Below are 118394 nucleotides of genomic sequence, written 5' to 3' on the forward strand. Positions count from 1 at the left end.
AAAATTATTCTGTTTCATTTTGATTAGACAGGTTTAGTGTTTGGAATGTGGATTCTTTTAATTTAGTTTAATAGATCAGGTTTTCTTCTTCCTTAATTGTATGCATTTTTAAGAATATTAAGGAAAAAAGAATATGAATCATCAAGAAGAAATCATTGAATCACTCTATCAGCTTCTCACTTCTTTAACTGAAGTTACAATTGAACTTTAAATTCACTCTAATATCCATTCTAATTTTAAATGCACTTTATACATAAACAGTGGAGATAATGATCTTTACCAACTATTCCAAATTAAACTAGGGCATTGCCATTTGCTCAGATACATGTAAACATTTCAATAGTTTGCAAAGTGGTTAGAAAAACTTTTAAATGCAATTATTTGCTGCTCTTGGTTGACACCGAGTTATTACCTTTGAAATTATTAAAATAGTATATTCTTAATCTTATGCACCTACTAGACATCAAAAGCCTTTACCGCTTTCTTTTTATTAATGGTATGCTATGTAAAAAAAAACCTGTTGGGTGTAAGAATCTATCTGTCCAGACTATGGTGGGGGGGTTTTTTTGCATTGAAATATGGATCCATTATTTATTACAACCTGGGAATCTTATAAAAATGAATCTACAGCAAGAACAAGGTGCAAAGATGGAATATTTGAATACTTTCTGTTCAACAAATAAAAACAGAAGGCAATGACTATAATTATTAGAATAAGAACCCAAGAAGAAAAAAAAGATTACAGGGAAATGCAATAATAATAATAAAAAAATAAACTGATTTGTGCACCAGTTTTGCTAACCCATAGTAATAAATATGTCTCACTAGACTACATGAGAACAAATTAATTCCCTTTAATGTCCACTATTTAGCAGCTCTTGAATGTTCAGGGATGCAAAAGGCACACCTTTATCCTTCTATTATGTACAAAAGTGTTTGCTTAACACCCAAAATTATCTGCATAGTAATTACTGTTTTTCTCCTACTATTTACGGAAGGAAGGAAGGAAGGAAGGAAGGAAGGAAGGAAGGAAGGAAGGAAGGAAGGACTTAGTGCAATAAAAAATTAAAAATGGTAGATTGTGAGTTAGTTTCAGCATACTTCTACATTTTGTTGAACTGGTCAGCACTACATTTTAGGTCTCCAGCCATTAATAAATTGCAATATTTTTTTAACTTGTAGTTTGCTGAGTTTAAAGTCCTCAGAAAGGATCTCTTCATTGAGCTGGACAAGCAAGTTGCCATCAATTTTTTCAGTAACAAAAAGTGTTATGACATCTTCAGATAAGCCTATAAATCGCAGAGACTTAGATACTTCTTCAATGGAAAGCCCAGACAGATCTATGGGTGGCTGCCATGGTGATCCATCACCACAAGATCTTGGTGCTAACTGAAGATGAAGGGGTGATGAGAAAGAATAAGAAACTGAGAAGAGGTCTTGCACGCTTTTTTTACCCAGATACTGGTCTTCAGAAAGGTCTGGAGAACTCCTGAGAGGATCTTCCTCAGCACCATCTATTCTGAGAGACCCGGGACACAAGTCGAGCCCTGGCTTCTCCTCTACCATCTTTGGTGCACGAGGGGGTAAGGCAGGGCAAGAAAGTGACTGCAATGTACCACTTACTGCCAAACTTTTTTCATCGGTATATTCAAGGGAGTAACTTGCTGACTTTGGGCAACTGGGCATGGTGCATTCTACTTCAGTCGTAGCTGGCGGCACATCCCCTGCAGAGACTTCATTTCTGTCAAAATTGAATGTAAAAGGTGCTGGACAGCTTCTCTTTGGTGTGTTGGGAGTCTTCTGCCTTGGATAGCTATAACTTCTGCTTGGATCCAACAGAAACTCACTCCTAGTAAGGTCTTCAGCAGCTCCAGAAAAATGATTTGGCCATGAAAGTCTAGAGAACAAAGCATCAGCAGACGGGCTTCCCAAAGGCAATTTGTTGTTAACTTCTTGCAGGTCCCTTTCCCCCATAACACATGGATAACAAGTTACAGGAATAACCTCGGAAAAGTTTTCAGCATCTCCTTCTGTGGCGCTGCTTTGAGATAATTAAAAAAGAAGAGACAGAATTAGTATATAACTTTTGTAGTTAGTAATAGTCACTTTACAATTCTGTTATTTTATATATAAAATAGCACTGGATTAATGTAAAACAGTATCTATACAGTGCTTCCATTATATTTATATTTATATATTTATATTTTATTACATTTATATACCGCCCTTTCCCGAAGGACTCAGGGCGGTTTACAGGGTGATTAAAAAACCAAGATACAAAAGTTAAAAACAAATTTAAAAAAAAATTATATTTGTCCCTGCATAAATAAAACCCCAGTTAAAATTAAGATTAATCCTCAGCCTGGGCCAGAGAGCTCGAAGAGCCAGGTCTTCAGGTCCCGGTGGAATGAACGGAGGTCGGGGGCAGTCCTCAGCTCCACTGGCAGCTGGAGACATTTTATGCAGACATTTTTTCAGAGAGGACTAATTTAACAACTTTTCCCAGCGAAGTCAACTTTCCTTGGAAGTATTTTCCTTTTATTAGTATTAAGGTTGCATATGGTGGACAAATATTTGTCAAATATGCAATCCATTTTATAAAAAAGTTTAATCATCATCCATACTCAAGTCCACTAGACTGCATAGTTTTCTGCAATCTAATAATTACACCCTCAGAGGTTACAATGACATCTATTTCTGTGTAAGTGAAAGTCTATACTTGAATAGATAAATTCCATTTATATCCCGCCCTTCTCCGAAGACTCAGGGCGGCTTACAAGCTTAGCAGTAGCCTTCATTCTATGTATATGCCTGCTTATTAGGGCTTTCGGGCCCCCCCAAGCGGCATTATAAAAAGTCAGCTTATTGCCCCCAACAATCTGGGTCCTCATTTTACCAACCTCGGAAGGATGGAAGGCTGAGTCAACCTTGAGCCTGGTGGGACTCGAACCTGCACTAATTGCAGGCAGCTGATGTTACTTAAGGAGGCATTAGCCCACTGCTCCACCAAGGCTCTCTATTACAGTTCCACAAGCCAATAAGGTTAAGGTCCATGGCACTACATATTATGATTATGGTTCTTTGCATAGTTAGCCATATGTTCAGATAAGATTTGGCATTTTTGTCTGCCTATCAATTCCTTCCCAAGGCCCTATTATTATTATTATTATTATTATTATTATTATTATTATTATTATTATTATTATTATTATTATTATTATTATATTTGTCACCTGTCTTGCCACGGGGCTACTTTAGGTGGCTCAAAACAATAAAAAACCCCCAAAGAAATGAAGTCAAAATCCTTTTTCCAACAAGCTGCTTACAAGTAATCCTTGACATACAACTGTAATGGACTCTCATCATTATGGTCACATGTCATAATGATCCTAAAACAGGTCAGATAAATGATCCACTTGCCAAACTATGCAACTCAATCTTGCTTGTACTGAGAAGAGGTAGCTCTCCAAGATCTTAATCAGGAGTCTTTTCTCAATGCTGCTGCCTGTGATTCTTATCAGTGTCAATACCAAGAATGGAGTTCACAAAATATATGGTTTCCATCACTGTGCTCTTGCATTTTTCTTCATATATTTATAACCATAAGATACCCACTAATATGTGAATTAATCAGTACAAATCTCAAATTTGTCCTTTGTTTCATGAGGTCTTTCTTTAATGAATCAAAACAAGTTGAACAGGCTTCACCCCATGAATCTGTGTTCTCTTACACAAGCACCGATGTCTGGTTCCTCATTGCTTAGGTTTCATCATTACAAAAAATTCTTCTTTGGTGTTTTGATTGTTGATCTTGCTGCCTTATTACAAATAATCCAAAGATCTAGAAATAGATTCCAATCTATCCTCTGGCTGCTACAGGTAAAAATTGGCAATAGTACTCCATCATTATTTTTATCTTTAGGATAAAATGAGAAATATAACCTACTAATAATATAAAGAGCCAGAATATATAATTGCTACAATTGTTTTATCTATTTAGATTTAGCATATGCATTTTGCATGACTCTGTTAACAAATTTGGGAGGATATGAACAAAGAACTGGATTCAATGATCTAATGGCTCCTTCCAACTCTCTGATTCTTTATTTCTCAGTTATTGCAATCATCCATTTTCTATTAATTATTTGTTACCCCAATTATCTTCTATTTCTGAATGTGCAGGGGGAGAATTCTGTTTGCTTCTCTTCCCAGCAGCAATCCTGTGAACTAGCTTAGGCTGAGAGATAATGAGCTCCACTGTCAGGTGGGATTTACACTTTGCTTTCTCAGCCCAGCACTTGAACCATACATCATTGGACTGACTTTGAAAAGAAAGTACTTAATACTTACATATTATGCAGTCCTGATGAATAGTATGAAAGTGTTGGACTAGGAGAACGAGTTTGCTGCCGCACAGGTTTGCTGATCCGTGGAGGAATAGAAGGGCTAGTAGATGTTGGCTTTGAGTTGCGTGGTGGGACAGGAGGAGCATTCAGGAGTCTACATTCCTCTCTGACCTGAAATCATGCACAATTGTGAGGTAGCACATCATGCAGGTAATTGAGTGTCTTGAAAACTAATAATATTATTAGGGATGAAACAAGAATAAAGTAATAATTATTGTCACTGTGTGTTGGGGGGAGAGAGCACGGGGGGAGGCTCAGCTAATCTCAATGTACACATGTTGTACTTTGACAATAAAGGTTTGTCTGTCTGTCTGTCTGTCTGTCTGTCTGTCTGTCTGTCTATCTATCTATCTATCTATCTATCTATCTATCTATCTATCTATCTATCTATCTATCTATCTATCTATCTAAGGACCCTTAGAGAAAGAGTTTCTAAAGCAAAAGTGGAATGTGAGAACTTGCTGCTCATATTCTTAGACAACCCATTATTTTATTTATAAAATTTATTTCCAGCCCATCTCATATCCATGACTGTGGGCCGTTTACAGTATAAAAAACACCAAGAAACATAATCATCCATTTTAAAAACATAGCAGATAAAAACATCAATAGATAAAATCGTGGACACGAGATGGCACAGAAGGGAGCAGGACACATGGGGTAGTGGGGTGGTGGTAGAGATCAACCCCCTCCAATATGTAGCTCCAGTAGGTAGGGGGTAAGGGTCATACCAGATCAGTAACCTTTGCAGAAATTGAGAAACTAGTTGAATAACGCGGCTAAACATAGAGGAGACTGATCTGAATCCCCAGGGTTATGGAACAAGACAGACAAGAAAGCCCTTCAAGGCCAACCCTCCCATCAGACAGATAGGAAGTGGCACTACGGTATCAGCAGCAGCCTTCAACTGGTGATTCTGACCTTCAAGGGCCAGTTCTTCTTTTGGAGGACACAACTGAGTGTTCCTGTGCTGCCCTTCTTTAATTAGCACATGCCCTTTGAATTTATGATGCCAGACGTTAACAAATTAATTGCCCTGCCAGATTTCGATTTGCACCCTCACTAAATCCAAGTTACCCAAATGATGATCTTTCCACTGAAAATGTAAAACGTTCTGTCCTTCTATTCTTTTTTTTTTTTTAGCAAATCCAGAATTATCTTTTAAAAATGAGGATTTTACAAGTTACTTATGTACCACCAGCAGAGGGCAGATGGTAGCCGGTGAAAGATGACTGGTTAAAAAAGCTGGTACAAATGCTATTCTCACCAGCATGTTGCTCCAATGAACGAACTATTTACAACTCTTGAAGGAGAGATTTCAACAAAATACAGAACTGCTCTCTCCTCTTTAAAAATAAATTGTGGAATTTTACCTTCGAAGACATTTCACGGTTTTCTCTCATAAGAAAAGGAAGTAATTCAGAAAGTATTTAAAAGCATACATTAATTGATTTAGGTCCTTCAGATGAAAAATTGAAATATCTAGATATATTTCAGATGGATTTCAGGTTTCATTCTAGAACAGAAACTTCCTGGATGATGAATGAACCAGTTTTGCTCAGATGAAATCCACTGTAGACAACTGCTACCTGCTGTACATAGGGCTATTTTTAAAACAGTTCTGAAACTGTAATTGACCCCCCCCCCCCGAATAATGATTAGATTAGTAATTAAAACTAGGTAGTTTGACATATTTCACTGAGGTTTTGACACCTGCAGTGCTTCCAATCCTGTTACTAGGAGCCAATTTAAAATGCCAGTTTTAAAGTTTTAGTCCTAAATATACTAAAACCTACTAATATAAAAATGCCTTCAACCCAATGGATCTACCTAAAACTTACATTCTTTTTCAGAAATCATATTCTGAGGGCCACCAGGCAATTATATGCGGGTGCAATTTGTGCTGAGAAGTATTTCCACATCGCCACACAAATCACCACAAAGCAGGCTCGAATAGCAGCTCTTACCTATGTTTGGTTGAATTCATTTGTCTTCTGCCAGTGACGCTCCTTAAGCGTCTCTTGATCCGCTTCATCTCTCCCAGTTCCTCCATAAACCATGGGGAATGACGAGATTGACGGGTTGAGAGAGGCCGACTGGGCGCAATCCTATCCAGATTACTTCACCCCCTTATGAAAAACGAGTGTTCCATATATATGGTAGGAACTTCACCCATCTTGGGGATTAAGCAGAACGCTAGAAACTTACCGCTTCTGATTTAGGAGGCACAGGTGGTGGAGGTAGGGAAACATCTGAGGATTTTGCTGTTGCTACTAAAGATCCAGGTGCTGGCAAAGAAGCTGTATCACCCTTGGACCGGAAAGAACTCCTGTAGTTGTCACATTTGTTCTTTTCGCTCTGTGAGCGAGTAAGAGGCTGATCATTCACTTTCCCACCCCCTTTGTCCAACCATAGTTCTTCATATGGAAGTTCCAGTTTAGGAGGTAAACAGACTGTTTCTTCACTAATTTCAGGGAAAGGGTAGTTACAGCTCCCATCCCTAGAATCTTGCAAAGCATCATGAGAAGATAAAGCCCACTCATTGCACAAGTCTCTGCAATCATGAAGGTTCACCTCACTATTTCCATGGAGGTTGTTTCCATAAACACAGACTGAGAGACGGTGGAAAGACTGGGTCAACTCATCCCGTGCATAACTGAGAGAGTTTGGCACATGGTTGTGGCTGGTGGGTCGACTTTTTTGTGGGCTTTTGCAGTCTTCATTCCAGTCAGCTTTTACATCTCTCACAGCACGAGAATATTCATCAATATCAAACTGCTCTTGGCAGAGGCCAAACCAGTGCTTCACAAAGCCTTCATGCCATGCTTCTCCTTTCACAAGACTTTCTGGAAGGGTAAACTTTGGAAGAGCTAAATGCAAAGGAAAGTGCATTGGAATAATTTTATTACTATGTAGTGCGCAGCAAACCACAACTGTCTTGGTTTGAATATTAACAAACTTGTAACGGTGCCCTTCACGGACAAAATGCAAGTCATAAGGATTCCGTGGGGGAGGGCTTGGCACGTTCACATTCACTGGGAGCCGTGTCTTCTCCACAATGTTTCTAATGGTATGCTCCCCTTCTTGCATTTGCAGCTCTAAGGGACTACGTGTGCTGAATCTTCCTTTACACTGGAAAGGCAGGCTAATACTCTCGTTGGTCCGATGGTTCATGCAAATCAAGCAAGGCATTTTGCCTTTGCCCAATTTGCTAATGGAATTGAGTTTTCCAATTTTTTTGAAGATCGTATTGAGCCGTGACTTTTCCTTTGAAGATTTTGCATATAGGATTTCTGCTTGTCCCATTAATGTGAGCTCATCTCCTGTGCAAAGGGTAATATTATAAAGCTCTGTGTCTTCATTGCATTCACCTGAAGCCACCTAGAAAACACAGCATACAAAATTAAAATAGCATATCAAGCTCCAAACTTAGAGGATGAATCCAACTAATCTGAACAGTAGAATTTGTACAACCTCTTCTGCCTGGTATTCTATATGTTAGACTATAACACTATACATTCAGGGCATAAATAGTATTAAAGTGAGAAAGACTGTTCTAGAATGTCCACATGACTGATCACCCTACTTTCTTTTGTTAAAGAAGCTGTATATCAAAGAATAACACAATATTAAGAATTTATCAGACAAAAATAAGTAATCTATGCCACAAAGCTTAAGAACAGCAAATGTTTAAACTGTATAGAAACCTACAACCTTATGCAATTAGGCTTGCTCATGAGCACTGAGGTGTAATTATAGATACTTTGCTATTCTACTATAGTTTAATGCTATATTTAACTACCTGTAATTTGTTGCAGTATAGTTATTCCTTCCCCCCTTTCACTCTTTCTTCTGTATTTAAAAATAAAAGAAAGCATGAATATGGTTATCTAGAAATTTGAACTTTCAGTTACCAATAGCTCCAGCCAGCAAGGCTAGTGAATTTAGATTGCAGAAACTGTGGACTATAGCATCAGGGACCGGTTCCATGGAGAGAGGTTTTTCCACGGACCAGAGGTGCATGGTTTTGTGTGCTGTCTGCATTTTGCAGATGGGGCTTTGCTTGTTTGTGCAGACCGGTTGCTGGCATGTTGCGATCTGGTACTGGTCCATGGACCAGAGGTTGGGGACCCCTAGACTATAGCATCTGACAAGCAACATATATCTAACTCTTGACAGAAAGAAATATAGAACCATTATTGTACCTGGTAGATTCCTATTTCAGGAAGTACAGTCCAGTGACTGAAAATCTCTCTCTCTCTCTCTTGAAATTAAATACTAATATATTCTACAAATCACCTCAATGACCATAGAGTTCTATAGAGACTATTTTTGTTTCTCAGCTTAGAAAACAGAGCACTACTAGAGTGATAAAAATATTGGCCAGTTTACTGTGTAGCTGATCATCCAGATATAATTGCTTCTTATTTCATGAAAATAGCCAGCTGGCAAATTCTGAAGTAAGAATATTACGTGATCAAAAGTAAATAATGCCTAGTACTCAAATTAGATTGCCTAATCTATATCATCACAGTTCATATTTGCAGCGAAGAATAAAAATTAACATTTTTCTTTCTGATCTGCAGTGTTAATTTAAAAAGTTAGCAAATGCTAAAACTTAATCTGTGAAGTAAGGACATGCCATAATTCTGCACATAAATGTATTGGCTTTTAAAATCAAATATTTTACCACATATACATTTTGGTAACTGAGTTATGTTAGCATTCCAATCTAAGATTCAGGCTAAGAAAGAACCACCCCTTCCAGTCACACTGGAAATTGCACAAAGCGAATGCAAAAGTGGAACAAATCTAACAGGCATGCCTGGGCATCTTCAATATTCACATATACACCATATATAATGGTAACTCCTTCGACAGAATCTGGGAAAGTCTACAGCCTTTTCATTATGACTTTAGGACACCAAAAGCATCATCATATATCCCTTGTCTTTTGAAAAATAATTTCTGGATGTTAACATTCACTGACCTATAATTTATTTATTTATTTGTTTGTTTTGTGTATGGCATGAAAGACATGGATTGCAGCAGTAAAGATGTATAGAAAGAACATAATAGCATGATACACAAGATGGAGAGGTATGGTTAATTTTGTAAGGTATAAGAAATTCAAGAAGTTATATATTAAATTACAAATTACATTTTAAAATGCATTGGTTCATAAAGATAAAATTAGTATTCTATTTATTAATATCTAGGTCACTTATCCAATTAAGCCTCGTAGTTTTAAGTGCAAGAGGTCTACTTGTCCTCCTGTATAAGCTCTCAGAGGTCAGTTAATCAATATGATCCAGTGTCTGCTGGGGAGCCCCACAATCACATTCAGAGGAAGACACTCTGCCCCATTTAAATGGAGAGTCTTGACAGATACCATCTAAGCTGTGAACCCTATTTAGGGTTTTCCAGCACTAGCGGGTAGAATAAAAACTGACCTATATAATGACCTAATAGAAAAAATAAGCAAACATATAAGGAAATCCTATTCATAAACTTATTCAGAAGAAAAACCCACTGGGATTTTACTCCAGATAAATGCTTTAGCATTGCTACCTTAATTTATTATTTACTTTTTTGTATAAAAATATGAAAACAAAAAGTAATCAGTAATATGTTTAGCAAAAGATCCATTGTAATGTGAACATTGGAAAGGAAATAATGCTTCAAACTGAACTTTGTTATGTACAGCTTATCAAGCTAATAGCACAGTTGCAGAATTTCCTGAGAGGAAGTTATTCCAGTGGTGTGTTATCTCAATACAGTTAATCCAGGAAACAATAAAAATCTAATTGAACATGATCGTTGTTCAAAATTCAGACCTAAAGGCAAAAAAATATAATTCATCATGAATATTAACAACTATCTTATCAAATAAGATCTTCCTCCACTGCCCCCATTAAAGATCTTTACTCTTGTGACGTGACTTCTTCAACAACAATTTGCATATCATATGGGGAATTCTAAGTACGTTATCATAGCTATGAAGAACAAGTATGTGTATTTTATTTTATAAAACATTTGCTTAATGCTTCCCTAAAAACATTACACTATATATTTTTTTAAACAACAGTGAAATTACCTACTTTTAATTTTGATGAAAAAAGTGATAAGAACTTTTCTGAAAAGGAGGCAGAACACTTTAATAATAAAAAGCAAACATGGGAAACAGCAATTCTTGGTGTGTATGATCCACACAAAACTCTTGCCCCCCAAATATTTTATATTTTTCTTGCCATATTGGACAGCTTCTAGTCCCTTGTTTTCTAAAAATGTTTAGTAAAAGAGTTTAATAATGAACTAGGATTGTGTACCCTTGCTATTTTGCAAGTTTGTGGCAATAAAATAATGGTTTGGTTAATTGAAGGTATTTGCCTCTAGGGACTTGAAAGTTTAAGTTAACTATTATATGAGCTCATCTTTACTTTACTTTAACTGGAACAGAGACTTGTTGAAGAATTATCTTCTAAATTAGAATACTGAAGTGATCTTCTTAGGCAGTAAAACGAAGCGTAATGGATTTTCTCATTAACTGAAATGATACTGTAATATTATTCAAGTCCATAATTCCTACTGTCTAGCTTCTGATTTGGACGCTTATAGAAAAGCAAGTATGAAAAGACTGTGGCTCTCCAGGTACTGCTGGACTATACCTAGGAATGTAAAACAATTTGCCTGTGAGTGGATTTGAGAGTTAACTCCAAGAAGATCCATGACAAGACAAACATGAGTCATACATGAATTCAAGCTAACATTAATCTTTCAAGAAAACAAATACTGTGCAGAGGAGTAGGGGAATTGTATTTTTAAAAAATGTACAAGGTAATTTTGAGATATCTTTCATCATCTGTACTTAAAGCAGTGCCAAATTATTTGTGGAGAAGCCTCTCCCATATTCCAGATTCTATCTCCACCTTCCTCTGTCACTTAGAACAATTCAGTAAGTCTGCTTTAAGTGTGGTATTTTCTTTCTCTGAAGCTTCCTCTGCTTCATCTTTTTTCAAATGTCTCAAACTTCCCACCAGGTAAGAAAGATCTCGGTATATTTCAATATGGCATCCAAGTATCATCCATAAAATTTGTTACACTTGAAGAGAAACCTTGACTCTCTCATCCTTTGACTTTTTCATGTAGCTAATGTCCTGACAGTCTCTGTAGGTAATTCTAAATACTATCTTCCTGCAAAGGACTTGCTATCTTGCCAGATTTAATGTTGCTTTCATTTATATCCTTTGCTCTTTTGATAGTCATATCTAAGCAAGCATTTTTAGAATCAGTACATCCGATCAAAATGGAGTAATGTGCTAGCTAAGGAAAGTTAACTTTCTGTTTCTTCAGCTTCCAATCACCATCACCAATCACCATCAGTGATTCCCAGGATGATTTAGTGTGTTTAGTTGGGCACACTTTTAGTGTTACATCTTACCATTTGCCTTTCTTCAGCTATTTCAGTGAATTGGAAAATAGCCATTTCTTCTTTTACTTTTGGGTGTGTGTGTGTGTGTGTGTGTGTGTGTGTGTGATGGCCTCACGAGGTCGATGGATCGTTAAGGTGCTTCCAAGTGAAAGGCAGAACGCAGAGATGCAATCATATGAAGCTTTATTCAATGATAGATTAGAGAGAAAGAATTACTTGGCATGGAGGCATCCATGCCTGCGTGAGAGAACAGAGAGCAAGCAAGCATAGCATAGCTAGAACTAGACTAGAACAAAGAGCAGCCCCTTGAGCAGAGGTATTTATGGGGGGGTCTCAGCCCCTCCCTAACCATAAAACTCTCTCGCCAATGGGGCTGCAGGGGCCGGGGACCCCTGACCCACCAGTGGAAGCAAAGAAGCCTCTTTGCTCCCATCTGATGACCTTTTTGGGTAAGTGCCATGGCTGGCACAAAACATCTAACAATTTGTGTGTGTGTATGTGTGTGTATGATACCATGTTTTCTGGCCAGAGTTTTTTGGGCATTTATTTTATTTATCAAATTAATCATTTTATCTATTTGGTAAAGATTCTTAAATAATTTTGGGATAAATGATTAAATATCCGTGTCAATTAATCTGCTAGCGTTAATAAATCTGTTAGTGTTCCAGAAGGTAGATTGGGATCTAGTGTAAGAATATTGGGCAATTTTTAGTAAAATGGTGAAGGATTTCAGACTGCCAACTGCTTAATAATAGAAATGATAAAATAGCTCCTTTGCCATCTCAGACTATGCAGCAGAACAAAAGGAAGTCTAGGGAACCAGGAATGGATTTTTATATGCATGAAACTCAGTGAAATACTGTATTCAAAACTAACTGTTAGGTTCCTAGGTTTTTCATTCTAAGTGTAACCTGATCCTTGTTTGTGGAACTTGAGTCTAGTAAGACGATAAAAGACTTCACAAGCTTGAAGCAATCCCACTACTGCAGAAATATACCCATCCTGGTCTACATAACTTCCTGGAAAGCATGTCCAGATATGAAAAACCCATTATCCCTTAATTAGAAACCCTATTGTTTTTAAGCAGTAGAAACTGGAGTGTTCAAACAAAGCCTTCTTTTACTGACCAAGTTGGAGACTGCATTTAGTATTGTATGTGTACATTTGCTATCCTCATCTACTGAACCAAGACAGGTTTTCTGCAATTCACAGGAGACTCAAAACAAGGAAAGGCAGACAAGCATATGACTATGCTGATTTGAAGCTAAATTGATAGGGTTAAATATTTGCAGAAAGAATAAAAAATAGTTCATGCAGTGCTGAAGTTCAGTATAATTCAGTGAAATCAGCTTATAATAGATAAGAAGATTAACAATAAGCATTTTTCATGTAAACTATTTACTTCATGCTAACTTAAGTTGTTTTAATTGTGATTTAACAGTTATTTTTACTGTCACTGTAGTATTATAAACCACTTTGGCTAAAAATCAGAATGAGATGCATAATCACTGCTTACCAAATTCAGTATACTACTTAAATTTTAATTTTATTTTAGACTCATTGTTCTTTTTAACACAGTAATGTTTAATCAACATAAACATTTATGTTTTATATTTTGGTCTCTAATCTTGATACACTTTTTAAATATCTTCAAATCAACAGGCTCAAAATTCTCCACCTGATTCAACCAATGCGACTGTAATTTAAATCCATTTTACTAGAACACGATAGTGTTCTAGAACTCAGTGCTCAGCTGCTTATGGCTTTGATTTTTTTTATTTTAAAAAAACTGGTTTAGAAATAATGTGAGACAATTTCTGGAGAATCTGTCTTACATGAATTATGAATTTTGACACTTAAGCAAACCTTCGAATTTAGAGACAAAATTTCTCCATGTAGCAAAATGATGATGTGAAACAAAAAGATCATCTTGTGATTTCCACGAAATACTTTGCTGGTTAGGTAGTTAGATGCTTATTGTATTTTATTCCATATAGTTTGTTAGCTTATTTGCCATAAATGACATGCTTAGACACTGAACCTATTAGAACAATTAAGGCAACACCCATATACTTACTTGAGGTTTTTTTTTCTGATTACTTTGTTTTAATCTCTGCATTCCCTGCCATCCACTTCCTAAATTTTTGTGCCATTATTGTTACATTATTAATATTCAGTTTGAAAATATTCATAGAATTAAGTGATTTACCGATTTTATATTCTGTATTAGCCATTCATACTTAGTCGGTTAGTCATTTTTTTATCATTATATATAGTTTTTGGTATAACAAATAGGTAGAACAGTATACCAATTGCAGAGATTTATATAGCATTAAATTCATAGCTGATTTTGTAATTCCAGTTATGTTTATAATCTTAAAGGTATTATTAAGTTTTAAAATCTGTTCTAGTAACTTAAATTTTAGTTTTTAGTTTAGTTTTACTTATGGTATGTACATTAGACTAGCGGCCCCCAACCGTTTGGGCATCAGGGACCGGTTTGTGGAGAGAGGTTTTTCTGCAGACCGGAGGGGGCATAGTTTTGCATGCTGCCTGCATCCTGTGGATGGGCTTTGCTAGTTTGCATGGACCGGTTTCTGGCATGCTGTGGCCCGGTGCCGGTGCACAGACTGGGGGTTGGGGACTAGACTGGATTAGACTATTGGCATAAGGGGATGGGTTTAGTCCTGAATGTAAATTTTGTTGGTCGGTGACCTTAATAATGATAATGCTTCAATAAACACAATATCTGGTATATCTCATAGTTGCTACAGTTAAAAAAAACCAGACAACTGAAGCAAGATATGAAAACTGTTTTTTTTATTTTTATTCAAAATCATATGTAGAAAACTGAAGAATAGAATCTCTGAAGAACAGGGATTAATCAATTCTATACTACAATCAATATCATTATTTTCCCCATTATTTAGAATCTGTTGCTTTTGAAGCCCATCTTCAGTGGCCGTTGACACATTGAGTAGAACTTTTATAAAATAAGAAAGTTGCTAAGGCTTTTATGAAGTGGGCAGTTATATTAGTTGTTAAAATAAATTAATAAAATAATGTTTTATGTCCCTAAAATCTCCCTTACACTTGGGAATTATATTTCTCTTTCTCAGTGGAAATCACTGAAGTCTGTTAAATGTACCAAGTTCATACTATCCTACAAGACTTGTAGTAGAAAGGGGCACATTCTGTAGAAACTGTACCCGTGAATTTGTGAGTAGTTGTCTTATTTCATATTATTTAATTTTTGCACTTAAACCTAAAGGAGCTCTTTTTGTTTCTATATATACCATTTTTTATTCCCTATAGATTTAAAATCAATGCATTATTATTTTGCTGTTCTAGAAATATTGATTATTCTGTCATCTGAGTAGAAAAATAGATATTATATCTATTGTCTATCTGATCTAAGACATAGTGTAGAGCGAGTGAAACAGCTGCTCCTTTACCAAATAAAATCTAAGGGGTCAGAGGTGAAGAAGGGGATGTACAACAGAAGAAGCTGTGTTTAAAATTTGGAACCAATAATCTAGTTGAGCACTGGAAAAGAACATTGTTGGTTGGAGATGATTCCCTCCTTGAAAAGGTCTTCGTATCTTGCAAAATTAATAACCCTCAAATTGAGACTGAGCAAAACAGATTAAGACAAAACAACAAACCCAAATTACTTTTTGCATAATATATTGCTCAACTGCAATGTTAAAAAAATGGCTTAACCATAAACCATTTAACTTGGGATAAACATTTGTTTAGGGGCTACCTTAACGTTGAATGTTATTTCCTCCATGACGTAAACTCGTTCAGGAAATGCTTTAGCCACCTCCTCCACACTGTTAAAATACTGCACTGGCTCCTTAATATCACGGTCTTGTTCCAGCAGCTTAAACTGCCCTGAAAACAGATGATAAATAGACGAGCAGTAAGATATTTATATTGGATTGCAGTTTCTGTGGCAACTGCTAACGCACTCCCTTTCCATTTAAATTGGTCAGTTTCCTCCAATTATTAACAGTTAAGTAATGGAAGAAAAGATTGCACACATTTTTACAAACCTGAAAAGGAAAGAGCTACCAAGCTTGGCTAAACCGGAATTAGAAGAATGTGTGGGGGCTGATGTGAGATTTAATAGAATTTACAGGCAGGCTTTCTGGAAGTGAACTGAAAGTATTAACACATTCTCAGGATGGAACTTCACACAGGCTTCTGTATACTTAGAACTTTTTTCATCACGTTATATACTGTGTTTTTAAAAACAAGAATTCATTTTGTAGAAAAAGTTTCACGTGAAAAAGGAAGCAATTATATATGTTTAATAACTAAACAACATATGTTGACCAGCTAATAAAGGAAGTTTCCAAAAACCCTTTTACAGACATACACAAAAGTTCCTATGCTTTTCTCTTTTGGTAGAATTCCTTATGTTGATTCTGGCTTGACTAGAGAAAGGAACATTCCAGAAGAAAATGGGGATGTTCCACCCCCCCCCCCATATATATATAATTTCTGCATTATAAAAACATTCCAATTTTAATAAAAGGCTCACAACATAGATTCAGTGGCAAATCTCATCTCCCTTGATAATTAGTATGTGCCATGTGTCTATGAGTCTTGGTAACATGGTTTTTAGGGAAAGTAAACATTTATTAGATAAGGATAAATAAGTGATAGACAAGGATTTATTTATTACATGTATTTATTTCAGTGGAATGCACTGAATTGCATATCTATTAGTTATTTAAAGCATATCTGCATGTGCTAATAGTGCACAATTGTTTATTTGGGCGACGGTCTCATCACATCAGAAAAAAAGCTCAGATGTGCTTATGCAGTTAGTATACAATACTAGTATTTCTTAAAGGCATCTTGTCTGAAATGCATGTTTAAAATGTTACATACATACATATATATCCATACACAGATACTATTCCATTTTTGGATAAGCAACAGTATAAAGGCACAAAAAAGAAGTATGAAATAGTAAGTGAAAATAATGAATGTGATCAGAAACATGCCCAACACTAATCTTCAGCAAGATAATCCATTATCTCTTTCCAAACCTTTTTGTCTTTGCAACTATGTTTGATTCCATACCCATCGGCCTTTGGTTCTTTAAACTTCTTACCTGTCTCTTTTTCAGGATCAAATCTGTACATTAAGGTTTTAAAGTCCCTAAAACTGTTGACTCTGTTAAGCTTTAAACATTTAATTTCATTTTATACAAATATGTTTGACAGAATATATCGACAGAGGTCGATATACGCCTGTTTTCATATGCTTTCAAATGTACTGAAAGTTCTAATTTCTTTCAGTTCTAAGTAGCCTTTCCATACCATGCTGTTCTTGCTACTTGGTCAATTATATTTATATAATGAGAAAAGTGGAAGAATGAACACCACCCTTTAAATTGCCATTCATATTCAACACTTTCAGTATCTGTCGATTATAGATCACAGATAAATCACCTTTCATATCTTTTCAACTTTAAAATCCGTTGTTTGGCCATGCTAGTTGGGGTGCATGAGCACTATAGTTCAAATTTCCTACAGTGATTTTTTTTTTTAAAAGCAATGTTGTTAATATTTTGGGAAACATATGGAAAACAGCAAAATGGATTGACTTATTTAACCTTGGATTGTAACAGACTATATTGAGTTGTGTTGGGAGTCTCCCGATACTCCCACGTTACACCTCTGCTCCGTGAGCTGCATTGGTTGCCAGTTGCCTTCCGGGTGAGATTCAAGGTACTAGTAATGGTGTTCAAAGCCCTACATGGCAGGGGTCCGGAGTACCTTAGGGAACACCTGCTGCCGGCATCAACTTCCCTCCGCCCTGTGCGTTCCCACAGAGAGGGCCTCCTCAGGGTGCCACCGGTCAGAGAATGTCGACTGGTAGCCCCCAGGGGGGGATCCTTCTCTGTGGGCGCCCCGGAACTATGGAATCAGCTACCGGTTGAGCTCCGGACGGCGCCCGATCTTCGCTCCTTTCGCCGCGACCTAAAAACATACTTTTTTGAACAAGCTGGCCTGGCCTGATGAGGGGATTGGGGGGGTTGTTATTGTTATTTTATTGGGGTTTTAAGATGTATTTTAGTATATGGGCATGTATTTAATCATTTTCTTAACTTTTGTAATCCTGTATTTTTATTCTTGCCCTGTTCACCGCCCTGAGTCCTTCGGGAGAAGGGCGGTATAGAAATATTATTAAATTAAATTAAATTAAATTAAAATATTCATTGTATGCTTACTGCTCTGGTGATTCTGCATCATTATATACCGGTAGCTATACAAAGCTTAGTATCTCAGTCAATAACAACATCCTGCTTTACTGCATTATGGAGGCCTGAAAATCTTTGGCTCATGGCAGAAGTATTACATCTGGCATTGAAAAACAGAGATCAAACAAGTTGTGTTCACCCTTTCTTAAGAGTAATATTTGGATTTTTTTTAAAGAAGCTGGAAATGGTTACAGCTGTTCTGTATACTAATATCAAGCTATATAAAGATATGATATTAGAGGGGAATTGGCAGAACACTCCCACTCTCAGCATTTCTTATTCTTTGGTTGAAAAGGCTTGCTGAGTGGTCTCCTTCTTTAATTGAATGACTTGGTTCATTCATCATAAAGCTGCTTATTGAGCATTATTCCTTGTTTCTCCAGTCTTGATTCTGGTCCATGTTAAACAGACTGTGGTAGATGTGTAGGATGGTACATAGTAAAAAAATTCCATCTGACAGGACAATTATGTAAACATTTCTGCTTCTGCTTGGAACTTTGAACAGAACAAACAAGCCTTGAAAGAAACAGTGCTTTCAGAAAGCAATATTTTTGAACACGTACAAAGATCAATTCCATGTAAAAGACTTTTCTTGTTTCATGGGGAGGAAGCTTTTAAGTTTATAGAAATGGAGAAGTTTAAAGCCAAGAAAGAGTTTATTTATATAGACTTTAGCAATATAATGTATATTCATCCCAAATGACAATGTGGGCTAACTACGCAGAATCTAGCATTTCAAAATGAAAAAAACCCTTTCCTATTATTGAAGACAACGTATTTTCAACGTATGGTTTGTGGCTTATTGTACATTTCACTTGCATTTGTACAAATTTCACATTAAAACAATTTTGACACATCTGCCATCAGAATGATTATTATTATTGTTGTTGTTATATTATTATTGTATTCATTATTTATTAAATTTATTGAATTTATTTGCCTCCCTTCTTGTTTTGAGGAGACACTGGGAGGCTTACAGCATAAAAACATTAAAATATCAGAGATAAATATTCCTAACACAATAAAATGAAAGTAAAATCACAGTACTAAGATGGGAAAGGATGGGGTCAGATGGGGGGGAGGGAGGTGGGATTGGCTCTTAATTAGCAATAGCACTTAGACTTATATACCCCTTCACAGTGCTTTACAGCCCTGTGTAAGTGGTTTACAGAGTCGGCATATTGCCCCCAACAATTACTGACCTCAGAAAGATGGAAGGCTGAGTCAATCTTGAGCTGGTGAGAATCGAACTGCTGGCAGTCGGCAGAATTAGCCTACAATACTGCATTCTAATCACTGCGCCACCATAGGTTTAATTAATCAAACACCTCTAGTGTGATACTCCCCCATTGGGACCCCAAGCCATCTGGCAGAGACAGGTCTTAAGGCTCTTGCAGAAGGTCAGAAGGATGGGAACCAATCTTGCCTCAGGGAGTAAGATGTTCCGAAGGGCAGGGGCCATGGCAGGGAAGGGTCTTCGCCTGGACCCCCAGCCAAAATTCTTTGATCAACAGAATCTGCAGTATGCTCTTCCTGCCCGCACAGGTGTGGCAGGCCAGTCCAATTGGGTTGAGACGGTTCCTCAAATAACCTGGACTCATGCCATGCCGGACTTTAAAGGTAAACCAACCGAATTGCATTTGGAAGCAAATTGGAAACCAGTGCAGCTCACAGGCCAGTGGTATAATATGGATGACTCTAGGGGCCCTAAGTACTGCCCACACCGCCACATTCTGCACCAACTGTAGCCTCCAAATGCTTTTCAAGAGTAGCTCCATGTAAAGCTCATTGCAGTAGTTCAAAAATACGATGACTAGGGCTTGATTGATTGAGCACAGGGACTCCTGATCCTGGAAAGGTTGTAACTAGCCCATAAAATGAAGATCTGCAAAGGGTCTCCTAGCTGCACCTGCCACCTGCTCTTTGAGCAGGAGCTGTCAGTCCAGAAGAACCCCCAAGTTGTGGACCAAATCTGTCTGGGGTAATGCCACCCCATCCAGAATCAAGAATGTCAAAGCCCTGGGTCTTGAAGTTCCATGACCGAAATCCACTTGGTTTTGCCAGGGTTTCAGCTTCATTCAAGCCCCCACAACTTCCAGGAATCATGAGAAAGGCAGCCATAGCATTTCTTGGATCCCTGCAGTGGAGATATGTATAAAGTTGAGTATCATCAGAATACTGATGATATCTCAACCCATGGTAGTGAATGATCTCACACAGAGACTTCAAGTAGATGTTAAAAAGAAGTGGAGAGAGTACCAAGCCCTGGGGCACACCACAAAGAAGTGGGTATGAGTTGGATCTCTCACTCCTGATTGGGACCAGCCTCGGAGAAAGGAATCAAATTAGTGCAAAATTGCACCACCCATCCTGAAACCCTGAGACTGTCCCAAAAGGATACCATGGTCAATGGTACTTGTTAGGCATATGGTGTTAGCCTACAATGTTGGGTTGAAAATATATTAACCATAATGCTATGGCTTTAAGAAGTTAATTGGCCAATGGGTGTGTAAGTGTTCTCATGGCCATAAGAGGAAGCTAGGAACGTAGCTTCTTTCTCTCTCTGAATTCACTGATCTCTACTGTTACTGTTTTTTGCTCTGCTGTTGGTTTACTACTGTTGTAAACTTGAACTGTGTATTGACCTCTGGACCGGTAAGAAGACTTTGTAGTTTGGATTACTCCTTGGACTGTTGCTATTGTGTATGACTTGGACTGTTTATTTTTGACTGTGCATTTTTGTTCTTACACCACCTCAAAAGTAAACTACTTTTTGCTTTTAGAACTCAGTGTATTTCTGTGTGTGATTTTTACTGCTCTCAGTGCCCTTCCTTGTCTGTGCAACTCTTTGGTAGCACAAGGAGACCTCTGCACAACAAATTCCTTAACACTGGTTATGGGCCCAGGCCTGTACTGAGTGTTAGTACACACAGTATTCCTAGCTGAGTTTGTGTTAGCTTTTTGGTGTAAAATGGCACAGGAGTCAGGCATCTCCTGGATAACCCGGTTGGATGGGACAAACTATGTTTCCTGGTCCACGAAATGCTGCTTGCTTTTGCGCAAGGAAGGACTATGGGCTGTTGTAAATAACCCACCAGATACTACTGCTTGGGATCCAGATGACGAAGAGGATGCAAAGAAGTTAGACAACTTTAAACGAAGCAATGAGAAAGCTCTTTGCATTATTGGACTAACACTGAATGACCAGCAGCTTGTCCATATTCGTGGTGAGGAGTCTGCTGCTAGGTGTTGGGATATTTTGCGAAGGCTTTATGTTCGAGACAGTGTGGGTGCACATATACACCTTACACGTAAGCTGTTTAGGGCTCGTCTGCAGAAGAATGGAGATATGCTGACCCATTTAAATTACATGAAGGCAACTTTTCAAGAGCTTCATGAAAAGGAGCTGATTTTTTCAGAGTTGCATCAGGTCTACATTATTCTGTCATCTTTGGATGAGAGTTATGATGAGTATGTTTCTTCTTTGGAAGTCCTGACCAGAGAGGAACTGACATTGACTAACATTACTGGGAGACTGCTGGAAGAGTCCAGAAGAAGGCGTGACAGAGACCAGCTGAGAGAGACACAGCCACGAGAGAAGCAGCAATTCACCACTGCTTACAACGTCAAGAAATGTTATTCTTGTGGGGCTAGAGGGCATATAGCCAAATTCTGTAGAAAGGGTAAAAAACAGAATGTGAATAGCAGTGGGAAGGCTAAGAAGGGCATTGGTTTGGCTATTTCTGGTGAATCAACATCCAGAAATAATGAATTGTGGGTTGTTGATAGTGGGGCTTCACAATGCATTACTAAAGTGAAAAAGAGGTTTGTTAATATGAAAAACAGCAACCAATATGTTTCACTGGCCAACGGTTGGAAGATGAAGGCCTCTGGTGAAGGTAATTCCTATTGTCCATGCATTGATGAACAGTTACCTATGTTATATATACCTAAACTAAGATTCAACCTGTTATCTGTAAGGGAATTGGTTAAAGTTGGGTTTGTGGTAACATTCAGAGGGGAGCAATGCACTATTGAGAGGAATGGAACCTGTGTAACTGCTAATTTGAAAAATGGTTTATTCGTTCTCACAAGTAACCAGGTTAGTACAGTTAAAGCTAACTCAATATGTGAGAACAAGAAGCCACATGATGAATGTATACATTTATTGCATAGGCGGTTAGGGCATGTAAACTTTAACTCACTACGTAAAACAGTGGAATTAGTAGAGGGAGTTAAACTGAAGCCATGTAGTAAGTATTTGAATTGCAATGCCTGTAAGCAGGAAAAGAGTAAGGCAACTCCTGCAAACAGGATAAACAGCTTCAAAACAACTGTTCCTTTGGAAGTTGTGTTTACTGATTTAATTGGACCCATGAAACCAAGTTTAGGAGGGTCATGTTATGTTTTAAGTATATTGGACCACTACTCTAGATATGGTTTTTGTTATCTGCTTAAGTCAAAGGCAGACACTTTCCAACAATTTGCAAACTGGCTGAAGTTCGTGGAGAGAAAAACAAAGAGAAAGGTTCAGTGTATAATTACTGATAATGGTACTGAATTTACAAATAAGCGTTTTGTTGATATGTTACAATCAGCTGGTATTGAGCATAAACGTTCAGCCCCATATAGGCCTCAACATAATGCTTTTGTTGAGAGACGTGGGCAAACGTTACAAGCCATGATTAGAACTATGTTAAGAGATTCTGGCTTAACAGATAGACTGTGGGGGGAGGCAGCAAAATGTGCAAACCATGTTCTGAATTTAGTTGTTAATACTTCTACTGGTAAAATACCATATACAATATGGCATGGTAGAAGACCAAACCTTGATTACCTGCACACGTTTGGCACCCCAGCTTGGGTCCACATTCCTGCACAACTCAGGAGTAAAGGCCAACATAGGGCTAGGCAATTATACTTCGTAGGTTACGAAGCTAACCACAGATCCTATCGTTTCTGGGAACGAGGCACAACTAATGTATATAACAGTGCGAGTGCAAAATTCCTTAAGCACGTTGGTTGGGATAGGTTAGAGCAAGAAGCTGTTAATACTGATCCTCTAGTGTTTGAGGACTCCTCTGATAACGTAACTAGTAATGATAATACATCTCCTGTAAATATAAAAGATGAAGAGGAGATAGGGGAGATAATAGATGAATCAGAGGAAGGAAAGGAGTCAGAAACTCAAAACTGTAATTTCTTGGCGTTCAACGCGTATCAGACGTCCACCTGATCGCTATGAAGCAAGTATAGTATGTCAAGTTAGTGTAGAGCCTTCTAACTATGATGAGATCAGGATGTATCCTGAAAAAGAACAGGCATCATGGAAAGCTGCAATGAACAGGGAGTTGAAGTCTTTGCAGAATCTTAAGGTTTATCAGAAAGCAAAACTGCCACCTGGTGAGCAAGCTATAGGTTGTAAATGGATATATAAAATAAAGAAGGGAGTAGATGGAACTATAACCCATAAGGCACGTTTGGTTGCACAAGGTTTTGCCCAAACTACTGAGGATTATGACGAAGTGTTTGCACCCAGTCTAAGGGCAACTACTTTAAGAGCAGCTTTAGTATGGGCAGCTAAAAACCAATATATGGTTAACCATGTAGATGTTGAAACTGCATATCTACATGCTCCATTGCAACATACTATTTATTTAAGACTACCACCAGGATTGACCAGTGATAGAGACCATGATTGTTGGGAGTTAAAGAAAAGCCTCTATGGATTGAAACAATCAGGCTATGAGTGGAACAAATGTATAGTAAATGAGTTGAGTGCATTAGGTTTTGTAGCCAGTAATGCTGATCCTTGTTTGTTTAGAAGAGAACACAATGGAGCATTATCTTTTCTCTTATTATTCACAGATGATATTGCAATAATAACAAAAACTGAGTTAGAAGCACAAACTATCATTTCAAGATTGCAAAATAAATTCACAATTAGAAATCTTGGAGAAATTAGCCACTATTTGGGGTTAGATATTGTGAAAACAAATAGGGGTTTTAAGGTGTCACAAGCCAGTAAAATATCTCAGTTATTAAAGAGATACAATATGGAAATGTGTAAACCAGCTAAAACTCCGATGGCTATGGATTTTAAGGACACTAATGTTGAGAGTCCTGTATTTGATAAGACTATGTACCAATCTTTGATAGGAAGTCTTATGTATCTGAGTAATTGGACTAGACCTGATATTTCTTACTGTGTAAACCAATTGGCTAGGTACAACAATGAACCAACTGTTAGACACTGGCAATCAGCTAAACGAGTATTAAGGTATTTGAAACAGACTATTCACTACTCGTTATATCTAGAGCCAAATCGTGAGTTAATCCTTACTGCATATGCAGATGCGAGTTTTGCCTCTGATACAAACACTCGTAAATCTACCTCAGGGTTGGCTATAATGTTGGGTGATTCTTTGATTGGATGGAAGTCCATTAGGCAAAAACACATAAGCTTGTCTACAATGGAGGCTGAATTTTCATGTCTATCAGTGTTATGTACAGAACTGCTAGTGTACAAACAACTATTGTTAGATATGGGTTTAAATGTAAATGATCCATTTATTGTGTATGAGGACAATCAAGCTGCGATAAAGATGGCTAATAATGCTGCAGTAAGAACAAGATCTAAACATACTGATCTTCGTTATTTAAATGTCAGACAATGTGTCAAAGATAAATTAATACAGTTAGAGTATTGTCCATCTGATGTAAATATTGCAGACCATTTTACGAAGGTACAAAGTGCTGTGAAACACAATGCTAATTGTGAAAGAATGTGCATAAGATTGTAAGAGTTATATATTATTCTACCCAAAGGGGAGAATGTTAGGCATATGGTGTTAGCCTACAATGTTGGGTTGAAAATATATTAACCATAATGCTATGGCTTTAAGAAGTTAATTGGCCAATGGGTGTGTAAGTGTTCTCATGGCCATAAGAGGAAGCTAGGAACGTAGCTTCTTTCTCTCTTTGAATTCACTGATCTCTACTGTTACTGTTTTTTGCTCTGCTGTTGGTTTACTACTGTTGTAAACTTGAACTGTGTATTGACCTCTGGACCGGTAAGAAGACTTTGTAGTTTGGATTACTCCTTGGACTGTTGCTATTGTGTATGACTTGGACTGTTTATTTTTGACTGTGCATTTTTGTTCTTACACCACCTCAAAAGTAAACTACTTTTTGCTTTTAGAACTCAGTGTATTTCTGTGTGTGATTTTTACTGCTCTCAGTGCCCTTCCTTGTCTGTGCAACTCTTTGGTAGCACAAGGAGACCTCTGCACAACAAATTCCTTAACAGTACTGAAGATCACTGAGTGGTCAAGGAGAGCAAATCTGGTTGCACAGGGATCATTAAGTGTGACCAATGCCATTTCTCACCCATAACCAGGCCTGAATCTGACTCAAAAAGGTCCAGGTAATCCGTTTCATCCATCCCTCTGAAGCTGTCAAGCAGCCTTCCCTAAAAAGGGAAGATGAGAAACTGGATAAAAGTTGTCCAGGCAGGTGAAATCCAATGACAGTTTTTTAAAGCAAGGTGCTAACTAGGGCCTTCTTAAAGGGCCTCACTAATGTCCCATCCTGCAATAGGGAGTTTATCTCTTCTTACATCCACCTGATAGTTATCATCCTGGAGGCTTTCATCAACCAGGTAGGACAAGGATCTAATTGGCTGATGGCTCCACTGCGAGCATTGAGGACCCTGTCCACTTCCTCATGTCCAACAGGATTGAACTGTTTCCAGATAACCAGGCAAGACCTTTTCCTGGGCATCTCACATGGACCTGTTCCATATATGGGTTCAAACTGAGAACGAATGCAAGAGACTTTATTTATTTTTATTTTATTTTATTGAATTTGTATACCGTCCTATTCCCGTAGGACTCAGGGCGGTTTACAGGGCAGTTAAAACCATGAAATACAAAAAATTAAAATCAATTAAAACAATTAAATTAAATTCAAGCCCCAAGAGTAAATCTAAAACCCAGTTAAATTAACAACCCCACAGTCTGGATCAAACAGATCAAAGAGCCAAGTTTTCAGGTCCCGGCGAAATGAGCGAAGGTCGGGGGCAGTCCTAAGTTCCGTGGGTAGTTGGTTCCATAGGGCAGGCGCACCAACAGAGAACGCCCTTCCCCTGGGAATAACCCGCTGGCATTCATTAACTGGCAGTACCCTGAGAAGGCCCTCCCTGTGGGGGCGCACAGGACGATGGGAAGATGATGCCGGCAGCAGGTGTTCCCTTAGATAGCCCAGACCCAAGCCATTTAGGGCTTTATAGGTCATTACCAGCACCTTGAATCTCACCTGGAGGGCAACCGGGAGCCAATGTAGCTCACGGAGAAGAGGTGTTACACGGGAGTATCGGGAAGCTCCCATCAAAACTTGTGCGGCTGAATTCTGCACCAGTTGAAGCCTTCGGGTGGTCCTTAAGGGCAGCCCCATGTAGAGGGCATTGCAGTAGTCTAACGGGGAGGTCACAAGCGCATGAGTGACTGTACGTAGAGCATCTCGGTCCAGATAGGGACGCAACTGGCGCACCAGGCGAATCTGGGCAAAAGCCCCCCTGGTCATGGCTCCTATATGATCTTCAAAACTGAGCCGTGAATCCAGAAGGATGCCCAAGTTGCGAGCCCTATCAACGGGGGGGTAATACCTCATCCCCTATTGTTAATGATGGAGAAGGCTGGTCAGGCCGAGATGCCGGTATGAACAGCCACTCAGTCTTGTCAGGATTGAGACGAAGCCTGTTTCTCCCCATCCAAACCCGGACCGCCTCCAGGCAACGGGACATCACGGCATCACTTTGTCTGTCAGATATTGAACAAATTTCTCTGCATGGTCCTGAAGATGATCATCTGAACCCCCCTTTCCTAAGAGGGACTGAGTGACCTGGAACAGGACTGCCAGATGACACTCTGTGAACACAATAAGGGCAGAGAAATATTGCTGTTTGGCTGGTCTTACAACCCAAGATAGCTTTAATGATAGCCCCAAGTTGTGTCCAGTTGGTGTTATCCTTTGGTTTCGTCCAGTGGTGCTCTAGGCATCTCCTAAGCCCTTTTCAGAACATACAGTTCCTCCATGAAACACAGAAGAGTCTGGAGTGATGAGTCAAGAGAGGCTGCAAAGCCATGTTCCGGTTGTTTGGTTCCAGGATGTTACCAAGCCTTCAGCAGGACTGTGCGTCAAAGCCCCTGGGATGTCTCCCAGCTCCCTTTGATCCAACAGTCGCTGGGGATGGACTGCTCAAATGAGACTGGCAGCCCTGCAGAGTGGGATTGCATAAGAAAATCTCAAGAATACCAGTGCATACCAGATCTGTCCATGTCAGGAAGGATAATGTTAGATCCCCAACATGTCACATTGCCATTGCTCTGATAAAGAGATTATGTCTAATGCATGACAATTGTTCTGAGTCAGGCCAGAGGATAGGCCCATACCCGCTATGGTGACCATGAACTCCTGAGCTACTACCAAGGTAAAGTACAAAGATGGCAGGTTAAAGTCCCTCAGGATCATAAATCTGGGGAAGTCGGGCTTTATACTAAAGCCAATCCTATAAAATCAGCAATGCATACTTTATTTATTCATTTATTGGATTTTTAATCCTGCCTTTATTACTTTATAGGCAACTCAAGGCAGTGAACATACCTAATTCTCCTTTCTTTTCCTGTGTTCTCCATAACCACACCTCTGTTACGTGGGTTACACTAAGAGAGTCAGTGACTGGTCCAAAGTCACCCAGATGGCTTTCATGCCTAAGGATGGATGAACTCAGTCTTCTAGTTTCTAGGCCAGCACCTTAACCACTACACTAAAAGTTTTGAGCAGAGATGTCTTCAGAAGAATGGGGCAAATTTAATGCAGGATTAAATGGAAGTGTTGGTGTGCATTTAATCAGTGGGCACAGGCTCCTGCTGGACGGGGCCGCTGCTGCTGCCGCCGCTGTGAGGCAAGGCAGGTATCGAGGATTGGGAGGCCTGGCTGTGGGGGCCTTGAGGTAAGCGAGTGTTGGGCGCATAGGGCAGGTCCTTCCCCCCACCCCCGCTTGATTTTTACACATGCACCTTGCCCCACCTCATTTAACCAGATGGCGGGACGGAGTGGGTGGGGTCTTAATTAGGGCTTATTTGGGGGTAGGGTGTATATTAGGTGCACATGTAAAATCAAGCTAGGGCTTAATTTCAGGATAGGTCTAATTTTCAGGGAAACAGGGTAATGACGCCTTTAAATTTAACCCTTCCCACTGGCTCAGCATGGTCATCTCCTACAAGATCATCCTTTGTGTTTCACAGCAGTATCATTCGGGTACTACCAATTGGTCACAGAATCCTTCAGAGTTTTGAATACTGTAATGAGAATTCTTATATATTACTGTTTTTCACATTATCGGAAGAATAATATTATGATTGAAACAATATAAATGGAAATTGGTTTAATGGTCATATGGGATTGCCAACTTCCATTCCTACTGAATGGGATGTCACAGGACATTCATTAACATTCTAGTTACCAAAGGAATAAAGACTCAAAAGAAGTCTTAAATTGCTGAGGGACAAGAAAATGGTCCACCTGACTATTGCAATGAGGGGGAAGCCAAGGCCAGAAAGAGATTCAAGAATATAAGAACTCTACTGGTGAAGAACTCTAGGGAACAGAAAGAATGCAAAAAAAGGAGGGGGCAAGCAAGAGTTCACTATAATGCTTGAACAATCCAACCAGTTCTTTTTAGCTGATGGCATTTAGGCTTCCTATAAAAGGGGTGGAGAATTTTGGAGACAAAGTTATATTTTCTTGAAGGACAGGTCTGGCCTGATTTCAAGCTGACTGAGAAAGAGTGAAAGAGTTTATAATGTATCATATTAACTTTGAAATTTACAAAGTAACATCCTGCTATAAACCCAAGGACAAAGAAAGAGGGGGGCACAGAGAGAGATACAAAAACATTATTCTGTTAGTTTTATTTTGCTTAAACTGAATCCTTTTCAGTGTATACCTATATTGTAGTTGTTGATAAATATCATGATCAACTGTTTGTGATGCTGACACATTTATATCTATTTATAAAATATCCACCTTTTTCAAATGATGAGTAAAATAGCTAAATTATAGGCGGCCTTAACCATATATTCCTTCAGTCTAAATTCACACATAATCTCTTCATGTACATATTGTAAAGAAGGAAGATCCAAAATATATATACAAAATATACATAAAGAAGGAAGATCCAAACAATTGGAAGCAAGAATGAAAAGGAATTGAAATCAAAATTAGATAACAAATGAATAATAAAATAATTCTTGCAGAAGGTCCTCTACTGAATTTATTCAGGAATTGGTAAGAATATACGTAAACAAATGTTTGATTAAATCACTTGGTCCTAAAGCATGAAAGATGTTTACAAGCCCAAGCAAGAACTTTGAACAGACTAGGAACTGGTTTAACTGGCATAACAGCATCCTAACATGGTCATGACACCATTCTTATCCAGTAATTTAGCCACTGCAATAGGGAAATAATTGTAATTTCCAATCAGTCCTCCAGCATTCTTGTAATTTTTTAGGTTTCAGCTGATGGAAGAGTGTCTCTATGTGTGCACGATATACAATGAAGTAGCAGTCTAGTTGCCAAATAGTCTTCTAGCAAAATAATACTGAGAGACAAACCACATCTGCTTGTTATGAAAGACATCATTTGGGAAAAAACTTGTTTAAATACCTTTTCTGTCTTTAAAGTCAGTCAACCCAAATGCACTTGTTCTCAATTCTACAGCCACATTTTCTCTCTGTGTATTTAATGGTGAAAATCCATTAATGCTTAAAATAGTGAGGATTACTTCACTTGATTCATTGCTTTTGGCTTCTAGCTATATGTAAAATTAGTATCCACAAATCTATAAAGCAGACAAAATTTCAATTTATCTAATGCTCTGATATTGAGATTCTGATTACATATTTTTTTTCTAAGATATCCTCTACGTCCTGAGTTCATTACCCCTGTGTTAGCAATGGAAGGCTATTGCTTCATTGCAGAATCTCGTATTACCTCAGCAACATTACAATGGAAGTGGGCTTTCACTCAACTGATAGGTTTGATTCAAAGGTCCTTTATGGAAACAGGGCTGACGGTTATGAAATCCAAAAAAAGGTATGAGTAGTGAACCATCCTGTGAGCTTCATTCATCAATGAAGGCTGATTAATAAAACTTATTGTGTATTTATTACAGGGCAAGCAACATTTCAGGGTGGAGAATGTACAGCCTCAAAACATGAGTTCAGTGATGTTGTAATTTTATCTGAAAGGTATGGATAGACATTGTTACTTTTTTGTATTGTAGAAGGCCTTAAATCTTTCCAAGAGTCAAAAGAGACACATTCCCTTTTATTTTACCTTCCACAATACACCTTTATGCTGATATTTGTAATCAGTTATCAATGAGTAGGCAAGAGGGATACTATTTTTTTCAATATTTCTCTACAACATCTTGGTTTTAGGTGCTTTAATAAAAGAAGTATATCTTACAATTAATAAAGACAAACATCATTTTTTTCATTTTTCTGTCCCACTTATATACAAATATATTTTTCTCATGCAATAACTTTAGAAAGCATGTAATTTTCCATTTTTCTTAAAGTCTCTGAAATTGTCCAATGCATGTACCTTATATATGACTTTTTTCAAGAAGTAGATGAAATCATATCACTGTTCAAAAAATAAATCCTTTCTCTTCTGTTTCTCTAATCATTTCAATTTATAAATTTTCTTTTCCATAAAGGGCAACATTTAAACTTTCATACCAAAGCTTCAGTGAAATTCCTTCCATATTTCTACTTTTGGATTGCCTTACCAGTGTAAATATCAAAAAAAATTACTGCTTGATTTCCTTAATTTTTATACTGTATGTTAAATATATGCACGAGGCACAACTGTAAAATTAAATGTGCCTTTTTCTTTATATCCTCTGCAACTAAATAACTATCTGTCACATGAAAAAGTGTAATAGATTAGAAGACTGTTCTCCGAAGCACTTTAAGGCATCTTTCCTGATTTTTTGCTAATGAAGAAAACCAAATTTACCTTCCCTAAAATGAAAACCATGTTACTTTCTCGTTGAGTCCTTAGGTCTACTTTTCTTGCATCCTATTTTAAATGTTTTCTTTCTTGTCTTTTAATAGCAGTCTTTATAAATTACTGTAATAGCTTGGGGATAAGTATTTACTTTCTGCTCAAAAGGTATTAAACATCAAAGAGCTTTACTGGTAATGAAAGTATTTATAGAACAAATAGATAACTTTAAAAAAAAATTATGCAGATCACAACTGCTATCAAATTAGGAAGCTTTCAACGTTTTTAACACCAGCCTAATTTTACCATCAATAAATAAGAGCACCTTCAGCTGTTTCTAAATATACATACTATAGATCCGAAGAACATTTACTTAGAAATACTCTGTTTTATCTGACTTGCTCCCTAACACACCAATTTTCTAATTTACTTTATGCAAAGTAAGGCAGAAAGTATATTATGCATACATTTCAAATGTAATAGAATAATGATGGCATATTCGATCAGTCACTACCAGACTGAGTAGAAATTACTTGACGGAAGGTTCTAGAGTGACCTACTACATTCAGGTGGGCAGCAAAGAACTGTTCAAGCATAATAGAAATCATATGCTGTGTAGTTATCAAAAGAAGCAGAATTTCATTTCTCAAATATTTGACACCTGAATGCTTTAAGCTTCAGGTTTTAAACATGCCTATGTTTACTATTGTTTTTCTCTATTGTTCAATCTGTATACCTACCTTACTCTGTACACCGCCCCGAGTCCCTCGGGAGAAGGGCGGTATATAAAAACAAACAAATAAATAAATAAATAAATGTACACTCTCAATTCCTGAGGTTTTTCTTCTCGAATATGCAATTGAGCAAGACTGAGCACCCATCCTATGTTAAGAACTTGGTGTAAACTGACTGCAGAGATTATATTTCAACCATTTTTCGCCATTTATGTTTCATAATACTTCTAATAAGGAATTCTAGGAGGGATTTGTTTGTATAAATAGAGAGAGAAAATTATGCGGCAAGAAGGTCACTATATACATATTATATTGGGGGAAGGTTCTTTCTCATTATTTCGTAGTTCTGTTTGGTTTTTTTAAATTGTCATTTCTGAATTATCTTTAGTACTTTGTTGTTTCCTTCACTGTTTATTTTTTGTATCTTTGTACACTTTTTAAAAAAATTGGGAGGAAAAACATGCCAAAGAAATTCATAATATCTAATATAACAAGAGTTCTGAAATGCACATATAAGCCAAGCTATGTAATAATTCCCATGATGCAATAGTGGTGAATATCTGTAGCTCGGATGTAGGATGAGGGTGAAGGTTCATTCTTCGAGCTTGTGGGCTGGTTTCTGAACGTTTTGTTACCAGGCTAGGTAACACAGCCAACCAGCGACAGCACCAACCCTCAACCAATCCATGCATGTTCCCCCCCCAGCAGTTCACCTCCCAATGATCCTGATATAACCTCCCCATTACAAGACCCAAACTCGGACACACGCACACCTGAAGCACTGACACTGACATCCCCTAAACTCTGCTGAAGATGTTATGTAGGCTGGTAACGAAACATTCAGAAACCAAACCACAAGCTTGGAGAACAAACTCCCAGGATACCTAACTTCACAGAAAAGATTTTCAGAAGATTTTCAGACAATGATATACATAAGGAACATCGTATTAGAGCTGGAATTCAGTTTTAAGCATGTTTACTCAGAGATATAAACTGCATGATTCAGCTGACCTTTAGCTATTCTTAGGCTTGCAGCTTTAGCCATCTCTCATGGATTTTTACAGGAAAGATGCATCAGCAGTATTCCATTAAGAAATATTAAACCAATGCTTCTTCTTTTTTAAAAAAAAAATCTATGAGATCAAGCTCAAAAAGTATCCCTCCCTCCCTCCCTCTCTCTCTTCCTTCCTTTCTTCCTGTAGTTATAAAAGGAGGAGCTGAGAAGATTTCATTTCTATTATACAGTGTCTGTAACTGCAGAGGAAAGAGGGAATGGCCTTAAAGGGGAGGAAGAAGAGGCAACAGTCAGACCTACAAGATTCTGTTGCCACAGCTTTGTAGTAAAAGTAGCACTGATCTACATGACATTGGTTTTCCAGTCTGGTCTACCTTTACCTTTTCATTTTGCGCTCTGTACTAAGCAAACACATCTATTACAAAGGCAAATCATCCTCACTTCCCACTAGTGTCTGTATATATAAACAAGAATATGTACAGGGAGGTGGGGGAGGTCAAAAAAGTCAAGATGTTAACCACAACTGTGATTTGAGTTTCACCGTTTTTTATATGTGTTGGATTATACCTCTGTGTACAAACCTGTCTTTTGCCAGAAGATGGTATGTAACTGGAAAAAGCACTAAAGTGATGTGCTTGGATTCCTTTCCCCAGCAAAATATAGAAGTGGACAACTAATATCTTCTCCCTACATCAGGAAAATGAAATGGTTGTTCCCTGTTCGTTTAGCAATTATGAGACTGATGGCCACCTCTATTTAGTTTTCTTCTATGCTCTTATCTTTATAAATAGCTTAGATCTTGTACAGTGACCATTCCAGCCTATTTTAACTTGGTCAAAAATAGTGTAATTATGACTCATTTACTTTGATAGTTAACAATGCAAAAGATCTGCAACCTCATAATAAAAGGCAAGGGGCAGAATGAAAAAAATGGGACTAAAATTAAATATAAAGAGCAAACTAAGGAGAACAGGTACGTCAACCAGTCTTAGAGTTGACAATGTAAACACTGAAATAGTGGATAGCTTCTGTCTTTTTTGAATCAACCATCAGTAAAGAAAAAGCAGTCAAGAAAAACACAAATATAGTAAAGAAATGCAATAATCAGAATAGTAAGTAATGGTATTTCCTGTGAGATTCTAGGGAAGCAGAAATTAGACTTTGGAGAAGCAGGATAGAAAGACTGTTGGCATTTTTGAAATCTGCTGTTGGAGAACGCTATGGAAAGCCAAGAAAACAAACAATACATCATCAAATAAATCAAGTCAGAGTTCTCACTCAAGGTACAAATGACCAGATTCCAATTATTATACTTCAGATAAATTATGTGAAGATTTAGCTCTCTTGAGAACACTTTAGTAGTGCTAGGAAAGGCAAAAGGAAAGAGAGGAAGATGACCAACATCAAGGTGGACGGACTACACTATTTTAAAACCAAAAGGGTCAGGTTACGAACAGATTGTCATGGGCAAAATCTATATGATTTCTTAGAGTTGACACTGATTTGATGGCTGGATTAAGGGTCAAGGTAGACGACATTATTTCTGAGAGTGGCTGTCCAAATCTTTAATTTCAGACTTTGGAAGAGATTATGATTTAAGATGTAATTATTCTAAATTCATTTCTCACCAAGCTCTCCCTTCATTGAAAGACTTGGCAACAGCAGTTGGAGAGCTATCTGGGAAAGGAGCAATGGGGAAGCAAATCAGACATTACTGTAAGAGCGTGCGGGCCACATAAGACAATTTTTTAATTGATGCTATGCCAGGGTGAATGTCTTAAGATGTTCTAAATTATATTTTATTACGACTTGAACATTACTCTCTGCTTTCATTCTAAGAAAGCACAACTCCATATGTTCCCTTTCTTATTTCCTCTTCCCACTATTACAAAGCCACCAAGCTGAAAGAGCATGTGCATTTGATTCCCTCCTTCCTAATGGGCTGTGCCTTTTTCCATCAATGAACATTATTGTCTCTCTAAACCATGTTAGGAAGTAAATTCAAAACATATCAAAGCAAAGTGAAAACGAGGAATGTTGGAACCCAAGAGGTTTGCAAGCTGAAAATGTAGCAGAACATAAAAACACTTTAGGTAACTGAGCAATATTACATTTATTTCTAAACCTGACACAAATCTAAAAGGCAAGATTATGAAATACACTCCACTGGGAAATGTACTTGACCCCAGGGCCAAGTACATACCTCAGTCTGATGTATTTTCATAGCCCTTGGAGCAATGGTGAAGGTGAGAACTTTTGACATATTATCTATTAAAACAGACAATAGTATTACATTTTAATATTAATTTATTTTTAATGTTTTCAAATTGTGTTCCAATTTTTAAAATGTTGTTAGCTTTGAGTACTTGATATATAAATTAATAAACCCTTATCATTCATTACCAAGTGGAAGAAACACCTGTAACAGGAGCTCATTATACATATGTAAAGACTAGTATGATTTAGGATCAGTCAAAATTCTAAGTCTTATACAACTCTCATAGGAATATAGCAAACTTCTCAAGAAGATACAGCATGGATCTTATTATCTTATCCTGCCTTTTTTCTATTTATTTTCATGTTTAAATTTAAAAAGGGAAGCAAGACTATGATTTTCTTCCCTCTTGTATATAGGCAGTCCTTGATTTACTACCGTTTGCATTTACAATAGCCTTGGTATGGCTTCTTGGTGACCCATAAAGCATCTCTGGTCATTGTAAATAGATGCATTGTCCTCCCACAGTCACGTGACCACATTTTGGGTGTTTGGCAACCTGTTCACATTTACGATTGGTTACCAAGTACTCTGTAATCATGTGGCTACCATTTGCAATCTTCTCTGCCAGCTTCCCAAGAAAGTTGGCAGGGAAGGTTGCAAGAGAAGGGGATGGTGGAGCTTAGTTAGGAGAAACCATAATTAAGAAGCATCTAAACATTTATTGTTCTAATAAATATAAAATACACTAACAGGTTTCTGAATTTTCTTAATTTACCAATTGTTTCATGAAGTTTAATAGGAGCAAAATAGGAATGTTTTGTTTAAGGTTTATTAAAGGTTTAAGGTTTATTAAATTTATATGCCGTCCTTCTCCCTGAGGATTCAGGGCGGCTCACAACAATAAAAAGTTAAAAGATATAAATACAAAAATTAAAAGAGGATTAAACAATATAAGAAATAAGAACAATTTAAACCCATAAAAAACCAAATTTAAAAACCATGATCAGTCCAGGCCCGCTTGTTGGAATAACCAGGTCTTTAGGTCACGGCGGAAGGACCGAAGGTCAGGGGCCATCCGCAGCTCCAGGGGCAGTTCGTTCCAGAGGGTTGGTGCGCCCACAGAGAAGGCTCTCCCCCTGGGGGTCAGCAGCCGGCATTGCCTGGCCGACGGAACCCTGAGGAGGCTGACTCTGTGGGAGCGAACCGGGCGATGGGAGGTTGACATTGGCAGCAGGTGGTCTTACAAGTACCCCGGGCCTAAGCCATGTAGGGCTTTAAAGGTGATTATCAGCACCTTGAATCACACCCGGAGGGCAACCGGAAGCCAATGCAGCTCGCACAGGAGTGGTGTAACATGGGAGTATCGAGATACTCCCATAAGCACCTGCGCGGCCGCATTTTGCACCAGTTGAAGCCTCCGGGTGCACTTCAAGGGCAGCCCCATGTAGAGAGCATTGCAGTAATCCAGGCGAGAGGTGACAAGGGCATGGTGACCGTGCATAGGGCATCTCGGTCCAAAAAGGGGCGCAACTGGCGTACCAGGCAAACCTGTGCAAAAGCCCCCCTGGTCACGGCAGTTAGATGATCTTCCAAATTAAGCCGTGAATCCAGGAGGACACCCAAGTTGTGGGCCCTTTCTGAGGGGGGCAATAGCTCCCCCCATAAGAAGAGATGGAACCTGTTGGACAGTATGAGATGCCGAGGGGTTGGAGGGGTTCAGCCTGAGCCTGTTCCTTCCCATCCAGACCAGCACCACCTCCAGGCACCGGGACATCACGTCAAGGGCATCACTGGGTTGGCTCGGGGTGGAGATAAACAACTGGGTATCATCAGCATATTGGTGATACCTCACCCCAAAGCCATGGATGATCTCACCCAGCGGCTTCATATAGATGTTGAACAGGAGGGGGGAGAGAACACACATTAAATGAATAGTGCTAGTTCTAAATTTTAATTTTGTTAATTTCTTGTAAATGAGGAATTAATTCAAGGTTTGCCTTGAAGGAATTTTTTTTAAAAAAATCAGTGGAACAGATTTATATATTATATGAAGAATACTTCAATATTATCCTGTTTCTCTTCTTAAAAATTAGCACAGTAACTTGTTGATATTAAATATCAATTTATATTCATTAAGATAACCTTTCTCCAGATTCTGACTCAACTACATTTTTATAAACCCTAAATGACAAGGCTAACAGTTAAGATTATGTCCACATCTATCAGATTACTGTTCCTCAAATAAGACTTGATAAAGATAAAAGCCTTGGAAATTTGATTAAAGGACAACAAAGAATTCCCTACTGTCCTTACAAATTCTCAGAAGTGTTCTTCATTATAAAAAGGCAGATTTGTTTGAAACTCACCATGACAGGCACAAAGTATATCATTAGGGTCACAGGAGAACAGAAATAAATAGTTACTTTTTAAATAAAAGTGTGATGGAAAGGGAAAAACATATTATTATATCTAAGGGTAACATAGCAACATATGCTAGAACTACACCAAACTATGAAACTGCAATTAAAAAATGGAAGAATAAAAACATTTAAAAACTGACATAAAAAGTGACGCCTCAGTTGAGTTGCAGACCAGTGACTCCTAATAATCAAATTCATTACAGAAGTAGAGATTGACCCAATTCAAAACACACTAAAGCTTGCTTTCTTATATATAACCCAATACTGGTATCTTAAAAAAAAGGCACACATTATACCAGGAAAAATTTTTTAACCCAATCCTGCTGGTAAAAATGTGCTTCCTTCATTTTCCCCACCTTGTCTCCTTTTTGTCCAGATAATCTGCTCAGGATCTTCCAGAACTGAAGTAGTGTGTGATATGTGCAGGCAACAGGAAATTTGGCAAAAAGTACCTTCTGGCTTTCTGCCAATGGGAATATTTTAAACAGTCTTCTGTTTGGGGTGGAGGGATTGTATATTCTGTTGGGATTGCTGAATTGTTAACTCCTAGCATCTGAAGCCAACATAAGGGATGGTGATTGTGAGACATCCTTAGAAGGTAGTTAATCAACTACCTGGAAGACCACTAGATCTCTGCTCTACTTAGAGAATGGTCCTGAGGGAGCAAACCACTGATTCAATCCATGAATAGTTTATTCATTCTTTCTGATAATGGAGATGAAAATATCATACAATGAAATAAAAATCAAGAGACAAATAACAGTTCTCCACCTCATCACCACTTACGACAACAAAGATGGAAACGTCAGTAAAAAAAAAAGTTGCCCCTTCCATTGGAACTAAAAAGCAAAAATAAAAAAGTACAAGAGAAAAGAAATAAGAAAAACCAAAATGAATAGATGCTGTTTTCTTAGATCGGCTATACTGTAGCATTTTCTGAAAGTAATTTCCTAATGTGTCTCTTTGGATTTAAATTTATTTCATGAGAAAGTTTAGTCAACAACACAATAATATATGGTAGGGAAGAGTCTCTGTGAATGTAAATGAAAAGGGTTTCCCCACCCCCAGATAAAAATAAATTAACTCAAGAATTAAACTGACCAAGACTGCCAAGAAAAAATGAACTCAGATACCTCAAATAATAAAAATAATGAACGGCAGGAGGCCAATAACAGAACTAGAAATCAACCTTGTTGAAGAAGTGGGAGTGGGTGGTAGGATAAAGGAAGGCATTTCCTCTGAACTTTGCCTTCTAATCCCAGAAATATAATGCCACTGTTGTATATTATGAGAGCAGAGAAATGCATTTTACACACTTAGTTTTGCTGCTGTTGATCAACAATCTCCACCTACTCTCAGGACTCATGATAAGCACTGGCCCAAGTTCATCCTTAGATAGCTCTCAAAAAGGAAGGAGATCACAGAATTGGAAACGGCATTTAAGTCATAAAGTTCAACTCAGACTTGGTGCAGAAATCTCTATTAACTCTTTTTCCTAACCCATAGCTATGCATTCTTTGCTTCAAAACATCCAGTGAAGGAGAAAACATCCTATCTCTGTGTAACTGTATTATCAGTTGCTCTTATAATGTTCTTTTTTCTAACTTCCAGTGGGAAATCTATTTCTTGTAAATGGCATGTGGCTTTAGGTGTCTGATGAGGGATATCAGTGCCCACCCACAATTCATTTGCAAATAATTCTTGACTTATGACCTGTTGCTTAGCAACCAAGGTTATGACAGACGTCCCAGAAAGGACTTACAACCCAGTTCTGAAATTGCCTCCCTGTGCTTTGGACTCTTGGCAACTGACCTGCGTTTACATCATTTGCAGTGCCTCATAGTCCTGTGACCGCAATTTATAACTGTTTTGCCAGAAACAAACATTTATTTCCAGTTTCTGGCAAAACCCATCCCATAGTAACCACTGTGTTTACTTAATGAATGCTGCATTCACTTTATGACCACTGCAAAAAAAGTTGTAAAAGCATGTCCGGTCATATGGTGACCTGCTGTACAATTGTAACTGGGACTGCCAGTCTCAATTATGGTCATAACTAGAGGACTGCCTGCAATCTCACAGTTAACTGTGGCCAACTTTTTTCATTTTTAGTTCCCAGTCAGTTTCACTGCTATTGTCTGAACCTATTACAGTTTCACTAAATCCTCGTTAGGATGAGGCAACTCAGTTCTTCAGGTGGGGCCTCACCAATAAAATGGAATAATTTCTTTCCATAATTTGAAAATTCTATAGCTGTTGATTCAGCCAATTTTGTTTTTGCAGTGAAATCATGGTAGTGCTGAATCTTGTGTCACCTCTTAATCAGTTGTTTTGTATTAAATGTAGCCTTATTAAACTTGATTCCACTTTCCAATAAAAATGCCCATTGTGGACAATGAATTTGCTTCACAACTGCATTGTTTGCTTAATGACCATGACCACTTTATTTAACAACATCTACAAAAAGTTCATAAAATCAGGTGCAGACATGTGGTGATCCACTTAATGACTGACATAACTTATGGCTGTAATTCTGGCCTCAATTACAGTCATAATTGAGGATTACATATAATCTTTATTTGGCAAATTGATCTGAACAATTCCATACTGAATCGTACTGATTGCCCATTATTTTCAATGTGTTTACAGCTCAGATGGCCTTAATTACAGAAATTTAAGCTGGAAATATAGAAGTATGATCCACTGATTTCTATGACGGTTGCTTTTGAGTAGACACTCATTATATTTTTCTGTAGCTGTTGATGTTCTGTAGTCTGTGTTCCTAGCTTTCTGATGGCATTATTTTTCCCCTTTATAATCGGAATAAAAATATACTGCATCTGTTTTTTTTATCATCCAATTGAAAGGGTAGCCCTCTACTGAGTGGAATCATATTACTAAGTCCAGTGCCATATGTTTTTCTCATGAAACTGGCAAATTAATATTAGTCTGTTCTTTTATATTAGAAATTCAATAAATCTAGAAAAGATTCTTGAAAAACTGGAATAATAACTTCAGTATCAACAAGGTGACTTATTTTATTTTTAAGATTTTAATGCACAAAACCAACTATGGCAACTGCTAGAGTTGCAAGGTACATTTTTATGGGCAACAGGCCCCACTAGGCTCACTATAAGCAGCTTTTGGTAGAACTTTAAATTCTAATTTACTAAGGTGAAAACTTTCAGGATTTGTTTCATATCTCATCTATTATCTATTAGTCAAACAAGATCATAGTTTTTCCTCAGGCTTTTCCATTGTACAGAGTGTAATGTAATTTTTTTTATTATAATGGCAAGAAGATAAGGTTTACTTAGACACACACCTTAAATTAATTCAGGTTATTCTGAGAACACCCAGCACATTATGTGAACACTTTTTTAAGAATAATTTATTTTTCATTACTTGCTTTTCACAATGAAATGGAGTACTCTTCCATATACCAATTAGTTTTCTGTGACTGTATACTATGAATAATGTACACAATAAGCATTTGTTCAGAAATTGCTCAAGCAGCAAGCTTCAGTTCAGCAACAGACATTGCCTGGTACCACAATTCAGTCACAGTCTGAGAAATCTATGATGTCAGTTGCTTTAATAAATAAGGCTGACGTGACTGGCATTGGTTTCCAGACATGAACTGCTTTTTTTTCCATAGGGAGGATGCTGATTGAGGTATTCCAACCACACTTACCAGCATTTTCTAAATCTAGCCACACATGTTTTTGAACATCTGAGCAGACATTAAATAGGAGGACTTAATCCAACACCATGGACTGATAGGTTTTTTTCAGCACCTTCCTCTTAAAACAGCAAGTCTCCAATATAATACATACTGTACTTAATAGTCATTAAAAAAATCCTTCTTAACCAAATGAATATAATTGGCAACCAGGGACTGCATATACTTTTCCCTATCAAAATTATTTTGGAGTTCCTATGGAGACTATCATTATCACAGTAATTTCCAAATTCAGAAGCCACCCCAAAGAAGGGAAAGGGAAACGCAATGATGGTTTACTTGGGTTCATCACTGTTGAAATCAGATCTGGATAAAATGTTGTTTTTAAATTCATCTACTCAGGATATGGAGTAGGATCAATCTCCACACTCATATTCTCCCTGTCTCCCTCCCTCTCACACAAACACAGACAGATTAATTCAAACAGATAAGTAGCAAATGAGTGTTTACCATGAAAACAAAAATAAAGGAAAAGCAGAGTCCGTAAATGAAAAAAGAATACTTGGGGATTAAATAGAATGAAACAGAAAAAGAGCACCAATAGTGGTAATAAGACAAAGAAAGGAACCTGAAAAAGGTGTATTAGCAAAGAGATATAACTGGGGCATAGTCTGGAACAGAGCATTCAGCTATAGACTGTTCCTTGTTAATAGTCTGAAGTGCCAGGCCCTTGAGACACAGATAAATGGGAACAACTAGTGCACCTTTGTTCACTTCCTGCATGAAGGAGATGTATCTATTCCTTTTCCTCTCAAAGACCAACCACAAAAAAATGTTAAATATGTACAAGCAGCCAACTGGGGGCTTTCAAGATATGTTTGACCAGAACTCCAATTATTTCCAAAAGCAGCAAATTAGTGCAGGCTGATAAATCTCCCAAATAGCTCTTTGAAAAGCACCATGAGAGAAGAGGGAAAAAAGAAAGATTGTGACTATACTTTAGTTCTATAATGTTGTATCAATGGATAAGAATGGCAATAAGGAAAATGTAATGACAAGGATAACCCGATCTACAGAGGAAATAACAGAGGGTTACTTTTAGTAGAGTAAATGGCAGAGGAAGCAAAACGTTTAGAAGTTGACTTCTCCCCCATCCAAAGGCCATGGCAATCCTAGCCAGCTGGAAGGCAGCTGTGGGGTCTCACTCTTCCTCTTTCTCCCTCCCACTCGCAGATTCTCCCTTCTTGCCTTTTCAGGCTTGGCTGTTAAAGTGATCTTTGTAGAAGATTACTTTGGCTCACACACTCAATTCCTTGCCAAGTTTTTGCCCTGACCCAAGTATTATTTATTTGACACAGAAAATATCTTTCTCACTTGGAAGCAGCAGAACAGCAATGGATTAGCCCTGAAATATAATTCATGTATGGAAGTCGCATGGTGTTGGGGGGGGGGGGAAAGCGCAAACTTCTGTCTCGGTAGCCAGCGTTTCAATGGAAATTTGATCCTTACAACATTCCACTCAAGTTACATTTCTAAGAAGCTGCAATTATCTCCTCCAGTCCTCCCCAACCTGCTGTCCAGATGTGTTAGATCTATTACTGTTCTTCTTGCCTGGCTAAAAAATTTTAAGAGTTGTATTTGGGATAGGGAAGGAGACATTAAGTTCCCTTGATGTATCTGGGATGGGGAAGGTGAAACTAACCTGCCTAAAAGGCCCTCATACATCAGGGGTCCCCAACTTCCGATCCGTGGACTGGCATTGGGCCGTGGCATACCAGCAACCAGGCCACGCAAACAAGCAAAGCCCCATCCATGGGATGCAGGCAGCACACAAAACCATGCCCCCTTCAGTCCGCGAAAAAATCTTTCTCCATAGAACCAGTCCCTGGTGCCCAAAAGGCTGGGGGGCCTCTGTCATATATGATATACTCAGTTATCTGTGTTTGTTGAATAGCTGAATTTAAAATTAAGATGTAACCTTATCTCTCCTCTCTCTCTCTACCACATTTCTACACCACTCATCTCACCTAGGTGGCTCTGGACAGTTTAGAATCAAAATAAAAAGTGGTATGTAAATGCAAAACAGTTAAAAGAGAGTTAAAAACAAAGTTAAAAAGTTGGTGGGACTACCTTCATGTCACAAGCCACCCCGCAGGATCACATATTACCTTTTGGCCCCTATAACAGTTGGCAGAGCCAGCTGGAAGGCCAGAAGAGTGGGGGCATACCTCACTTCTGGGGGCAAGATGTTCCAAAGGACAAGAATGACGGTAATGTATATTATAGATGTATATTATTAGATGTATATTAAAAAGAGCACCAAATCCTGTGGCACCTCACAGAGCAGGGACTGTGGGCAGAACCTCTTGCTCCCTATCTACACTGATTGAGACTAGTCTTGGAGGAAGATGGTGAAGCAGCACAAAACTGTGGCTCCCATGCCCAACTCCCAAAGCTGACCCAAATGGATACCATGGTCGATGATATCAAAAGCCACCGAAAGGTCAAGAAGAGCCAGTATGCACACACTACACTGCCAGAGATACTATGCTCCTGCCAGAAGTCATCAGGAAGTTACTGTGAAAACACCATATGGAAGTTATCCTGAACCAATCAGCATTACCACTCATTCTTCAATCTATGTCTGACATACATTCAAATTTAGCTAGCAAATTAGAAGTTGCAAAAGAAGAAATTTAGAAATATTCATACAAGTAACATGATGGGACGTGCACTGACTGCATGTGGGGTACATACTTCCAATACATCCGGAGGCATTATGCTTTCAACATTCACTATATATTACTATGCAAGAAAGCAAGCAAGATATATTCTTTATGCGGTTCCCAAACTGTGTCATAATGCTTCAGGGCGCCACAGTGAAATCACAGAGGCACTGTGGGATATTTTAAATTTTTGCAACTGCATTTGCGAAGATGGGTTTTGCAACATCCATTTGTGATGTAATTCTTTGTTAATCCAGGTTTTTGCTAGTTGCTGTGATGAACAGCAAGTACTAAGCAAAAATCAATGTGGAACAGGAAACAAGGTTCAAAGATTTGAGAAGCTGTGCATTTACATAACAGGCATACATATCCTGCTAGTAAAAAATGTAGTTATTTCAGAATGAAGTAAAAATATTTTCTTTTATCTGGATTGTTTTTTCAGCTGACTGCTTTGTTAGAACATAAATAGCTATTAAGTTGGCAATAGTGGCAAATATCTGTAGCTCAGATATAGGATGAGGGTGAAAGTTTATTCTCTGAGCTTGTGGGTTGATTTCTGAATGTTTCGGTACCAGGCTAGATAATATCTGCAGTAGAGTTTAGGGGATGCCAGTGTTCTTCTGTTTATAAGGGCTTCAGGTGTGGCTGTGTCAAGTATGGGTCTTATGATGGGTCAGGTATGAGTCATAGGTGGGTCTTGTGATGGATCTTGTGATAGGGAGGTTACATCAGTCAGGGTCATTGGGAGGTGAACTGCTGGTGGGAGAGGGGGCTTGCGTGTGTTGGTTGAGGGTCGGTGCTGTCTCTGGTTGGCTCTGTGGTTGATTTTGATCCTGAGGGGTTCATAGGCTTGTTGTAGGTCAGGGGTGTCAAACTCAATTTCATTGAGGGCCACATCAGCATTGCGGTTGCCCTTAGGGGGCCGGGTGGGCGTGGCCTACTGGGTGGGCATGGCTAGAGTGCGTATGGCCTACTGGGTGGGTGTGGCCAACTCTACATCGTTGGCATCAAGGGTGCCTATGGGGGCCTGGGCAGGAGTGGGACAGATCTGAGGGTCTCTGGCAGAAGGAGGGTCTCTGGGCCAGGGCCAAGGCAGTGGGGGCTGTTCCCTGTTTCCAGGATGGCTTCGCGGGCCGCATGAAACCACTTCGCAGGCCGGATCCGGCCCCCGGGCCTTGTGTTTGACATGTGTCTGTTGATAGAATGGCTTGTGAAGAGATTAAGCATTTCGGATCGTGGCATTTGAAGCCTTTATAAACAGAAGAACATTAACATCCCCTAACTCTGCTGAAGATGTTACCTAGCCTGGTAACAAAATGTTCAGTTATTAAGTTGTTTGGACCCAATTGTTTAATAAGCACAACTGTTAGCGGGTTGTTGTTGTTGTTTGCCTAAGAATTCCATGAAAAAATTCCTGAGACACTATGGGTGCCATGAACTGAAAAAGTTTGGAAATCTCTGCCCTAGAATAATGGATACCATATTCATGGACAGTCATTTCCCACCATTCACTTTAGAAACTGTAAGAAATAAGGAAGATTTGATACAAGTTGCTGCTGGGGCCATTGGGGCAATCATAATGTTATCTATGCTTAAGCTCAATGAAAGATAACGCTCTGAAATGCAGGAGGCATATTTCTCACAGAATTTCAGTGGCATTATTTATTGTAAACAAACAAATAAGAAATGAAGAGAAATGTCTTGTGACAGACCTTACCTTTATCTGGCAGCAAGCCTAGCTTCAGCTTTTATGTGTCTGGAATTTAATGCAAAATTTGACTCCAGATGTTTTACAAACATACACGTATAATTTAGAAATTCTATAACAAAGAACCAGACAGAGTCAACAAGTGAAGAAGAGTATAAACAAAATGTATATTCCTTTGTTGGCCTTAAAAAAGCGGCCTAATTCAAGTGACCATTTGTCTTAAATGTTAAGGTTTCTGAAACACACACACACACACACACACACACACACACACACACAGAGAGAGAGAGAGAGAGAGAGAGAGAGAGAGAGAGAGAGAGAGAGAGAGAGAGAAATGCATGTAATATTTTACCTCGGAGCAACCTCGACACTACATAGCTTCAATCAGTATAACTTTTCTACTCTTCAGTAAGGAGAACAAGCATGTAGGTTGAACTAGTTACATTCTTAAATTTCTGACATAAATAGGCAATCTAATGAAAAGATCTTAAAACTGGCTTGTTTCTAAGTAAAAGGTAACTATCATCTGTAATGGTTGAAGCTGGTGTAGTGATAACCAGTGTTGCTCAAGCCAGACAGAACCACAGTATGAAGAAGGAGAATATTCATCAGTCTCAATATTGAGAAAGAAAAAGTCAAAATCCTTTTCAGAATAGGGAAGGAGAAAAATGTTTAAAGAATTAAAGCCTTCATCACAATTCAAATCCTATAAGACTATGCTTCCAATGAACAGAGCTGAAGCTTGCAAAAAGTTTATGTCTTTTAATAAAAGTGGTTAGTTGGAAGAAGTACTGCTAGATTCATCCTGATTTTTTGCCATCGTAAACTCACACAGATCTTCTACAAAACATGAACACACTTACATAAAGGGCTTGATTACTGTATTTTATAGCAGGCAGATTTTTGCCACATATTTTGCCCCTAATAAAGCAAATTATCTAGATATACTGGAAATTTCTCTTCTTATCTGCTCTTGAACCTCAGCCTCAGTTTAACAGCTGCGCCTGGCCTGAAGTCTGACAAAATCAGTCATCCTCACACAAGTCCGCCTTGGAACATTAAGCAGATAAATAGTTGTTTGTTCAGAATGCATACTGATAGTAAACATCCCCTGAACTATTTCACAACAAAGTAATTCCCACATTAGAATTTCAGTCCTTAACAAATGTGGACAATACAATACAAAAAACAAACGAGGCTTCACACACAATATTTTAGATTTCATTTTAAAGTGTGATTCTCATTACAGATGTGGAATGGCTAAAGATGCTTTGGATTCACTGTGGGCACCCTTGTACGTGTTAGCAGCTCCTGTGAGAAATCTTGCCCTTTTCAGAGATTGCAAAGTAGCTAATGGACTCAGAAAAATATATATTTGAATTAGAGAGGTATTAAGGAGGTGGCAATATTTGACTGCATCCTATCAACACATCCATAACACCACCTGAACTTAAAATATTTCCCAAACCCTGTAACTGCAGTGCCAACCCAGGAAAAGGTGTGGCTCCTTTTAAGGAATTCTCAACAGGCACAGTGAGGGTGCCCATGCCAGTTCTGAAACACCTTGCCTGCTTGGATCTGGCTACTACGCAGCACCAAGTATATAACATTTGGTTTCTCCAAAGAAATGTCCAAATGATAGCATCCTAAAGTAGCTAAGGATACCTAAAATAAAATATAAATCTGCCAGCACCAAAATATATTGAAAAAATTAATTGTCTCTTATAGGCAGGCAGGAAATGCAAAGTACACAGTCTTGCTAAAGATGCTGTTTCTACTAATTGATTTTTTTAATAAGAAAAAATAAAAATCACCTCCTTGGTTGATCACTTAGGCCAGGGGTAGGCAACCTCAGCTCTTTTATGACTCATGGACTCTTTTATGACTTCCAGAATTCCTGAGTCAGCTATGCTGGTTGCCTACCCCTGACTTAGGCTACGTTGACTGGTACAGTCAACACAGACTACTATCTTATCTACTTTTGTGGCTTTGAAATGAGAGATGAGAGTACAGGTGGGCTAGAACATTTGAAATGTTTAAGTTTGTTCTGCACAGAATAAACAATTTTGTCAAATTAAGCAGATTTGACTTGAAAAAAAATCACATTGTTCTGGAAAAAGAACTAATAATATGTAATAGGATTTTTTTTATGAACGGCGTCTTTGCATGTTTAAGGTACTGATCTAAAAAAACTCTTTTACATTTAAACTTGAATTTAAATTGAGATATACATTGTTTTAAACAAATGTAAGGTAATTTATTATATAATTATCAAATTATAAAGGCTTTTGTAAGAACTCTTTAAATAGACATTTATTTAAGGACGCTGAGCTTGTCGATCAGATGGTCGGCAGTTTGGCGGGTCAAATCCCGAGTGCCACATAACAGAGTGAGCGCCTGTTACTCGTCCCAGCTTCTGCCAACCTAGCAGTTCGAAAGCACGTAAAAATGCAAGTAGAAAAATAGGGACCACTACAGTGGAATGGTAACAGCATTCCGTGCGCCTTTGGCGTCTAGTCATGCCGGCCACATGACCACAGAGACGTCCTCGGACAAGCGCTGGCTCTTCGGCTTTGAAACGGAGATGAGCACTGGCCCCTAGAGTCGGAAACGACTAGCACACATGTGCGGGGGAACCTTTACCTAAGATACTGATGTACTGCCAAATCCACAAGGACTCCGTGGATTTACAACATCCCATATAAAAACAAATATATAAAATAAATCAATTATGAAAACATTTATCAACAGTGATATCTGCAATCCAACAAGCAGGTATTAAAATGCTATGGAAAAGTTCTGTCTTAAATGCCTCCCTGAAGACAATCAGAGTTCATGTCATCTGATTTTCCAGATGGAAGTTATGGCGACTGGATGAATCAAAGATGGCACAATACTATTTCCTGGCCATTTCCCTGCAATCCCACATGCTGAGAAAACCTCAGTAGACCAATTCAAGAAGAGTGAATCAGGTAAACAGGTTCTACCTGAAGAAGGTGGTCCTGAAGGTCCCTGGGTATCAAGCCATTAAGGGTTATGTAGGTTAAAAGCAGCTTTTCAACTTCTGGTCAGAAGCTTACTGAAAACCAATGCAGCCCACAGAACTAATCATAATATGAAAACAACAGGTAGGCACTGCATTTTATATCAATGGTATCTTAAGGTAGTCTTCATAGACAGCCCATAGTAAGTGAATTGAAGTAGTCGATCCTTCAGTAATAAGGGTAAGAGGTACTCCCACCAGGACCTCCAGATCCAGGAAGGGCTCACGGAATCTGGGAGAATTTTAGCACTTCTATTGGTACAGTATTGCATGCACATCTCCTGGTAGCCAATAAGACAATTTCCCTGCACCTTAACCCCAAAAGGAGAGTGAGATTCTTAAACAAGTCCACTGGAAATCAATGTCCTTACACAATAATGGATTCTAAATCCTCCAGTGTCAATAGAAAATGATATTCCAAAACCAACCCTGCACTGAGGTCTAAGAACTCAGGTTGGCATTCTGCCATACAGCAAGATGTCACACAATCCCAATTACACCCTACAACTCAATTTCATATACAGCTTTCATGGCCTGTCACCTGTAGAGAAGGGCTTATGGTCACTATAAGATAAATTGTGGTTCATTGCCTTCTCACTTTTCCTATCGTGGAACTGCTTTTGTGTTGGGATCTAAAAGCTGGAAGAGCAAATCACTGATAGACCACATCCATCCAACAGATTTCAGTAATAATACCAGGTGCCATCTATGATCAAGGCATGAATGAATGCAGTTTAATTGTGAATATAATTATAAATTGTGTCATTTATCAGTAACAGGCCAGGATTCCCAGCTCCCAGTAATCTAGCCACTCAAACTCAGGACTTAGGCAGTTGAGTGGAAAAGGAAATCAACCTCATTTTTTTTACTTGGACCAGCCAGCCCACTATTTTGCACCATAACTTCCTTGATCACTATATCCTGATTTCACCCACTTTTCAACTCTTCTTCCCCAGCCCCTCCAAATGTCCTTCCCAACATCAAACAGGACCACTGCAAGAGCCTCTGCCGCCTTCTTCTCAACCACCCCCACTTTCTCAATCATTCCATGGATGGGCTGGAAATCAAGCAAAACTACTCCAACTAGCCCACCTATTCCTATCTCTCATCCACCTCAAGTTTATATCCCACGAAAGAAATCTTTAATTACACTGCTAATCTTTCCAACAATTTTACAGCGATCCTCTCACAACAGGGCTCTGCTATCCCTAAAGACCTCAGTCCGGGATCAGCTTCCTTGTTTTTTCACTCTAGAAAGAATTCTCTGAGTCATTCTTTGCCTTTCACCCAGGCCAGCAAATCCTGAAGTGGCCCAATTCAGGCACATCTTCCCAGGGGACTCGATGTTAACTTATGGCATAAGCCTCATCCAGCTGATCAAATTTGAGGCAGGAGTGTCACAGACTCTCATCATTTGCTGGTAGTCCAGACTTAGCGGTTTGATCTTTTCCACCACATGCAATATTTTCTTTTATGCAGCTCTTCAGAGGACAGAGCTCTTGGGGGGAGGGGTGTCTATCCCCTTTTTACCAAACACTGTCTCAGCTCTCTAGTTTGCTGCTGTACCAACCAATCTTCAAATTTTGCCTTCTAATATCATTTCTCCAGATAATAAATCCAATCTGATGTCTTTCTTTTCCTCCAGCCACTTCCTTCTGCCATGAAACTTAGCCTACTTGTCAGAATCCATTTATATCACATTTCATAAATGTATAGGTAGAACACTGTGCTTATTCTGGGGATTCTGTCATCTCTCCGAGGGGGGGGGAGAGGATGGTTACTTAAGGCGATCTTCAAACAACAGGGAAACGTTTGAACTGGGGGAGGGAGGGGGAGAGACAGATCTGGATCGCATCTTCATTTACAACTGAAAAGGAAGAAGCAATAACAATAAAAACAAGGAGAGTTCCCTTTCCCACGGAAGGGCCTGACACATAAGTAAATGATGGGAGCCTGACCAAATGGATGAGGGGAGGGGCTGAAATGGGAATGCTTTATATAGGATTGAAATGTAACTTTGTTAGATTCCGTCTTGTATTGCCACAATCGATTCCATCCTAGTAAACATTTTCCTTTTGGACTAAACTTGCATCCAAGAGTTCTTATTTCCTAAGATGTGGATTGAGGTGGGTCCTGACACTACTCTTACCCTTCCTGCCTGCACAATTTCTCCACTGTATTATTCTACTCTCTCACAACAGTCTCCAGGGAGGAAGAGAAAAAAAATCCTTGTCTATTGAACTATACAAATGCAGAACATGAACACGGGGAAATTGATTTATAGGCTATTCAATGTTAAATCAAACTGTAATTGATTTTACTACCATACAACAGCAATGATTTTTATTACTGTCTGTGCTGTGCACAGAAATTTTAAGACATGATCTTTTTTTGGAGTTACTGATATTTTTGCCCTTTCATAAACTAGTGGGAATACAATATTTTTTACTGAAAGATAGTAAAAAAGGGGGGGTTGCCATTTGAACAAATACAGACATATGTATGGCTGACAAAGTTTATAGTAGTAAATAAAGTCTTGATTGCTCCAGAAATGAAAGAAAATTACATCTGTGGGATGACAATGCAGTCAGTCTGCCTTGAAAAGGAACCTGTTGAACACTGAATTCCTGTAGTTTGCTAGAAAGAAAAGATCAGGATGAACTTTAAATAATGTGATGGATACAGCAATGATATGCAATGTACTATCATTGAATAATTTTTTGCAATCTCAGATACACTTTATTTGTGGTTGTTCAAAATTATAAAAAAAAATCCTTCCATTTTGAAATGAGAAAAACTTAAAATTGTAACATAACCCCTAAAACATGCTTAGTTTTTTTAAAAGAAAAAAATAAAATCCAGGGTTATCCCATAAACTCAATAAATTTTATAGATTGCCGCCACCAGTCTGCATCATCAACATAGTCACCCCACAAAGATTAAGTGCAACCAAAGTACACCAGAAGAGGCTACCCAATACTTGTTTACAACAGAATCAATCAATAACTATTTGTCCTCTGCTGACACCTTTTCCACATCTCACATGGAGAATAGAAGAAGGGCATCATGTCCTTAAACATTTTAAACACAATACAGCTGAATTTTGACCATTTTTTGCAATGTCTTCTGATCAATGGACATTTTTTTTTCAAAAAATTTGCTTCCTGAAAATGTTTTTATGATATACCCCTTCGAACTGAATCACTGAATCACTTATAATTTCAAAATAATTATATTACATGGGAATCTTGATAAATATGAAATAAAATTCTAATGACTATAATGTATTTAATTACATAATGTTTCTGACATGCAGCATGAGTTCAACAGGGATGATTTTCATTTGTACTCAGTTTCTGATGCATTTCATTGCATGGTCCAACAAGAGCCTGTTAACTTTGATGGATTCCAGTTTCCATGATACCATTTTTCCACTGTGGCAATGTCCTGGTTAAAACTTTCAGCATGTTCATCACTGACTGCCCCTAGAGTTTTGGGAAAGGAAGCCAGGTGTGAATGAAGAAAATGAATATTCAGTGACAAATTGCACTTCATAGTCTTGTGTGTTGTAAGACGTTTGTCAACCAGGTGAATGTGGTTTGGTGCTCTGTATCTGCCTAGAAAATTCTTAAAGACATTCCTGAATGCTTTTCAGGCATTTTTTTCTGGCCCCACTAACAGATCTTCAAACCATTTGTCATTGATGATGTATCTGATCTATGGACCAAAAAAAATGCCTTCCTTAATCATGGCATCAGTTATTCTTGGAAGCATCTGTCTCAAATAACAAGAGCCTTTCTTGTTCATCACCTTTACAAAAATTTTCATCAGTCCAGGTTTTATGTGAAGTGGAGGCAAAAATATCTTTCTTGGGTCAACAAGTGGTTCATGTGCCACGTTTTTTGGTCCTGGAACCAAATTCTTTTGGAGTGGCCCAAAATTAACCAGTGGAATTAACCGCCTCCAGAAGCAGTGAATGCTCCAACACTGGAAGTTTTTAAGAAGAGACTGGACAGCCATTTGTCTGAAATGGTATAGGGTTTCCTACCTAAGCAGGAGGTTGGACTAGATGACCTCCAAGGTCCCTTCCAACATCATCATCATCATTATTATTAAAATCTGTAAGATATACCCAAAAGTGTTCAGGAAGCAAAATCTTTGTTGTACACTGTAATAGCTTTGCATAAGACAAATACCAGTACTATTTTTCTGCAGCAGTCAATGAAACTTTATTAGATAAATCACATCTCTTAACGGAAGCATATCAAATATTTCTGCTGTAGAGATAAACTATAGTATTTCTATGTATCTTTATTTTGCTGAAATTGTTGTCATGGTTTGTCTCAGGGGTAGTTTTTTTGTAGCTGATAAACTGGGCAGCTAACTATTCAGGTTTCTGAAGTCCACAGCTGAAGCTCCACTTACCGGCATAATGCACTGGAATTTCTATCTTCGGCCCTATGACGTAATGGCCCTCCTCTAGACTATGAGCTGTAATAGTTGTCCACTGTCGGCATGAATGAATCAATAGGTAATCACTCTCTCGAAGACCTTCTATAGGTTCTCCTACAAAAAGAGATTGAAGTTTAAGTCATGATTGATTAATCATTAAAGTAAACTAATCTTCAACTATAATCCTTTAGATTGTATGCTGTAGAAACTAAAATCTGAGCCCAAAGTTCTGATCTAATCTAATCTAGATTAGATTAGATTAGATTAATCTAATCTAATCTAATCTCTACAATAGATTTATTACAAGGTCATTTCCTGTTAACTCTGCCCTACAGTGTACAATATTAGGCAAACCTGAATACTCTTTAGAGCTGTTTCAAAGGTTATGGAATTTACAGGAAATGCTTTATATACAAATTCATTGCTATGCATTATTACAACTATGTTGATACTTTGCAAGCCAGATATTTCTCACCGTCATTTCAGTTAGAAGCTGGACAGTATTTTTTCATCTGAGGATTGTTTTGAAACCAAAGGATGAGGGCTGCCATCCAAGTGGCTTGGGCAATATTTGCAGAACTACAAATCCTTTTAGAAATGTTTTTTTTTGGGGGGCGGGTGGGATAGTTAAGGACTGAACTTGTGGAGGTTTAAAGCACTAGCGTGCTGCTTAAACTACCAAAAATGTGAAAAATTGTCCAATGTGGGGGAGAGTTCTGGATTTTTAGGAGACATTAGGATGCCATAGCCATTTTACCTCTTGAAATCACTTCAAATCTCTGGAGTAGTGGCTAAGTTGGGAAAATCTAAATTCAAGTTCTTCTGAGACCATGTACATGGAATGTTGGGCTCCTTGAGACACCCCCCCTTTGTCTTTTACAACTCTCTAGGGCCTAGGCTCCCTTCATCTACAGTTGTTGAAAATCAGAAACACGATTTTCTCCCTATTGAGGAAATTCTACAAATTTATTTAATTTAATTTATTTAATTAAATTTTTATACCGCCCTATTCCCGAAGGACTCAGGGCGGTTTACAGGGCAGCATAAAATACAATATAAAAATAGTGTAAAATTAAAATAGATTAAATTAATTAAGCCCAACAATTAAAACAATATCAAAAGCTAAAACCCCTTTAGTCCAGGCCTGATAGATCAAAAAAACAGGTTTTCAGGTCCCGGCGAAATGAACGCAGATCGGGGGCGGTCCGAAGTGGAGTCTCTAAACTAGATTTAAAATTGTTTTAAAAAACAAAGCAAATTTTCACAAAATATTGCTGAAAAGGAACAGTAACAGGACCCATACCCCTTTTCTTTCCTCAAAATATTAAATATGCCCCAGGCTATAAAGAGATGCTATGTGTATATGATTGGGTGGATAGGTACCTCTTACCTCAATCCAACCACCTCACTAAGTCTTTTGAAAATAAAATTAGGAAAAACCGAGACTGATGAGCTTTCAGGGGAATGATGGGATATTAATTAATGTCACAATAGCAGCTAGATTACCATGCTTTTTGTATGTCTTCAGTTTCCACTGAAATCCTTCAGCTTTTCCTTCTACTTCCCACACTACCCCCAGCAAAGAAAAGGATGCAAAGCAGGACCAAAGACGCCCAGAGACAAGGAAAATTCTAACAGTCCTTCTGTCGCTATACAATATATGGTACAAGGTAACTAATTTTATGCAAGTAGAAACTACAAAGAACCGTGCAAGCCTTCTCTTTTAAAGTACTGCAATTCAAAGAGACCTTCCATTGTTACATCATGTTTTTCCTAAATATTAAAATATAAATACTAGATATCAATATTATATATCATATACAAAAAGAGGCTTTAAACTGTGAAGCAGCTAGCAGAATCTAGTTTCATTTGGAAAACAGCATTACTTTGTTTCCAATTTGGTCTATATAAATCAATTAGTTAATTTAATATGACTTAAGTTAGATTTTACTGTGTTTAGCTTATGAAACTAATAATACGGAGTCATCCCCATATCATCAGAAGCAAACATACCTATCACAGTTCCCAACCTCCCAAACATATTCATCTATTTTAGACAGAATAATTATATATTAACATTATCCATTTTCATTCATGAAAATTCATCGCTACTCTTCTTAAAGATTCTTCAAAACTAAAATGGTTTCAATTATTTTTACAGTTAATTTTACAGAAAATTATACTTTCCTACTCTTTCCCAACTTAAAAATTATCCATCACAAATTCCTGTTTTGTGATTCAAGCAGATATTTTTGGTTGTGCAACACCAACAAACACCATGTTACTGTTATACTCCAATATAATTTAGCTGCTTCCCTATCTGTTTTGTAATCCCTCTTATATGGGAACCAGGTCACTGAAGACTATATTCATGGCAAACTTATCTGACCTGTACCACCTTCCTATTCACTGTTGTTGGATGGCAAAATTATAATGTGTGATTTCAAGATGATTACCTGCCTACATATAATATTTTAACTTCTCCTGGTAAAGAGAAGTTCACAAATTAATGTCAGGCCATACTTTGTTATACAGTATTTCTATCATTCTCTTACTGGCCAATTCTTTTTAGAAGGAAAAATCGTATCACTCTGAACCAGAAGATCCAAGCTAATGCTTCATCAAGGAGGTTCTACTCAACTAGAATATGCTCTACTGAGATAAAAGGAATTCTATCTGGTACAGGGAGAGGATCTGAATTATCCTAGTAGAGAACACTGACATCAAAGGGTGAAACCTAGGCAGTCCAGACCATCTAGAAATCAGAAGCAGAAATCGTCTTGAAAAAAAGAGCCAAACCTCTGCTATTGGTTGGGATGCATCCATACACATGAACCTTGCTGGAACTTAAGAGATCAGGCTTGCAGACTGCTAAAATAATACTTGAAACTAACTCTTCAATCTTTTAATCTCATAACCTTGCTGTCTTGACTATGCTCATATATACTCAAACGGCTATTCATGAGCCGCACCAACCGGCCTCCATTGTCTGTGTCGCGGTTGATCCGTAAAATGAAGCTCCAAGGGCGGGAGAACAAAACAGCCGTCGTGGTGGGCACAGTGACGGATGATGTTCGCATCCAGGAAATTCCCAAACTGAAGATTTGTGCCCTCAGAGTCACACAGGGAGCCCGCCGACGCATCCTGAAATCTGGAGGCCAGATCATGACTTTTGACCAGTTAGCCATGGCTGCCCCTAAAGGCCAGGGAACTGTTTTGCTTTCTGGACCCAGAAAGGCCCGCCAGGTTTATCGGCATTTTGGCAAGGCTCCTGGTACCCCCCACAGCCACACTAAGCCATATGTCCGATCCAAGGGGCGGAAATTTGAACGAGCTCGAGGTCGCCGTGCCAGTCGAGGCTACAAAAACTAGAATGTTTCATAAAAAATGTAAAGCCCAGTATAAGACTATGCTCATATCATGATAAATCTTGATCTTAACATCCCTGAAGTATCTAGATCTTTGTTGAATTGTTTGTTTCAGAGCACTCCAAACAGAACTGGATTTGGCTGTCAGACAAACAGAACAGTTTCTATGTCATGAAGAGAGGGAGTTGATCATTATGATTCATCCACAAATTGCAAACAAAATATCCAGTTTAGTAGCTATAGCAAGATTCTGCGTGTTTGCAGTTAGGTTTCACATATATAGCTGAGTTTCCTATCAACAGTAGTTTCCCATGTCACCAATTCAACAAACATAATAATTTTTCCAAATCAGTAACTGGAGGTAACATTGTGAAGTTTTCCCCCTCAATATTTTAAGAGCTGTAAGACAAATTCTGACACAGACTTAACAGCAGAAAGAAAATATGTCTACAAATATTTAAAATTTGGTCTAGATAGATGTGACCAAAATGTAACAGTTTGAAAATATTCCATTTTCAGGTGATGAGACAAACAGATGAAAGGCAAATGTTGTTCTTTGCTTTTTTGTGTGTAAAAATTCAAATATAAGCTCAGTTAAGCTCTTAAAAATAAAAATATTTTGCCAACAATGAAAGTATTATTCGAGGGCCTGTTCAGTATGGCGTTCTGTATAATGACAGCCTTGGAAAAGATTTGATTTTTCATATATGCTTGACTAGGTACAAATTTTATAAGGCTACTATCTTTAAAAGATTTTTTTTTATAAATGCTGGCAGCTGCTTCTTGTACTGTAGCTTTCTCTATCAAGACATGGCAGATAATATTGTTCCTCATTGATCAAGAAAGCATCTATTCAATAGATGCATCCCTCTTCTAAACAAAAAGCTAAGCAAGTTTTCTTAGGAGGTACCGTATTTGAAGAGGACATGGTGGAAGGAAGAGAACAGACTCAGCTTACAACATTCACAAATGGCAATTAAATGCAGCCAAATCTCTCTCTTTTTCTTTTTCTTTATTTCTTTTCTTTCTTTCTCTCTTCCTTCCTTTCTTTCTCTCTCTCCCCCTTCCTTCCTTCCTTCTGACATCTAGCCTGGTGAAACACATAGCAAGTACTCTACTTGATTTATTCATCATCATAACATAATTTTTTTTCCTGGCAGCATTTCTTCACTTTCTTCTCTCCACATATGCTCCTTTGCCTGATTCTCTGCTTGTGTTTCCACAGCCACATCAATTTTCAGAGCAGAAATCATGGAAAATGTGTAAATAATGCTATCATTTCTGTTTTTAACCAGTAACATAGAATGAACATAGCCGTTTAATAAACTTTAATTTTAATTAAATTATTTGAATTTTAGTATATTAATCAAATCACATATAGCTTGTCTGATGGGCAGCTACAGTTAAAGAAACTATCTTTTTCAACAGGGCAATTGCAGTTTGTAACTTGAGCTATTTATTGCTCTCCATACATCAGACATCTTTTGTATTTTATACAAATAGGCATAATATATTTAATTACATATGTTTTTTCTTTAATCATGTGGCCCATGTATCAATAACAATTTTATATTCAATAAGAAGTAGCTTCTAATTTATACTATAGCTTAAGTTTCAACTAGAATTTTGCTATCACTGAACTTTAAGTATTAAAAAAGTTGGTATTTGTTTGTGGCTATAAGTTCACTACTTGTATGTATGTTTATATTTTTGAAATTAAACATAATTCAGTCCCGAAGCAGTATGTATGTGTATTTGTATGTGTGTGTGTGTGTGTGTATGTATATATAGTATACAATACAATACTATGCAATATAGCATAATATATGAAAAATATTCCCAACAATATCTGTTTGCTAATATATTAAAGCTGGATTACTATATACAATGAAAAGTGGAAAAGAACTGGAGGGGTGTCTGATAAATTAATGTTAGGAACATAAAACAGAAATTCATATATCTAGGTGCCATTAAGCAATGAATTAAAGGCAACCACTCTTTTTATTTCCAAGATTGCATCTCAGTAAATCTTAGAAAATAAAATAAAAAGCAAATATTTTTCTACGCTTACAAAATGCACACTGTATTTATTTAAGGAATGTTACTTCAGACTATATTATGTTATACGTATATGCATTGGATGTGTGTAAGTATTGCCGGTCCTCATTCATCTGCTTGGCCTATCGCTAGGAAGTATGCTGTCATGCCAGAGAAGAGGTCTCCTCTTTATCCCCACCTGATTGTGAAGAAGAAGTTTTCTGTGTGCCTGCCACCACAGAGTTTGATTGCACAAGTGGGTCATCTGACTGCCTATGAATGAATGCAGACATAGGCTTGAAAAATTGCTTATTCCTACGGTAGATGCACCTACTTGCCTTAGTATCCACCAAGCTCTATCTAATTTTATTTGGAATGAATATATGTTCCAAATAAAGAAATGCTGTAGGAAGTTAGCATGTGGTAGTAACCCCAGGCACCATATTTACTTCCAAGAATGCTTCTTATTTTATTTTCTAAGATTTACCGAGATGCAATCTTAGAAAATAAAAAGAGTGGTTGCCTTTAATTCATTGCTCTTCCTGGAAGGTGAGCTGGAATGGTAAAAGGCATCTCAGGGAGGCAGAGAGAACGTATAACTTCACAAATTACCGTATATAAATTAGCAATGAGAAGATGCAAGAACATGGGGGAAGGGATTAATATCTCAACTCTGCTTTTAATATTCATTGGAGAGAGAGAGAGAGAGAGAGAGAGAGAGAATGCAGGGATTTTTTAAAAAATCAATTGACTAGAGATGTCATTATCATAAATGGCAGGGAAAAGATACTGCTTTTACAGCTCTGTAAACAGTACTAGGCCTTTTTGCCCTAGTATGGGAGCAAATGATAAGAAACCCATTTCCCCATTCATTGAAATGACATTTTCTGTGCCTATGTGGGAGATTTGAAATAAATCACTTATTTCATTGTATGTCCATGCCCAAAGTATTTAGCACATGATCTTTCAGACAAGTTTGAGGAAACAAACAAGCAACCTGCTTGCTCAAAGGAAGCAGCTTTAATTAGATTTATGTTTGTATGCATACAGTATGTGGTCACATCATTTATGGTATTCCATACCATTTATCTTCCTGCTCAACTGTAAAAAATCAGTGAAAGTAGTTGAGACAGGTGTTTTTAATTTTTTAATTTAATTTAAATTAAATTTTAATTAATTTAATTTAATTTTAATTCAATTTTTAATTTAAAATTAAATTAAACGACCAAATCATAACTTGGACAACCACAATTGTACATGTGCTTCTTAATGACTATTTTTATTATGGTTAAAAAAATGAATGTCTCATCTGGCATCATGGAAACATTTTATATTTAATGCAAATGTGAACAAACTGCAGAGTCTCTTCTATTGAACAGACTGTGTATAGTGTCATACAGATACAATGAACCCTTGTTTTACCAGGCCCAATGCAATGAACATTACATGCTTGGGACTGTAAAAGAATCTTCATATATTTTTTTCAAATCATGAGGCCAAAAACACAATAAAGAGCAGAAAATTGTAGTACTGCAGTATGCCTGAATCTGCCCAAAATTTATCACATTACTGAAGCCATCATTTAACATTTTTGAAAATGTGTTCTTTCATACTACAAAAATCAGAGTTCACTTAGAATTCTATATTTCTTAGAAATATGCTATTACAAATTATAGCAATATGTCCATAAATCTCAAGCCTGTCCTCTGTATAAGATATTTTAAGCCTTCCTAGCTGGATTTATACATTGTTTTAAACTATAACATGATTGGTTTAACTTCTCAGTAAGCGTGAATGCAACTTTTACACCTTATTTAACAAACCATACTTACTTACCACTATTTTTAAGCCAATCCCATCTATTGAATAGGCTTAAAATACAGAAGGCTCTTGACAGACTTGAACATTGGGCCCTATCTAACAAAATGAAATTCAATGGTGAAAAAAGTAAGGTTCTACATTTAGGCAAGAAAAAACAAATGCACAGGTACTGTAACGGTGGTAACTTGTTCAATAACTGTGAGAGGGATGTTGGGAGTCCTAGTGGCCAATCACTTAAATATGAGCCAGCAGTGTGCTGCAGCTGCCAAAAAAGCCAACACAGTTCTACGCTGCATTAACAGAGGGATAGAATCAAGATCACGTGAAGTGTTAATGCCACTTTATAAAACCTTGGTAAAACCACACTTTGAATACTGCATCCAGTTTTGGTTCCCACAATGTAAAAAAGATACTGAGACTCTAGAACAGAGGTCTCCAACCTTTCTGGGCTTGAGGACCAGAGGGAAGAAGAGCAGCTTCAAAATTGGTGTGTGTGCGCGCATGCGTGCACAGGGCCACACACACTGGTGCGGCACTAGCAGTCCCATTTGCGCATGTGGCATGTACTGGCACCATGTACATGCGGAACAGCCACACACACCCACAGTGGCTAGCGGCTCATTCCCGCATGCACAAATGGGCCGCGCAAACCGCCCAGGCTAGTGGCGCATGCGCAAACGGGCTATGGACACCTGCCCCACGCTAGCATTCCTGTTTGCACCCGTGCACATGTGCAAACAGAGCCATGGGCGCTAGTGCAAGTGGGGGGAAAGGCACATCCATGAATGCGTGCATCTACTGGTCAGCCATTTCCGCGGCCTGCTGGCCAAGAGCCCACGGCCCAGTCCCATAGGTTGGGGACCCCTGCTCTAAAAAGAGTGCACAAAGGACTCTTGTGCACATAAGAGTGCACAACAAAGATGATTAGGAGACTGAAGGCTAAAACATATGAAGAATGGCAGCAGGAATTGGTATGTCTAGTTTAATGAAAACAAGAACTAAGGGTGACATGATAGCAGTGTTTCAATATCTAAGGGGCTGCCAAAAAAAGGAGGAAGTCAACCTATTCTCCAAAGAACCTGAAGGCAGGACAAGAAACAATGAATGGAAGCTAATGAAGGAGAAAAGCAACTTAGAACTAAGGAGAAATTTCCTAACGGTTAGAACAATTAATCAGTGGAACAATTTGCTTCCAGAAATTATGAGCGCTCCAACACTGGAAATTTTTAAGAAGAGACTGGACAACCATTTGTCTAAAATGGTATAGAGTTTCCTGCCTGAGCAGGGGTTGGAGTAGAAGACCTCCAAGGTTCCTTCCAACTCTGTTATTCTGTATTGAAAGTATATTTTACCATGTCTTTTTGAGATCAATAAAGGGTAATATTTGTAGCTCAGAGTTGAAATGAGGGCCCTTGGTGTTTGTTTTCTTGCAGATGTTACATTACCCAAACTAGATATCATGATCAAGATGAGAGAGCACCAAGGGCCCCTCTTTTCTGTTTTGAAGATGTGCTTGGTTTAACATTGTTTTTCTGATTATTTATTTCCACGTGCTATTTTTTATTACTAAGTTTATAGGAAGTTTATTTTCTTTATGCTGCAACTGATTTTTATCGAGCTGATGATCCTGGCTCCTTGCTGTTTCTCTTCTTCCAGCCACTAGCAGAAGGAAATGCCAATAGCAGCAAAGACCAGCAAATCAGAACTGGCAGATCTTCTCTGAGAGGACAGCCAAGGTAGAATATTGCCCAAAGTGAAGTGTTTTGGATATAAGTGTTGAGCCTAGTTCTGTCCAGTGACATGGCTGGGTCAGGGGATGTGGTAAGTTCACAAAGATTGCTAAGCGCCAGGCCTATAACTTCTACTTTGAGCTGTAAATTTGGGGTGGGTGCATCTGGTAACTGCATTCTGTACCAGGAAGTTTTAAGCTGCAAGTGGGCTGGCTATGATCTTGCCTACTAATAATAATCTCTGTATACTGGGAATGCTGGTTTAATTGGCAATCTTTGGTGGTTTCTGCTTGTCCATGTTTAGTGCTCAACCTGAAGGAATTGTGATACTGCACAGCAAAGCTATGCAAATCAGTGTTGAGGCAACTTGGCAGCATCTGTTCAATCAGTAATTCCATGCTGTGGCCACTTGGAGAGAAGAAATTGACAGAAGTACAACAAAACAGCTGGATACACTGCAATGAAGGGGCTTCATGAACATTGCTTTGAGTCATTTCTTAGCTGAATTTTCTTAGATGGTGCAATTTCCACAATGAAAATGCCACCGCATTAGTTAACTTGACCCATCAAAGTCTCCTGCTAAAGATTTTATTCTTTTTAAAATAATACAGAAATAATAATAACAATAATAGTAATAATGCCAGCACTTTATAAATATTTATACTTCCCAGTAAAAGAAACTCTCTGCCTGCTATACGATGTAAGTATAACACAGGCAATGTATAGCCGCAGCTTATGCATTATTTTATTTTTAAATGTCATGATAGATACAATTGAATTCTACAGCTATTATGATTTTTACAAAATCTGTTTTATCTATTATAAAGGAGTTTAACAACTTGAAAAAGGCAAAATGATCCAAGCAGTCTATTTTTTTGAAATATCAGAGTTCATAGGTGGAAATTGCAAAACGGGTAACAAACGTACCAGATATGGGAGTATTTTGTACATCACAGCAGCAAAGAAAGTGTATCAATATTTATATCCAATCAAGTAGCCTTTTTCATCTAAAACCATTTTAATTTATATCCTGATACCTTCCGTGCTTCTGACAAAAACACAAGCTGAGATCTTTTACTAAAAACTAAAGTAGATGTACAAATGAAAACAGCATATCAGGATCCCACCTATTAAAGAACTATGTATTAATTTTCACCCACCTTACAACCAAAACAGACTCTATTATCCATATCTTATTTCAACTGTGATGAATTCTTCCTGTATTAATCTGTTCTCTTCTACACAGTAAAAGACTTGCTTCAAAACCAGCCAGCTAGCCTGTCTGCCTTCCTAGTTACTGGAAAACTAGAGACATAGTTCATGATTTTTGTCCTTGGCCTTGCAGTTTAATAAAATAAATGGAATAATACTGGAAAATAATTATATTTTAATGGAGACAAATAATACCTGTCCAGCTCAAAATATGATAAAACAGGTTCAACTGTGATTTCACACCATCCCTAACTAGAATTGGGAATTCAGCAATTAAAGAAATTACTCCGAAGTAAGATGTGCTAGTCTTCAGCTTTCTTCATAAAATAGATATTTGCCTGAATAACTGGAAAAGATAGAATTAATTACGCAACATAAACAATTTTAGTCATATTTTAAGTTGAACTAATTTGGAGAGCCTGATAAAAGGATCATCTGATTTGATAAGAGCTAAGGCAAAAAAGGAGACAAGGGAACTTAAGACTTGGCATTATTTATGTTTTTTTCTTTGCACTGTAGGGTGAAACAAATTCTTGAAAAGGCCACACAAAGTTCAAGAACAAATAAACCAGTTTTTAGATTCAAGTTGATGTAGATTTATACTATACTTTCTCAAATGTCATAAGAAAATCTAGCTAAAACATGGGAGGAGGGGAAAGCTTTTTTAAAAAATTATTCTCAAGTAAAACCAGGGCTTTTTTCCTCATAGAACGCTTAGAACGGAGTTCCGGCACCTTTTTTGGATGGAACCTTGTAGGGTAGGCAAGGCGGGTTGTATGACGTGTGAGTTCCGGCACCTTTTTCTTTTACAAAAAAAAGCACTGAGTAAAACTGATATATAATTCACCTGCTAAGTTTCAGGACTTTCTCTTGATTAAATTCAACATGCAAAGCAATACAGAAAAAGCCATAAACATCCCCTTCTTTTAGTCACACTGACAATATATGCAAAGTCTTCATGCCTATAGTAAATCTGTAATAGAGCCTTGCTCTGCACACAATCATAAAAACTCCCTATTGCAAATAATCATGCTATGCTCATGAAGACTATGCCTTCATTTAGGTCACCAGCATAAAAGTAGAGGGGACAAGCAAGCATTATTTAATTCTGTGTATGATCCTAGTTTAAGTCTCCTGGTTTAAGTCATCTGAATTGGGTGTGTAGAAAGTGAAATTAGAAGACTTGGAGCGAAAATAAACTTCACCCCTCCATCCATCCTGCGGTGCAGAAGCTGTGACCTTCATTGGGCTAGCATTTTTTTAATGAATAAACATTGATGCTCCAGCTGGCTCAAGTAGAAGAATCCTTGACCACCGACTGTTTTGTTATATGGTGTGCAATGATTAATGTTACATTATGTGTGATGTCCGCCAGAGTGCTTTGTGACATAGCAAAGAGGCATGAATCCAACTAAAATTCAAAAATAACGATCTTAGCTGTTAATCCATTAAAATGATTTTGTCTCTCAAATTCTCAGAAATATAATTCTATATTTAAAGAGCCATTGATATATATCAGCTTATTCTGACATGTTATATTTAACTTTGAAAGGATGCATTTCGAGAAACTGCTGTTCATGAAATACATTATAGCAATCGTGATAGCAAGTAGAACTGATGGCAGGTGGACCAAGACAGTCATAGAATGGATCCCACTTGATAAAAAGCGTCTGTGAATGAAACGTAAAACAAGATGGATCGATGACATCTGCAAGTATTGAGAGCCCAATTGGCAAAGGAAAGCTCAGGACCATATTGGCTGGAAACTTGTGGAAGAGGCCTTCATCCTGCAGCGAACAGACAATGGCTAACTGATGATGACGAATAGTGATAGCTATTGCACACTGTACTCCTGAAATCTCACTGTGCTTCCAAAGTGAGCCAGAAAAACTCATTTACAGTGGTTTGTAATACGTAGATGTCTTTTGACTGCTTGTTTTGAAAAAACAAAATTCTTATACTGATTCTGAATGTTTACTTTCTGTCCCGAGTGCAAGTAGAATTTTACTCTTCGAACATATTTGTTGTGTGCTTTTGAGACACAAATACATTTTACAGTAAAATGCAGATTAGATTATCTATTAATTTGAAGCTTTTTATCTACATAAAACAACAGACCAAGAGCTATACTGTAGTGTTTATGCCCTCTTTAAATATTAAATGGAAAAGATTTTCATTCTTACATCATCTGTTCATCCAGAGCTGTCAAGGATTTTCTGAACTGATTATATCTGATATTCAGTTAATCAGAAACAGCACTTTTCATAAGTATTTAATTTTTCTATAATATTAGTTATACTTAAGAGTATGTCTAATATTGCATTAGAACCGAAACAACCAAATTACGCATATCATGTTTTGCTAGAGGGCACAAAGAATACTAGATATTTGAATTTCCCTCCACTCCATACATACCTAACATTTGACTGTGATGGCTTTGGTAATGTTAAGAATGCATAGTAGCTACCTAGTGCAGAACATATTCCACACAGGATTCAACAGAGTGGTATTGTATAAAGTAAATATTTTTAGGAAAAGGCACATGATCCTCATGTACACATATGAACAATCTTTTCCTCCTCTGATGACAGGAATGAATGTTTACAGCAATACACCAAGTAATGCCACTATGTCAGACATCATGCTATGTCAAGCTTAGGTTTACAGTATATACAATTCCAGAACAAACAATTATAGCAACTAAATATTTTCCCATTATTCTTTAAAAAAGAGCTTAAACATTGGAGAAATCTAGCAGCTGTAAAGGTATTTTTACCAAACGTTAAGACCCAAGTAAAATTAATTCTTTCCCTTACCTCTCTCCTCACAGGGGAATGAAAGATGCAACTCCAACATCTGCTAATACAACTTTTGGGGAATTTTAATACAACTTTTACAAGTGTCTATTGTACAAGGAGCTTCCATTTCCTTACTCCAGATTCATTCATTCATTCATTCATTCATTCATTCATTCATACCTCCCCTGGACAGATTCTGAGAAAAATTTAGAGCTCACTGACAATTATTTCCATTAGGGAATGTTTTTTAACCTGACAGGTGGTCTAGGCATATTACAGAAATGCTACTATAAAAAGCAAGATCACTGGATTGTTAGGAAATAATGTATTGCATTATTTGAATGTATGTATTGCAGCACATGGCTTTTTATGAAAATTCCAAACAGTGGCAGAGACATGGATGGGATATACAGTAAGTTGCAAATGATATAAAGGGAATTAATTTAATTTATATGTGTACTTAACCCTTACATATGCTTGCTTTAGCATCAGAAAAAATTCCTGAAAACGAAGGAATCCTGGTAGTTCCCAGCTCCAAGACAGAAAGGGAATTAAGGATAAGGTACTAGACTCTTTTGCAAGACAACAGCAAGATCTTCCATTCTTCTCTGCCACAATCAGAAATTCTTATGTGTGTTAGTGTGGGGGTCCTTTTCCATAGAATCCTGAATGGGTAGGCTGACACACAGTGAGTATTTTGCACACTGGAAGATTTTTTTAAACTACTGGTCAGCTGAAATATCCAGAGAATTCTGGCCACCTAGTGCCTAAAAAAAAAAGAGCCAGTCTGGGGTAAGAGATTAGGGCACCAGGCTAGAGACTGGAGACCATGAATTTGGATCAGTCAGTCTCTCTGAGCCCTAGGAAGAAGCCAATGGCAAGCTAATTCCAAAAACTTGCCAAGAAAATTGCAGGGACTTTGACAATGATCCAAAGGCACAAAAAAATTCTGAAAAAAACAAAAACAAAAGCTATGAAAATAATAACATTTGCAACTAAGGACCAGGTAGTTACTAAACTTAGTAACTTTACTTAGATGCCAACAAAGCTTAGGAACAATTCACTTTTGTAAAGAACAACATTATTTTAATTTCAACTGGTCATTATAGTTTGTTGTTGTTGTTAGTTGCGAAGTCGTGTCCGACCCATCGCGACCCCATGGACAATGTTCCTCCAGGTCTTCCTGTCCTCTACCCTCTTCTGAAGTTCATTTAAGCTCACGCCTACTGCTTCAGTGACTCCATCCAGCCACCTCATTCTCTGTCGTCCCCTTCTTCTCTTGCCCTCAATCTTTCCCAGCATTAGGCTCTTCTCCAGTGAGCCCTTCCTTCTCATTAGGTGGCCAAAGTATTTGAGTTTCAACTTCAGGATCTGGCCTTCTAAAGAGCAGTCAGGGTTGATCTCCTCTAGGACTGACCGGTTTGAACACGTTGCAAACCAAGGCACTTGCAGTTACTTCTAATGAAGTGTGCTTATTAAGTTATAGAATGCTTTATGGCCAATTTCTAAACCTCAAATTGCTGTTAGAGGAACAAGAGTGGGGATGGAGGAGAGAATGATACCAAGTACCCCAATCTTGAATTCCATAACAGAAAGCAGGCTATAATTATAGCCGATAAAATATATTTTAAAAGCCTCTTCCTAAGACAGCTGCACCATGTATGAAATCTAGATGAAGGAATTTCATTTTCAAGAGTTTAGAAAACTGGTAGCAAAAATAGAAATATAAAGGAAGACTATTCTGGGCTTCCTCTGACAACATTAAAGTGCTAAGGAATAAAACCCTCTGCTTCTTACTGAAAGTTATTTCCACACATTAACCGCACCATGGGACTTGGAAAAAGTAAAGGCAATGTAATGTGGTGGAAGTGGCCACAGCTGACCTATTTACTTCTGAACTTAAGATGTTTTCTCCATTAAAAAAGGCAACACGTCAGTTCTAAATATGTCATTTAAAACCCGCTGAGTTCAGGGGGATTTTCTCACAAATACATTTCACATCCAATTGTACCTTGCAGTGAGAAGCAGAACACTATCTATCTTAAAAACGTGAATGCTGACTCTGAAACGTAACCATTTATTTAGACACCAACTCCAAAACAATAACCTCAAACTTCAACGTAGCAACTCTGTGACACTCATTTGCAAATAGAGAAGCAGGAGTTTAGAATAAACTAAACATTTTCCTATCAAGTTACAAACCAGGCTTTTCATAGAAAAGTCAAATCAGTGTTGTTTTTGCCGTCTGATTTACATAACAGAATCAACAGAATGCAGAGAACAATATGAGTGGCTTGTAGTGGGAAGATCTTAATATCCATTGGATGCTATTTAGTATGTGCTGATACAGAAAACCTTTTATCTGGGAAGAGTTGCATATTTACAGCTATCTGACCACATTCTTCAATAGGCAGGCTTTTCTACAGCCTTACTTCTCACAAATTTATAGATTACTGAAATATGTAATGATTATTTGTACAAAATCAATGACTGCATTAGACTGCCACATCTCATACTACAGTTTTCGGAAATATTAACGTATTTCACACGTAAGCACAAATTACGAAGTATGAATTGGCTTAGCTTTAAAAAGGTAAAAACTTAATGAACCAAAAGTAGAACACATTATAATTTATTAAGGCAAAATTAATTTATCTGAACGTAACTAAAATTTCTTTCACTGCACCTTTATTCAGGAAGGAAACCCATGTAGGCTGCACTGAAATAGAAAGATGCAGCTATAATTCATTTTCTACACTGCAGTGCATGTGTGCACTGGCCAGCTGTTGCAAGTGTATGCTTTATGAGTTTTTATTAAGCCTAACACTGAAACTGATATATGTTCATTGTCATCCTCCTGCAAGGAGGTGCAAGATTCCTATAGAGACACTCCATTCTCACTCATTTCTTTTAAAGCCTCTTTTTAAAAGCTTGCTAATCTTTCAAGCAAAGTCACCCTAATTGACTTGGTATTGTTTATTTTAACTATGTTTCGACATATTTCTCTCAGGAATCACTCTCATATTAAAATGTTGTCAAATTTTAATCATGAAGTTTTTTTTAATTTTCTCAGTCAACAGTGGTAGATGCAGATTAATCAGTAAATTAGATGCAGTTAAGTCAGTAACATAAGTAAAATAAAAACTGTCCAGAAATACAAAATGCAATATATGATCTAGATATTGTAGCTTTTCTTCTTCTAAGAGTCCAAGTCAAGATGCACTGGGGTAGAATGCTCATCCCACCCTGCTCTGTAAATTATCAAGATTAATCATTAATTTGGGAAGGGTAAAAACACATGGGACATTTTCGCATTCAGGCATGTATTTTGATAGCACGAGACCAAAAAAAAAAAGAAAAAAGAAAAAAGAAATACTGATATAAGACCATATCCTTCAGCTTCATTATAAAGATCTTTTTCAGGGACTGGAAATACTGACTTCTGCAAAACTGTCTTACAAAACTGGAAAGGAGAAATCCAAAAGGAAGCAAAATTGACAGTACTAATGAAGGCAAATATAAGTGTCCAGGATAATGTGCAGAATTCAATTTGGGTCAGTCAATGGAATCAGAGGTTTTATCTTCTAGGCTAGAGAAGAGCTGCCTGAGGATGGGGGGGGGGGCTCCAGCACGAATCCAAAGCTTGGAAGACAAAAACCTTTGGTCCCAGTGACCGACCCGGTAACCGAACAATTTCCTGCAAAATTGGTAGGCCTTATGTTTAAACCACGCCTATGCTGAAACGATTTATACACCAGATCACAAAATCAGTAGTAAATACAGGCAAAAAAAAAAAAGAATTAAGGGAATACATAGCACATAGTTTAGAGGTTTAGTAAATGAAATATAAGCTGTGAGTGACACAGATCTGTAAATAATAAAGAAAACTATTGTTCACTTTCCAGATATTTATGAAATAACGTGAGTTATCTTCAGAACTAAGGAAAAGTCTTTCAAATGCTAATGAGAACTATTGTCTGATGTTCTACTTTATTCAGTGATAGCAAAAAATACCGTGCACTAGTTTTGAGAGAGAAAACCTGATAATACTGGATCAACTAAATTGTTACACCATAATGAGCAATTTTTAATTTCTCCAAAAACCTTATCTGGGCTTTATCTTTGGAGATATTTTTCACTATAATATTATCTGCCACACTCTCTGGAACTGCCTGCAATGATAAGTGTAAAAGTACAAACCTTATAGAGATTGCGAAGTTGCCCATCTCAAGTGATATATTACTTCCCCAGCACATTACAACTGTACTTCAAGCTCTGTCACATTAGTTGGCAATAGGTTTCTAGATGCAGTCCAAAGTGTTGGCTTTAAGCAATCAAGTTTTTTCTTAATATGTTAATGCCCCAATAGTGATCTTCAGTGATCTATCTATTTTTTCCTGGGAAAAGGAACTGTTTATACCCCCTCCCCCTCTCATGAGATAAAGGGAATGGAGGCTGAAAGAGGCTGTTTCCCAATCACTATTTGAATAGACCCTCTTGGAATTAAGGCTTGCATCAACTCTCTTAATGTTTTGGGACCAACTTTAGAGGGAAGTCTTTCATAAAGCATTTGATGCTATACAGAACCACAGAGATCCTGGAGAAGGAAGGTGGTAGCAATTAGCAAACATAAATTAAGAGGGAGAGAATGGAAGATGTCACTCTTTCAAGATTCTGTTATTATCACTTATATTAGTAAAATAAAATTCCAGTATTTCTTGTGGAATATGTTTCTTGACCTGCCTCAAAGGCTGACATCAATCTTGAAAACCTGACAGCATTTTTTCTTCCCTCCCTCTTATACCAAAGAAAATCAAGGCCAGGTTCAAAGTTTCTAATGCCCTTTCGTCTTCCAGGGTTTAATTCATGTTTTGCTAATTGTTGTTTTGCTATTATTTTTACATTTTTAAATCTTTTTTTTCCATTGTTGTAAGCCACCCAGAGTAGCCCCATAGTGAGATAGGTGGCAAATAAATTAAACAAACAAATAATAATGGTTGGTCACAGTCAGCCAGCCAGACTGGATTTAGCATTTTTATCCACACACTGATTCCTTCCTATGGATCTGGGATAGGCAGATGTCGTTTAATGGTATTATTGTCATAGGATGTAAACTGTTCCAAGCAAAGCTGCCTTTTGCAATTGACTGATAGTAATCTTTGTCAATGCTGATGTTCAGCAGGAGTTCCAGCTGATTTGTGATTGTACCCAAAGTGCCTATTACTATTGGTATTATCCTTAGTTTCTTTTGCCACAGTTGTTCTATTTCTATTTGCATTTTGTGATTTTGCTCATCTCCAAGTACAGCAATGTCCACTATCCAGACTCTTTTGTCTTTCTTATAGACAAGTGTTAAGTCTGGGGTGTTATGTGGCAGGTATTTGTCTATTTGAATTCTAAAGTGCCAAAGCACTTTAGCTTATTTATTGTCTATTTTGTGGTCCCACCAGATATTTATTACAGACATTCTAATGTACTGTACCATTGTTGCTACTTTTTGCAATTATTTGCCTAAATCTGTATGATCTTCTTGCAGCAGCTAACTAGGTAGTCCACTGTTTCTTCAGCTTCATTATTTATTATGGTTCACTGTACAGCCAGCCAGACTGGATTTGGCATTTTAATCCACCTAACGAGTCCCTCCCAAGGACCTGGGATAGGCAGGTGTTGCTTGACGGTCTTTTAGATTGTTTATAATAATACCAATTGTGGATATTTTAATTGACCACCTGTTTTTACTGAAGTTCTATAAACTCTTCCGAGTCTATATTGGTTTGGTAATATGCAAACAGAATAAGTAAGTAAAATGTTAAGCAAAGAAAGTCTTACATAAGTGTATTTGAACAAGTAGCCACTGCATGAAAGCACAGAAAACTCTGGAGCAAAGATTTTGGTGTAGTGAAATAATTAAGCAATTACCGGTAAGAATAAGCCTCGCTGAACTCAACAGCACTGACTGTTGAACTGATATCCATATAATAGTACTACTAGGTGCAAACTGAATGACTATAAAAGACAGAATGGCCAGTAGATTTGGTAAGATGTCCACATGATTTCAAAGAATTGCAGCCAAGGCAGGAGATATAAATAAATAAAATAGAAAGTAGTAAATAAGATCATGGGAGGAATGCCAAGATAAAATTATGATTTCAGGAAATATTGTTGAAAACATTTGGGAGCAATACATACAGGAAACAGAAAGTAGTTGGCTCCACATATAACACTAGGTCTTTTCCCTTTTAAACCATGGTTTGCTGAAAAACTCAGTGATTATTTTACATATAATACTAAGCTGTATACTTTTATAACTTCAATAGAACACACTGATATTAAATAAATGCAAATAAACTATATAACTGTATGTAACTTGGCAGGTATGTAAATCTACATTCAATGAAAATTCTCCCTGCTTCAGATATATAAATCACAACTGAGGCTGGTCTGGATTTAGAAATCAATTTATTTAAAAGGAAAGAAAGGTGAACATCAATATCAATGTTAGCACTGCTGCATATGAGAGAAAATAAAATGTGCAGAGAAAAACATAACATTGGAATTCCCAGCAATGAAAATACCAATCACCCTTTGTGCATTCTAGCAAAACATGATATGCAGTTTGGGTTTTTGCTTTAGTTCTAATGCAATATTATGCAAATTTATATTGCATTAGAACTAAGTATAAACTAATATTACAGGAAAAAATGAAATACTTATGAAAGGCGCTGTTTCTGATTTACTGAATATCTGATATAATCAGTTCAGAAAATACTTGACAGATCTGGATGAACAGGTGATGTAAGAATGAAAACATTTTCTGTTTAATATTTAAAGAGGGCATAAATACTGCTACCGGTATGTAGACACTAAACTTCAAATTAATGAATAATGTAATCTGTTGCATTTTACTGTAAACTGAATTTGTGTCTCAAAAGCACACAACATTGTTTTCAAAGAGTAAAATTCTACTTAACACTTGACACAGAAGGTAAACATTCAGAATCAGTATAAGAAAGTTTTTCTTCAAAACAAGCAATCAAAAGACACCTATCACAAACCACTGTGAGAGCTTCTGACTCACTTTGGAAGCACAGTGAGACTTCTGGAGTGTACAATAGCTGTCACTATTACTATAATGTATTTCATGAACAGCAGTTTCTCGAAATACATTCTTTCAAAGTTAAATATAACCTGTCAGAATAAGCTGATATATCAATGGCTCTTTAAATATAGAGTTATATTTCTGAGAATTTGGGAAACAAAATCATTTTAAAAGATTAACCGCTAAGACTGTTATTTTTAAATTTCAATTGGATTCATGCCTCTTGCTATGTCACAAAGCACTCTGGCATGGCATGAGACATAATGTAACATTAATTGTGGGCAAATGCACGCTGGACAACAAAACAAACTACCGGTGGTCAAGGTTTCTTCTATTTGAACTTAGTGGAGCATCAAAGTTTGTTCATTACAAAAAACGCTAGCCCAAGTGAAGATCATAGTTTCTGCATACAGGATGGATGGAGGGGTGAATGTTTATTTTTACTTCAAGTCTCCTTCTATTTTCTCTCCCTACACACCCAATTAGGATGAATTCAAACAAAGCTGATTTGGACTAGGATCATACATAGAAATAAATAATTCCTGCTTAGGTTTAGTGTGAGGAGAGCTACAAGATCTGGGTTGCAAAAATCCAAGTGACCACTAAATGGCAGCATTTTTTTGTATCTCTTCATTTGGATTTTTGTAGCTCAGAACTACAATAATAGCCCAGTCTATGGCCAGTTCAACAAACCACAGCTTTGTATGAAGCCAACCTTTACCTTCAATACTCTGAGGATTCAGCCACAATCCAAGCCTCTCTGCAATTTTCCACTTATTTCAAACGACTTTAATACACTTAATTCTCAAGTTGGAGTCCATCCATTGACGTTACTTTTCCATCCCCAAAGACCTTTATGGGATTTAACTTCCAATTACATTGCCCAGGAGCTCAGTCCTAACCTTTTACCACCCCTACCCCCACTGGACAAGTGTTGCACTTGCCTGGATTAGGGAGAAGGTAATGGTAATGCACTTGCTAAGAAAACTCAGTAGGAATGGAGTTGATTTTTACAAATAATAATAGAGTTGGAAGGGACCTTGGAGGTCTTCTAGTCCAACCCTCCCTCCCCTCAGGCAGGAAACCCTATGTATACCATTTCAGACAAATGGCTGTCCAGTCTCTTTCTTAAAAACTCGCAATGTTGGAGCATTCACAACTTCTGAAGGCAGGTTGTTCCGCTGATTAATTGTTCTAACTGTGAGGAAATTTCTCCTCAGTTCTAGGTTGCTTCTCTCTTTGGTTAAGTTTCCATCCAAAACATCAGGTCTTTAAAAGCTGAGGCATTTGCCAATAGCAATTGCTCGAATTGGACTCCAAAGGAGCCAACAAGTATCATTCAAGCGTAGCTCAAGGATCATCTCCCGGGGCGTCGCGCACAGACGGCACCAGCCTCTCTGGGCGACAGCGCTGACCTCCCGCCCGCTCGCCCGCCTTACTCCGCAGGCTGAAAGCCCTGGCGTTCCCCCCCTCGTTAGGGCCCATTCATATTTTGGTCACGTGCCCGCTTTCCCCAATGGGCTCTTCTCCCCAGAAGGACTAGCGGCCGGGAGCTGGAGTTTGGCCAGCGTTCAAGCGGAGGGAGGCAGCGCCGGCGGCGCCTCACCGGGGAGAGGAGTGGGGTCTCTCCTGCCGCCGCCGCCGCGCAAAGGCTCCCCTGACGGGCTCGGCTTCTTGCCCCTTCCATCGTTCCCAAGCGCAGCCAAACCTCTCGCCGAGCGGCATCTCAGGCTGCCTTCTTGCCCCGCCGGCCCCTGCGGTTCGACTTACCGCCGTCCAGCTTGACGACCTGGGGCAAGCGGTAAGTGCTAACCAGAAGGTCCAAAGGGACGGACACGGAGCTCCATTTCACATCCTTCAGACCGAAGCCCGGCGAGGGGGCCGCATCCATCTTCCCGCCCTCCTTTCGGTCGGAAGAGCCGAGCGGCGGCGGCGGCGGCGGCGAAGTCTTTTTGGGAAAGCTTGCACTTTCCCCCGTCAGCCTCTAGCGTTGCCGCGGTCGCCTTCCCGAGCCATTCCGGACTTGGCTCAACGGCAAGGTGACTTGGCACCGACCGCTGCTACTCCGCCGGCCGCGGCGTCGGTTGCAAAGGCGGCTGCGGCTGTCGCTCCCCCTGACTCTTTCGCTGGGAGCTCCGGTTGACCCAGTAAACGCCATCCCAGCACAGGGGACTGACTAATCAACAAGGTGCGAGAGACGCCTGCGCAGTTTGCGCTCCTCCTCTTCTCCACTCCCAGGGAAAGTGAAGCCCCGGCGCTCCCTCCTTCTCTGATCAACCGGGGAAGGGTGGAGGGAGGGCGGGGGGGGGGAGGAGACGGACAACCGCCCGCCGCCAATTCTGGCCCTCTCGCTCCCCCTCCCGACCGCTAAAAAGGCCTGCAGTTTGGCTACCCGAGTTCAGGTCTGGAATCAGTAAAATGTTACTATTGTGTGTTTTTTTATTGATTTTTCTTAAAACTGCTCAGCTGCAAGCTTCGGTGCTTTGGCTTTAAAGCAGGGGTCTTCAAACTTGGCCCTTTTATGACTTGTGGACTTCAACTCCCAGAATTCCTCAGCCAGCAAAGCTGGCTGAGGAATTCTGGGAGTTGAAGTCCACAAGTCATAAAAGGGCCAAGTTTGAAGACCCCTGCTTTAAAGGAAAGAAGCAGAAAAACAAACAAACTGGGATTTACCTTCAGAAGAAATGGCTCGTGCCGATCATAACGAGGAAAGCCTGAAGGGATATTTTTCTGGCTGCTGTGTTTTTCTGTTCTGCTGCGGTCTCGTTTGGGAGTGAAATCCCCTGGAATTCCTTGAAAGCTATGTTCACCCAGTACACTAAATCATGGTTAATGTGGTTTTTCGAATTAAACCAGTTGTGATTGAGTTGCACAAAATGCACAGTGCAGGCACTTGGTCAACCTGCTTGTAATCTCCACCCGAGTTTTTTTTTTGTTATAGGGCAAACCGTCAAGGACAATCTTTACTATTCTTTCAAAATGATTGAAAACATGTAAAGATGTGGAGCAGGACACCATGACAGCAATTAAGAGAAGATGCTGGTGCAGTGCTTTTTAATATATCTAATGTGAACTGTTAGCACTGTGAGCCATATGAGCACAACTGATCCAAAGCACACACAGCCTAGCATGACATGAAGCCTTATTAATGGTTATGATGGTGATCAGCACCAGAGAAACCCAGGTTCAAATCTACCTTCAGCTATGGAAATTAGCTGTGCAACTTTGCATCAGTCTTTCTCAACTCTTCCTAGTTGATAACATTGCTGGGGGTGTGATGGGATGAGGAAATTAGAGCCCAAGAACACATATGTATATCACCCTGAGCTGCTGTAGGAAAGACAGAAGGTAAGTCACATATGCTGGTCTATGTAATAAAAGATTTAAGTCATGTATACCTGTGCGTTTTGTTTTTGAACTCAGCCCCACTGGTTATGATCCTCTACCAGAGAGTTATGAAAGCAGCAAAGAGGAAGGCAATAAGATGTTCCCTATGTTTCCAGCCCTCACAGCAAGTGCATCTGCATTCCAGCCAGAGCCCAGCCCTGTTGCCACCAGTCTTATCATCTATACCTGCTCCATTACAGTCTCTGAAAGGCAGGTGTGACATTCTGCATCAGCATTGGGACAAGATAAAACAATGTAAAACAGCAGCAGGTATAACAGAGGGTCACATCTCTCTCCTTTCCCACAAGGGAAGTCCCAATAAAAGCAGTTTGTATATTTTAAAAAAGTGGGATAAAAGCAGCTTTCAGCTGGTGAATTGGGTGGGTGAGCTAAGCTATCCACCAAGGTTAAAAACACAGCTAAAAAGAGTGCCCTAGATATTTCTCATAAAAAATGCTTGGTATCCCACAACCTTGCAAAGTTTAAGGTAACCCAGTGATTTAATTGAAAACTATTCCAGTTTTGCAAATGTGATAAAGGCAGTAAATGTTACCAGGGGAATGAAACAAAATACTGATTGTTCAATATGGTACAAATAATTGTGTTAGAACAATATTCCTTTGAAGTAAGTCAGCATTATAGGTTTGTTAAATACTAAGTAGATAAGTACCAGGTAGAGCTAGCAAAGAAAACAGGATTATCCAATCCTGGATAATCTCTTCAGAGTAGTACCCTTACAAAACATGCAAATTAAAAGTGAAATTTCTCTTCAAAATATATATCCATGTTTAATTAGAAAACTTACTTGGTTTTAATTCTGATTACTATATATGTTATGTTTAAATTAGTGGTCTATTGCAAATAAAAAGTACATGCCAATGTAATGAGAATTACAAGGTTCAAAAGCTAGGGTTACTATTTTTAGATTACAGAAATCCAACTAATCACAGGATGGGAGAGACATTAGAAAGAACTAATACTTAACTGTTAAAATGGTCATCTAGATTTTTACACCTAATATATGGTAGCCCTGTTTTTAAAAATTACACACACACACACCCCTTTGCAGTTTCTTAAACCAAATGCTTTTTTACCTCAGAATCAAATGGCAGTGGTGGAGGCCAACTATTTAAGACATGCATACTTTCATAAATTACAGACAGGTGCCACATTCATGCCATTGTACTTTTATTCTTAGTTCTAAAGCACAGTAGAATCCATATTATACATTAAACATAAGTATTACACAACATTTTCTTGTAATTGAAGATGGAATTGAATCTGCAGTTTAGAAAATTCATGTATATGACTTAAGGACATTTTTGGTTAAAACTGTTGCTTTGGAGGAATCTGTATACTGCTTCAGGTAAACAATGAGATATGACCCTAGAATGTTAGCATTTGTAGCAATTGTGGCTGATGGCCAGAAGTTAAAAGAGATGTACTTATTTTATGTATTGGCAGTTTAGTGTTTTGTGTTTCATTTTTTTGTCTTCACTCTAGCCAAATCAGACCAAATATAAACCATGCCCAAGAGACCCTTTGCCCAGCTGGTATTTCAGCTGCAGCCTTAATTAGAACAGGATGCTCTCAGTAAGGTTATACATACCTTTGTCATCTCATGCCTGGATTATTGCAATTAACTTGAGGGAGGGGGAGTTGCCCTTGAAGACCACTCTGAAACTTCAGTTAATACATAATGCAACAGCCTGTGTGCTTACTGTGCAATGCGGTATTGTCTAATAACATCACAGTTATGGGGGCTGTGCTAGTTACTGCTCTGTTTCCAAGTACAATTCAATATGCTGGTTATTGTCAATAAAGCCACAGGACACAGGTCTCTTGAGACTAGCTATCCTAAGTAAATTCTGCCCAACTGATCCAGGAGAATAGGGAGTCCTTGCCTGAAGGTCCTTCTTATCAAAAGGTATGACTGGAGGAGGCATGCAGGGAGGTGTTATTGGTGGCTGCTTTCCTTATTTTTACCCTGAGGAAAATGAGTTCCCCCCTCCAAGGCCATCCAAAGAATAGTTACAATTTTAGTGACTAAGTAGGCCATCATTGTTTGGTATTTTTTAAGGTTTTACAGACAATCCTTGACTTACAATCATCATTCAATGTGGAATTAAAATTGTAAGTCATTGTAGTCATAAATCAAGCCATGTGACCAGAAGTAATTTTCCAGCCTTTTTCATAGTAGTCATTAAGTGAACACCTCAATTGTTAAGTGAACCCAGTCATTTGAATGGGCTCTTTTTGCTAGTAACCAACAACAACAACAAAAAATGCCAGAAACTGCAAAAAAATTGCAAAATGTGACTGTGGAACACCATGCCCCCCTCCCCCCCAAAAATGTGGTTGAGTGACCATGGGAGGGCAGCATGACCCGGAAGTGGTTATCAGGCCATAAAAAATCCATTCTGTGGCTATCATAACTTTAAATAGTACAGTGACTAGTTGCAATTGCTTTTAACCATTATTCATTATATTGTTTCAACTGAATAGTTAGCCAAGAGCCCCTGGAGTTACACAATTTATACAGAATAATTAATATATAATATAGTTTTTTTAAAAAAAATATTTGATTTTTATCCGACATATTTATTATTTTTATAAATAACTCAAGGCAGTGAACATATCTAAAAATCTGTTGTGATTCAGGGTCAGCCTGTGGGTTTGGCAGTTGGGTCGGACGACTCGAGGAGGAGGAGGGGGGTGTTGAAGAGCTTGCTGAGGGGGTTGGACAGCATGATGAGAGCCCTCAGCCAGGCCCCTCTCACCTGGTCACGACACAGACCCAGCTGTGTGAGCCTGACAGCGTGGATGAAGATGACCCACAGCTGGCCCTGTTCAAGGACGCCCGACGCAGGAGGCAGTCAATCAGGAGTAAACAGGAAGGCAATGGGGCTCCTCGGAAGGAGGCAGAGAGAAGCCACGCCCTGAACTGTATAAAGGGGAATGCGTGGGAGGGCTGGTTTGCTGAAGGCAACTGCTTGAAAAGCTCCTGTTTCTTGGTTTGTGTCTTGTTCTATTTGTTTTTGTAACAATAAATTTGGCAGGTGTAATTCCAGCCTCTTGCCTTCTTGTAAAAGGGGTTGTCCCTGCTTTTTCTGCAGGGCCGGTAGCAGGCTGGTACAGAACAAAATCCTTCTCCTTATTTTCCCCACAACAGCAATACCTCTGTGTGGTGGGCTCGACTGACAAGAGTGCCTGGCCCAAAATCAAGTAGCCAGCTTTCATGCCTAAGGAACAACTAGAACTCACAGTCTCCTGCTTTCTAGCCTGGTGCCTTTACCATTAGATTCTCTATGGTAAAATACATAAATATATCCTCTCTTTCAGTATTATGACTGCTTTGAAAAAATGACATGGGGAAGAACTGATGTTCACTTCTAGTGCTCTCTCATGCGTTAGGGTAACTGACTGGTTACCAATGGGAATGTCACAGATGTTGTTTTGTTCAGTAAAGTAAGTTATGTATGACAGAAAATATACCTTGTTCAATGTGACAGCATCTCAAGCCTGACACTGTCTCCCAAAGGAAAGGCAGAAATAGGTTTTTGAACTAAAGAAGTCAGGCATATTAGGTAGATCTTTAAAAAATAGGGTTTTTATAACTGGTCATACAACTATGAATGAGTGCTACTTACACTTAAAGTAATTTCAAGCTCTTAAGAATAAAAAAAGCATGCTGGCTGGGGAATTCTGGGAGTGAAAGTCCACACATCTTAACGCTGCCGAAGTTGAGAAACATTGCCCTAGGGTATTGAAAACAGACTGTATTGCAGCTAAATCTCAAAAGAGAGCTGGTCATGGGGAACTTTGAAGGAACAGATAGGACTCTAGGGCTTTCATGAAAAATGTCAGAATTGGCTGAGACAGCAATCCATATGGATATCACAGCCTATGGAAACCAGGAGAGCAACTTGTAAATGTGATGAGTCCCCCTTCCTGTCTAAAAAAAAGTATTGACATGTTGGTATAGGTGAAAACTATTCTTCACATAACTTGGTCCCAGAATACCAACAATTTTAATTAGCCTTGGAAATCATAGTTAATGCCCTACAGGTATCATATGTTCTGACTTCTTGTTCTTACTAACTCCTGAGTATTTAGATTCTAACACCAAGTTTGCAGATAATCTTTAAAGGCAGCTTTGTACAGAATGCTTGTTTGTTCGTTTATTACATTTTTGAACTGCCCATCTCCCTCAGAGAAAGACTCCGGGCGGTGTACAATAAAATGTTAAAATATAAAAATTGTATATAAAATTTATAGATTTAGAGGGAGTCAGGGATGGTTATACACTGTTAAAATTAGTTAAAAAGTTGAAGGCAAGGTTCTCGGTATCAGCCAGCTCCATGGCTGTGTGCTCCTTTGGATTCTCCACACCAGGCCACAGAACCATGTTTTGATTCCTTTTCAGAAGGTCAGAAGAGGGGGGGCTGCTTCACCTCTGTGTGGAAAATACTCCACCGGGCAGGGGCAACGGCAGAGATGGCTCTCTTTCTAGATCCCACCAGTCAGAGTTCTTTAACTGACAAGATCTGCAACGTATTTTCCCTGCCTGATCGGTTGGGATGGGCTGATGTAATGGGATGGCAAAAGTTTCTCAAAATATACAATCCTTCAGATATACAGCCCCATCAAAGACCTGATCTAAGCCTCCTTAAATTCATTGTTGTTCATGACAAGAAGCCTTGTGATGCTCCTTTAAAAGTTCTGTAGTTTTATGGGATAGATAAGTAGATAGAAATGAAAGGTAAATGTGACAATCATACTGACTTTTCCCAGCACATACAGATTCATTACAGCTTGGGACACAAGATGGAACTTTACAGCACTTCTTAGCTGATAATTGTGAAGTGGAACAGAAATTTTCTAGCACAAACCTTTTGAGACTCTTCTTCCATGAAGGATCAGAATCTTTGTAACATTATGCCTGACCTATTTAACTCTTCTGTAAAGCATGATACAGTGGAACTGGCTTCTGATACTAAACATTGGTGTGATCTCAAGATTTGATTGTTTTCCAGTGTTTCTGCATTCAACTTAAATCCTCAAATGACCTCAACTTCTGGTGGTTGGTATATCAAGTTTTATAAGTGCCATTATTTACACAGAAATAAATTTATCTTTCTAACTACCCAATACCATTTTCGTGCCAGCCATGATAACCTCCTTCCTCATCCAGGGTAGTAATAAAATTATTCCTGAGCAAAGTGGAACTGAAAGTGACTTATGTTATAAATGCCGCCTGAACATTTGAACTTAACAATGATTCATGTGGGAGCCTGAGGTTTCTTGCTGCCTTGATAATGGGATAAGAAATAGGTAATATATTTTCATCTATTCTTTTCACTTGCTTTATCTGGTTCTTTAAAAAGATCTAATAATTTTTAAGCCCATGAAAGCTGCAAGTGTGAGGATATAAAAGCTATCCTAATGTTAATCTGAAAAGGGGAGGTAAATAGTTAATATTCAGGGGCTTTTTTAAAAAAATCTATAAGGAATATTTGGAAGTAATATTCTATTTTATATTAGACAAGACAGGCTGGTAACTTTGAGATAAATTTTAATTCAGAGTTCCCCAATCTTTCCGGCTTTGTGGCCTGGCAGGGCGGGGGGAGGGGCTGGTTCCATGTGTGCACACGCACACAGCCCCATTATTTGTGAGCAATAGGCAGGTGTACCAGCCACTCGTGCAAATGGAGCATGCAAATGGAATATGCTTGTCCACTGCTCATACAGCCTCAGAGACTGTGTTATAAAAGCATTTGGGAATCTTGGAGAGAGATGGAGAAATCAGTTGTTGCTCAATCTCTATTTGCATGTCATTCTTGGGTGTTAGTCTATGATTTGGGGTTGCTTTGGAGACTTCGAAGTGACCACCATTCCTGAGTTTATTTCTTTTTCTAATTTTATAAAGTGTTTAAAAGTGCTCACTAGGAAATATGAATTCAAATCTTCACAAAGATGTCATGTTTACCTTTTAGATTTATTGCATAAGCAAGCTATGATAGCCAACATTCAAAGATCATTTGTATTTTTTTTACTCTTCCATTGTAAATAACTTTTACAGTCATGATGTATAATGTAAATGTAATATTTGGTTTATAACAGCAAATAAATAAAATAACAATGGGTAAAGAACCTGTTCATTTGTTAGTATCAGTACTTTAATTGAGTAATTTATATGTTAGGGATTCAAGGCTTTGATACTGTATATACCAAGTTACCAATATTAGTAGCTTTTTCTTTCTTTGTACAGTCACAGTTTACAGCAAGATCTTGTTTGTAGTTTTTCATTTAGGTCCACCACGTCTAAGTCAAGAAATACACAGGAATTCTGATGGGGGGGAAAGCCATAGAATTGTATTCAGTGAACAAACCAGTAATAATAATTACAGACCTTTTGAAAATTGAGCCTTTCTGGTTCCTATTTTCTTTGTTTAAAGCTTTTTGATTATTATGATAAAATACATAAAGGTAGCAGGTAGATCTCTTACATTGGACAGTCTCTCTTAATTCATATGAAATGGTTTAAGAAAAAAAGTTTTTCAATTAGATTACCTTGTTCAATATTTCTTTGGCTAGAACTGAAAATGCATTTTCAATATTTATATTATCTTTTGCACTGGTCTCAAAGAAAGGTATTCCATATTCCCAAGCAAGCTGGAATGCAAAAAAAAGGAAATAAAGGAATGCTTTGCTTTAAAATATAATTCTTAGTAAAATTAACTCAAAAGATGGCTTATACACTGTGATTATAAACTAATTCCCATGGTGAAGTTGTGGACCTTCTAACCACACATATTTGCTCCTTTATTTACTGAATTAACATTTTAAACTAAAACTTATTATAGGATACTTAAGTAATGATTGAAGGGATGCTTCCTCACTTTCAGTTTATCTAGCTTTCTTTAACCTGTAGCAGATTCTTCATTAACTAGGTTCAAATCTGCAGCACACAAAGGTTGGTATTCTCAAAGATGGTACATTTGTTACAAATGTTTTAAAACCATATACAATAATTTCAGAAAATGTAAAGTCTCCCTCCAAGCATACCATCTCTCTTTTTGGATTAAAAATGCAAGGTACTTATAACTGAGATTAAGAGTTTTAGCTCAATGTTTGATTACAATCACTTTATTAGGGACTTAATATTTTTTTAAAAAATTACTACATTCCAAATATGTAAAACTTTAAAAGTATATTTTCAGTTGACAGTAATCCTATAGTTCTCATACTCCCAGTTGATGCCTCTATGAACATAAAAACCCCACCAGCCATCAATGAGTCTGCAGAAGTAACTAAATATATATGATTTCAGATGTTTAATATTTTTCAGGCCACCATTTGGGAGACACTTTGGAAAAACAGGAAAGAAAAGACAAATAATTTGAGTTTGGGGGAAAAAGACTGCTTTTTTGAGTAGAAAATATCATTTTGTCACCTGAATTCAGTATAGCTCCGTGGCAAATATCTTTTTTTCAGGTTAGTATGGTGGAAAGCAGAGAATATATAGCTTTTTTGTGCACCTGTAATTCATCTAGTTTCTATAATCGATTGTTTGGAATAATAGCGAAAGCAAATCTAAAATTTCATTTTTCTAAATGAAAACATGAATAACAGAAAGATTTCTACAATCTCGCTCAAGTGAAAGCCTGGCTTGTATCTTTCATTTTATGAACTTCTTTTTCATGGTATGAAAATTGTATTAAAGAAATCTAGAAACTTTTGTGAGAATGAGAAAAAAGTGCCTTCCTTTTCTGTTTTAATCATTTAATGTCTGTTGACTCACTTTATATTTTCAATTAAAAGAATAAGGAAGATTCCTCTGGGTTTGCACACAACAGCTAGGTTTCAATCAACCAAGTATGTGAAACCAATTCATGTGGTGAGTTTGTGGTTTAGTGTACTGTGTGAATCCAGGAGATAAGTTTGGTTTAAGGAGAAAATCATAGGCGAGTCCAACCCATGGCCCTTGGGCCACATGCAGCCCTTTGGTAATGCGGCCGTACCAGATTGTAAACTTTTAACATTATTATGTGATTTATATACATTGACCATATTATATATTTTATATGCTACCCAAGACAATTCCTCTTCACTCAAAGTGGCCCAGGCAAACCAAAAGGTTGGACACCTGTGCCACACATGTATCCTACAATCACAGACAAAAACAAAATAAAGTGCTTATATGACAATTTGCAAAAAATAAAGTGACTGATGTTTATATGTTCAAGTTATAAATCTAATGTGAAAGTGGGGGGGAAGAATCGTGAGAGACTTGGGTATGGTGGAGAAGGAAACAAGAATTTTCCCTTATATGAATTCCCTTAATGGAAATTTGGTTCAAGTTAGTTGTTTAAAAACTGATCTCAGCAATGGTTTAAAATTGCCACCTTAGATCAAAAAGAAAACAATAAATTATGCATACAACAGTGAAGAGAGAAAGCAGAAATTTGGAAAGCTGTTTTGTTCTTCAAATGCCTCTTACAGTGTTTTTAGTCACTATTGTCTGCTGCTACAAATGTAATGTAACTAATATACTTTTGTCGGTTTATTAATACTATTACAAGAAATGACATTAGTTCATTCAGCTTTGTAGCCAATCTTTCCTTCAAGTCCTTAAGGCAGCTAACATGGGATCACCCTTCATTTTATTGCAATAGCAACCTGGTGAAGTATGTTGGGCTGAGATAATGGACTAACATAAAAGTCATTAAGTAAGTTTCCAAGAGTGGACTTGAAGTTGGGGCTGCCCAGAACTAGTCCAACAGTGCTTCCTAGGAAGCTTTCATTAATGAAGTAACCCTTCATTTTAAGAGTCCCTTATAGGGAGATGTTCAGCATAAAAATTTAATAAATAAATAAAAAACAAAAAACCAGAATATATCATATTCTGACAAAGAAATATAAAAGGAATTCAAAACATAAAGGAAACTGAGGCAGGAGGCAAATTAAGGAAAGGATACCATGGATTTTGTTCCATTAGTAAATTAACTTAATTGCAGGGTAGTCATAGAAAATTGGAAAATGAGCTGAAATATTTTAAGTGAGCCAGTGAGATATCTCAGCACTGCCACCTTGTGATCATCTATCATGATGATTTTTACCATAGTTGTGTGGTCGCAAATACTTAAAAAAAGAACTACCGTAATTTCTTGGGATGCCACTTGAAATACCTGTCATGATGCCAAATTCAATCTATGTCATTAAGGTGCTTTTCCTCGGGTATGTCTGTTGGGCCACTTTCTCTTTTTATACTCATTTGAGGAGTTATAAAATGTAGGAACACTGGTTTTTCACAGCTGAAATGGAAGGAATTCTGGAAGCCACAAATGAACTGGTGTTCTTTTGCACTGAAGGGAATTATTTAATTATTATATAATTGTATTGAATAATTATATAATTCCTAATTACAGATATTTTAAAAAGCTAAATATGTAGAGTGGAAGAAGACAGAAATATAAGTTTCTAAAAATGTTCTATTTTCTACTTTCTAATATTCTTAATAAGATTGAAAGGCATAACATAAATCTTAGCAGGTGGGTCATACTTTTTTTCCCAAAAGCTCCCACAAATGTTAAATGTTTTTTTTAAAATTAAAAAAAATTAAAATTAAAATTAAAAAAATAGAAGTTTCAGATTAGATGCCTAAGCTTTTTTTTGTTGTTGGTTTATTTTTGCAGTTTATAAAGTACAGAAGCAGTGTTTGAAATAATTCTTCACTATATTGCCCTTTACTATTGAAACATGCTGCTATTCTGAAATAGTAAATAACTGCATTTTATGATCATATTTATGTATATTTTTATAATATACTCCAAAATATTTAAGCAACAAGGCAATCTCCTATAATACATGCCTACCTTTTCTCCTCTGTTTTTTGAAATTACACGTTCTGCTTCCTTATCGCACTTGTTACCCAGCAATATTATGTCTGTATTTTCACCTACTTTCTATAAATAGACAGGAAATGAGAATCAATACATTGAAATATAGCTATAGTATTCTTTTGCCTAGTCTTACAATATACATTTTCTCTATCTGAAAAATAAAATCTTACTACACACAAATAGAAAATGTAAAGGAAAAATTCAACCAATCAAGAGAACAAAATATTCAATGAATGAATACTGAACAAATGAATCACCTCATTCCTTATTTGCTTCTGGGTTAGTAAGAAAATGCCCAGTCTTTAGCCCATTCTGGCATTGCGCTGATGTTATGAACTTTACATTTCTACAGATGTTTAGGAAAACTTGAGCCAAGCCAGATAGTCAACTATTAAAGAATATTCACAAATTAGAAGTAATTATGCATGAAATACTTTTAAAACAAGTCACCTTTTACTCAATACAATATGGACCAGATGAAGACATTACCTAGAGCAAACAAAAAGAACAAACACCATAGGTATCTGTTCACGGTGCACATAATTTCATGGGGTAATGAAGGTGATCAGCCCTCTGATTTTGCAATGCTTTAATTTTAATTCTTAGGTCAAGACAACCAACAGTTATGCACAGCATAAATCTCCAATTGTATTCAGCCATGTGATAGAAGGGAAGGGTGCAGCTGTTTTAATATAGATGGGGGTGCATTGCATCCCCCATGTTCTGAAGGATTTTTTAGACCCTGTATCCAAGGTGCTGTATTGCCTAATAGGTAACCATCCTACACTAGAAATTTTGCAAACACTTGGTAGATATTTCAAGAAAGATGTAATAAAAACCCACAGCATCTACGAACCACTGAGCCCATTATGAGAGGCTTTGCTTTCAGTTTCCTCAATTAGCAGGTTTACCTTGAAACAATAAGTTTTGATAGAATCTGATTATCTTCCTCAAAACACTTTACTTCACTAAGGATGGGATAGAATCTATTGTTCTAGCTAAAATAAGGCAACTCATGCACACACATACACACAACAGAATGAAGCCTTGGCTGGGCTTTCCTCTATTGGCCCTGTATAGATAAATAAGTAATAAGTGGATATTTTTAAAAGTATTTGTGAAATAGGAATCTTATTTCAGGAAGGGAAAGTTTCTAATTCTAGGCATTGACTTAAACTGTTTCTGCTGCTTTCTGACAACTGAGAAATTCTTTGAAGTCAAGGTAAGAAAAATTACACTTCTTTAAGACATTAATATAAAATATGATATACAATGGAAACTTTCTTCTTCAAAAAGGTTGATTGCATATAGACACACATGAACATTTTTAAAAAACACAGTAAGTCTTCAGAGCAGACTTAAATTTAAATGTACTTTATGTACTTTATGCATGCATAAAATGGGAATGGGATTTTACACGTGCTTATTTTAACCTTATATAAAATTGAAAAAGCATTTATCCATTCAAATTTTATGTACTTCACCCATGCATAACGTGGCCAATTGGATGTTACGCATTAGCAAAAGCATACAGTGTACAATTTTTTCTGTTGTTGCATCTGAAATCCATTAAATCAAGGACTGTAAAATCAAAGTTCTTCTGTGTATTCCAAAAAATAAATCTGAAATTTGGAAGTTTATATGTAAATGTATCAATGACCTACTCAAAGTATGGAACTTTACCACTTCTTTCAAAATTTATAGGTCCCAGTTCCCACCTAAGGATTCCAAGAACTGACGTGACCCTAAAGAAGAGTGTCAGTTTGTCCTTAGATTAAAAAAAGTCTATAGAAATCACCCTCTTCCCCTAGAAGTCTTAAATGGAATTATGATGTTGCTCAAGCCTAAACTTGGAAAGTTGACATAATTAACTCTTAGCAGAAAGACATTTATTTTTTTGTTGTTAGCTGCAAAGTTGTGTCCGACCCATCGCAACCCCATGGACAATGTTCCTCCAGGCCTTCCTGTCCTCTACCATCTTCTGGAGTCCATTTAAGCTCACGCCTACTGCTTCAGTGACTCCATCCAGCCACCTCATTCTCTGTTGTGCCCTTCTTCTCTTGCCCTCAATCTTTCCCAGCATTAGGCTCTTCTCCAGTGAGTCCTTCCTTCTCATTAGGTGGCCAAAGTATTTGAGTTTTAGCTTCAGGATCTGGCCTTCTAAAGAGCAGTCAGGGTTGATCTCCTCTAGGACTGACCAGTTTGATCGCCTTGCAGTCCAAGGAATTCGCAGGAGTCTTCTCCAGCACCATAGTTCAAAGGCCTCAATTCTTTGGTGCTCAGCCTTTCTTATGGTCCAACTTTCACTGCCATACATTGCAACTGGGAAGACCATAGCCTTGACTATACGCACTTTTGTTGACAGGGTGATGTCTGTGCTTTTTAGTGTGCTGTCTAGATTTGCCATGGCTTTCCTCCCCAGGAGCAAATGTCTTTTAATTTCTTGGCTACAGTCCCCATTTGCAGTGATCTTGGAGCCCAGGAAAATAAAATCTGTCACTACCTCCATTTCTTCCCCATCAATTTGCCAGGATAGAATAAAATAAGACCACTTGCTTTGTATCTGTTAAGTTACATACCTTTGCATTATTAGTACAGTGATTTCATATATTTTAGCCTAAAACTGAAATGCCATCCCAACACACAGAAAAGATGCAAAGGAGCAACACTGCTATTCATGACAGTCAATAGAGTTATTAGTATCCTGCATGCCTACTCATAACTGTATTGCTTAGTTTTAGCAGCAAAGCACTAGAGAAGATTTATTAAGGTCTACCATTCCATCTCTTTTAATTTACTCAACTAATCTCATTTCATAAATGCAGCTGATGTTCAAGATAATGCAGTTTCTAAAATGAAATAACCTCATTATCAGAGTACAGGCTTAAAATAATGAATCAATCTAACCTGTGGAAGACCAAAATGTTGATTTTTTTTCAGTAGGCATTGGAGCTTTACTCATTAAAATTAATGGCTCCTCTACATAAAATTATATTATATTCCTAAACTCAGAATTGTGAATAGATAAATATATCATAAAATAATTTGTAATAATTAGAAAAGATATTTAATTTTATTTGCTTTCTAAAAACTGACTAAAATTCTTACATTTGAAAAACAATGTGTATCATTAACTTCAATACTGATTTAAAGCAGTCATATCAGAAAATACATAACAAACTTATTTTCCCCCCAGAAAAATACAGTTATATATTACTTTAAAATAAAATCTTAACACAGATTCCTTCACTGTGTGGTGCTATTTACACAATTCAGATAATCAACATTGCTTTGAGAAATCTAGAATTTAATTTGGTTTCTTTTCCCAATTATTCCTTAAACCAAGGGCAGGTAGCTTCTTCATTCCAGGAGAACTTGAGACTCATTTTTCAGCTTTAAAAATTAAGAACAATTAATTCATATTCTGAATTCCTTATGAGCAGCATTATGTTTTTTTATCAGCCACTAGGAGGAGTAGTTCAATAGTAGTTTGCCACATTAGTATACAAAAAAAATTGATTACACAGAGATGCTCAGTGCAAAGGCAGCTTTGTTTTGGATTATCTGAAAAATTTGGGAGCCTAAGCAGATCTGCTATTTAACATATCTTTGTAATTAACATGCAGAGAGATGTGATTTGACACAAACGCTAGCAACTGCTTGAATTATTATAATTAGTGCAACTGAGGGAACCATGGTTTTAGTTGCTTATCTGCTTTTTAACCTCATTTAATCTTTTCCCTACTTTTTAAATAAATGTTTTATTCCTTAGTTGTTAATCACTCCAAATCTCCTGGTGGATTAAAGTTTACATACAGCCACTTAATTAGGAGGTGAGGAATTAATTTTGCTTAGGAGCAAAGAGGACATATTTTGCCCAATAAATAACCACAAATATCCTTCACATCCAAACATCCATACAATATACATAATGCAAGAAATGTCACAATGGCAATTCTGTATACCTCATGCATAGAACAGGAACATGTGTAAATACTTTGTACTAACAAAATACATGTAATTGCTTGAAGGAGAGATTAATTCTTGCTATTAAAAAGTAATAGCAAGAAATTGAAATGTCCTTAAGAGGGCTCCCTAAGATGCATAAAGTGCTTCATAAGCCATAAGCTACTAAGCTGAAGATTGCAGTTTGTAAATACGTCATTTGTTTCAGTTAGATTAGCATGCAGTTCAACAGGTTATAGTCACTCATCTAAGAGGACTAATATTTAGCTCAGGTTAATTACTAGAGCAGAATATTAAGAAAAGAATACTTCAATTTTTAAAAAATCTAAAATGCATGTTCACCCAGTGAAATTGTAAATTTGAAACAAATTTGGGGAAGTGCTTCTATTTCAGAATGATTAATACATGGATTTCAACAATACAAAATAAGAATTGCTGGTTTTAGTAGCTTTATTAAATAATATCATAGACAATAGCATGGAAAATTAGCTATTAAGCCATTAGCAGTACTGGCTAAAGGGAACTTTAACTGTTACAGGAACATTTCAGTGAATACAATACTGAAGTAGCAATACCATATGAAGTTTATTACTAGCATACCTAATTGTGGGCTTTTTGGAGATATCCAGATATATCTGGATAGCTGTAAAATTCTGCGAGCATATGTGTGCCAATATGTGGCCTCTCTGCCTGCACAAATCAAGGTGGGTTGAGAACGGAGAGAACAAACAAGTAATTGAGTTCGGCTACTAATAATTGAGTAGCTAGTTGAATTAGTGCACAGACTGGAGCAGTTATAAAAAGAGACAGCTGACTTCAAGAAGGTGTTGCTTTGCTCCAAAAGTGTTTGAATAATACATAGAGGAACCTTGTGGTCTGAATAGCTTCCCTGAATCTATTTATTATGTAATGTATTTTGTGTCCAGAAGAGCAGAAGCTTACCTCATATATATCTTTCATCCAGTGTGAAATTCCTTGAAAGCTTTTTGCATCTGTGATATCATAAACAAGAACAAATCCATGTGCTCCTCGAAAAAAATTAGTAGTAAGTGTATGAAATCTTTCCTGGCCAGCTGTATCCCTAAAATACATTATAATAGATAATTTAGCAATTCTAGGCCTTCTAAATGAGAGATTTGTTCCAGAGCAGGTGCTTTGCAAAACTGGAACTATGGCTATAGAAAATATTCTTAATCTGAAGGCTTGCCCTATGAAATAAAGTTTCCTTTCACCCAGTTTATAGCCTATTCTGAATACATCACAACCAGTCTGGTGCTGTGGTTAAGGTACCAGACTATAATCTGGGAGGCCATGTGATCTAATCCCACTCTGAGGCATGAAGCCACCTGGGTGACCTTGGGCCAGTTACTCTCAGCCTAGGAAGGAGACAATGGCAAATCACTCCCAAAATGTTGCCAAGAAAACTACAGGGCCTCATCCAGGCAGTCACCAGGAGTCAAAAACTGACTGACAAGTATAGTTAGTCAATGTGCTACACATTAGGCTTGTAAACATATATATCCTGATCTATACATCAAGAGTTATATATTCAAGGAGGACATGGGTGAAATGTAAATGGTTGTTATGGGGAAATGTCCATCCTATAGGATAGACCAGACTAAGAAATGGACATTGTTAGGCCTAAAACTACTTTTTTTAGAACAATAGTTAGTGTGTGTGGGGTACTTCTCTGAGGAGTTTTCATAAATTTCTTTTTCTTGGTTTGGCCTTAACCCACATATATTTGGAGATCTTCCCTGTGCTGATCAAGGGTATCCTCTAGATCAGGGGTATCAAATGGTGGCCTGTGGGACCGATATGTAATGCGCGGGCCACACCCACCCCGGCTCTTCAAAGGCAAAAAAGTCATGATACGTCATAATACGTCACGTGACGCAATCAAATTTGATAACCGTGCTCTAAATTCTTTACATGTGAAGCTCACAAATATTTTTAGATGTAAGATGATGCCAAAGACTGGTGTTTTGTGATGTGCCAAAGTCCTGCATGAAATTATTTTTTAAATGTTCACAAATTCAGATGTGCTAGAGCAGGGGTGTCAAACTGCCGGCCAGAGCGTCACGGAGAAACCGCGCCCATCCCATTTTTGGCAATGGGAAAAAGTTCCGATATGTCGTGCGACATCACGTGACGTCGCGAGTTTGACATGCCTGTGCTAGAGGATCTGGAAGACAAGAATGGAGGTGTTCACAAGGACATTTGATACTTAACTGGAACATTAGCAACCTTAATGCACTGGTTAGCATGCATTTGGAAACAACAATATATTCATTATGTTTTTTCTCTGCTAAAGAAGGCTATTTATGATCAACTCTTAGAAGACCAAAACTAATTATATTTCTTATAAAACTTACCATATTTGAAGTTTCATAGTTGTGTTATCACATGAAATTGTTTTCACTTTAAAATCAATGCCTAAGAAGAAAAACAATCCTATTAATTTTTTTTTATTGAAAAGTTTTAAAATACAATTTTCCTTTAAGAATCCCCCCTTCCCCCTCCCTCCTCCCCCCCCTTCCCCCCCTACCTCCTATTAATGTAACTATTAATAAAAAACAAATCAAAAGACAGATAAAAAAATATAATTTATCTAGGGGAGTACACAGTAAAAGAGCAATTTTCACATAAATGGAAACTCCCCAGCTATATTTTCCCCATTGAGAAATCATCTCATGATCAGAAACATTCTGCAGCACACACTAACTGAATTAAATTATCTTTTTGCATTTAATGCATATTTAGAAGTCTGGTTTAGTTTAAGTTCAACAAGTGATCATTTTATTAAAACTTCAGTTCCAGAAAGATAACATAAAAAATGAAAATGATTATCTAAGTCCAATACATTGATATTTCTGCACTGTAAGATCTATAAAAAATAAAAATAAAGTTTGCCCTTATTGTAGGGAGCCTGCTGTACAAATTAATGTTTGAATTCCTTTTGAGTAGTACCTGAGGCAGTATCTAAAAGTACACAATAAAAACAGGAAGGTCATTGGTTGTAAATGCTTAAAAAATATTAAGTCAACAGGGGATTTCCAGTCCTATAGAAAACATTTTATATTGACATAAATTTTAATAATACATTGACATGAGGTTTGTATTTATATAAGACAGCTAAAGTGCTGAATCAGACAAAAATTTAATCTAAATTAAAATAAGGCATATTGACTTCTTAAATCAACTTTACATTTATTGACCTACAGGGTCAATGAATGTTAGTGAAAAACAGAAGTCAATAAGCATTGCATGCATGAGTTATTCATAGCTTTATATAAAATTTTAAACAAATTTCACAGATGGACAAGGTTGAAATAGGGAAAGAGAGCAAGAAATAAGAGTACCAGTTGTATCACCAATAGTACTCAGCAATCCAATTGCATGGCTGTAAAAAATTAAATCCAACATACTGTATCTTCCCTAATTTTCATCCTGCCTTTTTAAAGTTATTATAAATATGGTACACAACAATCCAAACCTAATCCTAAAAGGCACACCTAGACTCCTTCAACACCTAAAACGGTAAATGAGAGAGCAAGGAAGAAGACTTCAACATCTTACTCCTTCCAGTATGGATGAATTATCACAATGTTTCTCAACCTTAGCAACTTGAAGACAGATGGACTTCAACTCCTGATTGCCAAGGTTGAAAAACACTGAATTATCAGTTAGGATTGAGACCTTGAAAAAGAATAATAAATGGCACACTGTATCCTCGGTTCCTAAGCAAAATATTCCTTTCCAGAATCTTGGGTAGCTACTAAACTGGAGATGAAACTGCAGAGAATTTAAGAGGGCTGTTCTAATCCATCTCCACATTTTTGCTAGTCACTTTCTAAACTAAGTCGGTCATGACTAACTTGCATGCTACCAGGCCTTTTAAAAAAGATGGAATTTTTGTAACAGAACTGGCTGTTTGGAAGGTTCTTAACTTCTAAGAAGTCAATAATAAGCAGCTTCCCAAAGCAATTAAGAGAGGAAGTGGAACCGGAACTGGAAATCTCTATTTTACAATCTCTTCGCAGGGAGATTCTGTATGGAGCAAACTTGTGGGCGACCCTTCTTTGTCCTCTTGATCCGAAGAGGAATTTTGAGGAGCCGATCCATTCACTGGATCCTATTTTCAACAATCTGCCATTGCTGCCCTCGGAAGTCCAAACAGTTATACATTTCTCAATAACATACGTTGTTTAAATGTATGTTCATCTCTGAGTAGATGAAAAGATGTAATGGAATGTAGGAAAGACTTTGGGGAAAGAGAGGAAGAGACGCTGCCTTGGAAACAATTAGACAAAGAGAGGCAAGAGCCGCCAGTGGCTTAATAGTCAGAGAAAGAAACACAGGAAGAACCTGCCCCAATGCTTCAAATGGTTAAAAATGGTGGCAGGAAGTTTATGCTTTCACTTGCAAGATTCTATCAATCTAGCCTTGCAACAAAATAAAATTAGTTTGTCTTGTTGAGGGCTGACATTTGGGACATTATAAATAAGTATGTAATTATCTGAAAATTCTAGGAGGAAAAAACAATGTAAGAATGCAGTATTTCAGTATTGCCACAAAGCAATTGAAAGAATGTTCACGAAAACAGATGAAGATACATGATGTAACCACCATATTTGGCCAGGATTTAGATGAGAGGCTGTGTGATGTGTGTGTGCCTCTACTTTGACAGCAAAGATGAAAGAAAGGATCCCGTTGGCCCATAATTCCTCTGCAGAAAATAGGTTTTGCCTCTAAAGAGTTCTAAAAACTCAGTACTTTCTTGAATATACTTCTCATTGTGCTAATACAATATTCATTGCAAGAAAATATGTCACAGAATATTTCAAAAATTTATTTGGCGAAGCAACTCCTTGTTCACTTGGACATGCAAATCTTTCTTGCCATAAACTTTTTCCCTGGTGTTCAATGAGGTGCCATTGTTTAAACAAAAAACAGTTATTCTTTATAGTCTGCTATTCTCAATGTGATGAGTCTGCCTTATGATCCGTATAAGTTTAATTAGAAAACTATAGCTGCTTATAATTCACAAAAACTGCATAATTGAAGAGGAAGAAGGGCAACCATCCCTGAGAGTTTAAGTGCTGAATAAAGTGCTTTCAATGAAAATTTACTGTGAATGCTTTTTTGTTTTTTTAAGGAAAGCAAATCTTGAACAACTAAAGGCACTACCCACAGCTGCAACCTCCAATATTGCTAGCAAATTAGCAACATGCAGTTATAACACTGGCATCGTGAGCAGGAGTTGAAGTGCCCCAAACTATGAGAAACAGGCATTCAAGCACCAAGAAATGACATTTTATCATATTATCTTACTCACTGTATTCCTTTGTCTCTAAGCAAAGTGAGGGAACTCCCATTTCTTTCAGAGAGGAAATTCTAGGGGATATGAGAGAGGACTTTAGACATAAAAAGTCCTCTGTTTTTGAGATCTGATCTGACACTTTCAAAGTTACTTTTTAAAAAATTGACACTGAGCTCTTGCTACAAAGTAGTGTGGTATTATAAGACTCCACAACTACATTTTTAAATTGTAATTTATAGTTGGGAAACATAAAACACTAGCTAGGCACAAATAACCCCTCTTATCTTTAAACATTTCAAATATGTAGAGAAATAAAAAGTCTACATTAGCCCATCAATACTACTGGATACTTAGCCACTTAGAATGCAGTACTGCAGGCTAACTCACTCCTCACTCCAGGAGTTCGATTCTCACTGGCTCAAGGTTGACTCAGCCTTCCATCCTTCCAAGGTTGGTAAAATGAGGACCCAGATTGTTGGAGGCAATAGGCTGACCCTGTAAACTGCTTAGAAAGGGCTGTAAAGCACTATGGAGCGGTATATAAGTCTAGGTGCTATTACTATTATGTATTATAGATGGCATCTGAATCATACCCCACCCTCTGGCAAGATCCAATTCAAGTATTAATTGCAATTGTATGGCTGTCATACCCATTGCCACTTCCCATTCCTAAGAACTCTTCTACTGTATATGATTTACTGACCATGGGTGAGCAGTGCTTCACCAGTCACAATGAGAGAATTTTAATGATGATATCACCCTCAAATCACTCTTATCCCAGAGTGGAGGCAGCCTGCAATCATGTCTTCTCACTCCATTTCAAATATTTTCAGTCTTGCCTAGGCTGAACCTCCTCATGCAGTTTCTCTGTTGCATTTTAAGTTCCTACTGATCACTGGATAGATTTGCCAGAATATCCTCTTTTCTCTGGTGAGTGGTTACTGCTATCAATAACCAATTACAGGACATCCATCTAAGAAATGGTCCATTCCAACTTCTGAATCACACTATGCTTCTCCCTTGGGCATTATGTGGATTCCTTCTGTATCTGTAATAAGGTGTACTCTGAAACACCAGTTCATTGGTGCTTAACCATTGTTGCAACAATTAGGGGGCAGCAATAAAGCCATTGACTTTTGTGATTCTTCCCTGCTCCTATTCCCAAAACAGCTTCACTGGTGGGCCACTAAAATGGAGAACTTTCCCTTATTTTTTAAAAAGGGAGAAACTGATAAGAGTTTTAGCTCTAACCTAACTATAGTAAGAATAGTAAAGCAGTGTGTTCCACAGAGAGATGCACCAGACCAGAAAATGTGAAGTACTAGGGAGTGGTACTGACAATGGAAACCACATGCCTTCAATATGGCACTTGTTCTCTTAGCATGGATAGGAAAGATGGCTAAAGAAGCAGGGAAATAACACCAGTTGGATATAACACACAAGTATCTTTAGTACATCATTGTCAAAGCTGAAGAATTACAACTACTTTTTAAGCTGGATTATTTCCAACCAATTTTACCATGGGGGCCAGTAATTAAGGCTGCTGTGCAGGAGAGTCCTGAGACTGGTAGCCACTGTCCATTTTTCAGATAGGGAGCAAAAGAGCAAGGTATTACACTTTATTACTTTTAAAGTTATTTGCAAGGAGGGAAAAACAGAATGAGAGATAATAGACATAAACCATATTTCCTGGTAAAAGAACCACAGCTTGAGCTGCAAACAGTCTCAGTAATTTTTTTCACTCTTTCGAAGGACAGAAATTAGATAAAAGTCACAATAATAAATTATACTTTTAAAATCACAATCCAGTTCTGACATGGATCCCGATACTGTGCTGTGAGCACAGCAATCACACCAGCAACTGTTCCACTATGTACAATACATTCTACCACTTGGTTGTGCATTGCTGTGTAGCAACATACAGCAGATGTACATGATGCAGATTGTGCATTGCTGTGTAGCCAATGTAAGCAACCAGTCTGCAGATTTTCACCTATGTACACTGAGTTTTAGATATGCCTTAGCTAGAAAACAATTTGTAAAAGAGGATTTTAAAGCTAGTCACATACTGTAATAGGCCTTTTAAACATCAAGTCTAGCTGAACAGCCTAAATCAGTCCAAAGCATGCACAAAGCTGCTGTATCTAAAACCTTCAAGAATTAGCTTTAGATGATACTGCCACATGATTTATTTATAGTATAAAATGTTATGAATCTTATCTATTTTAACACTGAAATGATTGCTCAAGCATAAAATTTCAGTCATATTAAATGAAAATTCTGCTTGTTTACACCCCTTTATTTCAAATCTAAAAGTAACTCATTTTATTATATTTTGTATATATCTATTTCACAGGTAATTGTTTTGGTCATGCATCAAAAGAACCTTGAAAAAGCTATGCAACCAAAAGAAATGGAGCATTAGAGGCAAACAGATAAGTTGAATCAGTGGGTGGTTGAGGCAAGATTTTTTTGGGGGAAAAGTCAGGGTCATGCTCAACATAACTCAACATTTCAAGATCACAGACTCCTCTTGTTGTGTTATGGGACAATTCCTCCCACACAGCTTATCCAATAGTACTGCAGGTGCTGCAAGAAGAGAATATGCTCTTCCACTCAGAATGGCCAAGGAGTGATTAATCCTCTATACCTTGGCTGGATTTTGAAATCAAATACAAGAGAGCATTTATTGCCCTCAGTGAACTACATCAAGATAAACTATCAGACTATTTTGAAGAGTTTAGCCATGGCAGAAATATTTGCCCAAGGCAAAAACATGGTTGGAAAGAAGTGAAGTTGTCTTTTCCATTTCAATTGCAGTAATGACTTTCTGTGATTGAGCAGTTTGCTGTTCCTATATGCCAAAAGGAGGACAATTAAAACTTGAAGGCAGATTCTCATATGTTATGAGAATATTCAGTCTGGATACCGGTACTTCTCTATCTTGCTGAGATCCTTGATTCACAGGTTCTGAATCACTTTTCCATCAGAATGATGCCCATTACATCTAATTAAACTATGTTCCCTTTTACACATGTCCTGCATTGATCTGAGACCGATGGTATGCCCATGTTTTCATAATGCTAAGATACTTCCAGAGAGCTTTGAAAGTTGAGCTGATTAACTTTTAGCTCAGTTGCTACTCCAGAGGTTATTCTGGAAAAAAAGCTATATTTGTTCTGCATATAATGTGGATTATTTTATATTGATGGGCATTCTACAAGGGCAATTCGGAAATAAACCTCCATTTGGTTATCAATGACAGACACTTGCAGATACAGCAGAACTTTTATTATGCACATTAGAAAACTCCAACATTACACTACTTTTCAACATAATCGCCATTCAAATTGAGGCATTTGTCTTAACTACTGAATTTCCTCAGTAGTAATTGTTTGGCGCCAGATCTGGGCTATGGGGGGTGGTGGTCAAAAACATCCCAACAGAACTGCTTCAAAAGTTCTTGGGTGCATCTAGCCGTGTGCAGGCAAGCATTGTTGTGAACCAACACCACACTGGAAGTGATGCCATAGAAAATCCTGCCAAATATGAAGATACCAAAGGAGTACTGCTAGTGAAGTTCATGGAGCATGGTTCAACCATCAATCCAGAAATCTACTGTGAAATGTTACGAAAACTTAGACAAGCCATCCATAACAAGCATCGGGGCATGCTGACTTCCGATGTGGTGTTGGGTCACAATAATGCTCACCCGCACACCAAAAATCAAAGATTTTTCCTTCCCCACATATGCAACCCTACAGCATGAGATTTTTCTGCAATCAAGCAAATTGGCTTTTTAATTAATAACAGGAATTTATTCAACCCAGACTGAATGTGAACTTGCTGAAATATTATTGTTCGATGTTATCATGCATAGAGATTGCAAATTATCATGCTGTTGCAAAGGTTTGTGAACTGTCATATGATCCTTCTTTTGAAAAAATGTCATTGGCACAATTAGTTTTTCCTTAAAGCTAGAATATTGGGTAACTTTTTTTTTGTACATACAAAGTACTATTTTGTGTTGAGAACTCTGCTTTCCAACTCCAAAGATGAATTTTTAAATTCTAATTGAGAATTGGTTTGAAGAACTTTCAGATCTGATAATTCAAGACTAGGCATTATGGAAAAGAAAATAAGGAAAAATTAATTTAATTTGGATTTTAAAAAAAACCTCCTACTGTGAATCATTTGTTGAGTTTTCATCCATACACAAAACCTTCTTTCTTCTTTGATGTATTTCCCTCCACTTTGATACATACTTTATCTTATTCAAAATAGAGACATACAAAAGGATTTTGCATTCAAAAAGTTCTGATCTCAAAATATCATGTTTTGTCCTATCTGTGTTGAAAAATTGAATCAGGGCAATAATAACAACAGTGCTTTGATGTAGTATGGGTACAGAGAAATTGAAATAATATTTGTGGTAATTTTAGTTTAATTATACCTAAAATAAATAAACTGAAAATACTTTTGTCCTAGCTTAGTGTGGCTCCAGCACATTAACTAGATACTACAGTCTTCTGTCTGAAAACAAAACCAGCCCTCTCCTGTGGCAGAGGCATCCCATAATCTTAGAATCCAAAACTGATATTCTTCCACCTTCCAACTACAATATTGACATATTTGTTATTCTCGTAAAAATATCAATAAAATATTTTCCCAAAAATATGAATTGCTAAATTGTTATGTGTATATGAGAATAAAATAAAAATGTGTGTACAACCATATTCTATAAGTAATTTAAAAAACATTGTATTTTGATATTTGGAAAAGGAGAATATTCTAAACATTTGTTTTGTACTAATATGGCACTTGTGTGGGTGGAGTGGCACCTAAAACTGTAGTCTGTGCTTAATTTGCCTACATATTATCTTTTACCTGTTGGCTTTTAATATGCATTTTCTGAAATTCAAGTCAGATACATGAGAAGCCACTTAAACTAAATCAGTTTATTTTTTTCTATTAATCTGTTTTCTGCCAGAATAACTACACTAATATCTCTACAAATGTACAGCCTGGTTTTCAATAAATCTCTTCCTCTTTCACAAAACCAACTGCCAGTGAGTTCCTGTTTTTTATATCAATGATCTGGTGATAGCTGCTTTAACAGTAAACTTCCAGATGGGGTTGACTATAAAGAGCAGATCTTCATTAGCATATTTAAATTTGACTGACAGAACCTAGTCTTAATTCATCTATCTCTCATAAAGATTCTGAAACTTTTATTCGGTTTGACAACCAAATGGAAATCAATGGGACTGAAGAATGCTTAGAGAAATAGTATAATTTATATGTGAATGAATTGTTTTATTTATAGTATATGTCCATGCCATTAAAGAAATCAAAGGGATTCCACGTATGTTCACATAAACATGCATAAAGAATTTTTAAACTTCATGGTCACAATGTAGCACAGAATTGGACTTGCATAATCAATTTAACAAACATAACTTATTCAGGTCAATAGATACAATTAAATCTCTTATACTATTAAGATAGGCAATAGATTTCCCATGTCAATTATAGCCCTATCTGTAAGCAAGGATAATTACACTTACCAGTGTTTATCCACTATCTTTCCTTCTTCAGCTATCACTATCAGAATGTTGAGTGTATTGTCTTTAAAGACAGAACCATAGATTTTTTTGCTGATGAAACCCTTAAAATACCAAGTAATTTCCCAGTTTAGAACAACTCACCAACACAGGGATACATAACACATATAGAAAATAGACTGATTATGCCTTTGCCCTGGTTAAATATTTTAGAGTTTCAGTTTCAACATAGGAAACAGAAGGAAGAAAATGTGCTTGCCTCACAATACAGACTTATGCTTAGTTCAAACATAACTATGACTTTATTCACATGATGTGTAAAATTCAGTTAATAGAATATCATACCACTAAACCCCTTTACACCCATATTACCCATCCCCACTTGTATGTGGCATCCCTACTTTTGAGCAGATCTGAAATGGAATTCGTAACCTAGGATAAAGCTTGGGGACAAAGTCTTGAGTTTGGAACTCAAAGGTGACACTCATTTCTCTGCGGATGATATGATAAACTGGAGACTTTACTTAAAAGGCTAGGTTCATGTATAATGGTAGTCTATGCTTGTTAACAGAAATTTATAGCTTAACATATCCTGAAAACATAGTCCATATGTTATACAGAACAAAAGCAGCTGACCCTAGGCTTTTAGTTTTTACCTGAAAAAACTAAAAAACTAAAATCTGTGAGCTATGTCCACAGGATTTATTTCATTATGGTTTGCATATTTGGCTAAATTTGTATACCTATAAGCCCAAAATATCTTATTCTAGTTTAGAATTTTATACACAGTCACAGATTACTAGTTGGGAGGAGGAAGTTGGGAAGTGGTGGCTCAGTGGGTTAGGACACTGAGCTTTGTCGATCAGAAGGTTGGCAGTTTGGCGGGTCGAATCCCGAGTGCTGCGTAACAGAGTGAGCGCCTGTTACTCGTCCCAGCTTCTGCCAACCTAGCAGTTCAAAAGCACGTAAAAATGCATGTAGAAAAATAGGGACCACTACGGTGGGATGGTAACAGCATTCCGTGCACCTTTGGCGTCTAGTCATGCCGGCCACATGACCACGGAGACGTCCTCGGACAAGCGCTGGCTCTTCGGCTTTGAAACAGAGATGAGCACCGGCCCCTAGAGTTGGAAACAACTAGCACGCATGTGCGGGGGAACCTTTACCTTTACCTTTTACCCTTATTCAGACCTTGATTCTCTCTTCCCAAATATGGTATGTACCTGTTTGCAATTCACTTTCACATAAAGTTACAAGGGTGCAGAAGAACAAAGTTATATCCAAGGCAACAGAGGAAAGATGTTAATGTTTTTGTTTATTACGTATGCATAGTGGTGAAAGGGGTATCTTCCTACTAACGATAAAGGAGGGGTTCTGTTATTTTGCTGAGACAATATAACAGCAATGAGAATACTCTATATTTGCCTGGAGGCCGGGTGATGCTGGAAGATGTTTTAAGTCACTAGTGGAAAATGCCCCACAAGCGAAGTCATGGTTTCCTTAACATCCAGAACTAAGTCATAAACCATGATTTATAAACCACACTGTCTGGGTTCATACATTAACTCAAACCCAGACTGACAGAATATCAAGTTAGATACATAAATCTTAGTATGGTTTACTGTAATGTGCCTGAGGTGCAAAGGTTTCAAGTGCAAATGGTTAAATCTCACACTTTGCACACGTTGACAGAATATAACCGTATCTCGCTGAATGAAATCTCAGCGACTACCGGCTTTTAGGGTGTATGTTTTAGTTTATGATTACCAGGAAATAAAACGGGCGGGACAAGGCGGGTATGCCTTTCGCTTTCGCTGGCTAAATTAACCCAGGTTCGCATACTCAAAGGAAATAAGGGGCTAAGCTCGCCCAGTGTAATTTCGCCCAGCGTCTTGGGCGCACCAGGCACAGGAAACGGGCGACGTCGGGGCGCGTTTATTACTCACCGACGGTGGTGATATAGGAAGGCGGCAGCCCCCGGGCAGCGGGACAAAGGTCGATGTATCGCCTCAGGACAGAGGTTTTCCCCACGAAGGAGTCACCCACCATCACTATCTTGGCCAAGCATGCCTTGGGCGCCTCGCAGCCTGTCCCCTCAGCCATGGGGCACCAGCAATAGGCAGGCGTCGATCAAAGCCGGCTTAGCTGGAGTCGCTGGATAGGAGGTCTTCCTATAGCGCTGGCGCGATTGGCGCCCAAAGCGTCGACCCCCGTGTTGGCAGTTGCTGCTTCTCTTCCGTCGCGGGGCTTCGGTCTCGTCTCAGAGTTTGGGTTTAAGGGCTGTTCCGGTTTCCGAGGCGCCTCTTTTAAATAAATGCCTTGCGGGCAAGGTGACGAAGTTCCTTCCCTTTTCTGCTCAACGGGCGCCTTTTCCCAGCAGAACACTGTGAAGAGCAGCTGCAGGTTGGTCATTCAACAAAGTCCACCGGAGAAGTTCCTTCACCCCTTCTATTGGGGAGCTGCAGGAACGGGTTGATTGTGATGGAGCTCTAATTATAAGCACGTGAGACCTGCCGGGAAGAAGACCAGGGCGTGATTATCCTTTTTGATTGGTACTAGTAGCTTGGCATTACCAAATCTGTGCTGGCTTTCCCAATCTGATGGTCTGAGATGCAATGGGGCTCCAAGGAGACTAAATGGACTGATTTTCTTGAAATATAGCACAGTTAAGGAAAGATGAATATTAATGTATATCACCTTTAATTATCGTCTCCTCCTCCTCCTCCTCCTCCTCCTCCGTCATGGTAGGGAAACACTATATAGCCTAGGCCTTTTTTTCCATTCAGTGTGCCAACTGTGATCTTGTTCAAGAAATTCTTTAAAATGAATCTATATGAGAATAATCAGCATTTTTTTAAAAAATCAAATATTTATGTTGTGTTTTGCCAAAGGAATAGCAGCTACAAAGAGACTAACACAATATAATTAATCTAACACAATTATGTATTTAAATAGTGGCACTGATAAAACATAGAACATCTCGATTTTAAAATTTCGTAACAGAAAATCAGTTGCCTTGGCACACATCTTGATACTGGGCTTGAGAGCAGAATGGGGAAAAACAAATCCTTCCCTCAAATTGCCACCTCCAGATCCTAATTCTTCCATAGATTAGAACTGAATACTGGGGCAGAGCATAAAAGACCTTGCAGGGCAGGAAAAAGATGCTACTAGTCAGTCAGCAGTTGCCAATTTAAAGTTGTGTAAATCTTTTTTTTTCCTACCAAGGAGCTGACTGCATAAGTGAGAAGAATCTGAAAAAGGTAACTGAGGGAGCTAGGGAGAGAGTGCTGCTGGTGGGAAACTTGAAATTGTCTGCTCACAATTATGGGGGTTGGAAAATAGATGAGGCAATTAATTATATGGAATAAATGAACTGAAGGGGCAGGAATGAATTGGAAAGAAGAGGCCAGCTATATGCCTGGAGAAGCTTCAAAGCAGGTCATCAAGACTTGGCCTTTCCCGTTGGTCACTTAAACATGGGATTAGAAGTACAGCCTCTGTATGTGAAAGCTCCATTTAATTCAGGAGCTGTGGATGAATCTTCAGCTGCAAATAACAATTTGTTGCTCAAAGAAAAATAGTTATACAATACAGCTGATTTTTTCTTTATGTATGTGTAAACAAGGGAAAAACTTCATGGATACATAGCAATAGCACTCAGACTTATATACTGCTTCACAGTGCTTTACAGCTCTCTCTAAGCAATTTACAAAGTCAGCATATTGGCCCCAACAATTTGGGCCCTCATTTTACAAACCTTGGAAGGATGGAAAGCTGAGTCAACCTTGAGCCAGTTCAGATTGAAGGAATCAAACTCCAGGCAGATAATAATAATGATAATGATAATGATAATGATGATAATAATAATAATAATAATAATAATAATAATAATAATAATAATAATAATAATAATAATAATAATAATAATAAAGTTAGAAGGGACCTTGGAGGTCATCTAGTCCAACCCACTGCTCAGGCAGGAAACTGTATACCATTTCAGACAAATGGCTGTCCAGTCTCTTCTTAAAAACTTCCAGTGTTGGAACATTCACCACCTCTGGAAGCAGGTTGTTCCATTGGTTAATTGTTCTAACTGTCAGGTTGCTTCTCTCCTTGACTAGTTTCCATCTGTTGCTTCTTCTCCTGCCTTCAGGCACTTTGGAGAATAGCTTGACTCCCACTTCTTTGGGTCAGCCCCTGAGATATTGGAACACTGCTATCATGTCACCCCTAGTCCTTCTCTTCATTAAACTAGACATACCCAATTCCAGCAACTGTTCCTTATATGTTTTAGCCTCCAGTCCCCTAATGATCTTTGTTGCTCTTCTATGTACTCTTTCTAAAGTCTCAGTATCTTTTTTACATCGTGTACCTGTGCATTTGGTTTTTCTTGCCTAAATGTAGAACCTTACTTTTTTCACCACTAAATTTCATTTTGTTAGGTAGCACCCAATGTTCAAGTCTGTCAAGATCCTCCTGTATCTTAAGCCTATCTTCTGTAGTATTGGCTATTCCTGCCAGCTTGGTATCCTCTGCAAATTTGATGAGTTCCCCATCTATCTCCTCGTCCAAATCGTTGATGAAGATGAAGAGCACTGGGCCCAGAACAGAGCCCTGGAGCACCCCACTACACACTTCCCTCCATGTAGATGCAGTTCCATTGAGGACCACACGCTGAGTACGGCCTGTCAGCCAGCTACGAATCCATCTGGTGGTGATGCTGTCTAACCCACATTTTTCTATCTTATCAAGTAGTAGGTTGTGATCTACTTTATCAAATGCCTTATTGAAGTCCAAGTAAATTATATCCACAGCATTCCTCTGTTTCATTAATTTTGTCACTTGGTCAAAGAATGCAATAAGATTTGTCTGGCATGATCTGTTTTTGACAAACTCATGTTGGCTTTTAGTAATGACTTTGTTTGCCTCTAGGTGTTCACTGACTCGTTGTTTGATTATCTTTTCCAGAATCTTCCAAGGTATTGAGGTCAGGCTGATAGGTCTGTAGTTTCCTGGATCTATTTTTTTCCCTTTTTTGAAGATGGGAACTACATAAGCTCTTTTCCAGGCCTCTGGTAGTTCCCCAGTGCTCCAGGATCTTTGGAAAATATAGTTCAGTGGTTCTGAGATCACATCTGCCAGTTCCTTGAGAACCTTGGGGTATAATCCATCTGGTCCTGGTTATTTGAACTTGTCTAGGTTGGACAAGTGCTCACTTACCGTTTTCTTGCCTATCTTAATGTGTTTCTATTCTGTTTTTATGGCACTGTTTTTGATAGGTTGGACTGTTTTTTCTCTTTGTGTAAAGACAGTTGTACAAAACGAGTTAAATAGTTCTGCTTTCTCCCTGTTGCTTGTCACCTTCTTGCCACTTACCCCCACTAATGGACCATTCATTTCCTTAACTTTTTTCTTGTTTTTTACATGTTGAAAGAAGCTTTTTTTTGCTATTTTTGACTTTGGTCACAAGCCTTAGTTTCAGGGGTGTCAAACTGCCGGCCCACAGGCCAGACACATCATCTGGAAGCCACACCCACCCCATTGCCGGCAATGGCAAAACCGTCCCGATATGTTGTGCGACATCATGTGACGTCACGAGTTTGACATGTCTGCCTTAGTTCATTCTGAGCCTTAGCTTTCCTCACTTCATCTTTGTAGGCATGGCTATTTGCTGATATTCTGCCTTAGTTATGTGCCCCTCTTTCCACTTTTTATACTTGTCCTTTTTATCTTTCAATTTATCAGAGAGTTCTTTATGCAGCCATGCTGGTTTCTTTTGAGAGCTGTTATTTTTCTTTGTTGGTATTGTGCTACACTGGGCTTTTATTATCTCACTTTTCAAAATTTCCCAAGCTTCCTGAGTTGTTTTCCCCTTTAGGATTCTCATCCATGGAATCCTTCCCAAGCTCTCTCTAAGTTTATTGAAATTAGCTCTTTTAAAGTCCAAGACTCTAGTTTGACTGTGTTCTATTGCTTGTGCTTCCAGAATGTTGAATTCCAATATTGCATGATCACTTCCCCCCAAGGTCCCTGTGGCTTCAACACCTTCTATCATTTCATCTCTGTTGGCTAATCCCCTAGTTCCCTTCTCTATTTTTGGGAGACAAAGTTGTCTGCTAGGTTTGTCAGGAATCTGTTTGATCTTCCACTTGGTGCAGTTTTGTCTCCCAGTTGATGTCAGGGTAATTAAAGTCCCCCATTACTATTGTGATGTGCTTTCTACATACCTTAGTTAGCTGACTAGCAAAAAGTTCATCTATTTCCTCTGTTTGGTTGGGCGGCCTATAGTATACACCTATGGCAATGTCATTTCCCCCCCTTTTATATTGACCCAAATGCATTCAAGACAGTTTTCATCACTGCCGTGCTCTATTTCTGTAGAGATATAGTTATTTCTTATATAGAGAGCAACTCCACCTTCTCTTTTGTTTGGTCTGTTTCTTTTAAATAATTTAAATCCCTCTAGCTGCATGTTCCATTTGTGGGTTTCATCCCACGTTTCCGTAATGGCAACAATATCATATCTGCCCTCATTTACCTGAATTTCTAGTTCTAGTCTGCACAGCTGATGATACATATCATGGCTTGGCTATAAATGTTACATTATTTTGTATGTAGTGAATGTGGTAACTCCCAAGTCATATTCTTCCAACCATTAATTTGTAAGAAAGGCCAGAGGATATAGATTTATCTGATTAGGATCATGGTCCTGGAGAAGAGGCAAATTTTAGCTCTCTCTTATGCTTATTACTTACCTTCATCATAATCTGTTCAGAAACCAAAGTTTGAGTCACCTTTGGGTCAAGTTTAACTCCTGATAACATATACATAGTCATCCATTTTCTTGGAAAAGAATATAGAACTGGGTTTGTGATTGCCTTTTTCTGGAATGTTCTGACTTTCCACTGTAGTCTACAGCCCTGCAACTTCCTGGTGGTCCCACACCCAAGTGCTAACTAGATGTGATTCTGCTTAGCTTTTTCAGGTCACTCAAGGATAGCTATGTGCTGCTACCTAACAGGGCAGAGAAACTTCTATCTGAAGGACTCTGAAGTCCTTATCTAATCATAAGAAGAAAGCAATATCATAAATAAGATTTAGAAATGTATCAGTAAATTAATACCTATTGCAAGTATCTTCACATTTTTACTTATTAATTTTTATTAAAATCTATTGGAAAGAGTCTTTTGAATAAAATAAAATCTAGAGTCAGTAGATTTGAAGAGGAGATCAACCCTGACTGCTCTTTAGAAGGCCAGATCCTGAAGCTAAAACTCAAATACTTTGGCCACCTAATGAGGAGGAAGGACTCACTGGAGAAGAGCCTAATGCTGGGAAAGATTGAGGGCAATAGAAGAAGGGGACGACAGAGAATGAGGTGGCTGGATGGAGTTACTGAAGCAGTAGGCGTGAGCTTAAATGGACTCCAGAAGATGGTAGAGGACAGGAAAGCCTGGAGGAACATTGTCCATAGGGTCGCGATGGGTCGGACATGACTTCGCAACTAACAACAACAACTGGAAGTTCCTACTACAACTAATCAAATGGCAACAGCTATTCTTTTCTTCCTCAATAAATGTGTCTATTCTTTGGTGGGAAAAAGAAGTAAAAAAATATGAAAGAAATTATTGAGGAAACACCTGGAGGAGAATAAGTGGAAGAAAGCTTCAAGGTTTTCATCAAATTCTGTGAATTACTACTGGCTCAGATATCTCTTGGTGGTAAAAAAAATATGGGAAAAACATCAAGAAGCAGAGAACAGGAACAATATTTCAAGCAGGAACTAAATGGATTATATACTGCCTTTATTTAATATAGTAATGTAAAGTTCCAGTTATGAGTTCTATTTGCATTATTATTTAGTCAGATATCAGATACAAACTTGCTTAATTTTAAAAGTGCAACTGATGTATGTTTATAATAGTCCCTCAATTAAAATTATTACTCTTTCTTTCATTTTATTCATATTCCTACCCACAAGAGGACACTCTTTCCATTTTTCTTCCAACAAATATTAAAACAAAAGGTTTCATAATATATTAGCCTTTCTAGACCCTTCCTCCTAAGTCCGATGTTTTTAATTGAGCTGATAGCTATATTCTGATACAATATGTCAGTCAATAGTTTAACTTACATTTTAATATGAACTTAGCAAATTTCAGACTTTCAGACCGATACCTGAATTAAAATGTGATTTCTCCTGTTTTGCAACATAGGTTTCTTATAAAAATATGTGTGCAGCTATCTACATATTGGTGCATAGAAATGCTTCTGTGTATGAAAATATATACAAAAATGCAACATATTGGGAAAAAGTACTTACAAACATGTATAAAGAGAAACATGCAGACAACTTAAAAGGGCTACCAAAAAGTAGCATGAAATGCAGTAGCAAGGTGCTATCAGTTCAAGATACAGAAATAATGCAGTATGCTTCCTGAAATATCTGCATTGATTGCCATTTTATTTGGAAGGCCTAATTAAAGTTAATGATATTAATCTTTAAAGCTTAGAAGTCTTAAGATCTGACTGTTTGTATTACAAACATGTCTGAGTGTTAAGATTTGTAAGACAGACAGCCTTCTGAAGATGCCTCCACTGTCAGAGGCTTAGTAATTCAACACATGGAAAAGAGTCATTTGCTTTGTTCCAAGCTAAATGAGCTGCCTGTAGAATAGGAGCCAACAGGCATCTCTTTCACCAGGTTTTTAATTAATTTTAATGTAATCATTTTATTTGTTTAAACAATTTATTTGGCTACCCATTTCATAGGAGTGATTCTAAGCAGCATACAAAGAATTAGCCCCCCCCTCCCCCAAATAGAATTTTAAAAAAATCAACTATCCACGTAACATATGGAGTTGAGAAAAGAGTAATTCCCAATTTATAAACAGGAAAAAAAAACAATAGCCAATCAGCAGAGCCCACTTAACCTCCTGGCCCAAATGCCTTTGGGAGCAATCAGGTCTTTAGTGTCTTGCAAAAGGCTGATGTGTTTGGGGCCATTTATGTTCTGTAGAGCAGGCACTGGGACAGAGAAAGCATGACTCCTGGATCCACCAAAATTCACAGCTTGATAGCAGAGATCGGAAACTTACCCAGCCTGTCGGTTCTGGTCAGGTGAGCAAAAACAATAGGAGACGGGCAATCTCATATATAGTCTGGCCTGATGCTATGTAGGGTTTTATAGGTAATAACGAGCAATTTAAAAAGCACCTGGAAGCCCACATGAAGCCAATAAAGCTTGAAGAACTGCAGTTTTATAGAAGTGTATCATAAATGTTCCCCAGGCTGCTGTATTCTGGAGCAGTTGCAGTTTTCAGATGTTGTTCAAGGGGAGCCCCATTATAATAAATTAAAGGGGAAGTGATTAAGACATTGATTACCATAAGGCTTTCCAATTGGCATATAAGCTAAACCTGTCATAGTTGCCACCTGTTCTTTGAGCAAGAGTTGTGAGCCTAGAAAAACCTGCAGGTTTTGTATCACTTGTGTCTTGGGGAGTGTAACCCCATTCAGAGTCAAACATGGAAAAAGTCGAAACCTGCACTTGGTCTTGGCAGAACTGAGTGGAAGTCCATCCTCCTTCTCATCCAAACTCTCAGAGCCTCCAGACTCTGGGAAAGAACCACAGGAATATCAACCTGTTGGTCTAGATAAGATCTGCATTCCTTGCACAGTGAAAAATACTGCAATGGAATACAAGGCTATAAACAAAATTATAATATGTAGTAATGATAGTAAACATTTTTTTATTGATCCTGACATCTAAGATATCCTGATTACTACAGGTTGGAATCAGAGATCTGTATCTGGTCCTCACTGCATAGAGATTTCATATAATTGGAAAAGCAGAAATACACATATTTAGGAATTCTGTTGCCTTTTCCATTATCCATCAGATATTCCATTATCCATCAAATGCACTGTTAGGTACAATTGCCTCTTCTGAATCAGGTTTGTACATCTGGCATTTCCCATTCTTGACCACTTTCTTACTAGCTTGTGAAATAAATACAATTGTTTGGCAGTGTGAACTTTCTTTAGCGCTGCCTTTTTGTATTGGAATATAAATTGATCGTTTCCAGTCTCTTGGCCACTGCTGTGTTTCCTTCCTTCCTTTCCAGACAAGTAGCATGTTAACTGCCTAAGTTTTCAAACCATTCTGCTGGTATTTCATCAGCTCCTGCAGCTTTATTGTTAGCAATATTTTCTAGGGCCCATTTAACTTCACTTTCCAGAATGTCTGGTTCTAGTTCAATGAGCAAGTCTTGGTGTGTATCATAGATTCTGGGACTGTTTTTTTGCACAGTTCTTCCATATAATCACACTGTTGCTCTTTTATATCTTCTTTATTTCAATAGAACTTTGTTTTGTTTTCCTATCTTTTCATAAAAAATTCCTTTGATTTTAATAATTTTCTTAAATAAACACTCAGTTTTTCCCATTTGATTGCTGCCATGGGTTCTATGAATATCTTATTTAGATATAACTCCTTGCCTTTTTTTTCTTCTTCACCTTTTTTCCAGATCTAGTTCGACAAATTTTCTGTCTCTGTTACCTTTTGCTTTCAACTTTTCTTCTATTTTTAATGTATCTATAACAGCTACTTGGCCAAAGTGATTTTTGCACTTTGGGAGGTTTTTTGCTTATCTTCTCTTTAATACAGTAGGATATTATTATTATTATTATTATTATTATTATTATTATTATTATTATTATTATTATTAGTAGTAGTAGTAGTAGTAGTAGTAGTAGTAGTAGTAGTAGTAGTAAAGTTGGAAGGGACCTTGGAGGTCATCTAATCCAACCCCCTGCTTAGGCAGGAAACCCTATACCATATCATAAATTTAAATTCAGAGTACAGATAGCCCTCAATTTACAAGCACAATTAAACCCAAAATTTCTGTTAAGTAAGACATTTGTTAAATTAGTTTTGCCCCACTTTATGACCTTTCTTGCCACAGTTGTTAAGTGAATCACTGCAGTTGATAAGTCAGTAACCCAGTTGTTAAGTGAATCTGACTTCTCCATTGACTTTGCTTGTCAGAAGACTGCAAAAGGTGATCACATGACCTTGAGACACAGCAGCGGTCAGAAATATGAACCAAATGCCAAGCATCTGAATTTTGATCACATGATCATGGGGATGCTACAAAGGTTTTAACTGTGAAAAATGGTCATAATCACTTTTTCCAGTACCGTTGTAATTTTGAATGGTCACTAAATGAACTGTTGAAAATCAAGACTATCTGTACTTCAGGCTGTATTTATTTATTTATTTATTTATTTTTGGGACTTATATGCTGCCCAAAGGACTCAGGGCGGCTTACAACAATAAAACAATAATAAATAAAAATAAATAAATAAAACAACAAATAAAAATAAATAAATAAAACAACAATAAAAAAACAATACAAAAATTAAAAACGAATTAAATAGCCCCAAAATAAATTAACTACAGTTAAAAATTAAAACATATTTAAAAACCCATCATCAATCCAGGTCAGCCTGATGGAAGAGAAAAGTTTTGAGGTCGCGGCGAAAGGACCGGAGGTCTGGGGTCTGGGGCCATCCGAAGCTCAAGGGGAAGCTGGTTCCAAAGGGCTGGTGCTCCCACAGAGAAGGCCCTCCCCCTGGGGGTCGCCAGCCGACATTGTCTGGCCGACGGCACCCTGAGGAGGCCCTCTCTGTGTGAGCGCACTGGGCGATGGGAAGTCGTCCCGGTAGCAGACACTCAAGTATTATTTATCAAATCTAATCCACTCTATTTTGCAATAATTCTTACATAATCTGTGGATATATTCATTATTATAGCATTTGTTAGTGTTCCACGTATTATAGTTATATCTATAATGACATCAGGAATTTTTGTTTTAATAATTCCATGAAATTCAGTCAAGAGTTCTTCAACTTCTCAAATGTAGTCCATGAAATCTATTCTTTACCTTCACTGCATAATCAAGCTAAGTATGCCCTGAGCCTACTCAAAGAGAGGTTTAGGAATCTTCCCTTTTTTATTATACATAATCAAGTGATAAATACCTAGGGGGAAAAATACTACGTACTTTATTCTGTCAAAAGTTTTTCAGAATGATTCAGACTTTTAATCACTCACCACTTCTGGAATCACCTCAAAGAGGAATATTCCCTTTGCAATAATTATGCCACACTGCTTTAAGCAGCACTTTCTAGCTGGTTTTCCTACATTCTTTTGAAAAACATAAGTATCAAGACTTGACATTAGAAGTGGCTCTTGAATCAAATTACTTCATTAAAGGGTTAAAGCCAATATACTAGTTGCTGAGAAGCTGATATTCTCCATAATAATTTTAAGTCAGGACTGCAGGCATGAGTTTGATCATTTTCTTCTAATCTTTTATTCACTCACCACTTCTGGAATCACCTCAAAGAAGAATGTTTCTGGTTTGTAATGCACGGTTACCAAATGAAAGCATAATTCCAAGCAGCCACACATCTTAAATGGATTCTAAGCTTATGCTCTTGTGAATAATAATATCAACCTAAAATATTTGTGAGCTGTAAAATTGTATTTTGAGTGGTAAATTTTCCTACTTTGGATATTAGCTTCAATCCATCTGATATGAATTACTTCCCTGCGAAAAAGAAATGCATTATTTCTGTCCTCCGTATCTTTACGTAGGAGTATGAAAAAAATGCCTGAGAAACAGCTTTGATTCCAGACAGGCTCCTTGCTGTGTTAAAAACTTTATTTACAGTGTTTTCTAATAAATTATTAGGAAAGCTGATGGGCTAAAGATTGGCTGAAGCATATTAACAATTATATCTTTCTAGTCAACACTATCCAGATATGCTGAATTGAGAAATATTGTAATTTGCAAAAGACAGAAAGCAACAAATGTCTTTGCAAACCTGAAGAGCTCTACTTGGGTGGCAGCAAGGGAAACAATGAAAATTATAGTTCCTATATTGCAATTAATGAATGACAGAATGCTTATAAGTCTGATTAACTAAGCAGGTGATTCATGCAGTAATCCTTCTTGAAAGAAAGTGTCCATTTTGAGATGCTTAATGAGAGCATAAATGCAGTCAGGCATAGGAGCCTTAAAGATAGAAAGTGTGCAGACCTGATTGTTAATGTAGTCAGAGAAATCAATTCTTTGGGGTGAGAGGGGTTCATTTTTCATATTGTATAAGACTAAGGTTCAAAATTCAAAGACATACAGTTATATTTCTGTCAAATCAAAATGGATGTAATGATTTAGCAGAGCAGAGTGATATTCCTAATGTTAATCACTTGACAGGACGGTAAGGATTCATAATGTACAAATTCTTTGCTTCAACTAAAATGGCTGAAGTCCCCTCTCCTAAATATGGCCATTTACTAGCACCTAGGAAATGTGTCTTTTCCATAGCAACCCTTCCCTCTGAGATTTGGCAGGCCCCCAACTTTTTAGCCTTCCAGAATGCTATAAAGAGTGAATGCTGTTTTCCCCAAGGGTGGGGTAACATGAGGGTGTTTTTTTTTGGAAAATTCCCAGCCAGGCAGGAAGAGGGATCAAGTGGGGACTTAGCTTTTAGTCTTTGCGCAACTGCAAGAGACCTAGGACTGACAACCCACCCCCCCTCCATGTTTCATGGAATTTTATCTATTCCCAAGGGAAGGTTAGTATTCTAGGGAGATTCTTGTACTAGAGTTAGAATACAAAAAAAGTAATAAGCTTGAACCTTTTCACGTGTATCTAATTGTTTGACCTGACAGATAGGAGCCTGTGTGTCAGAATCCATTTATATTTCATTTCTAACTATCTCCTCTGAGCTAAAACCAAATCTCACCTTCCCCTGGATTCTGCCATATTCCCAAGGGGGAGAGGGGATAGGCACGCGGGCTTTATTGCTTTCACTTCCTCCATTAAATGCAACCTTTTGTTTATTCGCCTTCGTGTCTGCTATCCATTACAATGTAACAAATTGCTTTCTATACTATGCATCTCTCTGAATTCTTCCTCCCTTACCAGGCAACTAGGAAAAGGGGTGGGGGAAGAGACACAAACCTCTGGGATCTGGTTTATTTCTCCAAAGGAGGTGTGAAGAGCTGTGGAATGATCGCGCTGCAAATGGAACCAGATTGATGTTACCTTTCCTTTCCCACGATGGACTTACCACCTGGAGATTGGCCAGTCTGGAACTGCCCGGATGAACTGTGGGGTGGGGATTTCTTGGGGACACTTTAAAAATATCGATCTGTAAGGGAATTCCTCAGATCCTGTCTATTATGCCTGCTGTCTCTTATTCTTAGTAAAAGTTCCTGCCTGGAAGAAACTGTCTCCAAGAGTTCTGCTTTCTTAAGATGTGAGTTGAAGTAGGTCCTGACACTGTGGGTGGTTCTCTTGGATGCATCCAAGTAAGATGGTTGAAGCACACAATTTTTGTTTTTGTTATCATTGCTATGATCTACTCAGAATTCTGTTCTTGAGCAGCCATTTATTGGAATCATCAATGCTGTGAGGATAATACTAATTCATTCAATATAAGGAACTGAGGTTAGTTTCATTGGGTAACTCAGATATGAATACTCTACAGTCTATACTCTTATTTCTGCCTAATGCTTGATTATTTGGTAGATTTGCATCTCATCTGCCAATGTAGTTGAAGGTCTTTGTAATAGTAGGAGATGTATAAGTGGCCTCTGAGGATACTAAAAACATTTGTCCTACATTGGCACTGTTCCACTTGTGTAATGGAGCTGCTAACTTAGACCCATTTATTACAGAATGATGGTTTTGCTAAGCCAGTGTAGATTCACTCCATCAGCTTAAATAACTTGTCTTCTAAAGCTAATTGATTTGTCTAGTCTACTAAGGACAATAATGGCATCCTTCAATTGGTGTAGCTTAATTACAGTTTGAATTGGAAAGAAATTATTCTCCCATCTCCACTTGTTGGTTAAATATGGACCTTTCCTCTTCATAGTGGCCTTTAGGATGTACTATGAAGTAGTCCAAAATCTATCGACTGTACAGAGGCAAAAAGTGTGTCCGATGTTAAGCAGAGTTCCTTATAGTTAGACAAAACATCAAAGGATCAGAAAGATGGCTAGTTCTGGCAATGAATATCTGCAGAATAAACCCCAAAACTAAACAAACCTTGGACTAATTACATTTCCACCCAATGGCATTAAACTTGTGTTTGGTAAAGGTATTAATTGTGATTCCATCACTGCCATTCAGACTGAAGCAGAATAGGACTGTGCTATTTATATAATGAGTGGATATATGGATAAACATACTTATCCTGCAGGAATTATGTGAGAATTACAAAAAGTATTAATAAATCAAAGTTTACTAGGTCATTTAATATAAATTCAGTCTGATAACAGTTAAATCATTTCATTGAACACTTAGGCTGAATGTATATTAAATTAGAAAAAAATAGAGTATTAGAACTGAAATAAAAAATTACTTAAGGCTTTAATAAGTTTTCCTTTTGACATTTTATGAAATGATTTTTATAGATGGAAGGATACTGGTGTAATTTTGCAATTTAAGGTAATCTCTGTAACTGGTTTTGATGTCTTACTCAGCTTTATACCAGTAGTACTAGTTCTGTAATAATTTGCATGAAAACAAATATGAGGATGAGGAAGCATTTTCCCTTGTGTGCAATTCCCACAAAACATTTACATTCTTCTAATTTATTGGTTTACTGCACCAGTTAGTGCATTCTGGAGATGTGTAGAATGCCCTTACTGTTGCAGATAAATTTCCCCCTTTTTGCACTGTCATTCACTGTCTCCTTGAAGATACCACATTCTTTTCTCATTTTTCTCTCTTTGCTTTCTATGTTGCAGGAGAGCTTCTTAGCAGTAAGGATGAACTTTTCTATTAAACAAAGATGAAGAAATTCAGACAGCCATCAGTAAGGAGAACAAAAATGGGACGAGGGAACAATTGTCCAATAAACTGAACAGGATTGGATGGATTTATTAGGTAATATGTTACAATACAATTAGGTCCTCATCCACATAAGGATATTCAATAGAAGAACAAAGAGAACCTACTAAATAAATATCTTGTAGTTATTACGATAGGCAAAGGGGAGAATACAGGTAAAATAACACTCTCTTCCAACAAAGAATAACATTTTAATTCCCTTGTTTTTTCCTCCTCCCTTCTCCCCAATATTATAGCATGGAGGTATTTATAAAATTTAAGGATTTGGGGCTGAGTTAAGAGTTTTTCAGGAAAACATACCTGTTACTATTCCTTTCAAGGGCTTCCAAAGTGATATCTGTCTGAATCTGGAGATATAAAATCTCTTTACTTCCTTGATAAAAACTCAGACACCATTATCAGGATGGAGACTGTTAAGTTCTGCTTAACCTTATTTATTACCCTGAGATTGTATATAGAATACGTGGGTGAGAAAAAAGATCATAGCTTTCATTTTATGCGAATAAATTAAAACTATCAGGAATATTACTCTTTGTAAAGCTTGCTTTGCTTGGAATTACACTAATGAAACCTTATGGTAGAAGCAACCAATACTATCATCTTTTTCAATGAACAACGAAAGGCAAAGATGTCATCTAAACATTCTGTTTCTATGTATTTATGCCTGGCCATTTCTTTCTTTTTTTGGTATTATGCAATTATGGGTAGTCATTTAGTTACAAAAGCACTGAAAAAAGTGACTTACCACTGGTCTTTGCACTTACGACTGATGCAGTATATCTGTGGTCCTAGGATACAAATTCAGGTGCTTGGCAATCAGCATGTATTTACAATGATTACACCATCCCAGGGTCACATGATCACCATTTGCAACCTTCCCAGCTGGCTTCCGACAAGCAAGTTCAATGGGAGAAGCCAGATTTGCTTATTAACCGCATGATTCACTTAACTGCAGTGATTTGCTTAACAACTATGGCAAAAAAGGTTGCAAAATTGGGCATGTCTGACTTAATTGCCTCATGGCATGGGTCCGGGTTACTTACGTGAGTACCT

General features: G+C 37.7%; 3 protein-coding genes across 4 annotated transcripts; 1 reads left to right on the top strand and 2 right to left on the bottom strand.

Annotated features, from left to right (window-relative positions):
- Positions 1-1128: 1128 nt before the first annotated feature.
- Positions 1129-75510, bottom strand: GAREM1 (GRB2 associated regulator of MAPK1 subtype 1; the record flags this gene model as incomplete). The annotated part of the gene is made up of 6 exons (XM_081322781.1): positions 75029-75510; positions 53167-53307; positions 15605-15735; positions 6615-7787; positions 4351-4517; positions 1129-2038 (listed from the first exon to the last, which is right to left on the bottom strand). The coding sequence occupies exons 1-6, from the start codon at positions 75147-75149 to the stop codon at positions 1129-1131; spliced, it is 2643 nt and encodes an 880-aa protein (XP_081178907.1). The 5' UTR covers positions 75150-75510.
- LOC308665523 (large ribosomal subunit protein eL18-like) lies at positions 56140-56604 on the top strand (the record flags this gene model as incomplete). The annotated part of the gene is made up of 1 exon (XM_081323586.1): positions 56140-56604. A coding segment is annotated over one exon (426 nt), but the record flags the coding sequence as incomplete, so codon positions are not given.
- A 6948-nt stretch (positions 75511-82458) lies between the features above and the next one.
- Positions 82459-103652, bottom strand: LOC308666202 (ras-related protein Rab-10-like). Of its 2 annotated transcripts, XM_081324828.1 has the most exons (6): positions 103350-103652; positions 92892-92952; positions 91459-91597; positions 86524-86613; positions 83219-83320; positions 82459-82994 (listed from the first exon to the last, which is right to left on the bottom strand). In XM_081324828.1, the coding sequence occupies exons 1-6, from the start codon at positions 103504-103506 to the stop codon at positions 82917-82919; spliced, it is 627 nt and encodes a 208-aa protein (XP_081180954.1). In that variant the 5' UTR covers positions 103507-103652; the 3' UTR covers positions 82459-82916. The 2 variants fall into 2 exon arrangements, with proteins under 2 accessions (XP_081180954.1, XP_081180955.1); XM_081324829.1 differs by lacking the exon at positions 83219-83320.
- Positions 103653-118394: the final 14742 nt, after the last annotated feature.

The sequence above is a fragment of the Vipera berus genome, assembly GCF_964194415.1.
Source record: "Vipera berus genome assembly, chromosome: 3".
Lineage (NCBI taxonomy): Eukaryota > Metazoa > Chordata > Lepidosauria > Squamata > Viperidae > Vipera > Vipera berus.

Coding starts and splice junctions, on each gene's coding strand:
- LOC308666202 (XM_081324828.1), bottom strand. CDS start 103,506: ATGGCTGAGGGGACAGGCTGCGAGGCGCCCAAGGCATGCTTGGCCAAG. Junction 86,614..91,458: donor GGATGAAAGATATATATGAG/GTAAGCTTCTGC, acceptor GTCTATTTATAG/AAAGTAGGTGAAAATACAGA. Junction 82,995..83,218: donor CCAAAGAAATATTGAACAAG/GTAATCTAATTG, acceptor CCCCCCCATCAG/AATTCCTGTGTATTTCTTGA.